The sequence below is a fragment of the Dendrobates tinctorius genome, unplaced genomic scaffold, assembly GCF_039654945.1.
Source record: "Dendrobates tinctorius isolate UK_male_01 unplaced genomic scaffold, ASM3965494v1 ptg000432c, whole genome shotgun sequence".
NCBI classification, from domain to species: domain Eukaryota; kingdom Metazoa; phylum Chordata; class Amphibia; order Anura; family Dendrobatidae; genus Dendrobates; species Dendrobates tinctorius.
The window spans coordinates 549,440-666,280 of NW_027362095.1; the positions used below are offsets into that span (position 1 = coordinate 549,440).

A 116,841-nucleotide genomic window follows, 5' to 3' on the forward strand; every position below is an offset into this window, starting at 1 on the left:
ACTGATATCTGAGCGCTATGTGACACGCTCGATGGCACAGCTGCCTGTGACCAAAGTGACGAGAGGATAATGGAGATTTTGAATCTCTGCGTACACTTTTGGACACTGGACACTTGTAGATTGTGTGAGGCCCACTGATATCTGAGCGCTATGTGACACGCTTGATGGCACAGCTGCCTGTGACCAAAGTGACGAGAGGATAATGGAGATTTTGAATCTCTGCGTACACTTTTGGACACTGGACACTTGTGGATTGTGTGAGGCCCACTGATATCTGAGCGCTATGTGACACGCTCGATGGCACAGCTGCCTGTGACCAAAGTGACGAGAGGACAATGGAGATTTTGAATCTCTGCGTACACTTTTGGACACTGGACACTTGTAGATTGTGTGAGGCCCACTGATATCTGAGCGCTATGTGACACGCTCGATGGCACAGCTGCCTGTGACCAAAGTGACGAGAGGATAATGGAGATTTTGAATCTCTGCGTACACTTTTGGACACTGGACACTTGTGGATTGTGTGAGGCCCACTGATATCTGAGCGCTATGTGACACGCTCGATGGCACAGCTGCCTGTGACCAAAGTGACGAGAGGATAATGGAGATTTTGAATCTCTGCGTACATTTTTGTACACTGGACACTTGTGGATTGTGTGAGGCCCACTGATATCTGAGCGCTATGTGACACGCTCGATGGCACAGCTGCCTGTGACCAAAGTGACGAGAGGATAATGGAGATTTTGAATCTCTGCGTACACTTTTGGACACTGGACACTTGTGGATTGTGTGAGGCCCACTGATATCTGAGCGCTATGTGACACACTCGATGGCACAGCTGCCTGTGACCAAAGTGACGAGAGGATAATGGAGATTTTGAATCTCTGCGCACACTTTTGGACACTGGACACTTGTAGATTGTGTGAGGCCCACTGATATCTGAGCGCTATGTGACACGCTCGATGGCACAGCTGCCTGTGACCAAAGTGACGAGAGGATAATGGAGATTTTGAATCTCTGCGTACACTTTTGGACACTGGACACTTGTGGATTGTGTGAGGCCCACTGATATCTGAGCGCTATGTGACACGCTCGATGGCACAGCTGCCTGTGACCAAAGTGACGAGAGGATAATGGAGATTTTGAATCTCTGCGTATACTTTTGGACACTGGACACTTGTAGATTGTGTGAGGCCCACTGATATCTGAGCGCTATGTGACAGGCTCGATGGCACAGCTGCCTGTGACCAAAGTGACGAGAGGATAATGGAGATTTTGAATCTCTGCGTACACTTTTGGACACTGGACACTTGTGGATTGTGTGAGGCCCACTGATATCTGAGCGCTATGTGACACGCTCGATGGCACAGCTGCCTGTGACCAAAGTGACGAGAGGATAATGGAGATTTTGAATCTCTGCGTACACTTTTGGACACTGGACACTTGTGGATTGTGTGAGGCCCACTGATATCTGAGCGCTATGTGACACGCTCGATGGCACAGCTGCCTGTGACCAAAGTGACGAGAGGATAATGGAGATTTTGAATCTCTGCGTACACTTTTGGACACTGGACACTTGTAGATTGTGTGAGGCCCACTGATATCTGAGCGCTATGTGACAGGCTCGATGGCACAGCTGCCTGTGACCAAAGTGACGAGAGGATAATGGAGATTTTTAATCTCTGCGTACACTTTTGGACACTGGACACTTGTGGATTGTGTGAGGCCCACTGATATCTGAGCGCTATGTGACACGCTCGATGGCACAGCTGCCTGTGACCAAAGTGACGAGAGGATAATGGAGATTTTGAATCTCTGCGTACACTTTTGGACACTGGACACTTGAGGATTGTGTGAGGCCCACTGATATCTGAGCGCTATGTGACACGCTCGATGGCACAGCTGCCTGTGACCAAAGTGACGAGAGGATAATGGAGATTTTGAATCTCTGTGTACACTTTTGGACACTGGACACTTGTGGATTGTGTGAGGCCCACTGATATCTGAGCGCTATGTGACACGCTCGATGGCACAGCTGCCTGTGACCAAAGTGACGAGAGGATAATGGAGATTTTGAATCTCTGCGTACACTTTTGGACACTGGACACTTGTAGATTGTGTGAGGCCCACTGATATCTGAGCGCTATGTGACACGCTTGATGGCACAGCTGCCTGTGACCAAAGTGACGAGAGGATAATGGAGATTTTGAATCTCTGCGTACACTTTTGGACACTGGACACTTGTGGATTGAGTGAGGCCCACTGATATCTGAGCGCTATGTGACACGCTCGATGGCACAGCTGCCTGTGACCAAAGTGACGAGAGGACAATGGAGATTTTGAATCTCTGCGTACACTTTTGGACACTGGACACTTGTAGATTGTGTGAGGCCCACTGATATCTGAGCGCTATGTGACACGCTCGATGGCACAGCTGCCTGTGACCAAAGTGACGAGAGGATAATGGAGATTTTGAATCTCTGCGTACACTTTTGGACACTGGACACTTGTGGATTGTGTGAGGCCCACTGATATCTGAGCGCTATGTGACACGCTCGATGGCACAGCTGCCTGTGACCAAAGTGACGAGAGGATAATGGAGATTTTGAATCTCTGCGTACATTTTTGTACACTGGACACTTGTGGATTGTGTGAGGCCCACTGATATCTGAGCGCTATGTGACACGCTCGATGGCACAGCTGCCTGTGACCAAAGTGACGAGAGGATAATGGAGATTTTGAATCTCTGCGTACACTTTTGGACACTGGACACTTGTGGATTGTGTGAGGCCCACTGATATCTGAGCGCTATGTGACACACTCGATGGCACAGCTGCCTGTGACCAAAGTGACGAGAGGATAATGGAGATTTTGAATCTCTGCGCACACTTTTGGACACTGGACACTTGTAGATTGTGTGAGGCCCACTGATATCTGAGCGCTATGTGACACGCTCGATGGCACAGCTGCCTGTGACCAAAGTGACGAGAGGATAATGGAGATTTTGAATCTCTGCGTACACTTTTGGACACTGGACACTTGTGGATTGTGTGAGGCCCACTGATATCTGAGCGCTATGTGACACGCTCGATGGCACAGCTGCCTGTGACCAAAGTGACGAGAGGATAATGGAGATTTTGAATCTCTGCGTATACTTTTGGACACTGGACACTTGTAGATTGTGTGAGGCCCACTGATATCTGAGCGCTATGTGACAGGCTCGATGGCACAGCTGCCTGTGACCAAAGTGACGAGAGGATAATGGAGATTTTGAATCTCTGCGTACACTTTTGGACACTGGACACTTGTGGATTGTGTGAGGCCCACTGATATCTGAGCGCTATGTGACACGCTCGATGGCACAGCTGCCTGTGACCAAAGTGACGAGAGGATAATGGAGATTTTGAATCTCTGCGTACACTTTTGGACACTGGACACTTGTGGATTGTGTGAGGCCCACTGATATCTGAGCGCTATGTGACACGCTCGATGGCACAGCTGCCTGTGACCAAAGTGACGAGAGGATAATGGAGATTTTGAATCTCTGCGTACACTTTTGGACACTGGACACTTGTAGATTGTGTGAGGCCCACTGATATCTGAGCGCTATGTGACAGGCTCGATGGCACAGCTGCCTGTGACCAAAGTGACGAGAGGATAATGGAGATTTTTAATCTCTGCGTACACTTTTGGACACTGGACACTTGTGGATTGTGTGAGGCCCACTGATATCTGAGCGCTATGTGACACGCTCGATGGCACAGCTGCCTGTGACCAAAGTGACGAGAGGATAATGGAGATTTTGAATCTCTGCGTACACTTTTGGACACTGGACACTTGTAGATTGTGTGAGGCCCACTGATATCTGAGCGCTATGTGACACGCTCGATGGCACAGCTGCCTGTGACCAAAGTGACGAGAGGATAATGGAGATTTTGAATCTCTGCGTACACTTTTTGACACTGGACACTTGTAGATTGTGTGAGGCCCACTGATATCTGAGCGCTATGTGACACGCTCGATGGCACAGCTGCCTGTGACCAAAGTGACGAGAGGATAATGGAGATTTTGAATCTCTGCGTACACTTTTGGACACTGGACACTTGTGGATTGTGTGAGGCCCACTGATATCTGAGCGCTATGTGACACGCTCGATGGCACAGCTGCCTGTGACCAAAGTGACGAGAGGATAATGTTGATTTTGAATCTCTGCGTACACTTTTGGACACTGGACACTTGTAGATTGTGTGAGGCCCACTGATATCTGAGCGCTATGTGACACGCTCGATGGCACAGCTGCCTGTGACCAAAGTGACGAGAGGATAATGGAGATTTTGAATCTCTGCGTACACTTTTGGACACTGGACACTTGTGGATTGTGTGAGGCCCACTGATATCTGAGCGCTATGTGACACGCTCGATGGCACAGCTGCCTGTGACCAAAGTGACGAGAGGATAATGGAGATTTTGAATCTCTGCGTACACTTTTGGACACTGGACACTTGTGGATTGTGTGAGGCCCACTGATATCTGAGCGCTATGTGAAACACTCGATGGCACAGCTGCCTGTGACCAAAGTGACGAGAGGATAATGGAGATTTTGAATCTCTGCGTACACTTTTGGACACTGGACACTTGTGGATTGTGTGAGGCCCACTGATATCTGAGCGCTATGTGACACACTCGATGGCACAGCTGCCTGTGACCAAAGTGACGAGAGGATAATGGAGATTTTGAATCTCTGCGCACACTTTTGGACACTGGACACTTGTAGATTGTGTGAGGCCCACTGATATCTGAGCGCTATGTGACACGCTCGATGGCACAGCTGCCTGTGACCAAAGTGACGAGAGGATAATGGAGATTTTGAATCTCTGCGTACACTTTTGGACACTGGACACTTGTGGATTGTGTGAGGCCCACTGATATCTGAGCGCTATGTGACACGCTCGATGGCACAGCTGCCTGTGACCAAAGTGACGAGAGAATTATGGAGATTATGAATCTCTGCGTACACTTTTGGACACTGGACACTTGTGGATTGTGTGAGGCCCACTGATATCTGAGCGCTATGTGACACGCTCGATGGCACAGCTGCCTGTGACCAAAGTGACGAGAGGATAATGGAGATTTTGAATCTCTGCGTACACTTTTGGACACTGGACACTTGTAGATTGTGTGAGGCCCACTGATATCTGAGCGATATGTGTCAGGCTCCATGGCACAGCTGCCTGTGACCAAAGTGACGAGAGGATAATGGAGATTTTTAATCTCTGCATACACTTTTGGACACTGGACACTTGTGGATTGTGTGAGGCCCACTGATATCTGAGCGCTATGTGACACGCTCGATGGCACAGCTGCCTGTGACCAAAGTGACGAGAGGATAATGGAGATTTTGAATCTCTGCGTACACTTTTGAACACTGGACACTTGTGGATTGTGTGAGGCCCACTGATATCTGAGCGCTTTGTGACACGCTCGATGGCACAGCTGCCTGTGACCAAAGTGACGAGAGGATAATGGAGATTTTGAATCTCTGCGTACACTTTTGGACACTGGACACTTGAGGATTGTGTGAGGCCCACTGATATCTGAGCGCTATGTGACACGCTCGATGGCACAGCTGCCTGTGACCAAAGTGACGAGAGGATAATGGAGATTTTGAATCTCTGCGTACACTTTTGGACACTGGACACTTGTGGATTGTGTGAGGCCCACTGATATCTGAGCGCTATGTGACACGCTCGATGGCACAGCTGCCTGTGACCAAAGTGACGAGAGGATAATGGAGATTTTGAATCTCTGCGTACACTTTTGGACACTGGACACTTGTGGATTGTGTGAGGCCCACTGATATCTGAGCGCTATGTGACACGCTCGATGGCACAGCTGCCTGTGACCAAAGTGACGAGAGGATAATGGAGATTTTGAATCTCTGCGTACACTTTTGGACACTGGACACTTGTGGATTGTGTGAGGCCCACTGATATCTGAGCGCTATGTGACACGCTCCATGGCACAGCTGCCTGTGACCAAAGTGACGAGAGGATAATGGAGATTTTGAATCTCTGCGTACACTTTTGGACACTGGACACTTGTGGATTGTGTGAGGCCCACTGATATCTGAGCGCTATGTGACACGCTCGATGGCACAGCTGCCTGTGACCAAAGTGACGAGAGGATAATGGAGATTTTGAATCTCTGCGTACACTTTTGGACACTGGACACTTGTGGATTGTGTGAGGCCCACTGATATCTGAGCGCTATGTGACACGCTCGATGGCACAGCTGCCTGTGACCAAAGTGACGAGAGGATAATGGAGATTTTGAATCTCTGCGCACACTTTTGGACACTGGACACTTGTGGATTGTGTGAGGCCCACTGATATCTGAGCGCTATGTGACACGCTCGATGGCACAGCTGCCTGTGACCAAAGTGACGAGAGGATAATGGAGATTTTGAATCTCTGCGTACACTTTTGGACACTGGACACTTGTGGATTGTGTGAGGCCCACTGATATCTGAGCGCTATGTGACACGCTCGATGGCACAGCTGCCTGTGACCAAAGTGACGAGAGGATAATGGAGATTTTGAATCTCTGCGCACACTTTTGGACACTGGACACTTGTGGATTGTGTGAGGCCCACTGATATCTGAGCGCTATGTGACACGCTCGATGGCACAGCTACCTGTGACCAAAGTGACGAGAGGATAATGGAGATTTTGAATCTCTGCGTACACTTTTGGACACTGGACACTTGTGGATTGTGTGAGGCCCACTGATATCTGAGCGCTATGTGACACGCTCGATGGCACAGCTGCCTGTGACCAAAGTGACGAGAGGATAATGGAGATTTTGAATCTCTGCGTACAATTTTGGACACTGGACACTTGTGGATTGTGAGAGGCCCACTGATATCTGAGCGCTATGTGACACGCTCGATGGCACAGCTGTGACAAAAGTGACTAGAGGATAAGGGAGATTGGATTGCTTTTAAAAAAGCAGTTTGCAGAGCAGTGGGTAAACAGCAATGCCAGCGTGTCAGGAAGCCTTAAAAGGCAGCCCAACAACCAACACCACTGATACACCACAATATAGCCTCCCCTTGCACTGCACACACAGTGACTTGTGTGTTGTGCAGGCCAAATCGCTAGCAGCAGAAGCAGTTTTTTTGTCTTCTTCCCTGCCTAACGCTCTCCCTACAGAATCAGCAGCAACCTCTCCCTATACTAAGATCGGCAGAAGTAAGATGGCGGTCGGCGTGCACGCCCTTTTATACCCCCTGTGACGCCCACCAAAGCAAGCCAATCACTTGCATGCCATTCTGAAAGATGGTGGTGACCCGTGCCTAGGTCATCACGTTGCCCACAGTGTCCGTGGATCCTGATTGGCTGAAAAAGAGCGCAAAACAAACTTTTGAAACGCGACTTTGGCGCGTAAGTCGCCGACCTCGTGGCCGACCTCATCCTAGGGTCGGGTTTCGTTTCATGAAACCCGACTTTTGAATTTTTTCGACCCGTTTCGCTCAACTCTAGTTATCACGTTCGCCTAACACGCGAAAGGTCCCCAGATCGAAACTGGGCAGAAACACGCTGTTACCCTTTGGTATCCAAGCTTTTGACTTTCAGTTCTTGATCTCGATTGCTTGTTGTCACCACAGTAAGCACTTGCATCCGGTTTCTGTAGTGTAGCGGTTATCACGTTCGCCTCACACGCGAAAGGTCCCCAGTTCGAAACTGGGCAGAAACACAGCTTTTTCTCTTGGAAAACGATCTTTTTGACTTTCAGTGCTTGTTCTTTATTGCTTGCCATGACCACAGCATTTTTTTTTTGTTTGAATCAGTTGGTTTCTGTAGTGTAGCGGTTATCACGTTCACTTTACACGCGAAAGGTCCTCAGTTCGAAACTGGGCATAAACACAGCGTTTCTCTTGCAAACTAGCGCTTTTGACAATGAGTGCTTGATCTTTAATGCTTGCCATGACCACAGTAAACGCTCTTGTCTGGTTACTGTAGTGTAGTGATTGTCCTGTTTGCCATCCTCCTGAAAGTTCCCTGTTTTGATCCCGGGCAGAAACATGTGGCTTTTCTTTATTTTGATCACAAACGTATATTGTTGGCTTAATTAGCCTTAGTTAGCATATTCTATTGCTGGTTTAATGAGCATTACTTTTACCAATGTGATTATTTCTACCCGTTTTTGCTTTTGGCAAGCATGTGTGTTTTTGACAGTGTCTAAGTGTTCCTAATTCAAGTAACACCTGATAGGATCAAGGTGCGAAAGCAGGCATGTAGGTGCTTTTTCTTTTTGGCTTTTGGACAAAGGCATGAGAATGTTTTGTAGAGCATGGTTTTGTTTCCCTGTTTGTTCTTTTTCTCCAATAGCCTGACAAATGAAAGGTTCCTGTGTTGCAAAATGCACTTTGTCCTGTCTTCAGACATAGAGGAAGACCTCTTGACTTTGGCTGGCTGTTTTTTTCTTTTTCAAGTTCATTTCAGCATGTTTAAACAACTTTAGCTTTGCATGCAGTTTCTGAAGTGTAGTGGTTGTCACGTTCACCTCACATGCGAACGGTCCCCAGTTCGAAACTTGATAGAAGCATGACATTAGGCGTTGATATTAAAGCTTTTGACGTTGAGTCTTTGTTCTCGATGGCTCGTCATGACCACAGTAACCTTACGCAGCCGGTTTATGTAGTGTTGTGGTTATCACGTTCGCCTAACACGCGAAAGGTCCCCAGTTCGAAACTGGGCAGAAACACGCTGTTACTCTTTGGTATCCAAGCTTTTGAATTTCAGTTCTTGATCTCGATTGCTTGTTGTCACCACAGTATGCGCTTGCATCAGGTTTCTGTAGTGTAGCGGTTATCACGTTCGCCTCACACGCAAAAGGTCCCCAGTTTGAAACTGGGCAGAAACACAGCTTTTTCTCTTGGAAAACGATCTTTTTGACTTTCAGTGCTTGTTCTTTATTGCTTGCCATGACCACAGCATTTTTTGCTTGTTTGAATCGCTTGGTTTCTGTAGTGTAGAGGTTATCACGTTCGCCTCACACGTGAAAGGTCCCCAGTTTGAAACTGGGCAGAAACACAGCTTTTTCTCTAGGAAAATGTTTTTTTTGACTTTCAGTGCTTGTTCTTTATTGCTTGCCATGACCACAGGATTTTTTTTTTAGTTTGAATTGGTTGGTTTCTGTAGTGTAGCGGTTATCACGTTTGCTTTACACGCGAAAGGTCCTCTGTTTGAAACAGGGCAGAAACACAGAGTTCCTCTTGCAAACTAGCGCTTTTGACAATGAGTGCTTGATCTTTAATGCTTGCCATGACCACAGTAAACGCTCTTGTCTGGTTACTGTAGTGTAGTGATTGTCCTGTTTGCCATCCTCCTGAAAGTTCCCTGTTTTGATCCCGGGCAGAAACATGTGGCTTTTCTTTATTTTGATCACAAACGTATATTGTTGGCTTAATTAGCCTTAGTTAGCATATTCTATTGCTGGTTTAATGAGCATTACTTTTACCAATGTGATTATTTCTACCCGTTTTTGCTTTTGGCAAGCATGTGTGTTTTTGACAGTGTCTAAGTGTTCCTAATTCAAGTAACACCTGATAGGATCAAGGTGCAAAAGCAGGCATCTAGGTGATTTTTCTTTTTGGCTTTTGGACAAAGGCATGAGAATGTTTTGTGGAGCATGGTTTTGTTTCCCTGTTTGTTCTTTTTCTCCAATAGCCTGAAAAATGAAAGGTTCCTGTGTTGCAAAATGCACTTTGTCCTGTCTTCAGACATAGAGGAAGACCTCTTGACTTTGGCTGGCTGTTTTTTTCTTTTTCAAGTTCATTTCAGCATGTTTTAACATCTTTAGCTTTGCATGGAGTTTCTGAAGTGTAGTGGTTGTCACGTTCACCTCACACGCGAACGGTCCCCAGTTCGAAACTGGATAGAAGCATGACATTAGGCGTTGATATTAAAGCTTTTGACGTTGAGTCTTTGTTCTCGATGGCTCGTCATGACCACAGTAATCTTCTACAGCCGGTTTCTGTAGTGTAGTGGTTATCACGTTCGCCTAACACGCGAAAGGTCCCCAGTTCGAAACTGGGCAGAAACACGCTGTTACCCTTTGGTATCCAAGCTTTTGACTTTCAGTTCTTGATCTCGATTGCTTGTTGTCACCAAAGTAAGAACTTGCATCCGGTTTCTGTAGTGTAGCGGTTATCACGTTTGCCTCACACGCGAAAGGTCCCCAGTTCGAAACTGGGCAGAAACACAGCTTTTTCTCTTGGAAAACGATCTTTTTGACTTTCAGTGCTTGTTCTTTATTGCTTGCCATGACCACAGCATTTTTTGTTTGTTTGAATCGGTTGGTTTCTGTAGTGTAGCGGTTATCACGTTCGCTTTACATGCGAAAGGTCCTCAGTTCGAAACTGGGCAGAAACACAGCATTCCTCTTGCAAACTAGCGCTTTTGACAATAAGTGCTTGATCTTTAATGCTTGCCATGACCACAGTAAACGCTCTTGTCTGGTTACTGTAGTGTAGTGATTGTCCTGTTTGCCATCCTCCTGAAAGTTCCCTGTTTTGATCCCGGGCAGAAACATGTGGCTTTTCTTTATTTTGATCACAAACCTATACTGTTGGCTTAATTAGCCTTAGTTAGCATATTCTATTGCTGGTTTAATGAGCATTACTTTTACCAATGTGATTATTTCTTCCCGTTTTTGCTTTTGGCAAGCATGTGTGTTTTTGACAGTGTCTAAGTGTTCCTAATTCAAGTAACACCTGATAGGATCAAGGTGCTAAAGCAGGCATCTAGGTGCTTTTTCTTTTTGGCTTTTGGACAAAGGCATGAGAATGTTTTGTGGAGCATGGTTTTGTTTCCCTGTTTGTTCTTTTTCTCCAATAGCCTGACAAATGAAAGGTTCCTGTGTTGCAAAATGCACTTTGTCCTGTCTTCAGACATAGAGGAAGACCTCTTGACTTTGGCTGGCTGTTTTTTTCTTTTTCAAGTTCATTTCAGCATGTTTAAACATCTTTAGCTTTGAATGGAGTTTCTGAAGTGTAGTGGTTGTCACGTTCACCTCACACGCGAACGGTCCCCAGTTCGAAACTGGATATATGTGTCGGGATCCCTCAGATTACTCTTTCATCTGAAGGACCGATGTTCTTAGGTGTGAAGCACCATATGTCTCTAATCAATTGCTCCGTCGAGAAGGATAACACAGACACGGCTGTATAATACCACTCGGGATGCCTCTCAAGACGCCTCTGGCTTATCAGTTAGGCTTCCGTCTTTTATAGTAAAGAATTTAAACATTTTACAGACATGCGCAGTACAAATGATTTTACAACTTGTTTTCGACAAAGAAAGTCATTTAGGCGAAAAAGCAGAGGTATTTGACCTTGGTTCACAAGGGAGATGTCTGAGACATCTCCTCGAAGAACAGATAAGGTTTTAAACAAGAGAATGCAACATAGACAGAACTCAATTTAACTCCTTCAGTTCCTATCATTCCCCCCTTTGACATCTTCATTTTCCACAATCTGGAACACTGGATCCTGCAACAACAGCGGATAGTGGCTCGTTCACCAGGTACTATCCCAGGCCGACGGGTTGCCCAAGGGAGACAGGTCTTCTACCTTCTCCATCCCCCAGATACTGAAGCCACGTCCATCATTGCAAGAGTACGCTCCTTCATGCCAGAAATGAGATGTCAATCTAGGACTCAAAGGAATAATAGTTAAATTCTTGTTGTTTACAGTCAAACTTCCTTATCTATTTCTACATCTTTTCTTGCATACAGAGATACACCAAAAAACAAGTTTCAATAGCACATATATTACGAAGATACAAACAACAATACGTAATAGACTTAGTATAATCCCAGTTATCCAGCCTCCAATACCCTTAAACCAATTAGCTGGATTAAGAAAGGAGAATGTATCTGACCACCAACTATCCTTAGTACGATCATTGTCTTTATTGTACTGATCTCTAAGTTTTTGAACATCCTCTATTTTTGATCTTAACTTTAAACTACTGTTGGGATCTATATAATGACAGCAAGCTGGTCCGATGACTTGACACATACCTCCTTGCGCTGCAGTTAAATAATCTAATACTATGGTATGCTGATTAGTGGCTATGATGAGCTGATTTTGGACAGCAACGGTGGTGTTCAATATATCCAATATATCCCATATTTGGTCATCTAAGTAATCTGTAGCCCTGACTAATTTATCCCACATTTGAGTAATCATAGGATAAATAAAAATAGAACTGACAATTTTATTAGCCACACTCATCTGCACTATATGTGGTCTCCCAGAGAGGCGAGGTGTATTGTCAGCAGCTCTTTTGTACAACGTGTGTTTAGGTATGCTCTGAGTATTCAACTGGTCATTCGGAATAACAAAGGTAGCTGGAGTCAAACGACCCAGAGTACAAGCACCTTTTACCCCTACTGGCAACCATTTATATGCATTGTCTCCACATACCCAGTACATGTCACTAGGTAGGTCCCATAGGGCTGAATGTTGAAATACCAGTCTATGAACTAAATCTATGAACGCAGATACATTCTGAAGCATACACCAATTTGGAAGTTGTCCTAAAGGGCTACAATACCCTACATCGGGATTTCCACAGGTGGGAGTTCCTTTCTCATATCCAGATGACTCGTTGCAAGGTATATTACCTGAAATATTAAAACAAGTTTCATTATTGCCCTGGGGAAATAAATTGGAATACTCCCAGGACGTGTTATGCAACCTTCTTTCTAGCAGTATTGGTTTGAAGGCATCAGTAGAGTGGGAAGTTACATTAAAACTAACTTGTAGGCCATACATTGGAATTTGCCCCAGGTAGGTTAATCGAGTTCTATTCCTGGGTACCCAAGCCCCCCCTTTATATGCCAGATATTGAAGGTATGTGTTACTTCCTGAAAGATTACCCTGCCACCAAGGGTATCCTACCCATCCCACAATAGGTATACCAACAGTTGTGTTCCATAACTTCACATTATTTGTGGCATTATTAGCAAGTGTATCAGAACAACTGCTCCAGGCAAATAATTCCTCGGGTGGCACAGGAATAACAAGGAACGGAATACTAGTGGCTGATACTGGTGAATGTGTGCAGATCCAGCAAATGATTTGACCAATCATTCAGTAATTTTTCATGATGTTGTATAAACTTATTATTCAAGGACATTGGAGAATTTAGATTGTCCCACGCAGCTACCATTATTACAGATAATGCAACAAAACCAAACCAAAACATTATGCACTCATATGCTTTGTTAATTCCTGTGGCTAGTTTGCAATGTGATGCGTGGATCCAGGTTGGTCGTCCTTCCAACTTAACAGAAGTAGGTGTTGTTAGGAGTACTTGGTAAGGTCCTTGATATCGGGGTTCAAGGGTCTTTCTGGAGTGTTTCTTGACATATACGTAATCACCAGGTTGTAGACAGTGATTCCTTCCACACTATCTGGATCTGGAGTGGAAGAGAAAACTAGAGAATGCATTTGAGTTAAATGCTTTTGCAACTGGATTACATAACTTGTCAAATTATCCACATTGAGTGTTAAGACCTGTGGGTAGTACAACCCTGTGTTTGGTGGTCTTCCAAACAGTATCTCGAAGGGTGACAGTTTAGCTTTCCCCGTGGGTGTGTACCTTACTGAGAATAATGCTAATGGGAGACACTCTGGCCATGGTTTATGGGTTTGTTCCATGGTTTTCTGTATTTTCAATTTTAGTGTCCCGTTCATTCTCTCTACCTTCCCTGAACTCTGTGGGTGGTAGGGTGTATGAAATGCTTGTTCTACACCTATCATTTGCATTACATTTTGCATTACCTCAGCAGTAAAGTGTGTACCTCTGTCTGATTCAATTGTTTCAGGGACACCGAATCGTGGTACTAGTTCCATCACCAGTTTCTTTGCAGTGTCTCGAGCTGTAGCCGTTTTCACCGGGTAGGCCTCTGGCCATCCAGAGAAGAGATCTACACATACTAGGATATTTGCATACACTCCTACCTTGGTAGCTGTATGTCGTCAATCTGCCGTCTCTGAAACGGGTAGAGAGGCCTAGGTGTCGCTTTCTTAGGGACTTTTACTGTTTTACCTGGGTTGTGCTGTGCACAGATGAGGCATGATTGTACAAGTTTCGCAGCTGCGCAACTGAAGCCAGGAGCGATCCAGAAGGCATCTACCATGGCACACATGTGACTTTTTGAGGTGTGATTGGGGCCATGTGCTGCTTGTGCCATGATTGGGAACAGGGACTTTGGTGGGCACATTTTATCCTTATTCTCCCATACTCCATTTGAGTTCAGCTCAGCTCCCAGTCTCCCCTGGTGTACCTTCTCTGTTTGGGCAGCCTTTTGCTGGAGGGATTTCAGGACATCTAGACCCAATGTGGCTGGAATACGCTGACTCCCCGCCACCGTCCACTGCTCTCTCTAGGCCGCCTTGTGCTATTTTAGCAGCCTCGTTCGCCCTTCTATTGCCCTCTACCTCCACGGAGTCACCTTTTGTGTGTGCTTTTACCTTGACAATGCCAACCTGGACTGGTAACATCAATGCCTCCATCAATTGTTTCACCAGCTCTGCATTTTTAATGGGCTTCGAATCTGTGAAAATATTAGCGACTTTACCTGCAGCGGCTCTACACGCCTCAGTGAGTGCCTTCAACTCTGCCTCCTGCGCCGACATGTGAGGAGAGAGTGGTTCCGCTCGGATTACCTCATGTGAGTATACTACTGCATATCCAGTGTAGAATCGTCCATCCTGGTGGTATCTGGGGCCATCTACAAAAAAGAAACTCAAAGTCTGCATTAGGAACAGGTTTTTCATGAATGTGTGCAAACCCAACTGTCTCCTGACTCATCAGTTCTATGCAGACATGTTCATGCGTCATGTCAAAGTATCCTTCCTCACTTGCCAATACGGTCACCAATTCCCCCTTTTCTGAATCCACAGGCAGGAGGGTGGCTGGATTCAGAACGTTACATCTTTTGAGGAGTGACATACTCAGGAATTAGTAGAGCACACTCAAGTCAGAGCTGTCTGGCCATAGACAGATGTTTTGGTTGAACTTGTAGGAGTATGGCATGGATGTCATGTGAAACGTCAGTGTCATCTCACATGCCTTCCCTATTACGTCTCCACTTTTTTCCTTGTGCTCCAGCATACATGACAGGTCGTTTTATTGTCCTTGTTTGCTCAATTTCTTTAGCTACCTTAAGGAGGTCTTTCGGATCTACATGTCTCCATTCAGGTCTGGCTGTCTGTACTGCGTCTCGTAAGTCTTTGTTCATACCGTCAATGAATGCATTCACCAGTATTCTAACATCAAGTGGATTTATGCAAATGTACCCCATGTCTGCCCATTTCAGCTGTAACCGTCCAAGGTATATCTCTACTCTCTCTCCTCTTTGCTGTGTCACATTAGTCAGGAGTACAGACTGCTCTGATTGTTCCACTGCAGCCCATTGTCTTAGTGACTCACAGTACGTCTCCCCAGATCGTGCAGATTTATCATCCATGCCCCAAGCCTGATTCTTTGTCACATCTGTGTGTCTTAATTATATGATCTAGTGCGTCACCTGCCTTTAAACTCATCAACCTCTCTAGGTCTGCCCAGGTACACTTATATGTCTGCTGTACTTCCTTTATGTGTCTGTAAAACGGGAATGGTTGGTCTTCAGGGGCAGGCAGCTGCTTCAGCAAAGCTAGCTGGTCAGAGGGGCTCCAGGGATAATACAAACACCTGCATCTTTCTTATTCTAGTCACACTTCTAGGTCCTGATGGGGTTGGCCGTCTGATGTCTACTGTCAGCTTACTCCTCAAGGGCCAATGTCCCCACTACCCACTATCCACACTATTATGTCAGCTTCTTATGATCTTGTCTGGATAGGATTTAGTGCAATTCTCTTAGGTCAGTAGCACAGGTCACACAAGTAGCTATTCAGTCTGGGTTTGTCTGAGTCTGACCACAGTGTTTACAAGTCCATCTATTTTGTCTGGGTCTCTGGTTACACTTTGTCAATCAAACATTCATAATACACCTTCCATACTGCTGCACATTCTCAAGCATCATTTATTCACTTGCTATTTTCTTCCCTTGTCTGTGCCTTTTTGTACATCCAAACATTCACACTCTGGTATTTTTGCCTTTTTCAATGTTTGTCCCACTTGTTTTACTGCTTCCTTCCTTCTCTGTCTTTTGTAATTTGACACAATTTGCTATACAAATCAATCACACAACTAGAAGCAGGTTCAAACACATTAATGACCAAGCAATCACTTACAATTCCCTTCTAAATTAGGCACCATATCTTACTTTTAACTTCCAATCTTCAATTAAGTACTGTTGCTTTAAAATGCACAAATCTTTCAGCGTGTACCTTACGGATAGAATTACAGAGAATTTTGAGCACAGCTCACACTCAGCAGAGATAAGAGCGAAGGGAGAAGAAAAACTACGCAGCGCCATCCTTCACCCCTCCCGTCAGAATGCAGCGTCGTCCTTCACAGAATTCTGTAGTTCTTTAGACTTATCAAAATCAATTTCTACAAAGAAACTCAAAATCACGGGATTTCACTGTAAGGGCAGATAACTGTATAATGAGATTAACCATGCCTTGCCCTTTTTCTGGCCAAATGCATTCAGGAAACTTTACAATGTAATGCCACATATAACACGAACTATATCATTACTCAATTCATTCAGTCTCAGATGTAGATTTGAAATATCTATAACGCATCTGTCCGGGATTCCACCACAACTAGAAAGGTCACAAATCTCTTGACACAAAAATGATGTGTGATGATTCATTCATACGTGCTCATTCACTGATTTTTTTTTTTTTTTTTTATACTCAATTACTCATCTCTCATCTTATTCAGAGGTTCTCATAGACATATATACAAGGATTCACACAGCCTGCCTATCTTGCACTTTGGATTTGATTAATACTTTTTCCAGGTTCTTTGCTGCACTACTTCCATATCTATCCTCAATTATATCACATAACCGATTTCCTTCTTCAGGTGTCTTTCCCTGACTGTTCCCCATTTTATCTTTTATTCTTATCCTGTCTCTCTTGTTGTCTTCCTGTTAGTCCCCTGCCTTAGGTGGTGTATTGGGTAAGCTCAAGACTAGGCTCTACTATACCTCGTTACCTTCTTCCTAAGGTGCTAACAGGCTAAATGGAGTGTCTGTTCCTCGGTGTACTACGTGTTTCGTGTACTTATATGCTATGTAGCATCCGAACAGAAATACTCCCACAACACACAGGATTGTAAATAAAGTGTCCATCTACTGGGGTTCTTCAGTCATATCCTGTCACAGGCTCATTTCACGGTCCTGTGCTCATTCGGTCACACTCTTATCTGTCACAAGGTTTATTCGTAAAGGGTGTTGATTTAAGCTTAGGCGGTGACCTCCCCGAAAGGACGCTGTCACATGGCCCAGTTAGGCAATATCACCACTCTTTGAACGAATACCTACTGTGCAGCTTATTTTTCTACTTTCCACAACCTTTCAAATCAAAGTAGCCATTCAACAACCTCCTCTATTTCTAGTGCGGAATCGTCTATTGTGAAAAACTTGTCCGTCCGGGCTGCGCAGTATGAACTGTTCACCCAGCCTTATATTCCATAATGTCAGACCTCTCCCATTTTGATTTGCATCAGCTCTTTTTCTAAAAATAGCTGTGCACAGACAGAACCTACAGTAACCTCTCATTCGAGCAGAAATTACATATGCATGTCACACCCGATTTCCTCAGAGTTCTTATATGGACCTGATTTTACGGCCCCCTCCTCTACTAGATTCCCCTTTATACGGACCTTAGTTATAATGATAGATTATGAAGAGCAGAGAAGAGAAAAATTGATCTTTTACCTGGCCAGGTGTTTAGGTCTGCTGTTCACAATTTCATCAGTAACTGGAGTGGTCTGTAGATCGGGTAGTCTTGGAGAGGTCCCTGTTCGGGCGCCAGGAAACTGTCAGGATCCCTCAGATTACTCTTTCATCTGAAGGACCGATGTTCTTAGGTGTGAAGCACCATATGTCTCTAATCAATTGCTCCGTCGAGAAGGATAACACAGACACGGCTGTATAATACCACTCGGGATGCCTCTCAAGACGCCTCTGGCTTATCAGTTAGGCTTCCGTCTTTTATAGTAAAGAATTTAAACATTTTACAGACATGCGCAGTACAAATGATTTTACAACTTGTTTTCGACAAAGAAAGTCATTTAGGCGAAAAAGCAGAGGTATTTGACCTTGGTTCACAAGGGAGATGTCTGAGACATCTCCTCGAAGAACAGATAAGGTTTTAAACAAGAGAATGCAACATAGACGGAACTCAATTTAACTCCTTCAGTTCCTATCAGAAGCATGACATTAGGCGTTGATATTAACGCTTTTGACGTTGAGTCTTTGTTCTCGATGGCTCGTCATGACCACAGTAACCTTCCGCAGCCGGTTTATGTAGTGTTGTGGTTATCACGTTCGCCTAACACGCGAAAGGTCCCCAGATCGAAACTGGGCAGAAACACGCTGTTACCCTTTGGTATCCAAGCTTTTGAATTTCAGTTCTTGATCTCGATTGCTTGTTGTCACCACAGTATGCGCTTGCTTCAGGTTTCTGTAGTGTAGCGGTTATCACGTTCGCCTCACACGCAAAAGGTCCCCAGTTTGAAACTGGGCAGAAACACAGCTTTTTCTCTTGGAAAACGATCTTTTTGACTTTCAGTGCTTGTTCTTTATTGCTTGCCATGACCACAGCATTTTTTGCTTCTTTGAATCGCTTGGTTTCTGTAGTGTAGAGGTTATCACGTTCGCCTCACACGTGAAAGGTCCCCAGTTTGAAACTGGGCAGAAACACAGCTTTTTCTCTAGGAAAATGTTTTTTTTGACTTTCAGTGCTTGTTCTTTATTGCTTGCCATGACCACAGGATTTTTTTTTTAGTTTGAATTGGTTGGTTTCTGTAGTGTAGCGGTTATCACGTTTGCTTTACACGCGAAAGGTCCTCTGTTCGAAACAGGGCAGAAACACAGAGTTCCTCTTGCAAACTAGCGCTTTTGACAATGAGTGCTTTATCTTTAATGCTTGCCATGACCACAGTAAACGCTCTTGTCTGGTTACTGTAGTGTAGTGATTGTCCTGTTTGCCATCCTCCTGAAAGTTCCCTGTATTGATTCCGGGCAGAAACATGTGGCTTTTCTTTATTTTGATCACAAACGTATATTGTTGGCTTAATTAGCCTTAGTTAGCATATTCTATTGCTGGTTTAATGAGCATTACTTTTACCAATGTGATTACTTCTACCCGTTTTTGCTTTTGGCAAGCATGTGTGTTTTTGACAGTGTCTAAGTGTTCCTAATTCAAGTAACACCTGATAGGATCAAGGTGCAAAAGCAGGCATCTAGGTGCTTTTTCTTTTTGGCTTTTGGACAAAGGCATGAGAATGTTTTGTAGAGCATGGTTTTGTTTCCCTGTTTGTTCTTTTTCTCCAAAAGCCTGACAAATGAAAGGTTCCTGTGTTTCAAAATGCACTTGGTCCTGTCTTCTGACATAGAGGAAGACCTCTTGACTTTGGCTGGCTGTTTTTTTCTTTTTCAAGTTCATTTCAGCATGTTTAAACATCTTTAGCTTTGCATGGAGTTTCTGAAGTGTAGTGGTTGTCACGTTCACCTCACACGCGAACGGTCCCCAGTTCAAAACTGGATAGAAGCATGACATTAGGCGTTGATATTAAAGCTTTTGACGTAGAGTCTTTGTTCTCGATGGCTCGTCATGACCACAGTAACCTTCCGCAGCCGTTTTCTGTAGTGTAGTGGTTATCACGTTCGCCTAACACGCGAAAGGTCCCCAGTTTGAAACTGGGCAGAAACACGCTGTTACCCTTTGGTATCCAAGCTTTTGACTTTCAGTTCTTGATCTCGATTGCTTGTTGTCACCACAGTAAACGCTTGCTTCCGGTTTCTGTAGTGTAGCGGTTATCACGTTCGCCTCACACGCGAAAGGTCCCCAGTTCGAAACTGGGCAGAAACACAGCTTTTTCTCTTGGAAAACGATCTTTTTGACTTTCAGTGCTTGTTCTTTATTGCTTGCCATGACCACAGCATTTTTTGTTTGTTTGAATAGTTTGGTTTCTGTAGTGTAGCGGTTATCACGTTCGCTTTCCAGGCGAAAGGTCCTCAGTTCGAAACTGGGCAGAAACACAGCGTTCCTCTTGCAAACTAGCGCTTTTGACAATGAGTGCTTGATCTTTAATGCTTGCCATGACCACAGTAAACGCTCTTGTCTGGTTACTGTAGTGTAGTGATTGTCCTGTTTGCCATTCTCCTGAAAGTTCCCTGTTTTGATCCCGGGCAGAAACATGTGGCTTTTCTTTATTTTGATCACAAACTTATATTGTTGGCTTAATTAGCATTAGTTAGCATATTCTATTGCTGGTTTAATGAGCATTACTTTTACCAATGTGATTATTTCTTCCCGTTTTTGCTTTTGGCAAGCATGTGTGTTTTTGACAGTGTCTAAGTGTTCCTAATTCAAGTAACACCTGATAGGATCAAGGTGCGAAAGCAGGCATCTAGGTGCTTTTTCTTTTTGGATTTTGGACAAAGGCATGAGAATGTTTTGTGGAGCATGGTTTTGTTTCCCTGTGTGTTCTTTTTCTCCAATAGCCTGACAAATGAAAGGTTCCTGTGTTGCAAAATGCACTTTGTCCTGTCTTCAGACATAGAGGAAGACCTCTTGACTTTGGCTGGTTGTTTTTTTCTTTTTCAAGTTCATTTCAGCATGTTTAAACATCTTTAGCTTTGCATGGAGTTTCTGAAGTGTAGTGGTTGTCACGTTCACCTCACACGCGAACGGTCCCCAGTTTGAAACTGGATAGAAGCATGACATTAGGCGTTGATATTAAAGCTTTTGACGTTGAGTCTTTGTTCTCGATGGCTCGTCATGACCACAGAAACCTTCCGCAGCCGGTTTCTGTAGTGTAGTGGTTATCACGTTCGCCTAACACGCGAAAGGTCCCCAGTTCGAAACTTGGCAGAACCACGCTGTTACTCTTTGGTATCCAAGCTTATGACTTTCAGTTCTTGATCTCGATTGCTTGTTGTCACCACAGTAAGCGCTTGCATCCGGTTTCTGTAGTGTAGCGGTTATCACGTTCGCCTCACACGCGAAAGGTCCCCAGTTCGAAACTGGGCAGAAACACAGCTTTTTCTCTTGGAAAACGATCTTTTTGACTTTCAGTGCTTGTTCTTTATTGCTTGCCATGACCACAGCATTTTTTGTTTGTTTGAATCGGTTGGTTTCTGTAGTGTAGCAGTTATCACATTCGCTTTACACGTGAAATGTCCTCAGTTCGAAACTGGGCAGTAACACAGCGTTCCTCTTGCAAACTAGCGCTTTTGACAATGAGTGCTTGATCTTTAATGCTTGCCATGACCACAGTAAACACTCTTGTCTGGTTACTGTAGTGTAGTGATTGTCCTGTTTGCCATCCTCCTGAAAGTTCCCTGTTTTGATCCCGGGCAGAAACATGTGGCTTTTCTTTATTTTGATCACAAACGTATATTGTTGGCTTAATTAGCCTTAGTTAGCATATTCTATTGCTGGTTTAATGAGCATTACTTTTACCAATATGATTATTTCTACCCGTTTTTGCTTTTGGCAAGCATGTGTGTTTTTGACAGTGTCTAAGTGTTCCTAATTCAAGTAACACCTGATAGGATCAAGGTGCGAAAGCAGGCATCCAGGTGCTTTTTCTTTTTGGATTTTGGACAAAGGCATGAGAATGTTTTGTGGAGCATGGTTTTGTTTCCCTGTGTGTTCTTTTTCTCCAATAGCCTGACAAATGAAAGGTTCCTGTGTTGCAAAATGCAATTTGTCCTGTCTTCAGACATAGAGGAAGACCTCTTGACTTTGGCTGGCTGTTTTTTTCTTTTTCAAGTTCATTTCAGCATGTTTAAACATCTTTAGCTTTGCATGGAGTTTCTGAAGTGTAGTGGTTGTCACGTTCGCCTCACACGCCAACGGTCCCCAGTTCGAAACTAGATAGAAGCATGACGTTAGGCGTTGATATTAAAGCTTTTGACGTTGAGTCTTTGTTCTCGATGGCTCGTCATGACCACAGTAACCTTCCGCAGCTGGATTCTGTAGTGTAGTGGTTATCACGTTCGCCTAACACGTGAAAGGTCCCCAGTTCGAAACTGGGCAGAAACACGCTGTTACCCTTTGGTATCCAAGCTTTTGCCTTTCAGTTCTTGATCTTGATTGCTTGTTGTCACCACAGTAAGCGCTTGCGTCCGGTTTTTGTAGTGTAGCGGTTATCACGTTCGTCTCACACGCGAAAGGTCCTCAGTTCGAAACTGGGCAGAAACACAGCGTTCCTCTTGCAAACTAGTGCTTTTGACAATGAGTGCTTGATCTTTAATGCTTGCCATGACCACAGTAAATGCTCTTGTCTGGTTACTTTATTGTAGTGATTGTCCTGTTTGCCATCCTCCTGAAAGTTCCCTGTTTTGATCCCGGGCAGAAACATGTGGCTTTTCTTTATTTTGATCAAAACGTATATTGTTGGCTTAATTAGCCTTAGTTAGCATATTCTATTGCTGGTTTAATGAGCATTACTTTTACCAATGTGATTATTTCTACCCGTTTTTGCTTTTGGCAAGCATGTGTGTTTTTGACAGTGTCTAAGTGTTCCTAATTCAAGTAACACCTGATAGGATCAAGGTGCGAAAGCAGGCATCTAGGTGCTTTTTCTTTTTGGCTTTTGGACAAAGGCATGAGAATGTTTTGTGGAAAATGGTTTTGTTTCCCTGTTTGTTCTTTTTCCAATAGCCTGACAAATGAAAGGTTCCTGTGTTGCAAAATGCACTTTGTCCTGTCTTCAGACATAGAAGAAGACCTCTTGACTTTGGCTGGATGTTTTTTTCTTCTTCAAGTTCATTTCAGCATGTTTAAACATCTTTAGCTTGGCATGGAGTTTCTGAAGTGTAGTGGTTGTCACGTTCACCTCACACGCGAACGGTCCCCAGTTCGGAACTGGATAGAAGCATGACATTAGGCGTTGATATTAAAGCTTTTGACGTTGAGTCTTTGTTCTCGATGGCTCGTCATGACCACAGTAACCTGCAGCAGCCGGTTTCTGTAGTGTAGTGGTTATCACGTTTGCCTAACACGCGAAAGGTCCCCAGTTCGATACCCTTTGGTATCCAAGCTTTTGACTTTCAGTTCTTGATCTCGATTGCTTGTTGTCACCACAGTAAGTGCTTGTTGCTGGTTTCTGTAGTGTAGCGGTTATCACGTTCGCCTTACACGCGAAAGGTCCCCAGTTCGAAACTGGGCAGAAACACAGCATTTCTCTTGGAAAATCATCTTTTTGACTTTCAGTGCTTGTTCCTTATTGCTTGCCATGACCACAGCATTTTTTGTTTTTTTTAAATCAGTTGGTTTCTGTAGTGTAGCGGTTATCACGTTCGCTTTACACGCTAAAGGTCGTCTGTTCGAAACTGGGCAGAAACACAGTGTTTCTCGTGCAAAATAGAGCTTTTGACAATGAGTGCTTGATCTTTAGTACTTGCCATGACCACAGTAAATGGTTTTGTCTGGTTACTGTAGTGTTAGAGATTGTCCTGTTTGCCATCCTCCTGAAAGTTCCCTGTTTTGATCCCGGGCAGAAACATGCGGCTTTTCTTTATTTTGATCACAAACGTATATTGTTGGCTTAATTAGCCTTAGTTAGCATGTTCTATTGCTGGTTTAATGAGCATTACTTTTACCAATGTGATTATTTCTACCAGTTTTTGCTTTTGGCAAGCATGTGTGTTTTTGACAGTGTCTAAGTTTTCCTAATTCAAGTAACACCTGATAGGATCAAGGTGCGAAAGCAGGCATCTAGGTGCTTTTTCTTTTTGGCTTTTGGACAAAGGCATGAGAATGTTTTGTGGAAAATGGTTTTGTTTCCCTGTTTGTTCTTTTTTCCAATAGCCTGACAAATGAAAGGTTCCTGTGTTGCAAAATGCACTTTGTCCTGTCTTCAGACATAGAGGAAGACCTCTTGACTTTGGCTGGATTCTTTTTTCTTTTTCAGTTTCCTTTCAGCATATTTAAACATCTTTAGCTTTGCATGGAGTTTCTGAAGTGTAGTGGTTGTCACTAGAGTTGAGTGACTTTTGGTTTTTTAGGGTCGCGTTTCGTTTCGTGAAACCCGACTTTTCCAAAAGTCGGGTCGAGCAAGATCGTCCGATTATAGGGAAAAGTCGGGGTCGTCCCAAAACACGAAACCCAATGTAAGTCAATGGGGAATAAAAGTCAGCAGTGAGAGGAGGACAGGAAACACACCTACAGTGCCCATTTGAATGCCAAAAGCATCAATTCTTCTTACTTAAGCTTGTCAACCTTAATTAACTTCATAATACAAGTTACGCACTGAAAAATGGGGGTTATTTTGCTAAAGTTGTGGGGGGGGAGGGCTGGCTGCAGGTTTTCATGTGCCCTGGGCGAAAGAGCGCCCCTTTAACACATACCACAACTCATCATGCTCCGATACGGCAGAGAAATAGCGGTATAGTACAATGAAAAATACCTCACTTTTTACATCTCATGACGAGGCCCATCTATTTCTCCATACAGAATCATTGGTCCCATATAATGTTTGAAACAGTATATGATGAGCTCTACATAATGCTACAGTATATGTTGGTCCCCATGGATGAAGCTCCACTGTCTTATGGGCCCAAATAATGCTCCAAACATAATGGGCCCCATTTCTAATGCTCTAGTGTATAATGGGCCCTGTAAATGCTGCTCCAGTGTCTGATGTCCACCTTTGGAATGTTCCAGTGTATGGTGGGCCCCATCTATCATTCTCCAGAGTATAGTGCTCCCCAAAAATTGCTGTCCCAACATTGAAAACAATCAAATAAGTCTCCTCGCTAGGGAATCCCTGTACTAGTCTGGACTCCTCGTCATCCCCATCTTCCATTTCACTGCACAGTATTTCAACTTTGCAAGTGCTGTGATCCTGGGCAAGCAGGGGGGGCCCACTCGTTGGCGACGGCACTGGCACAGGGCCCCTGATAGTACGTGTGTCTGATGGCGGGTGGGCCGAACCTGCACTTTCATCTGCATCTTCCTCTTTGTCACCGTGTAAGATGGAACTGTATATGGGAAGGGTAACCTGAGTTTCATCAGGGTCAGATTCAGGTCGTGTAGCGTGCGAGGGGAATGTAGTGGTCTGGGTCAATGTACCAGCAGATTCATCGAGCAATGGTTGGGCATCAGTGCACTTGTGTCGCCCCCAGGAGTACGGTCACCACAGTGGCATTACCTTCTTCCTAGGGAGTGTGATGTCATGCTTGGGAGCAACGAAGGATCTCTCTAGCAGGTTAACTGATTGGGCGGCGTTATTCCCACGAGTCATGACCCTCCAAACAGCTTTGATGAAGGCAAAGTGTTTGTTTTACGTGGGCAGTATGGTTGCAAAGCTGAACCTTAAAGGAATGTCCAGAAGGGCACCACCAGGAGTGGAGCCTACGGTTAAATTCGACTCCACCTGGGAAACCTCAACCATGCCAGCTACAGAACAGATGCACACATTGCAAGCTTAATTCCGTTAACGAACGAGACTCCGTCATGCCCCGCGGTCCGAGTCCGGCTTACTAGAGGGACACGTGAGGCTCTGGCACATGAGATTGGCCAATAACTGGTGTGTCATGCCCTTACATGTCCGTGGCTGCATGTGCGCTACACTGAAAAGGCCAGCGTTTGTCGCTTACAGGTGCAGATAACCCGCTGAACAACGTTAGTGATGGGGATCACTGATTACAATTATTACCCGCGAACAATGATTTCCCAGTAAGTGCAGGTCAACCGCAGTTCCGGAATTAGGCCTAACCATCATTCCTGAAAAAATGAAAAACTTACGTGTGCAAACCACAGGTGCTGTAGCTTGCTTAACAGCTCGCCAGCCGTTCTCACGCCCTGTATGGATTACACGTGATTGCACAAAGGTGAGAAAGGGTACCGTATCCCCAGATAACATGTATGGATAGCGTACACATTCAAAATATATGTCTATACATCAGGAGGCAGGCTCAGACGGTGTTAGGCCCAGTATGGATTGCACGTGATTGCACAAAGGTTTGAAAGGGTACCGTTTCCCCGGATAACATGTATGGATAGCGTACACATTCAAAATATATGTCTCAGGAGGCAGGCTCAGATGGTGTTAGGCCCAGTATGGATTGCACGTGATTGCACAAAGGTTAGAAAGGGTACCGTATCCCCGGATAACATGTATGGATAGCGTACACATTCAAAATATATGTCTCAGGAGGCAGGCTCAGACGGTGTTAGGCCCAGTATGGATTGCACGTGATTGCACAAAGGTTAGAAAGGGTACCGTATCCCCGGATAACATGTATGGATAGCGTACACATTCAAAATATATGTCTCAGGAGGCAGGCTCAGACGGTGTTAGGCCCAGTATGGATTGCACGTGATTGCACAAAGGTTAGAAAGGATACCGTTTCCCCGGATAACATGTATGGATAGCGTACACATTCAAAATATATGTCTATACATCAGGAGGCAGGCTCAGACGGTGTCAGGCACAGTATGGATTTGACGGCCCAGACTACACAGCGGAGGAGCAGGGAGAGGTAAAGATTGCAAATGCTGGGGCCCTGCCCAAGCAAGGGGGGCCCACTCGTGGGCGTCGGTACTGGCACTGGGCCCCTCATAGTACGGCGGTGTGTCTGACGGCGGGTGTGCACCACCACCGTCAGAGACACTTGATTGCACTATGAAGGACCCTGTACCAGTGCCCGCGCCCAAGAGTCGGCCTACCCACCTGTCCAGGGCAACGGCACTCGCACGGTGTCGTGCGCTAGGTGGTGACCCCGGCCATGGGGGGGGAGGCAGCACAGTTAGGGAGTTTTAGAAAGTGGCATATGTTGATGTTGGACATTCAGCTGATGCAAAAGGTGAAATAGGTCAAGTCCCAGGAAGAGGTGGACCAAAGCAAGCCATTTTTCTGTCACCCTATGTGTCATCAGAGGAAGGTGGGACAAAATCCTTGGAAACCCATGCATGGTTCATTTTAATGAAGGTTAGATCATCCACATTTTGGGTTGACAGACGGGTCCTTTTTTCTGTCAGGATTGATCCAGCTGCACTGAAGACTCTTTCCGATAGCACACTTGCAGCTGGGCAAGCGAGCTCCTGTAAGGCATATTGGGCCAATTCAGGCCAGGTGTCCAGTTTAGCGGCCCAATAGTCAAAGGGGAATGACCTGTGTGGGAGAACATCGATATGGGAGGAAAAGTAGTTTGTAACCATAGTTGACAACTGCTGTCTCCTGTCACTTTCCATCGATGCAGTATTACCAGTTGTGTGAGCGGTACTTGAAAAATCAGTCCACAACATTGTCATGAAACCCCTGTCTCCAACGCCACTTCTGCTGTGTGCACCACGAACACCTCTGCCAAGCTGCCCCCGGCCCGTACGGCTCGTGTGAGAACCATCACCGCTGCTGTGTGCTGGGAATGCCTCAAGCAACCGATTTACCAGAGTTGCTTGTTTATTAGCCAATATTAGGTCAAGGTTCTCCTGTGGCATGATGTTTTGCAATTTGCCTTTATAGCGTGGATCCAGGATGCTGGCCAACCAGTAGTCATCATCGTTCATCATTTTGGCAATGCGTGTGTCCCTTTTTAGGATCTGCAAGGCATAATCTGACATGTGGGCCAATGTTTACTTAAAAAGCCATCCCTGGACCAGAACTGCACTGCTAACTACAGACCTGTCTCTAACCTTCCCTTCATCTCTTATCTCCTGGAACGCCTGGTCCACTCCCGTCTAATCCGCTATCTCTCAGATAACTCTCTTCTCGACCCCTTACAATCTGGTTTCCGCTCTTTACACTCTACTGAAACTGCCCTCACTAAAGTCTCTAATGATTTAATAACAGCTAAATCGAAAGGTCATTGCTCCCTGCTGATTCTCCTGGATCTCTCTGCCGCATTTGACACTGTGGATCACCAGCTCCTCCTCACTATGCTCTGCTCTATAGGCCTCAAGGACACAGCCCTCTCCTGGTTCTCCTCCTACCTCTCTGACCGCTCCTTCACTGTATCTTTTTCCGGCTCCTCTTCCTCTTCTCGTCCCCTTACTATCGGGGTCCCGCAGGGCTCAGTCCTAGGCCCCCTCCTCTTCTCTTTATACACTGCCCCTATTGGACAAACAATCAGCAGATTTGGGTTCCAGTATCATCTCTATGCTGATGACACCCAATTATACACTTCTTCCCCTGACATCACCCCTACCCTAATTCAAAATACCAAGGATTGTCTGTCTGCTGTCTCTAGCATCATGTCCTCCCTCTATCTGAAACTAAATCTCTCTAAAACTGAACTTCTTGTGTTTCTCCCCTCTACTAACCTCACTCTACCTAACATCGAAATAACCCTGGAGGGTTCAACCATAACTCCCAAGCAGCATGCCCGCTGTCTTGGGGTCATATTCGACACTGAACTTTCCTTTACTCCGTACATCCGATCACTCAGTCGCTCTTGTCACCTGCATCTTAAAAACATCTCCAGAATCCGACCTTTTCTCACCTTTGAAACTGCTAAGACTCTTACTGTCGCTCTTATTCATTCTCGTCTGGACTACTGCAACTCTCTTCTGATCGGTCTCCCTCTTACCAAACTTTCTCCTCTCCAATCCATCTTGAATGTGGCAGCCAGGGTCATATTTCTGTCCAGCCGCTTCACCGATGCCTCCATCTTATGCCAGTCATTACACTGGCTACCTATTCGCTACAGGGTCCAGTATAAACTCATCTCTCTCTCCCACAAAGCTCTCCACTGTTCTGCACCGCCTTATATCTCCTCTCTCATCTCTGTCTATCGCCCTACACATGCCCTCCGTTCTACAAATGACCTAAGACTAACATCCCCCGTAATCCGAACCTCGCACCTCCGTCTCCAAGACTTCTCTCGTGCTGCTCCAGCTCTCTGGAATGCACTTCCCCAGATGATCAGACTGATACCTAGCCCTGACCTATTCAAGCGCGCTTTGAAAACCCATCTCTTCAAAGAAGCCTATCACATCAACTACTCAGCAAGCTAACTTTGCCCTGTTCCCGCCTTCCAAATATTATTCTGAATCTGCACCCTACTATTCATCTGTCTCCACACCCTTCATGCACATGATAACTGCACTTGATACTTGTCTATTGCACTTAAACACACGGGCTGATGACCGGATCATGCAGCTTTATATGAAAATCCCTATTATAATTGCCAGACCTGAATTAACAAGCATTTCTCACCTACTGTGTCCCCCCATTTCCTTGTAGATTGTAAGCTTGCGAGCAGGGACCTCACTCCTAATGTCATTGTTTGAATTGTCTTAACTTGTATTGAATTTATTGTCTGTACATGTCCCCGCTTAATTGTAAAGTGCTGCGGAATATGTTGGCGCTATATAAATAAAAATTATTATTATTATTAATGTTCCCGGTGTCAATGATGCACTGCGAGTGCTGGTTGGAGGAGCACTTTCTGGCAAATCCACATCCCTCCAGTCATGCACAAACCCTGTACCAGACCTTGCCACGCCAACATTTTCACTTGCCCCACGAGATGCATCCTCCTCCCCTAAGTAATCATCCCCATCCTCCTCCTCCTCCTCCTCTTCTTCCTCCACCTCGTCCAGGAGAGGTCCCTGAGCAGACAATGGCTGAATGTCATCAAGGATTCCCTCCTCCTCTTCCTCCTCATCAACATTGGCTGCAGATGCCTGCTCCTTAAGGTGCGTCAAAGTTTGCATGAGCAGACGCATAAGTGGGATGCTCATGCTTAGGATGGCGTCGTCTGCGCTTACCAGCCGTGTGCATTCCTCAAAACACTGAAGGACTTTACAGAGGTCTTTCAGCTTCGACCACTGCACACCTGTCAACTCCATGTCTGCTCTCAAAGTGCCTGGCCGTGTATGCTCCCACAAATGCATTATGGCCTGCCTCTGCTTGCACAGCCGCTCCACCATGTGCAGGGTGGAGTTCCACCTTGTTGCAATGTCGATAATGAGGCGGTGGTTGGGAAGGTGGAGCAATCGCTGCAGCTTCTGCATACGAACGGAGTGTACAGGCGACCGGCGGATGTGCGCGCACAGTCTTCGCACCTTCTGGAGCAGGGCTGTTAACTCAGGATAATTTTTGAGGAAGCACTGCACCACCAGGTTCAAGGTGTGAGCCAAGCAAGGTATATGGCTGAGTTTTGAAAGGGCTATGGCTGCCACAAAATTACAGCCGTTATCACTAACTACCTTGCCTGCCTCAAGATGTACACTGCCCAGCCATGACTCAGTTTGTCGCTTCAAGTACTCGGCCAGAACCTCGGCGGTGTGTCTGTTGCCCAAACACATCATCTGCAACACAGCCTGCTGACGCTTTCCACTAGCTGCTCGATAGGGGGACACATCGTGTGCAACAGTGGCAGCTGCAGATGGAGTGCTCGTACGACTGCGCTCTGTGGACGAGCTTTCGCTTCTGGTGGAGGAGGAGGGTCGAACGCCTACAGCCAACTGTTTCCTATACCGTGGGCTAGGCAGCACTGTCCCACCACCGCTGTCCCCTGTGGACCCTGCATCCACCACATTAGCCCAGTGCGCAGTGATGGACACGTAACGGCCCTGGCCATGCCGACTGGACCATGCATCAGTTGTGAGGTGCACCTTTCCGCTCACTGACTGCTTGAGTGCATGGACAATGCGGTCTTTCACATGATGGTGGAGGGCTGGGATGGCTTTGTGAGAGAAGAAGTGGCGACTGGGTAGGTCATAGCGTGGTACTGCATAGGCCATGAGTTCGCGGAAAGCTGTGCTTTCCACCAACCAAAAGGGCATCATCTCAAACGAGATTAGTTTGGCAATGTGGGCGTTCAAACCCAGTGTACGCGGATGAGAGACTGAGTACTTTCTTGACCTACTCATAGTGTCTGGGAGGGTGAGCTGGACTTGAGAGCTGCATATGGTGGAAGTAGCGGTGGACAGGGCGGACTGAGAGAGGGTTGATGATGGTGATGGAGTTGGTGTTCTTTCTGATGGCCTAGAATCAGTCTTTCGTTTATATAACAGTGGGATTCCCTGACTGCTGTGGCCTTGCAACGACACCTCAACATTTGCTGCTGTGCTAACCGGTGGGCTTACAGTGGGGGAAACAATGTAGCGTTGCTGACTACCTTCGTTGTGATCAGTTGCACATGTGGCACTTGAGGTTTGGTGTTGTGTCCACGCTTGCAAGTGCATGCTGGTTAAATGTCTAAGCATGCAACTGGTATTCAAATTTTTCAGATTTTTCCCTCGGCTAAAGGTCTTTGCGCACTTCTTACAGATAACCTTGGCCTGATCATGAGGATTTTGTTCAAAAAAGTGCCACACTGCACTCTTCCTACTTTGGCAGACATTTTGCGGCCTAGCACGCTGTGATCTTTTGACCCTCTGGACAAGCTGTCCAGCAACTCTTTTGATGTTTGGAACCTGTCTTTGGAGTGCTCCGGGCCTGCCAGATAACAGCTGTTGCGATGTTGATGTCTGCTGTGGATGCTCCTCATCTGAGCTATTGGAAGCAGCACCCTCTTCCCCCAATGGATGCCAATCTGGGTCAACAACTGGGTCATCCATCACCTCCTCTTCTATGTCATGTGCACCTTCCTCTGTGTCACCGTGTATGGTGGTATAGTGTGCGGGAAGGGGCACCTGAGTCTCATCAGGGTCAGAATCTGGCTCTGTACACTGCGAGGACAATGTAGTGCTCTGAGTGAATGTACCAGCAGAATCATCCATCAGCGGCAGTGCATCAGTGCACTCCATGTCAGATTCATCTTGGCCTGGGTAATTCACCATTTCACTTGATAATCCAGGCATGGTATGTGAAAACAGCTCCATGGAGTAATCAGTCGTATGGCCTGCGTCATCCTTCAATCTTGGTTGGGGTGAAGGACACAAGGAAAGGTGTGGTTCATGAACATGAGCCTCCAATGACGACTCAGTGCTTTTACTTTTTACAACTGAAGAAGAGGAGGCGATAGAGCTGGAGGCTGAGTCAGCAATGTAAGACAAAACTTTTTCCTGATGCTCTGGCTTTAAAAGCGGTTTGCCAACTCCTAGAAAACTAAGCGTTCGAGGCCTTATGTAGCCAGACGATGACGCAGGCTCAACACCTCCTGCATTCGGTCCTATTTTGCTCTTGCCACTACCATCAGATCCACTACCAGCACCATCATTACCAGCTGCCAACCCCCGCCCAATTCCACGGCCTCTTCCACCAGCCTTCCTCATTTTTGGTAGAAATGTAGACAAAATCCAACAAACTATATAGTAATGTAAAACAAGGTACAAGGTGTCTATAGGACAGGCGAGATTTTGAATTTCTGCAGACACTTGTGGACACTGGACACTTTTGGATTGTGTGAGGCCCAATGAATATCTGAGCGCTATGTGACAGGCTCGATGGCACAGCTGTGACCAAAGTGACTAGAGGATAAGGGAGATTTTGAATCTCTGCACACGCTTTTGGACACTGGACACTTTTGGATTGTGTGAGGCCCACTGATATCTGAGCGCTATGTCACAGGCTCAATGGCACAGCTGTGACCAAAGTGACTAGAGGATAAGGGAGATTGGATTGCTTTTAAAAAAGCAGTTTGCAGAGCAGTGGGTAAACAGCAATGCCAGCCTGTCAGGAAGCCTTAAAAGGCAGCCCAACAACCAACACCACTGATACACCACAATATAGCCTCCCCTTGCACTGCACACACAGTGACTGGTGTGTTGTGCAGGCCAAATTGCTAGCAGCAGAAGCAGTTTTTTTTCTTCTCAGCAAGACAAAAAAAAAAATTGGGATTGCTTTTAAAAAAGCAGTTTGCGGAGCAGTGGGTAAACAGCAATGCAGGAATGTCAGGAAGCCTTAGAAGGCAGCCCAACAACCAACACCACTGATACACCACTATATAGCCTCCCCTTGCACTGCACACACAGTGACTGGTGTGTTGTGCAGGCCAAATCGCTAGCAGCAGAAGCAGTTTTTTTGTCTTCTTCCCTACCTAACGCTCTCCCTACAGAATCAGCAGCAACCTCTCCCTATACTGAGATCGGCAGAAGTAAGATGGCGGTCGGCGTGCACGCCCTTTTATACCCCCTGTGACGCCCACCAAAGCAAGCCAATCACTTGCATGCCCTTCTGAAAGATGGTGGTGACCCCTGCCTATGTCTTCACGTTGCCCACAGTGTCCTTGGATCTTGATTGGCTGAAAAAGAGCGCAAAACAAACTTTTGAAACGCGACTTTGGCACGTAAGTCGCCGACCTCGTGGCCGACCTCATCCTAGGGTCGGGTTTCGTTTCATGAAACCCGACTTTGCCAAAAGTCAGCGACTTTTGAAATTTTTCGACCCGTTTCGCTCAACTCTAGTTATCACGTTCACCTCACACGCGAACGGTCCTCAGTTCGAAACTAGGCGTTGATATTAAAGCTTTTGACGTTCAGTCTTTGTTCTCGATGGCTCATCATGACCACAGCAACCTGTTGCAGCCAGTTTCTGTAGTGTAGCGGTTATCACGTTCACCTTACACGCGAAAAGTCCCCAGTTCAAAACTGGGCAGAAACACAGTTTTTCTCTCGGAAAATAATCTTTTTGACTTTCAGTGCTTGTTCTTTATTGCTTGCCATGACCACAGCATTTTTTTGTTGTTGAACCGGTTGGTTTCTGTAGTGTAGCGGTTATCACGTTCGCTTTACACGCGAAATGGCCTCAGTTTGAAACTGGGCAGAAACACAGTGTTTCTCTTCCAAAATAGAGCTTTTGACAATGAGTGCTTGATCTTTAGTGCTTGCCATGACCACAGTAAATGGTTTTGTCTGGTTACTGTAGTGTAGTGATTGTCCTGTTTGCCATCCTCCTGAAAGTTCCCTGTTTTGATCCCGGGCAGAAACATGTGGCTTTTCTTTATTTTGATCACAAACGTATATTGTTGGCTTAATTAGCATTAGTTAGCATATTCTATTGCTGGTTTAATGAGCATTACTTTTACCAATGTGTTTATTTGTACCAGTTTTTGCTTTTGGCAAGCATGTGTGTTTTTGACAGTGTCTAAGTTTTCCTAATTCAAGTAACACCTGATAGGATCAAGGTGCGAAAGCAGGCATCTCGGTGCTTTTTCTTTTTGGCTTTTGGACAAAGGCATGAGAATGTTTTGTGGAAAATGGTTTTGTTTCCCTGTTTGTTCTTTTTTCCAATAGCCTGACAAATGAAAGGTTCCTGTGTTGCAAAATGCACTTTGTCCTGTCTTCAGACATAGAGGAAGACCTCTTGACTTTGGCTGGATGTTTTTTTCTTTTTCAAGTTCATTTCTGCATGTTTAAATATCTTTAGCTTTGCATGGAGTTTCTGAAGTGTAGTGGTTGTCACGTTCACCTCACACGTGAACGGTCCCCAGTTCGAAACTGGATAGAAGCATGACATTAGGAGTTGATATATTATAGCTTTTGACGTTGAGTCTTTGTTCTCGATGGCTCGTCATGACCACAGTAACCTTCCACAGCCGGTTTCTGTAGTGTAGTGGTTATCACGTTCGCCTAACACGCGAAAGGTCCCCAGGTCGAAACTGGGCAGAAACACGATGTTACCTTTGGTATCTAAGCTTTTGACTTTCAGTTCTTGATCTCGATTGCTTGTTGTCACCACAGTAACCTCTTGCAGCTGGTTGCTGTAGTGTAGCAGTTATCACGTTCGCCTCACACGCGAAAGGTCCCCAGTTCGAAACTGGGCAGAAACACAGCTTTTTCTCTTGGAAAACGATCTTTTTCACTTTCAGTGCTTGTTCTTTATTGCTTGCCATGACCACAGCATTTTTTGTTTGTTTGAATTGGTTGGTTTCTGTAGTGTAGCGGTTATCACGTTCGCTTTGCACGCGAAAGGTCCTCAGTTAGAAACACAGCGTTCCTCTTGCAAACTAGCGCTTTTGACAATGAGTGCTTGTTCTTTATTGCTTGCCATGACCACAGCATTTTTTTGATTTTTTGAAATGGTTGGTTTCTGTAGTGTAGCGGTTATCATGTTTGCTTTACACGCGAAAGGTCCTCAGTTCGAAACTGGGCAGAAACACAGCGTTTCTCTTGCAAACTAGCGCTTTTGACAATGAGTGCTTGATCTGTAATTCTTGCCATGACCACAGTAAACGCTCTTGTCTGGTTACTGTAGTGTACTGATTGTCCTGTTTGCCATCCTCCTGAAAGTTCCCTTTTTTGATCCCGGGCAGAAACATGTGGCTTTTCTTTATTTTGATCACAAACATATATTGTTGGCTTAATTATCCTTAGTTAGCATATTCTATTGCTGGTTTAATGAGCATTACCTTTACCAATGTGATTATTTCTACCCGTTTTTGCTTTTGGCAAGCATGTGTGTTTTTGACAGTGTCTAAGTGTTCCTAATTCAGGTAACACCTGACAGGATCAAGGTGCGAAAGCAGGCATCTAGGTGCTTTTTCTTTTTGGCTTTTGGACAAAGGCATGAGAATGTTTTGTGGAAAATGGTTTTGTTTCCCTGTTTGTTCTTTTTTCCAATAGCCTGACAAATGAAAGGTTCCTGTGTTGCAAAATGCACTTTGTCCTGTCTTCAGACATAGAGGAAGACCTCTTGACTTTGGCTGGATGTTTTTTTCTTTTTCAAGTTCATTTCAGCATGTTTAAACATCTTTAGCTTTGCATGGAGTTTCTGAAGTGTAGTGGTTGTCACGTTCACCTCACATGCGAACGGTCCCTGGTTGGAAACTGGATAGAAGCATGATATTAGGCGTTGATATTAAAGCTTTTGACGTTGAGTCTTTGTTCTCGATGGCTCGTCATGACCACAGTAACCTTCCGCTGCCGGTTTCTGTAGTGTAGTGGATATCACGTTCGCCTAACACGCGAAAGGTCCCCAGTTCGAAACTGGGTAGAAACACAGCTTTTTCTCTTGGAAAACGATCTTTTTGACTTTCAGTGCTTGTTCTTTATTGCTTGCCATGACCACAGCATTTTTTGTTTTTTTGAATCTGTTGGTTTCTGTAGTGTAGCGGTTATCACGTTTGCTTTACATGCGAAAGGTCCTCAGTTCGAAACTGGGCAGAAACACGCTGTTACCCTTTGGTATCCAAGCTTTTGACTTTCAGTTCTTGTTCTCGATTGCTTGTTGTCACTAGTGTTGAGCATTCCGATACCGCAAGTATCGGGTATCGGCCGATACTTTCTGTATCGGAATTCCGATACCGACTTCCGATATTTTTTCAATATCGGAATTCGGCATCGGAATCGGAAGTTCAAAGTTGATTGACAGCCTGACGTCATCATGATGCGTGGTGTGTGCGCATCATGATGCGCCGTCATTTCGGGCCTTCCGGGGGTCTCTGCTGGCCTGCCGGGGGGCTGTGTGGACTGCCCGGGGTCTGTACCGGCCTGCCGGGGGGCTGTGCCGGCCTGCCGGTGGTCTGTGCACCCTGTGGGGGTCTGTACCGGCCTGCCGGGGGGCTGTGCCGGCCTGCCGGTGGTCTGTGCACCCTGTGGGGGTCTGTACCGGCCTGCCGGGGGGCTGTGCCGGCCTGCCGGTGGTCTGTGCACCCTGTGGGGGTCTGTACCGGCCTGCCGGGGGGCTGTGCTGGCCTGCCGGGGGGCTGTGCTGATGTCCGGGGGTCTGTGCAAGCATCGTCCGATGGTACTACAAGTCCCATCTGGCGATGCCTGCTACCATGACAGTGATTGACACATTAGCCAATGATGGGACAGTAGTAGTCCAATCATCCGGCTAATGTGTTAAATGTTAAAAAAAAAAAAATACTACATACATACTACATGCATGCTACATGCATGCTACATACATACTACATGCTACATACAAACTACATATATACTACATGCATGCTACATACATACTACATATATACTACATGCATGCTACATACATACTACATGCTACATACATACTACATGCTACATACATACTACATATATACTACATACATACTACATACATGCTACATACTGCATGCTACATACATACTACATACATACTACATACATACTACATACATACTACATGCATGCTACATGCATGCTACATACATACTACATACATACTACATACATGCTACATGCATGCTACATGCATGATACATACATACTACATGCTACATACATACCACATACATGCTACATACATACTACATGCTACATACATACTACATATATACTACATGCATGCTACATACATACTACATGCTACATACATACCACATACATACTACATACATACTACATGCTACATACATACTACATATATACTACATACATACTACATACATACTACATACATACTACATGCATGCTACATACATACTACATACATACTACATGCTACATACATACCACATATATACTACATACATACTACATGCATGCTACATACATACTACATGCTACATACATACCACATACATGCTACATACATACTACATACATACTACATGCATGCTACATATATACTACATGCTACATACATACTACATACATGCTACATACATACTACATACATACTACATGCATGCTACATACATACTACATGCTACATACATACTACATACATACTACATGCATGCTACATACATACTACATGCTACATACATACTACATATATACTACATGCATGCTACATACATACTACATGCTACATACATACCACATACATACTACATACATGCTACATGCTACATACATACTACATATATACTACATGCATGCTACATACATACTACATACTGTATATACTACATGCATGCTACATACATACTGCATGCTACATGCATGCTACATACATACTACATACATACTACATGCTACATACATACCACATATATACTACATACATACAATACATTCATACAATACATACATAGACATACAGTACATATAACATAGAGTAACATACTAACCAATACTTGTCAGATTGTTCCCCGAAGCCATTGTCTTTTCCGGAATAAATATTAACATAACAAACCACAAAAATACTCACCCACGATCCGAAGCAGTCCACGAGTGTGTCCCACGACGATCTTGGGTAGAGTACTGCAGCATTAGATGATGCTGCCGTTCTCTACGGGCTGCAGGAATCCAATGACGGAAGGTAGGTATCCTTCCGCACTGTATTCCTCCGCCACTTAAAAAAAAAAAAGTCCCTAGTCTCACTTTATGCAATTGCTGCGTGGGAAATTCCCACACAGCAATGGCATAAAGTGAGACTAGGGACTTTTTTTTTTTTTAAGTGGCGGAGGAATACAGTGCGGAAGGATACCTACCTTCCGTCATTGGATTCCTGCAGCCCGTAGAGAACGGCAGCATCAGCTGATGCTGCAGTTCTCTACCCAAGATCGTCTTGGGACACACTCGTGGACTGCTTCGGATCGTGGGTGAGTATTTTTGTGGTTTGTTATGTTAATATTTATTCCGGAAAAGACAATGGCTTCGGGGAACAATGTGACAAGTATTGGTAAGTATGTTACTCTATGTTATATGCACTGTATGTCTATGTATGTATTGTATGAATGTATTGTATGTATGTAGTATATATGTGGTATGTATGTAGCATGTAGCATGTATGTAGTATGTATGTAGCATGCATGTAGCATGCAGTGTGTATGTAGCATGCATGTAGTATATATGTAGTATGTATGTAGCATGTAGTATGTATGTAGCATGCATGTAGTATATATGTAGTATGTATTTAGCATGTAGTATGTATGTAGCATGCATGTAGTATATATGTAGTATGTATGTAGCATGTAGTATGTATGTAGCATGCATGTAGTATATATGTAGTATGTAGCATGTAGTATGTATGTAGCATGCATGTAGTATGTATGTAGCATGCATGTAGTATGTATGTGGTATGTATGTAGCATGTAGTATGTATGTAGCATGCATGTAGTATATATGTGTTATGTATGTAGCATGTAGCATGCATGTAGCATGCATGTAGTATGTATGTAGTATGTATGTAGTATGTGGTATGTATGTAGCATGCATGTAGTATGTATGTAGTATATATGTGGTATGTATGTAGCATGTAGTATGTATGTAGCATGCAGTATGTATGTATCATGCATGTAGTATATATGTAGTATGTGTGTAGTATATATGTAGTATGTATGTTGCATGTAGTATTTATGTAGTATGAATGTAGCATGTATGTAGTATGTAGTATGAATGTAGCATGTATGTAGTATGCATGTTGCATGTATGTAGCATGTAATTTTTTTTTTTTTACATTCAACACATTAGCCGGATGATGGGACTACTACTGTCCCATCATTGGCTAATGTGTCAATCACTGTCATGGTAGCAGGCATCGCCCGATGGGACTTGTAGTCCCATCGGACGATGCCTGCACAGACCCCCGAAGCCTGCACAGACCACCGGCAGGCCGGCACAGCCCCCCGGCAGGCCGGCACAGCCCCCCCGGAGCCTGCACAGACCACCGGCAGGCCGGCACAGCCCCCCGGCAGGCCGGCACAGCCCCCCGGAGCCTGCACAGCCCCCCGGCAGGCCGGCACAGCCCCCCGGCAGGCCGGCACAGCCCATCGGAGCCTGCACAGACCACCGGCAGGCCGGCACAGCCCCCCGGCAGGCCGGCACAGACCACCGGAGCCTGCACAGACCCCCTGGCAGGCCGGCACAGCCCCCCGAAAGGCCCGTACAGACCCCAGAGAGGCTGTACAAGGCAAAAACAGGGTTTTTCTTATTCCGATACCGGAAGTCCCATAGACTTGAATGGGACTTCCGGTATCGGAATCGGCGATACCGATACTTTTTTTAAAGGTCGGCCGATCCATTCCGATCCGATACTTTGAAGTATCGGACGGTATCGCTCAACTCTAGTTGTCACCACAGTAAGCGCTTGCATCTGGTTTCTGTAGTGTAGCGGTTATCATGTTCGCCTCACACGCGAAAGGTCCCAGTTCGAAACTGGGCAGAAACACAGCTTTTCTCTTGGAAAACGATCTTTTTGACTTTCAGTGCTTGTTCTTTATTGCTTGCCATGACCACAGCATTTTTTGTTTTTTTGAATCTGTTTGTTTCTGTAGTGTCGCGGTTATCACTTTCGTTTTACACGCGAAAGGTCCTCAGTTCGAAACTGGGCCGAAACACAGCGTTTCTCTTGCAAACTAGCGCTTTTGACAATGACTGCATGATCTTTAATGCTTGCCATGACCACAGTAAACGCTCTTGTCTGGTTACTGTAGTGTAGTGATTGTCCTGTTTGCCATCCTCCTGAAAGTTCCCTGTTTTGATCCCGGGCAGAAACATGTGGCTTTTCTTTATTTTGATCACAAACGTATATTGTTGGCTTAATTAGCCTTAGTTAGCATATTCTATTGCTGGTTTAATGAGCATTACTTTTACCAATGTGATTATTTCTACCCGTTTTTGCTTTTGGCAAGCATGTGTGTTTTTGACAGTGTCTAAGTGTTCCTAATTCAAGTAACACCTGATAGGATCAATGTGCGAAAGCAGGCATCTAGGTGCTTTTTCTTTTTGGCTTTTGGACAAAGGCATGAGAATGTTTTGTGGAGCATGGTTTTGTTTCCCTGTTTGTTCTTTTTCTCCAATAGCCTGACAAATGAAAGGTTCCTGTGTTGCAAAATGCACTTTGTCCTGTCTTCAGACATAGAGGAAGACCTCTTGACTTTGGCTGGCTGTTTTTTTCTTTTTCAAGTTCGTTTCAGCATGTTTAAACATCTTTAGCTTTGCATGGAGTTTCTTAAGTGTAGTGGTTGTCACGTTCACCTCACAGGCGAACGGTCCCCAGTTTGAAACTTGATAGAAGCATGACATTAGGCGTTGATATTAAAGCTTTTGAAATTGAGTCTTTGTTCTCGATGGCTCGTCATGACCACAGTAACCTTCCGCAGCCGGTTTCTGTAGTGTAGTGGTTATCACTAGAGTTGAGCGACTTTTGGTTTTTTAGGGTCGCGTTTCGTTTAGTGAAACCCGACTTTTCCAAAAGTCGGGTCGAGCTTGATCGTCCGATTATAGGGAAAAGTCGGGGTCGTCCCGAAACACGAAACCCAATGTAAGTCAATGGGGAATAAAAGTCGGCAGTGAGAGGAGGACAGGAAACACACCTACAGTGCCCATTTGAATGCCAAAAGCATCAATTCTTCTTACTTAAGCTTGTCAACCTTAATTAACTTCATAATACAAGTTACACACTGAAAAATGGGTGTTATTTGGCTAAAGTTGTGGGGGGGATGGCTGGCTGCAGGTTTTCATGTGCCCTGGGCGAAAGAGCGCCCCTTTAACACATACCACAACTCATCATGCTCCGATACGGCAGATAAATAGCGGTATAGTACAATGAAAAATACCTCACTTTTTACATCTCATGACGAGGCCCATCTATTTCTCCATACAGAATCATTGGTCCCATATAATGTTTGAAACAGTATATGATGAGCTCCACATAATGCTACAGTATATGTTGGTCCCCATGGATGAAGCTCCACTGTCTTATGGGCACAAATAATGCTCCAAACATAATGGGCCCCATTTCTAATGCTCTAGTGTATAATGGGCCCTGTAAATGCTGCTCCAGTGTCTGATGTCCACCTTTGGAATGTTCCAGTGTATGGTGGGCCCCATCTATCATTCTCCAGAGTATAGTGCTCCCCAAAAATTGCTGTCCCAACATTGAAAACAATCAAATAAGTCTCCTCGCTAGGGAATCCCTGTACTTGTCTGGACAGGTGCTGTAGCTTGCTTAACAGCTCGCCAGCCGTTCTCACGCCCAGTATGGATTGCACGTGATTGCACAAAGGTTAGAAAGGGTACCGTATCCCTGGATAACATGTATGGATAGCATACACATTCAAAATATATGTCTCAGGAGGCAGGCTCAGACGGTGTCAGGCCCAGTATGGATTGCACGTGATTGCACAAAGGTTAGAAAGGGTACCGTATCCCTGGATAACATGTATGGATAGCGTACACATTCAAAATATATGTCTCAGGAGGCAGGCTCAGACGGTGTCAGGCACAGTATGGATTGCACGTGATTGCACAAAGGTTAGAAAGGGTACCGTATCCCCGGATAACATGTATGGATAGCGTACACATTCAAAATATATGTCTCAGGAGGCAGGCTCAGACAATGTTAGACCCAGTATGGATTGCACGTGATTGCACAAAGGTTAGAAAGGGTACCGTATCCCCGGATAACATGTATGGATAGCGTACACATTCAAAATATATGTCTCAGGAGGCAGGCTCAGACGGTGTCAGGGACAGTATGGATTGCACGTGATTGCACAAAGGTTAGAAAGGGTACCGTATCCCCGGATAACATGTATGGATAGCGTACACATTCAAAATATATGTCTCAGGAGGCAGGCTCAGATGGTGTTAGGCCCAGTATGGATTGCACGTGATTGCACAAAGGTTAGAAAGGGTACCGTATCCCCGGATAACATGTATGGATAGCGTACACATTCAAAATATATGTATCAGGAGGCAGGCTCAGACGGTGTTAGGCCCAGTATGGATTGCACGTGATTGCACAAAGGTTAAAAAGGGTACCGTATCCCCGGATAACATGTATGGATAGCGTACACATTCAAAATATATGTCTCAGGAGGCATGCTCAGACGGTGTTAGGCCCAGTATGGATTGCACGTGATTGCACAAAGGTTAGAAAGGGTACCGTATCCCTGGATAACATGTATGGATAGCGTACACATTCAAAATATATGTCTCAGGAGGCAGGCTCAGACGGTGTTAGGCCCAGTATGGATTGCACGTGATTGCACAAAGGTTAGAAAGGGTACCGTATCCCTGGATAACATGTATGGATAGCGTACACATTCAAAATATATGTCTCAGGAGGCAGGCTCAGACGGTGTCAGGCACAGTATGGATTGCACGTGATTGCACAAAGGTTAGAAAGGGTACCGTTTCCCCGGATAACATGTATGGATAGCGTACATATTCAAAATATATGTCTCAGGAGGCAGGCTCAGACGTTGTTAGGCCCAGTATGGATTGCACGTGATTGCACAAAGGTTAGAAAGGGTACCGTATCCCCGGATAACATGTATGGATAGCGTACACATTCAAAATATATGTCTCAGGAGGCAGTCTCAGACGGTGTTAGGCCCAGTATGGATTGCACGTGATTGCACAAAGGTTGGAAAGGGTACCGTATCCCCGGATAACATGTATGGATAGCGTACACATTCAAAATATATGTCTCAGGAGGCAGGCTCAGACGGTGTTAGGCCCAGTATGGATTGCACGTGATTGCACAAAGGTTAGAAAGGGTACCGTATCCCTGGATAACATGTATGGATAGCGTACACATTCAAAATATATGTCTCAGGAGGCAGGCTCAGACGGTGTCAGGCCCAGTATGGATTGCACGTGATTGCACAAAGGTTAGAAAGGGTACCGTATCCCTGGATAACATGTATGGATAGCGTACACATTCAAAATATATGTCTCAGGAGGCAGGCTCAGACGGTGTCAGGCACAGTATGGATTGCACGTGATTGCACAAAGGTTAGAAAGGGTACCGTATCCCCGGATAACATGTATGGATAGCGTACACATTCAAATTATATGTCTCAGGAGGCAGGCTCAGACGGTGTTAGGCCCAGTATGGATTGCACGTGATTGCATAAAGGTTAGAAAGGGTACCGTATCCCTGGATAACATGTATGGATAGCGTACACATTCAAAATATATGTCTCAGGAGGCAGGCTCAGACGGTGTTAGGCCCAGTATGGATTGCACGTGATTGCACAAAGGTTAGAAAGGGTACCGTATCCCTGGATAACATGTATGGATAGCGTACACATTCAAAATATATGTCTCAGAAGGCAGGCTCAGACGGTGTCAGGCCCAGTATGGATTGCACGTGATTGCACAAAGGTTAGAAAGGGTACCGTACCCCCAGATAACATGTATGGATAGCGTACACATTCAAAATATATATCTCAGGAGGCAGGCTCAGACGGTGTCAGGCACAGTATGGATTTGACGGCCCAGATTACACAGCGGAGGAGCAGGGAGAGGTAAAGATTGCAAATGCTGGGGCCCTGCCCAAGCAAGGGGGGCCCACTCGTGGGCGTCGGTACTGGCACTGTTCCCCTCATAGTACAGCGGTGTGTCTGACGGCGGGTGTGCACCACCACCGTCAGAGACACTTGATTGCACTATGAGGGACCCTGTGCCAGTGCCCGCGCCCAAGAATCGGCCCACCCACCTGTCCAGGGCAACGGCACTCGCACGGTGTCGTGCGGTAGGTGGTGACCCCGGCCATTGGGTGGGAGGCAGCACAGTTAGGTAGTTTTAGAAAGTGGCATATGTTGATGTTGGACATTCAGCTGATGCAAAAGGCAAAATAGGTGAAGTACGAGGAAGAGGTGGACCAAAGCAAGCCATTTTTCTGTCACCCTATGTGTCATCAGGGGAAGGTGGGACAAAATCCTTGGAAACCCATGCGTGGTTCATTTTAATGAAGGTTAGATCATCCACATTTTGGGTTGACAGACGGGTCCTTTTTTCTGTCAGGATTGATCCAGCTGCACTGAAGACTCTTTCCGATAGCACACTTGCAGCTGGGCAAGCGAGCTCCTGTAAGGCATATTGGGCCAATTCAGGCCAGGTGTCCAGTTTAGCGGCCCAATAGTCAAAGGGGAATGACCTGTGTGGGAGAACATCGAAATGGGAGGAAAAGTAGTTTGTAACCATAGTTGACAACTGCTGTCTCCTGTCACTTTCCATCGATGCAGTATTACCAGTTGTGTGAGCGGTATTTGAAAAATCAGTCCACAACATTGTCATGAAACCCCTGTCTCCAACGCCACTTCTGCTGTGTGCACCACGAACACCTCTGCCAAGCTGCCCCCGGCCCGTACGGCTCGTGTGAGAACAATCACCGCTGCTGTGTGCTGGGAATGCCTCAAGCAACCGATTTACCAGAGTTGCTTGTTTATTAGCCAATATTAGGTCAAGGTTCTCCTGTGGCATGATGTTTTGTAATTTGCCTTTATAGCGTGGATCCAGGATGCTGGCCAACCAGTAGTCGTCATCGTTCATCATTTTGGCAATGCGGGGGTCCCTTTTTAGGATCCGCAAGGCATAATCTGACATGTGGGCCAATGTTCCCGGTGTCAATGATGCACTGCAAGTGCTGGGTGGAGGAGCACTTTCTGGCAAATCCACATCCCTCCAGTCACGCACAAACCCTGTACCAGACCTTGCCACGCCAACATTTTCACTTGCCCCACGACATGCATCCTCCTCCCCTAAGTAATCATCCCCATCATCCTCCTCCTCCTCCTCTTCTTCCTCCACCTCGTCCAGGAGAGGTCCCTGAGCAGACAATGGCTGAATGTCATCAAGGATTCCCTCCTCCTCTTCCTCCTCATCAACATTGGCTGCAGACGCCTGCTCCTTAAGGTGCGTCAAAGTTTGCATGAGCAGACGCATAAGTGGGATGCTCATGCTTAGGATGGCGTCGTCTGCGCTTACCAGCCGTGTGCATTCCTCAAAACACTGAAGGACTTTACAAAGGTCTTTCAGCTTCGACCACTGCACGCCTGTCAACTCCATGTCTGCTCTCAAAGTGCCTGGCCGTGTATCCTCCCACAAATGCATTATGGCCTGCCTCTGCTCGCACAGCCGCTTCACCATGTACAGGGTGGAGTTTCACCTTGTTGCAATGTCGATAATGAGGCGGTGGTTGGGAAGGTGGAGCAATCGCTGCAGCTTCTGCTTACGAACGGAGTGTACAGGCGACCGGCGGATGTGCACGCACAGTCTTCGCACCTTCTGGAGCAGGGCTGTTAACTCCGGATAATTTTTGAGGAAGCACTGCACCACCAGGTTCAAGGTGTGAGCCAAGCAAGGTATGTGGCTGAGTTTTGAAAGGGCTATGGCTGCCAAAAAATTACGGCCGTTATCACTAACTACCTTGCCTGCCTCAAGATGTACACTGCCCAGCCATGACTCAGTTTGTCGCTTCAAGTACTCGGCCAGCACCTCGGCGGTGTGTCTGTCGCCCAAACACATCATCTGCAACACAGCCTGCTGACGCTTTCCACTAGCTGCTCGATAGGGGGACACATCGTGTGCAACAGTGGCAGCTGCAGATGGAGTGCTCGTACGACTGCGCTCTGTGGACGAGCTTTCGCTTCTGGAGGAGGAGGAGGGTCGAACGCCTACAGCCAACTGTTTCCTATACCGTGGGCTAGGCAGCACTGTCCCACCACCGCTGTCCCCTGTGGACCCTGCATCCACCACATTAACCCAGTGCGCAGTGATGGACAGGTAACGGCCCTGGCCATGCCGACTGGACCATGCATCAGTTGTGAGGTGCACCTTTCCGCTCACTGACTGCTTGAGTGCATGGACAATGCGGTCTTTCACATGATGGTGGAGGGCTGGGATGGCTTTGCGAGAGAAGAAGTGGCGACTGGGTAGGTCATAGCGTGGTACTGCATAGGCCATGAGTTTGCGGAAAGCTGTGCTTTCCACCAACCGAAAGGGCATCATCTCAAACGAGATTAGTTTGGCAATGTGGGCGTTCAAACCCAGTGTACGCGGATGAGAGACTGAGTACTTTCTTGACCTACTCATAGTGTCTGGGAGGGTGAGCTGGACTTGAGAGCTGCATATGGTGGAAGTAGCGGTGGACAGGGCGGACTAAGAGAGGGTTGATGATGGTGATGGAGTTGGTGTTCTTTCTGATGGCCTAGAATCAGTCTTTCGTTGATATAACAGTGGGATTCCCTGACTGCTGTGGTCTTGCAACGACACCTCAACATTTGCTGCTGTGCTAACCGGTGGGCTTACAGTGGGGGAAACAATGTAGCGTTGCTGACTACCTTCGTTGTGATCAGTTGCACATGTGGCACTTGAGGTTTGGTGTTGTGTCCACGCTTGCAAGTGCATGCTGGTTAAATGTCTAAGCATGCAACTGGTATTCAAATTTTTCAGATTTTTCCCTCGGCTAAAGGTCTTTGCGCACTTCTTACAGATAACCTTGGCCTGATCATGAGGATTTTGTTCAAAAAAGTGCCACACTGCACTCTTCCTACTTTGGCAGACATTTTGCATCCTAGCACGCTGTGATCTTTTGACCCTCTGGACAAGCTGTCCAACAACTCTTTTGATGTTTGGAACCTGTCTTTGGAGTGCTACGGGCCTGCCAGATAACAGCTGTTGCGATGTCGATGTCTGCTGTGGATGCTCCTCATCTGAGCTATTGGAAGCAGCACCCTCTTCCCCCAATGGATGCCAATCTGGGTCAACAACTGGGTCATCCATCACCTCCTCTTCTATGTCATGTGCACCTTTCTCTGTGTCACCGTGTATGGTGGTATAGTGTGTGGGAAGGGGCACCTGAGTCTCATCAGGGTCAAAATCTGGCTCTGTACACTGCGAGGACAATGTAGTGCTCTGAGTGAATGTACCAGCAGAATCATCCATCAGCGGCTGTGCATCAGTGCACTCCATGTCAGATTCATCTTGGCCTGGGTAATTCACCATTTCACTTGATAATCCAGGCATGGTATGTGAAAACAGCTCCATGGAGTAATCAGTAGTATGGCCTGTGTCATCCTTCAATCTTGGTTGGGGTGAAGGACACAAGGAAAGGTGTGGTTCATGAACATGAGCCTCCAATGACGACTCAGTGCTTTTAATTTTACAACTGAAGAAGAGGAGGCGATAGAGCTGGAGGCTGAGTCAGCAATGTAAGACAAAACTTTTTCCTGATGCTCTGCCTTTAAAAGCGGTTTGCCAACTCCTAGAAAACTAAGCGTTCGAGGCCTTATGTAGCCAGACGATGACACAGGGTCAGCACCTCCTGCATTCGGTCCTATTTTGCTCTTGCCACTACCATCAGATCCACCACCAACACCATCATTACCAGCTGCCAACCCCCGCCCAATTCCACGGCCTCTTCCACCAGCCTTCCTCATTTTTGGTAGAAATATAGACAAAATCCAACAAACTATATAGTAATGTAAAACAAGGTACAAGGTGTCTATAGGACAGGGGAGATTTAGAATTTCTGCACACACCTGTGGACAGTGGACACTTTTGGATTGTGTGAGGCCCACTGATATCTGAGCGCTATGTGACAGGCTCGATGGCACAGCTGCCTGTGACCAAAGTGACGAGAGGATAATGGAGATTTTGAATCTCTGCGCACACTTTTGGACACTGGACACTTGTGGATTGTGTGAGGCCCACTGATATCTGAGCGCTATGTGACAGGCTCGATGGCACAGCTGCCTGTGACCAAAGTGACGAGAGGATAATGGAGATTTTGAATCTCTGCGCACACTTTTGGACACTGGACACTTGTGGATTGTGTGAGGCCCACTGATATCTGAGCGCTATGTGACACGCTCGATGGCACAGCTGCCTGTGACCAAAGTGACGAGAGGATAATAGAGATTTTGAATCTCTGCGCACACTTTGGGACACTGGACACTTGTGGATTGTGTGAGGCCCACTGATATCTGAGCGCTATGTGACACGCTCGATGGCACAGCTGCCTGTGACCAAAGTGACGAGAGGATAATGGAGATTTTGAATCTCTGCGCACACTTTTGGACACTGGACACTTGTGGATTGTGTGAGGCCCACTGATATCTGAGCGCTATGTGACACGCTCGATGGCACAGCTGCCTGTGACCAAAGTGACGAGAGGATAATGGAGATTTTGAATCTCTGCGCACACTTTTGGACACTGGACACTTGTGGAATGTGTGAGGCCCACTGATATCTGAGCGCTATGTGACAGGCTCGATGGCACAGCTGCCTGTGACCAAAGTGACGAGAGGATAATGGAGATTTTGAATCTCTGCGCACACTTTTGGACACTGGACACTTGTGGATTGTGTGAGGCCCACTGATATCTGAGCGCTATGTGACACGCTCGATGGCACAGTTGCCTGTGTCCAAAGTGACGAGAGGATAATGGAGATTTTGAATCTCTGCGCACACTTTTGGAAACTGGACACTTGTGGATAGTGTGAGGCCCACTGATATCTGGTCGCTATGTGACACGCTCGATGGCACAGCTGCCTGTGACCAAAGTGACGAGAGGATAATGGAGATTTTGAATCTCTGCGCACACTTTTGGACACTGGACACTTGTGGATTGTGTGAGGCCCACTGATATCTGAGCGCTATGTGACACGCTCGATGGCACAGCTGCCTGTGACCAAAGTGACGAGAGGATAATGGAGATTTTGAATCTCTGCGCACACTTTTGGACACTGGACACTTGTGGATTGCGTGAGGCCCACTGATATCTGAGCGCTATGTGACAGGCTCGATGGCACAGCTGTGACAAAAGTGACTAGAGGATAAGGGAGATTGGATTGCTTTTAAAAAAGCAGTTTGCGGAGCAGTGGGTAAACAGCAATGCCAGCGTGTCAGGAAGCCTTAAAAGGCAGCCCAACAACCAACACCACTGATACACCACAATATAGCCTCCCCTTGCACTGCACACACAGTGACTTGTGTGTTGTGCAGGCCAAATCGCTAGCAGCAGAAGCAGTTTTTTTGTCTTCTTCCCTGCCTAACGCTCTCCCTACAGAATCAGCAGCAACCTCTCCCTATGCTAAGATCGGCAGAAGTAAGATGGCGGTCGGCGTGCACGCCCTTTTATACGCCCTGTGACGCCCACCAAAGCAAGCCAATCACTTGCATGCCCTTCTGAAAGATGGTGGTGACCCGTGCCTAGGTCATCACTTTGCCCACAGTGTCCGTGGATCCTGATTGGCTGAAAAAGAGCGCAAAACAAACTTTTGAAACGCGACTTTGGCGCGTAAGTCGCGGGCCTCGTGGTCGACCTCATCCTAGGGTCGGGTTTCGTTTCATGAAACCCGACTTTGCCAAAAGTCGATGACTTTTGAATTTTTTCGACCCGTTTCGCTCAACTCTAGTTATCACGTTCGCCTAACACTCGAAAGGTCCCCAGTTCGAAACTGGGCAGAAACACGCTGTTACCCTTTGGTATCCAAGCTTTTGACTTTCAGTTCTTGATCTCGATTGCTTGTTGTCACCACAGTAAGCGCTTGCATCCGGTTTCTGTAGTGTAGAGGTTATCACGTTTGCCTAACACGCGAAAGGTCCCTAGTTCGAAACTGGGCAGAAACACAGTGTTTTTCTTGCAAACTAGCGCTTTTGACAATGAGTGCTTGATCTTTAATGCTTGCCATGACCACAGTAAACGCTCTTGTCTGGTTACTGTAGTGTAGTGATTGTCCTGTTTGCCATCCTCCTGAATGTTCCCTGTTTTGATTCCGGGTAGAAACATGTGACTTTTCTTTATTTTGATCACAAACATATATTGTTGGCTTAATTAGCCTTAGTTAACATATTCTATTGCTGGTTTGATGAGCATTACTTTTACCAATGTGAATATTTCTACCCGTTTTTGCTTTTGGCAAGCATGTGTGTTTTTGACAGTGTCTAAGTGTTCCTAATTCAAGTAACACCTGATAGGATCAAGGTGCGAAAGCAGGCATCTAGGTGTTTTTTCTTTTTGGCTTTTGGACAAAGGCATGAGAATGTTTTGTGGAGCATGGTTTTGTTTCCCTGTTTGTTCTTTTTCTCCAATAGCCTGACAAATGAAAGGTTCCTGTGTTGCAAAATGCACTTTGTCCTGTCTTCAGACATAGAGGAAGACCTCTTGACTTTGGCTGGATGTTTTTTTCCTTTTTCAAGTTCATTTCAGCATGTTTAAACATCTTTAGCTTCGCATGGCGATTCTGAAGTGTAGTGGTTGTCACGTTCACCTCACACGCGAACGGTCCCCAGTTCGAAACTGGATAAAAGCATGACATTAGGCGTTGAAATTAAAGCTTTTGATGTTGAGTCTTTGTTCTCTATGGCTCGTCATGACCACAGTAACCTTCCGTAGCCGGTTTCTGTAATGTAGTGGTTGTCGCGTTCGCCTAACACGCGAAAGGTCCCCAGTTTGAAACTGGGCTGAAACACAATGTTACCCTTTGGCATCCAAGCTTTTGACTTTCAGTTCTTGATCTCAATTGCTTGTTGTCACCACAGTAAGCACTTGCATCCGGTTTCTGTAGTGTACCGGTTATCACGTTTGCCTCACACGCGAAAGGTCCACAGTTCGATATTGGGCAGAAACACAGCTTTTTCTCTTGGAAAACTATCTTTTTGACTTTCAATGCTTGTTCTTTATTGCTTGCCATGACCACAGCATTTTTGGTTTTTTTTGAGTTGGTTGGATTCTGTAGTGTAGAGGTTATCACGTTCGCTTTACACGCGAAAGGTCCTCAGTTCGAAACTGGGCAGAAACACAGCGTTTCTCTTGCAAACTAGCGCTTTTGACAATGAGTGCTTGATCTTTAATGCTTGCCATGACCACAGTAAACGCTCTTGTCTGGTTACTGTAGTGTAGTGATTGTCCTGTTTGCCATCCTCCTGAAAGTTCCCTGTTTTGATCCCGGGCAGAAACATGTGGCTTTTCTTTATTTTGATCACAAATGTATATTGTTGGCTTAATTAGCCTTAGTTAGCATATTCTTTTGCTGGTTTAATGAGCATTACTTTTACCAATGTGATTATTTCTACCCGTTTTTGTGTTTGGCAAGCATGTGTGTTTTTGACAGTGTCTAAGTGTTCCTAGTTCAAGTAACACCTGATAGGATCAAGGTGCGAAAGCAGGCATCTAGGTGCTTTTTCTTTTTGGCTTTTGGACAAAGGCATGAGAATGTTTTGTGGAGCATGGTTTTGTTTCCCTGTTTGTTCTTTTTCTCCAATAGCCTGACAAATGAAAGGTTCCTGTGTTGCAAAATGCACTTTGTCCTGTCTTCAGACATAGAGGAAGACCTCTTGACTTTGGCTGGCTGTTTTTTTCTTTTTCAAGTTCATTTCAGCATGTTTAAACATGTTTATCTTTGCATTGAGTTTCTGAAGTGTAGTGGTTGTCACGTTCACCTCACACGCGAACGGTCCCCAGTTCGAAACTGGATAGAAGCATGACATTAGGCGTTGGTATTAAAGCTTTTGACGTTGAGTCTTTGTTCTCGATGGCTCGTCATGACCACAGTAACCTTCCGCAGCCGGTTTCTGTAGTGTAGTGGTTATCACGTTCGCCTAACTCGCGAAAGGTCCACAGTTCGAAACTGGGCAGAAACACGCTGTTACCCTTTGGTATCCAAGCTTTTGACTTTCAGTTCTTGATCTCGATTGCTTGTTGTCACCACAGTAAGCGCTTGCATCCGGTTTCTGTAGTGTAGCCGTTATCACGTTTGACTCACACGCGAAAGGTCCCCAGTTCGAAACTTTGCAGAAACACAGCTATTTCTCTTGGAAAACGATCTTTTTGACTTTCAGTGCTTGTTCTTTATTGCTTGCCATGACCACATCATTTTTTGTTTGTTTGAATTGGTTTGTTTCTGTAGTGTAGCGGTTATCACGTTAGCTTTACACGTGAAAGGTCCTCAGTTCGAAACTAGGCAGAAACACAGCGTTCCTCTTGCAAACTAGCGCTTTTGACAATGAGTGCTTGATCTTTAATGCTTGCCATGACCACAGTAAACGCTCTTGTCAGGTTACTGTAGTGTAGTGATTGTCCTGTTTGCCGTCCTCCTGAAAGTTCCCTGTTTTGATCCCGGGCAGAAACATGTGGCTTTTCTTTATTTTGATCACAAACGTATATTGTTGGCTTAATTAGCCTTAGTTAGCATATTCTATTGCTGGTTTAATGAGCATTACTTTTACCAATGTGATTATTTCTACCCGTTTTTGCTTTTGGCAAGCATGTGTGTTTTTGACAGTGTCTAAGTGTTCCTAATTCAAGTAACACCTGATAGGATCAAGGTGCGAAAGCAGGCATCTCAGTGCTTTTTCTTTTTGGCTTTTGGACAAAGGCATGAGAATGTTTTGTGGAGCATTTTTTTGTTTCCCTGTTTGTTCTTTTTCTCCAATAGCCTGACAAATGAAAGGTTCCTGTGTTGCAAAATGCACTTTGTCCTGTCTTCAGACATAGAGTAAGACCTCTTGACTTTGGCTGGATGTTTTTTTCTTTTTCAAGTTCATTTCAGCATGTTTAAACATCTTTAGCTTTGCATGGAGTTTCTGAAGTGTAGTGGTTGTCACTAGAGTTGAGCGATACCAGCCGATACTTGAAAATATCGGATCGGAATGGATCGGCCGATCTTAAAAAAAAGTATCGGTATCGCCGATTCCGATACCGGGAACCAATGCAAGTCACTGGGGCCAAAATATCGGAATTAAAAAAAACCCTTTCTTTCCTTGTAGGTTAATTCTACATGAAGAAAAACAACTAAGAATAATGTAGAATGTATTGTGGGAGGTGGAGGAGACATTAAAGCCATAGAGGTTTAGCCCAATCAAATGGAATAGCAGGAATTAAACTTTTTTTTTAAAGACGTTAGGAGTTACAAAGATATTGACTATGTTAGCCTCATTTATATTTTGCCAGACATGTATGTCTTCTTCTTCTTTCTTCTTTCTTCTTCTTTCTTATTCTTCTTCCTTTTTTTACCTTCTTCTTCTTCTTATTCCTTTTTTTACATTCTTCTTCCTTTTTTTACATTCTTCTACTTCCTTTTTTTATATTCTTCTTCTTATTCCTTTTTTTACACTCTTCTTCCTTTTTTTAAATTCTTCTACTTCCTTTTTTTACATTCTTCTTCTTCTTCCTTTTCTTACATTCTTCATATTCTTCTTATTCAACAATTATTATTCTACATATTCAACTTCTTCATCTTCTTCCTATTCCTCTTCATCATATTCTTGTTTGTGTCAGGCATTCCTGTAGTTGTTATCTAGAAAAGTTAGAAGTTTACACCTTCCGTTCTGCCTGTCACAAAAGATTTACAACAGGATTTGTCCGCGTTCAGTTTGGCCTGCAGCAGCAGGCCTTTTCCAGGGGCACCACGAGGAGGAACGGACTCACCCCCATACACTGCTTAGTCTTCTTCTGCTTATAAATAAGATAATATCATTTGCTCAGAGTATTAGTCTTATGCTTAATGTTCTTCTGCTTTGTTTTTTTATGCTTCTTTGTCTTCTCTCTCTTGTTGTTCTGCATCTTGGTGGTTGTCTTCCTGTTCTTTGTCCTCTTGAACCAGCTGACTGTACTGGCACCCGGAGGGGCAGCAGAAGGAACAAGAGCCAATGGCACTACCGAGGACCAGCTGACGGTGCTGGAACCCGGTTACTAAGCAGGAGGTACCTGTGCTACAAAGCACTACCAAGGACCAGCAGACGTTGCCGGAACTCGGATACCGAGATGGAGGCACCTAGGCCAAAGGCTCTGACGAGAACCAGCTGACGGTGCTGGAACCCGGAGGGGTAGCATAAGCTGCAAGAGCAAATGGAAATAGCGAGGACCAGCTGACAGTGCTGGCACCCGGAGGGGCAGCAGAAGGAATAAGAGCCAATGGCACAACCGAGGACCAGCTGACGGTGCTGAAACCCGGTTACTAAGCAGGAGGTACCTGTGCTACAAAGCACTACCAAGGACCAGCAGACATTGCCGGAACTCGGATACCGAGATGGAGGCACCTAGGCCAAAGGCTCTGACGAGAACCAGCTGACGGTGCTGGAACCCGGAGGGGTAGCAGAAGTTACCCCTGAAAAGCAAAGTTGGCATGCTGCAAGCTGGCCGCAGTTACCGAATCACACAGTCCTACAGGGGGTGCTTGTCCTACTGGCACTACGGAACAAGCCTTTCTTACCAGAACCCGCAGTCCACATAGGAAGCACCTAAACTGCTGGCACCCTAGCCTCGGCTAACCCAACCGCAACACGAAATGGCAACTTGGGGTGGCAAACTGACATTGACACTTCCCGGAAACAGCAGGCAGGGCTGGAACCAAGCTGGGCAGGAGGGAGTACCCGTGCCAAAGTCAGTTATGAGCAGCAACTGGCGATGTTGGAGCCCAGGACAAGCACTTAGCAGGCTGAGGCCTGATGTGCTGTCAATTGGGAGGCAGCAGGACAGATTGCCATCAAAACAGCAGGGGAACAGCTGACGTTACTGAACCCCACAAACACAGGAGCTAGTGTTTTACTCTGTGAAGACGGCACTTCCGAGCAACAACTGGCTGTGTTGAAGCCCAGGGACAAGCACGGAGCAGGCTGAGGCTGCATTGAAGAAATTTTAAGATCGGTTGTAGACTTCTACTAATTTTAACCAAGCTCCACTTAGGACTGTGGCTTCACTGATTTTCGTATTTCCCCTGTCCTCCAACCCCGCCAGTTACAGCTCCGAAGTGGCGTCTGCAAAATCCACACTTGTTCCTGTGTAACAGGTGTTCAGTCCGGTCAGTTAATCCCCTGATGTGTGTCCGGCAATGTCGCCTGCTCTGTCCACATTCTCATAACTAGTTATGTGAATGTGGACAGAGCAGGTGACATTGCCGGACACACACCAGGGGATTAACTGACCGGACTGAACACCTGTAACACAGGAACAAGTGTGGATTGTGCAGATGCCACTTCGGAGCTGTAACTGGCGGGGTTGGAGGACAGGGGAAATACGAGAGACAGTGGAGCCACAGGCCTAATTGGAGCACGGTTAAAAATCAGTAGTGGTACAACTGTGTAGGCAGCAGGAGACTTTGCCATCCACACAGCAGGGGATCAGCTGACGTTACTGAACCCCACTGAGACACGGGAGCAAGTGTCTCTTTCCGTGTGGACGGCACTTCCGAGCTACAACTGGCTGTGTTGAAGCCCAGGAAATAGGAGGGTGTAGGCAGAGGACTACTGTATTTGGAATGTGGTGACAGCAGGAGAGACTGCCATCCACACAGCAGGGGATCAGCTGACGTTACTGAACCCCACTGAGACACGGGAGCAAGTGTCTCTTTCCGTGTGGACGGCACTTCCAAGCTACAACTGGCTGTGTTGAAGCCCAGGAAATAGGAGGGTGTAGGCAGAGGCCTACTGTATTTGGAATGAGGTGACAGCAGGAGAGACTGCCATCCACACAGCAGGGGATCAGCTGACGTTACTGAACCCCACTGAGACACGGGAGCAAGTATCTCTTTCCGTGTGGACGGCACTTCCGAGCTACAACTGGCTGTGTTGAAGCCCAGGAAATAGGAGGGTGTAGGCAGAGGCCTACTGTATTTGGAATGTGGTGACAGAAGGAGAGACTGCCATCCACACAGCAGGGGATCAGCTGACGTTACTGAACCCCACTGAGACACGGGAGCAAGTGTCTCTTTCCGTGTGGACGGCACTTCCGAGCTACAACTGGCTGTGTTGAAGCCCAGGAAATAGGAGGGTGTAGGCAGAGGCCTACTGTATTTGGAATGTGGTGACAGCAGGAGAGACTGCCATCCACACAGCAGGGGATCAGCTGACGTTACTGAACCCCACTGAGACACGGGAGCAAGTGTCTCTTTCTGTGTGGACGGCACTTCCGAGCTACAACTGGCTGTGTTGAAGCCCAGGAAATAGGAGGGTGTAGGCAGAGGCCTACTGTATTTGGAATGAGGTGACAGCAGGAGAGACTGCCATCCACACAGCAGGGGATCAGCTGACGTTACTGAACCCCACTGAGACACGGGAGCAAGTATCTCTTTCCGTGTGGACGGCACTTCCGAGCTACAACTGGCTGTGTTGAAGCCCAGGAAATAGGAGGGTGTAGGCAGAGGCCTACTGTATTTGGAATGAGGTGACAGCAGGAGAGACTGCCATCCACACAGCAGGGGATCAGCTGACGTTACTGAACCCCACTGAGACACGGGAGCAAGTATCTCTTTCCGTGTGGATGGCACTTCCGAGCTACAACTGGCTGTGTTGAATCCCAGGAAATAGGAGGGTGTAGGCAGAGGCCTACTGTATTTGGAATGTGGCGACAGCAGGAGAGACTGCCATCCACACAGCAGGGGATCAGCTGACGTTACTGAACCCCACTGAGACACGGGAGCAAGTGTCTCTTTCCGTGTGGACGGCACTTCCGAGCTACAACTGGCTGTGTTGAAGCCCAGGAAATAGGAGGGTGTAGGCAGAGGCCTACTGTATTTGGAATGTGGTGACAGCAGGAGAGACTGCCATCCACACAGCAGGGGATCAGCTGACGTTACTGAACCCCACTGAGACACGGGAGCAAGTGTCTCTTTCCGTGTGGACGGCACTTCCGAGCTACAACTGGCTGTGTTGAAGCCCAGGAAATAGGAGGGTGTAGGCAGAGGCCTACTGTATTTGGAATGAGGTGACAGCAGGAGAGACTGCCATCCACACAGCAGGGGATCAGCTGACGTTACTGAACCCCACTGAGACGCGGGAGCAAGTATCTCTTTCCGTGTGGACGGCACTTCCGAGCTACAACTGGCTGTGTTGAAGCCCAGGAAATAGGAGGGTGTAGGCACAGGCCTACTGTACTTGGAATGAGGTGACAGCAGGAGAGACTGCCATCCACACAGCAGGGGATCAGCTGACGTTACTGAACCCCACTGAGACACGGGAGCAAGTGTCTCTTTCCGTGTGGACGGCACTTCCAAGCTACAACTGGCTGTGTTGAATCCCAGGAAATAGGAGGGTGTAGGCAGAGGCCTACTGTATTTGGAATGAGGTGACAGCAGGAGAGACTGCCATCCACACAACAGGGGATCAGCTGACGTTACTGAACCCCACTGAGACACGGGAGCAAGTGTCTCTTTCCGTGTGGACGGCACTTCCGAGCTACAACTGGCTGTGTTGAAGCCCAGGAAATAGGAGGGTGTAGGCAGAGGCCTACTGTATTTGGAATGAGCTGACAGCAGGAGAGACTGCCATCTCCACAGCAGGGGAACAGCTGGCAGTGCTGAACCCCACTAACACTTGAACGAATGTGTTTGGCTCTGTGGAGATGACACTTCTGAACACCAACTGACGCTGTTGGAGCCCAGGATTAGGCGAGGAGCAGGCTGGGGCCTGTTGCTTTTGGCAGGTGAAGGCAGCAGGAGACTTGCCATCTCCACAGCAGGGGAACAGCTGGCAGTGCTGAAACCCACTAACACTCGAACGAATGTGTTTGGCTCTGTGGAGATGTCACTTCTGAACACCAACTGACGCTGTTGGAGCCCAGGATTAGGCGTGGAGCAGGCTGGGGCCTACTGGATTTTGGCAGGTGTAGGCAGCAGGAGACTTGCCATCTCCACAGCAGGGGAACAGCTGGCAGTGCTGAAACCCACTAACACTCGAACGAATGTGTTTGGCTCTGTGGAGACGACACTTCTGAACACCAACTGACGCTGTTGGAGCCCAGGATTAGGCGAGGAGCAGGCTGGGGCCTGTTGCTTTTGGCAGGTGAAGGCAGCAGGAGACTTGCCATCTCCACAGCAGGGGAACAGCTGGCAGTGCTGAAACCCACTAATACTCGAACTAATGTGTTTGGCTCTGTGGAGATGTCACTTCTGAACACCAACTGATGCTGTTGGAGCCCAGGATTAGGCGTGGAGCAGGCTGGGGCCTACTGGATTTTGGCAGGTGTAGGCAGCAGGAGACTTGCCATCTCCACAGCAGGGGAACAGCTGGCAGTGCTGAAACCCACTAACACTCGAACGAATGTGTTTGGCTCTGTGGAGACGACACTTCTGAACACCAACTGACGCTGTTGGAGCCCAGGATTAGGCGAGGAGCAGGCTGGGGCCTGTTGCTTTTGGCAGGTGAAGGCAGCAGGAGACTTGCCATCTCCACAGCAGGGAAACAGCTGGCAGTGCTGAACCCCACTAACACTCGAACGAATGTGTTTGGCTCTGTGGAGATGACACTTCTGAACACCAACTGATGCTGTTGGAGCCCAGGATTAGGCGAGGAGCAGGCTGGGGCCTGTTGCTTTTGGCAGCTGAAGGCAGCAGGAGACTTGCCATCTCCACAGCAGGGGAACAGCTGGCAGTGCTGAACCCCACTAACACTTGAACGAATGTGTTTGGCTCTGTGGAGACGACACTTCTGAACACCAACTGACACTGTTGGAGCCCAGGATTACGCATGCCGCATGCAGAGGCCAATGGGCAGCGGTTTTTATGGAGGTTGTTGACTACTACTGATTCTAACCATGCTTCACTTAGGCCTCTGGCTCCACTGTCTCTACTATTTACCCTGGCCTCCAACCCCGCCAGCTACATCTCTGAAGTGGCGTCAGCACAATCTACACTTGTTCCTGTGTTACTGGTGCTCAGTCCCGTCAGTTGATCCCCTGATGTTTGTCTGGCAAGTTCGCCAGCTCTGTCCTCATTCCCACTACTGGTTATGGGAATGTGGCAGAGCAGGAGACCTTGCCGGACACACATCAGGGGATAAACTGATGGGACTGAGCCACAGGAACACAGGAACAAGTGTAGATTGTGCTGACGCCACTTCAGAGATGTAGATGGCGGGGTTGGAGGTCAGGGGAAATAGTAGAGACAGTGGAGCCAGAGACCTAAGTTGGGCACGGTTAAAAATCAGTAGTGGTTTGAATGTTGATGGAGCTGGTGACTTTGCTGTCCACACAGCAGGGGATCAGCTGGCGTTACTGAACCCCACTAACACAGGAGCTAGTGTGTTTCTCTGCAGACGACACATCTGAGCGACAACTGGCTGTGTTGAAGCACAGGGATTATAGTTCAGGTGGTAGAAAAATGAACACACCAGCAGACCTGGATACAGTTGCCAACCACTAATTTAGTCTGTAAGAGGAATGGCAAAGTCTTTGGAGATCCAGGCCTTGTTCATTTTCAGAAAAGTCAGCCGGTCAACATTATCGGAAGATAGTCGCGTGCGACGGTCTGTTAGTACACCACCTGCGGCACTAAAGACACGTTCCGATAATACACTGGCAGCAGGGCAAGCCAGCACCTCCAATGCATACTGGCTAAGCTCTGGCCATGTATCCAGCTTAGAGACCCAAAACTTGAAGGGGGAAGAGCCATCTGGGAGTACAGCGACAGGGCAAGACATGTAGTCTGACACCATCTGACGGAAGCGTTGCCTCCTGCTGACTCGAGGCGTCGCTGATGGTGTAGACAATTGTGGTGGACACACAAAGCTTTGCCACATTTGGGCCATAGTGGTCTTGCCTTGTGCTGCGGCGCTGCCTCTGCTCCCTCTTTGTGCAGAGTTTCCTCCACTGCCTCGACGCACAGAGCTGCTTTGTAAAGCACTAGCAAGAATGCTGTCGGGTGGAATGGAAAACATTATGGACTGCACCAGTGACTCTTCGTACTCCCGCAGTTTACGCTCCCGGTTCAACGTTGGTATGAGCCTTTGTACGCTGTCCCGGTAGCGAGGATCTAGGAGGGTGTACACCCAATAATCAGCCGAGACGAGAATGTGGGCGATGTGGCGGTCGTTTCTCAGGCACTGCAGCATGAAATCAACCATGTGCTGCAGACTCCCAACTGCCAAAGAACCGCTGTCCCCTGTTTGAGGCGTGACCTCGGCCTGCTCTGCATCACCCCACCCTCGCTGTACATACTGAGTAGAGGTTTGTGTACCTCCCTCCTCTGGAGAGATGTCTTCCTCCTCCATCGACTCCTCCTCATCCTCCTCACAAAGTGTCCCCTGCCTAGGCCTTTGTGAGGAAACACGTAGCGCAGACTGTCCAGAAGCAGATGGCATTTGGGACTCCTCATCCTCCACCTCTTCCGAAACCTCATCCCTTAGTGCTTGCAGTGTTTGTTGAAGCAGGCAGATAAGGGGGACAGTCATGCTGACTAGTGCATCATCTGCACTCGCCATCCGCGTGGATTCATCGAAGGCACGCAAAACGAGGCAGATGTCCTTCATAGAGGCCCACTCAATGGTGCTGAAGTGTGAACGGCGCACAGTGCGACTTGTTTGCGCCTGATGCAGCTGGTACTCCATGACTGCTGCCTGCTGCTCACACAACCGCTCCAACATATGTAACGTTGAATTCCACCGGGTGGGTAGGTCACATATGATGCGATTTTCCGGAAGGCCAAATCGTCGCTGCAGAGCAGCGAGGCGCGATCTTGCCGTGCTGGAACGTCGCAAGTGAGCGCACTCTATGCGGACCTTGTGCAACAGTGCATCAAGATCCGGATAGTCCCTCAGAAAGCTCTGCACGACCAAGTTAAGCACATGTGCCAGACATGGGATGTGTGTGAGGTTGCCTAGGCCAAGAGCTGCCACCAGATTTCGGCCATTGTCACACACTACCAAGCCCGGCTTGAGATTCACTGGCCCAAACCACACATCGCTCTCCAGCTTGATAGCATTCCAGAGCTCCTGCGCTGTGTGGCTTCGATTCCCCAAAGAAATTAATTTGAGTACAGCCTGTTGACGTTTGGCCACGGCTGTGCTCATATCGGTCGTAACAGTCTCCTGCTCTGCTGTTTCTGAGGAACTTGAGTAGGAGGAGGAGTCTATGTGTACAGACTGGAGTCCTGCAATCCGTGGCGTTGGAAGAACACGTACAGCGCCACTCTCCAGATCTGTACCCGGCTCCACAACATTGACCCAGTGGGCAGTGAGGGAAAGGTATCGTCCCTGTCCATGGTTACTGGTCCACGCATCGGTAGTCAGGTGGACCTTGCTACTAACGGCGTTTAGTAGCGCATGTTTTATTTTGCCCTCAACATGTTTCTGCAGGGCAGGGACGGCTCGCCTGCTGAAATAAAAGCGGCTGGGCACGTTGTATTGGGGGACTGCCAATGCCATTAAGTCCCGGAAGGTGTCAGTGTCCACCAGCCTGAATGACAGCATTTCAACTGCCAGAAGTTTGGTAATGCCAGCATTCAGAGACTGTGCTCGGGGATGGTTTGCCGAGTAAGGGCGCCTATTATCACATGCCTGTGCTACCGATGGCTGTGATGGATGGGAACGTGCTGCTATGGGTGGAATCTGACAGGGTCTCCGGACAACAGTGGCAGAGGTTCTTCCTTGGCGATCCTGTGAGGAAGCCGAACCAGCAGTGTGTGAGCTGGAGGAAGAGGCCCCAACACGAACTGAAGAGGTGGTAGGTGGTGCTGTACGTTGGCCTACGTCTTCAGGGTGTCTCTGCAACTCCAACTTGTGCTTGGTGCGCACATGTTTCCACATATTTGTGGTATTGAGGTTGCTGACATTTCTCCCTCTTCGGTGCTCTGATCCTGAGAGGATGCGGAAGTAATTGAAGTCGATGCGTTAGCTGCCATCCATCCGACAACGGCTTCAATTTGTTCCTCCCACAGCAGTGGGGTACGTTGAGGTCCTACAAAGCTGCGCATAAAGGACTGTTGCCTGCTAAAACTGGGGGATGCTGATCCACTGGTGCCCGCAGCAGGCCCAGAATCCCCACGTCCTCTACCTGCTGAATCCCCACATCCTCTCCCTGCAGAATCCCCACGTCCTCTCCCTGCTGAAACTCCACGCCCACGCCCACGCGCCTTACTCCCTGCCTTCTTCATCTTGCCAGACTGCTTAAGATAGGCAGAAAAGTACAAAGGGGGGCCTTAGTGTGCTTATTCCTGAACAGCTGGTTACAGGTACAAGAAACACTAATTTTATGAAGTGTGTGTATGTGGACTACACTTTAATAGGAGCTGATGTGGCCTACACAAGTTCCAAATGTAGTGTTTGGTGAACTTTTTTTGTGGTTTCTTTGTTGGAAACAAACTCAAAGTATGTGAACAAAGAATTGAAACTGATAGTATCACCAACGTTTTGGAGCTATTACAATGCAGGCAGGTAACCTACAATGCAAAAGATGAGGCTCCAAAAAAATTGGGTAATACAAATCTGGCTGCGCCGGCAGGGCACAAGCCAGAAAAAAAGGCTCCTCTATCTACTCCTATATAGTGTTTGCAACCAACCAATGTTGATGGATACGGATGGATGCACACTAATAGGAGAAGAAAAAATGAGCTGCACTCAAAGACAAATATGTGTGAGGCAGTGACGCACGTTGAGCGTCCTACAACCAGACGTAGCTGCAGGACACTCTACTCAGCGTGAGCTGCACTCACACACAGTCAGAGACCTCTCAGACAGCCGTCAACAGTGCAGCTAATTGGGCACTGGCACTGACAGACTGCAGAAAGGCTCCGCTGTGTACTCCTATATAGTGTTTGCAACCACCGTAGATGGAGACTGATGGATGCACACTAATAGAAGAAAAAATGAGCTGCACTCAAATAAAAATATGTGTGAGGCACTGACGCACGCTGAGCGTCCTACAGCCAGACGTAGCTGCAGGACACACTACTCAGCGTGAGCTGCACTCACACACAGTCAGAGACCTCTCTGACAGCCGTGAACAGTGCAGCAAAGTGGACACTAGCACTGAAAGGCTGCAGAAAGGCTCCGCTGTCTACTACTAGTGTTTGCAACCAACGTATATGGATACGGATGGAAGCACACTAGATTGAAATTATGTAAAAAATGCAGCTCAAAAAATAAAAGATGTATGAGGCAGCAGTGATCACACTGGGTGGCCTACAGCCTGACGTGGCTGCAGGACCCACTCCACAGGGTGAGCTGCACTCACACAGCCCTTGCAGACAGCTGTGAACACTGCTGCTAGGGCAAAGAAGGCTACAGTGGTGGTTTATGTAGCCTGGGTAAAGCACTAGATGTTTGGTGGAATCGCTATTTCTAACTGTCCCTCACAGTCTTCTACAGCAGCCTGTCCCTAACTGAATTCACAGCAGAGTGACCAGAAATGGCGGCTGCGGTGGCTTTTATAGTGCATCATGACATCATTTCGGCAGCCAATCACAGCCATGCCAATAGTTAACATGCCTACATGCCTAACAGGATGTGCCCACACTTCGGAGGATTCCCATTGGCTTAATCAAAGCAAGCAGGCTCATAGCATGATGGGAACTTCCGATTCCGATTCCGGAATCCGATATGACAAAAGTATCGGAAGTCAGTATCGGAATTCCGATACCGCTAATATCGGCCGATACCCGATACTTGCGGTATCGGAATGCTCAACACTAGTTGTCACGTTCACCTCACACGCGAACGGTCCCCAGTTCGAAACTGGATAGAAGCATGACATTAGGCGTTGATATTAAAGCTTTTGACGTTGAGTCTCTGTTCTCGATGGCTCGTCATGACCACAGTAACCTTCCGCAGCCGGTTTCTGTAGTGTAGTGGTTATCACATTCGCCTAACATGCGAAAGGTCCCCAGTTCGAAACTGGGCAGAAACATGCTGTTACCCTTTGGTACCCAAGCTTTTGACTTTCAGTTCTTGATCTCGATTGCTTGTTGTCACCACAGTAAGCGCTTGCATCTGGTTTCTGTAGTGTAGCGGTTATCACGTTTGCCTCACATGCGATAGGTCCCCAGTTTGAAACTGGGCAGAAACACAGCTTTTTCTCTTGGAAAACGATCTTTTTGACTTTCAGTGCTTGTTCTTTATTGCTTGCTATGACCACAGCATTTTTTGCTTGTTTGAATCGGTTGGATTCTGTAGTGTAGCGGTTATCACGTTTGCTTTACACGCGAAAGGTCCTCAGTTCAAAACTGGGCAGAAACACAGCGTTCCTCTTGCAAACTAGCGCTTTTGACAATGAGTGCTTGATCGTTAATGCTTGCCATGACCACAGTAAATGCTCTTGTCTGGTTACTGTAGTGTAGTGATTGTCCTGTTTGCCATCCTCCTGAAAGTTCCCTGTTTTGATCCCGGGCAGAAACATGTGGCTTTTCTTTATTTTGATCACAAACGTATATTGTTGGCTTAATTAGCCTTAGTTAGCATATTCTATTACTGGTTTAATGAGCATTACTTTTACCAATGTGATTATTTCTACCCGTTTTTGCTTTTGGCAAGCATGTGTGTTTTTGACAGTGTCTAAGTGTTCCTAATTCAAGTAACACCTGATAGGACCAAGGTGCGAAAGCAGGCATCTAGGTGCTTTTTCTTTTTGGCTTTTGGACAAAGGCATGAGAATGTTTTGTGGAGCATAGTTTTGTTTCCCTGTTTGTTCTTTTTCTCCAATAGCCTGACAAATGAAAGGTTCCTGTGTTGCAAAATGCACTTTGTCCTGTCTTCAGACATAGAGGAAGACCTCTTGACTTTGGCTGGCTGTTTTTTTCTTTTTCAAGTTCATTTCAGCATGTTTAAACATCTTTATCTTTGCATGGAGTTTCTGAAGTGTAGTGGTTGTCACGTTCACCTCACACGTGAACGGTTCCCAGTTCGAAACTGGATAGAAGCATGACATTAGGCGTTGATATTAAAGCTTTTGACGTTGAGTCTTTGTTCTCGATGGCTCATCATGACCACAGTAACCTTCCGCATCCGGTTTCTGTAGTGTAGTGGTTATCATGTTCGCCTAACACGCGAAAGTTCCCCAGTTCGAAACTGGGCAGAAACACGCTGTTACCCTTTGGTATCCAAGCTTTTGACTTTCAGTTCTTGATCTCGATTGCTTGTTGTCACCACAGTAAGCACTTGCATCCGGTTACTGTAGTGTATCGGTTATCACGTTCTCCTCACACGCGAAAGGTCCCCAGTTCGAAACTGGGCAGAAACACAGCTTTTATTTCTCTTGGAAAATGATCTTTTTGACTTTCAGTGCTTGTTCTTTATTGCTTGCCATGACCACAGCATTTTTTGTTTGTTTGAATCGGTTTGTTGCTGTAGTGTAGCGGTTATCAAGTTCGCTTTACATGTGAAAGGTCCTCAGTTCGAAACTGGGCAGAAACACAGCGTTCCTCTTGCAAACTAGTGCTTTTGACAATGAGTGCTTGATCGTTAATGCTTGCCATGACCACAGTAAACGCTCTTGTCTGGTTACTGTAGTGTAGTGATTGTCCTGTTTGCCGTCCTGTTTGCCATCCTCCTGAAAGTTCCCTGTTTTGATCCCGGGCAGAAACATGTGGCTTTTCTTTATTTTGATCACAAACGTATATTGTTGGCTTAATTAGCCTTAGTTAGCATATTCTATTGCTGGTTTAATGAGCATTACTTTTACCAATGTGGTTATTTCTACCCGTTTTTGCTTTTGGCAAGCATGTGTGTTTTTGACAGTGTCTAAGTGTTCCTAATTCAAGTAACACCTGATAGGATCAAGGTGCGAAAGCAGGCATCTAGGTACTTTTTCTTTTTGGCTTTTGTACAAAGGCATGAGAATGTTTTGTGGAGCATGGTTTTGTTTCCCTGTTTGTTCTTTTTCTCCAATAGCCTGACAAATGAAAGGTTCCTGTGTTGCAAAATGCACTTTGTCCTGGGAATCTTTGTTGGGAATCTCTCTCAGGCAAAACTAACAGGTCAAGGAAATTCTTATCCTCTCTTGCTGACAACTTTATCTTCCAAAAGGTAAGGGAGAAAACAAGGGCAACTGCTACCTTGGATCTAATCCTTATAAACAGGGAGGAAATGGTTGAGGAGGTAAAAGTGGCTGGGACCCTAGGAGGTAGCGACCATGCTATTTTAGAATTTTGGATAACTAGAGGCGGAAGACCTGTGAAGACTCAGACGTCAAGGTTAGATTTCAGAAAGGCAGATTTTAAGGGATTCAGAAAGAGAATTGGAGGGATCCAATGGCTGGATATCCTTAAAGACAAAAATGTCCAGGAAGGATGGGAAATCTTGAAAAATGAAATTCTCAAAGCACAGTTGTTAACAATTCCGAAAAGAGGGAAGAATAGGAAGCAGTTAAGGAAACCAGGATGGATGAACACAGAACTTAAGCACATGCTAAAAAGGAAGAATAAAATGTTTATAAAATGGAAAGAGGGAGGCATATCTAAAGAAGAATATAATGCTGTCTGCAGAACCTGCAGGGCACAAATCAGATTATCTAAAGCTGAAAATGAATTGAGGCTTGCAAGAGATGTCAAAAGCAATAATAAAGGATTTTGGGGATATGTCAAAAGTAAAAGAAAAGTCAAAGATGCTATAGGATTTTTACAGGATGAAAATGATGAAATGGTAAGACAGGATGTTGAGAAGGCTGAACTTTTAAATTCCTATTTTGCATCTGTTTTCTCTCAGAAAGGAAATGTAACATCAACTGTTATTCACTGTCCTATTAAGGGAATAGAAGAATCCAGGATATCTATAAACAGAAAGATAGTGAGGAAACACTTAGCTAGCTTAAATGAATTCAAGTCTCCAGGTCCAGATGAATTACACCCCAGAGTACTGAAGGAGATAGCAGAAGAAATTTTTGAACCCCTCTCTATAATCTTTGAAAATTCTTGGAGAACAGGAGAAGTGCCAGAAGACTGGAGAAGAGCAAATGTTGTTCCTATCTTCAAAAAGGGGAAGAAGGTGGACCCAGGTAACTATAGGCCGGTGAGTCTGACTTCTATACCAGGAAAGATCTTTGAACAAATTATTAAACAACATGTATGTCAATACCTGGATAAGAATGAAGTGATTAAACAGAGTCAGCATGGGTTTGTAACTAATAAGTCATGTCAGACTAACTTAATTTCCTTCTATGACGGTATCACTGATTGGTTGGATCAAGGAAATGCTGTAGATATAGTATATCTTGACTTCAGCAAAGCATTTGACAAAGTCTCTCATACAATCCTTATTGAAAAAATGATTAAGTATGGAATGGACAAGGCAACTGTTAGGTGGATTCATAACTGGCTTAGTGATCGGACCCAAAGAGTGGTCGTAAATGGCTGCACATCCAGTTGGAAGAATGTCTCAAGTGGGGTACCACAGGGCTCTGTCCTGGGCCCTGTATTGTTCAACATCTTTATCAACGATTTAGATGAAGGAATTGAGGGTAAACTGATTAAATTTGCTGATGACACAAAGCTAGGAGGGATAGCTAATACTAGAGAAGAGAGAGAGAGGATTCAAAAAGATTTAAATAAACTGGAGAAGTGGGCAGCAACTAACAGAATGGTTTTTAACAGGGAGAAATGCAAAGTACTACATCTGGGCAATAAAAATGGAAAAAGCATATATAGAATGGGAGGAATAGGGCTTAGTGACAGCACATGTGAAAAAGACTTGGGTATACTAATAGATCACAGACTGAATATGAGTCAACAGTGTGATGCAGCAGCAAAAAAGGCAAATGCAATTCTAGGATGTATTAACAGAAGCATACAGTCTAGATCACGTGAAGTCATTATTTCCCTCTACTCCTCTTTGGTCAGACCTCATCTGGAATATTGTGTCCAGTTTTCGGCACCACATTTTAAAAAAGACATCAACAAACTGGAGCAAGTTCAGAAAAGAGCGACCAGAATGGTGACCGGTCTGCAAACCCTGTCTTATGAGGAAAGGTTGCAGGATTTGGGAATGTTTAGTTTGCAAAAGAGAAGACTGAGAGGAGACTTAATACTGTCTACAAATATCTAAAGGGCTGTCACATTGTAGAAGGATCAACTTTATTCTCATCTGCACAAGGAAAGACTAGAAGCAATGGGATGAAACTGAATGGGAGGAGACACAGATTAGATATTAGAAAAAACTTTTTGACAGTTAGAGTGATCAATGAGTGGAACAGGCTGCCACGAGAAGTGGTGAGTTCTCCTTCACTGGAAGTCTTCAAACAGAGGCTGGACAGACATCTGACTGGGATGATTTAGCGAATCCTGCTTTGAGCAGGGGGTTGGACCAGATGGCCCAGGAGGTCCCTTCCAACTCTACGATTCTATGATTCTGTCTTCAGACATAGAGGAAGACCTCTTGACTTTGGCTGGCTGTTTTTTTCTTTTTCAAGTTCATTTCAGCATGTTTAAACATCTTTAGCTTTGCATGGAGTTTCTGAAGTGTAGTGGTTGTCACGTTCGCCTCATACGCGAAAGGTCCCCAGTTCGAAACTGGGCAAAAACACAGCTTTTTCTCTTGGAAAACGATCTTTTTGACTTTCAGTGCTTGTTCTTTATTGCTTGCCATGACCACAGCATTTTTTGTTTGTTTGAATTGCTTGGTTTCTGTAGTGTAGCGGTTATCACGTTGACTTTACACGCGAAAGGTCCTCAGTTCGAAACTGGGCAGAAACACAGCGTTCCTCTTGCAAACTAGCGATTTTGACAATGAGTGCTTGATCTTTAATGCTTGCCATGACCACAGTAAACGCTCTTGTCTGGTTACTGTAGTGTAGTGATTGTCCTGTTTGCCATCCTCCTGAAAGTTCCCTGTTTTGATCCCGGGCAGAAACATGTGGCTTTTCTTTATTTTGATCACAAACGTATATTGTTGGCTTAATTAGCCTTAGTTAGCATATTCTATTGCTGGTTTAATGAGCATTACTATTACCAATGTGATTATTTCTACCCGTTTTTGCTTTTGGCAAGCATGTGTGTTTTTGACAGTGTCTAAGTGTTCCTCATTCAAGTAACACCTGATAGGATCAAGGTGCGAAAGCAGGCATCTAGGTGCTTTTTCTTTTTGGCTTTTGGACAAAGGCATGAGAATGTTTTGTGGAGCATGGTTTTGTTTCCCTGTTTGTTCTTTTTCTCCAATAGCCTGACAAATGAAAGGTTCCTGTGTTGCAAAATGCACTTTGTCCTGTCTTCAGACATAGAGGAAGACCTCTTGACTTTGGCTGGCTGTTTTTTTCTTTTTCAAGTTCATTTCAGCATGTTTAAACATCTTTAGCTTTGCATTGAGTTTCTGAAGTGTAGTGGTTGTCACATTCACCTCACACGCGAACGGTCCCCAGTTCAAAACTCGATTGAAGCATGACATTAGGCATTGATGTTAAAGCTTTTGACATTGAGTCTTTGTTCTCGATGGCTCGTCATGACCACAGTAACCTTCCGCAGCCGGTTTCTGTAGTGTAGTGGTTATCACGTTCGCCTAACACGCGAAAGGTCCCCAGTTCGAAACTGGGCAGAAACACGCTGTTACCCTTTGGTATCCAAGCTTTTGACTTTCAGTTCTTGATCTCGATTGCTTGTTGTCACCACAGTAAACGCTTGCCTCCGGTTTCTGTAGTGTAGCGGTTATCACGTTCGCCTCACACGCGAAAGGTCCTCACTTCGAAACTGGGCAGAAACACAGCTTTTCTCTTGGAAAACGATCTTTTTGACTTTCAGTGCTTGTTCTTTATTGCTTGCCATGACCACAGCATTTTTTGTTTGTTTGAATCAGTTGTTTTCTGTAGTGTAGCGGTTATCACGTTTGCTTTACATGTGAAAGGTCCTCAGTTCGAAACTGGGCAGAAACACAGCGTTCCACTTGCAAACTAGTGCTTTTGACAATGAGTGCTTGATCTTTAATGCTTGCCATGACCACAGTAAACGCTCTTGTCTGGTTACTGTAGTGTAGTGATTGTCCTGTTTGCCATCCTCCTGAAAGTTCCTTGTTTTGATCCCGGGCAGAAACATGTGGCTTTTTTTTATTTTGATCACAAACGTATATTGTTGGCTTAATTAGCCTTAGTTAGCATATTCTATTGCTGGTTTAATGAGCATTACTTTTACCGATGTGATTATTTCTACCCGTTTTTGCTTTTGGCAAGCATGTGTGTTTTTGACAGTGTCTAAGTGTTCCTAATTCAAGTAACACCTGATAGGATCAAGGTGCGAAAGCAGGCATCTAGGTGCTTTTTCTTTTTGGCTTTTGGACAAAGGCATGAGAATGTATTGTGGAGCATGGTTTTGTTTCCCTGTTTGTTCTTTTTCTCCAATAGCCTGACAAATGAAAGGTTCCTGTGTTGCAAAATGCACTTTGTCCTGTCTTCAGACATAGAGGAAGACCTCTTGACTTTGGCTGGCTGTTTTTTTCTTTTTCAAGTTCATTTCAGCATGTTTAAACATCTTTAGCTTTGCATGGAGTTTCTGAAGTGTAGTGATTGTCACGTTCACTTCACACGCGAACGGTCCCCAGTTCGAAACTGGATAGAAGCATGACATTAGGCGTTGATATTAAAGCTTTTGACGTTGAGTCTTTGTTCTCGATGGCTCGTCGTGACCACAGTAACCTCCCGCAGTCGGTTTCTGTAGTGTAGTGGTTATCACGTTCGCCTAACACGCGAAAGGTCCCCAGTTCGAAACTGGGCAGAAACACGCTGTTACCCTTTGGTATCCAAGCTTTTGACTTTCAGTTCTTGATCTCGATTGCTTGTTGTCACCACAGTAAGCGCTTGCTTCTGGTTTCTGTAGTGTAGCGGTTATCACGTTCACCTCACACGCGAAAGGTCCCCAGTTCGAAACTGGGCAGAAACACGGCTTTTCTCTTGGAAAACGATCTTTTTGACTTTCAGTGCTTGTTCTTTATTGCTTGCCATGACCACAGCATTTTTTTTTTGTTTGAATTGGTTGGTTTCTGTAGTGTAGCGGTTATCACGTTCGCTTTATATGCGGAAAGTCCTCCGTTCGAAACTGGGCAGAAACACAGCGTTCCTCTTGCAAACTAGTGCTTTTGACAATGAGTGCTTGATCTTTAATGCTTGCCATGACCACAGTAAATGCTCTTGTCTGGTTACTGTAGTGTAGTGATTGTCCTGTTTGCCATCCTCCTGAAAGTTCCCTGTTTTGGTCCCGGGCAGAAACATGTGGCTTTTCTTTATTTTGATCACAAACGTATATTGTTGGCTTAATTAGCCTTAGTTAGCATATTCTATTGCTGGTTTAATGAGCATTACTTTTACCAATGTGATTATTTCTACCCGTTTTTGCTTTTGGCAAGCATGTGTGTTTTTGACAGTGTCTAAGTGTTCCTAATTCAAGTAACACCTGATAGGATCAAGGTGCGAAAGCAGGCATCTAGGTGCTTTTTCTTTTTGGCTTTTGGACAAAGGCATGAGAATGTTTTGTGGAAAATGGTTTTGTTTCCCTGTTTGTTCTTTTTTCCAATAGCCTGACAAATGAAAGGTTCCTGTGTTGCAAAATGCACTTTGTCTTGTCTTCAGACAGAGAGGAAGACCTCTTGACTTTGGCTGGATGTTTTTTTCTTTTTCAAGTTTATTTCAGCATGTTTAAACATCTTTAGCTTTGCATGGAGTTTCTGAAGTGTAGTGGTTGTCACGTTCACCTCACACGCGAACGGTCCCCAATTCGAAACTGGATAGAAGCATGACATTAGGCGTTGATATTAAAGCTTTTAACATTGAGTCTTTGTTCTCGATGGCTCGTCATGACCACAGTAACCTTCCACAGCCGGTTTCTGTAGTGTAGTAGTTATCACGTTTGCTTAACACGCGAAAGGTCACCAGTTCGAAACTAGGCAGAAACACGCTGTTACCCTTTGGTATCCAAGCTTTTGACTTTCAGTTCTTGATCTCGATTGCTTGTTGTCACCACAGTAAGTACTTGCATCTGGTTTCTGTAGTGTAGTGGTTATCACGTTCGCCACACACGCGGAAGTTCACCAGTTCGAAACTGGGCAGAAACACGCTGTTACCCATTGGTATCTAAGCTTTTGACTTTCAGTTCTTGATCTCGATTGCTTGTCTCCACAGTAAGCGATTGCATCTGGTTTCTGTAGTGTAGCGGATATCACGTTCGCCTCACACGCGAAAGGTCCCCAGTTTGAAATTGGGCAGAAACACAGCTTTTTTTCTTGGAAAACGATCTTTTTGACTTTCAGTGCTTGTTCTTTATTGCTTGCCATGACCACAGCATTTTTTGCTTGTTTGAATCGGTTGGTTTCTGTAGTGTAGCGGTTATCAGGTTTGCTTTACACGCTAAAGGTCCTCAGTTCGAAACTGGGCAGAAACATTGCGTTCCTCTTGCAAAATAGCGCTTTTGACAATGAGTGCTTGATCTTTAATGCTTGCCATGACCACAGTAAACGCTCTTGTCTGGTTACTGTAGTGTAGTGATTGTCCTGTTTGCCATCCACCTGAAAGTTTCCTGTTTTGATCCCGGGCAGAAACATGTGGCTTTTCTTTATTTTGATCACAAACGTATATTGTTGGCTTAATTAGCCTTAGTTAGCATACTCTATTGCTGGTTTAATGAGCATTACTTTTACCAATGTGATTATTTCTACCCGTTTTTGCTTTTGGCAAGCATGTGTGTTTTTGACAGTGTCTAAGTGTTCCTAATTCAAGTAACACCTGATAGGATCAAGGTGCGAAAGCAGGCATCTAGGTGCTTTTTCTTTTTGACTTTTGGACAAAGACATGAGAATGTTTTGTGGAGCATGGTTTTGTTTCCCTGTTTGTTCTTTTTCTCCAATAGCCTGACAAATGAAAGGTTCCTGTGTTGCAAAATGCACTTTGTCCTGTCTTCAGACATAGAGGAAGACCTCTTGACTTTGGCTGGCTGTTTTTTTCTTTTTCAAGTTCATTTCAGCATGTTTAAACATCTTTAGTTTTGCATGGAGTTTCTGAAGTGTAGTGGTTGTCACGTTCACCTCACACGCGAACGGTCCCCAGTTCGAAACTGGATAGAAGCATGACATTAGGCGTTGATATTAAAGCTTTTGACGTTGAGTCTTTGTTCTCGATGGCTCGTCATGACCACAGTTACCTTCCGCAGCCGGTTTCTGTAGTGTAGTGGTTATCACTAGTGTTGAGCATTCCGATACCGCAAGTATCGGGTATCGGCCGATACTTGCTGTATCGGGATACCGACTTCCGATATTTTTTCAATGTCGGAATCGGAAGTTCAAAGTTGATTGACAGCCTGACGTCATAATGATGCGCGGTGTGTGAGCATCATGATGCACCGTCATTTTGGGCCTTCCGGGGGTCTCTGCCAGCCTGCCGGGGGGCTGTGTGGACAGCCCGGGGTCTGTACCGGCCTGCCGGGGGGCTGTGCCGGCCTGCCGGTGGTCTGTGCACCCTGTGGGGGTCTGTACCGGCCTGCCGCGGGGCTGTGCCGGCCTGCCGGGGGGCTGTGCTGATGTCCAGGGGTCTGTGCAAGCATCGTCCGATGGGACTATAAGTCCCATCTGGCGATGCCTGCTACCATGACAGTGATTGACACATTAGCCAATGGGAAATTCCCACACAGCAATGGCATAAAGTGAGACTAGGGACTTTTTTTTTTTTAAGTGGCGGAGGAATACAGTGCGGAAGGATACCTACCTTCCGTCATTGGATTCCTGCAGACCGTAGAGAACGGCAGCATCAGCTGATGCTGCAGTTCTCTACCCAAGATCGTCGTGGGACACACTCGTGGACTGCTTCGGATCGTGGGTGAGTATTTTTGTGGTTTGTTATGTTAATATTTATTCCGGAAAAGACAATGGCTTCGGGGAACAATGTGACAAGTATTGGTAAGTATGTTACTCTATGTTATATGTACTGTATGTCTATGTATGTATTGTATGAATGTATTGTATGTATGTAGTATATATGTGGTATGTATGTAGCATGCAGTATGTATGTAGCATGCATGTAGTATATATGTAGTATGTATGTAGCATGTAGTATGTATGTAGCATGCATGTAGTATATATGTGGTATGTATGTAGCATGTAGTATGTATGTAGCATGCATGTAGTATATATGTAGTATGTATGTAGCATGTAGTATGTATGTAACATGCATGTAGGATATATATGTAGTATGTATGTAGCATGTAGTATGTATGTAGCATGCATGTAGTATATATGTAGTATGTATGTAGCATGTAGTATGTATGTAGCATGCATGTAGTATATATGTAGTATGTATGTAGCATGTAGTATGTATGTAGCATGCATGTAGTATATATGTAGTATGTATGTAGCATGTAGTATGTATGTAGCATGCATGTAGTATATATGTAGTATGTATGTATGTAGCATGTAGTATGTATGTAGTATGTATGGGAGAAAACAAGGGGAACTGCTACCTTGGATCTAATCCTTATAAACAGGGAGGAAATGGTTGAGGAGGTAAAAGTGGCTGGGACCCTAGGAGGTAGCGACCATGCTATTTTAGAATTTTGGATTACTAGAGGTGGAAGACCTGTGAAGACTCAGACGTCAAGGTTAGATTTCAGAAAGGCAGATTTTAAGGGATTCAGAAAGAGAACTGGAGGGATCCAATGGCTGGATATCCTTAAAGACAAAAATGTCCAGGAAGGATGGGAAATCTTGAAAAATGAAATTCTCAAAGCACAGTTGTTAACAATTCCGAAAAGAGGGAAGAATAGGAAGCATTTAAGGAAACCAGGATGGGTGAACACAGAACTTAAGCACATGCTAAAAAGGAAGAAAAAAATGTTTATAAAATGGAAAGAGGGAGGCATATCTAAAGAAGAATATAATGCTGTCTGCAGAACCTGCAGGGCACAAATCAGATTAGCTAAAGCTGAAAATGAACTGAGGCTTGCAAGAGATGTCAAAAGCAATAATAAAGGATTTTGGGGATATGTCAAAAGTAAAAGAAAAGTCAAAGATGCTATAGGATTTTTACAGGATGAAAATGATGAAATGGTAAGACAGGATGTTGAGAAGGCTGAACTTTTAAATTCCTATTTTGCATCTGTTTTCTCTCAGAAAGGAAATGCAACATCAACTGTTATTCACTGTCCTATTAAGGGAATAGAAGAATCCAGGATATCTATAAACAGAAAGATAGTGAGGAAACACTTAGCTAACCTAAATGAATTCAAGTCTCCAGGTCCAGATGAATTACACCCCAGAGTACTGAAGGAGATAGCAGAAGAAATTTTTGAACCCCTCTCCATAATCTTTGAAAATTCTTGGAGAACAGGAGAAGTGCCAGAAGACTGGAGAAGAGCAAATGTTGTTCCTATCTTCAAAAAGGGGAAGAAGGTGGACCCAGGCAACTATAGGCCGGTGAGTCTGACTTCTATACCAGGAAAGATCTTTGAACAAATTATTAAACAACATGTATGTCAATACCTGGATAAGAATGAAGTGATTAAACAGAGTCAGCATGGGTTTGTAACTAATAAGTCATGTCAGACTAACTTAATTTCCTTCTATGACGGTATCACTGATTGGGTGGATCAAGGAAATGCTGTAGATATAGTATATCTTGACTTCAGCAAAGCATTTGACAAAGTCTCTCATACAATCCTTATTGAAAAAATGACTAAGTATGGAATGGACAAGGCAACTGTTTGGTGGATTCATAACTGGCTTAGGCCGGTTTCACACTAGCGCATTTTCAACGCGCGCACGGCCGGGGGTAGCTCCGCCCCCGATCCGGCTCTCTGCCCGGCGTGCCCGCCCCTTCCTTGTAGCGCCGCCTCCTGGCGGACAGCGGCGCCTGCGATCGGCGCACCCTATCTTTAGCATAGGGTGCGCCGATCGTGCGCAGGCCGTGCGCTAGTTGCGCTTTGACCTGCGCTGCGCACTTTTGACGGTGCGCCGTGCGCGCCAAAATCAAACTTTTCGGATTTTGGCGCGCACGGCGCACCGTCAAAAGTGCGCAGCGCAGGTCAAAGCGCAACTAGCGCACGGCCTGCGCACGATCGGCGCACCCTATGCTAAAGATAGGGTGCGCCGATCGCAGGCGCCGCTGTCCGCTAGGAGGCGGCGCTACAAGGAAGGGGCGGGCACGCCAGGCAGAGAGCCAGATCGGGGGCGGAGCTACCACCGGCCGTGCTGAAAATGCGCTAGTGTGAAACCGGCCTTAGTGATCGGACCCAAAGAGTGGTCGTAAATGGCTGCACATCCAGTTGGAAGAATGTCTCAAGTGGGGTACCACAGGGCTCTGTCCTGGGCCCTGTATTGTTCAACATCTTTATCAACGATTTAGATGAAGGAATTGAGGGTAAACTGATTAAATTTGCTGATGACACAAAGCTAGGAGGGATAGCTAATACTAGAGAAGAGAGAGAGAGGATTCAAAAAGATTTAAATAAACTGGAGAAGTGGGCAGCAACTAACAGAATGGTTTTTAACAGGGAGAAATGCAAAGTACTACATCTGGGCAATAAAAATGAAAAAAGCATATATAGAATGGGAGGAATAGGGCTAAGTGACAGCACATGTGAAAAAGACTTGGGTATACTAATAGATCGCAGACTGAATATGAGTCAACAGTGTGATGCAGCAGCAAAAAAGGCAAATGCAATTCTAGGATGTATTAACAGAAGCATACAGTCTAGATCACGTGAAGTCATTATTTCCCTCTACTCCTCTTTGGTCAGACCTCATCTGGAATATTGTGTCCAGTTTTGGGCACCACATTTTAAAAAAGACATCAACAAACTGGAGCAAGTTCAGAAAAGAGCGAGCTGAATGGTGACCGGTCTGCAAACCCTGTCTTATGAGGAAAGGTTGCAGGATTTGGGAATGTTTAGTTTGCAAAAGAGAAGACTGAGAGGAGACTTAATAGCTGTCTACAAATATCTAAAGGGATGTCACATTGTAGAAGGATCAACTTTATTCTCATTTGCACAAGGAAAGACTAGAAGCAATGGGATGAAACTGAATGGGAAGAGACACAGATTAGATATTAGAAAAAACTTTTTGACAGTTAGAGTGATCAATGAGTGGAACAGGCTGCCACGAGAAGTGGTGAGTTCTCCTTCAATGGAAGTCTTCAAACAGAGGCTGGACAGACATCTGACTGGGATGATTTAGCGAATCCTGCTTTGAGCAGGGGGTTGGACCAGATGGCCCAGGAGGTCCCTTCCAACTCTACGATTCTATGATTCTATGATTCTATGATTCTATGATTCTATGTAGCATGCATGTAGTATATATGTAGTATGTATGTAGCATGTAGTATGTATGTAGCATGCATGTAGTATATATGTAGTATGTATGTATGTAGCATGTAGTATGTATGTAGCATGCATGTAGTATGTATGTAGCATGCATGTAGTATGTATGTGGTATGTATGTAGCATGTAGCATGCATGTAGTATGTATGTAGTATGTATGTAGTATGTATGTAGTATGTATGTGGTATGTATGTAGCATGTAGCATGCATGTAGTATGTATGTAGTATATATGTGGAATGTATGTAGCATGTAGTATGTATGTAGCATGTAGTATGTATGTAGCATGCATGTAGTATATATGTAGTATGTATGTATGTAGCATGTAGTATGTATGTAGCATGCATGTAGTATGTATGTAGCATGCATGTAGTATGTATGTGGTATGTATGTAGCATGTAGCATGCATGTAGTATGTATGTAGTATGTATGTAGTATGTATGTGGTATGTATGTAGCATGTAGCATGCATGTAGTATGTATGTAGTATATATGTGGTATGTATGTAGCATGTAGTATGTATGTAGCATGCAGTATGTATGTAGCATGCATGTAGTATATATGTAGTATGTATGTAGCATATATGTAGTATGTATGTAGCATGTAGTATGTATGTAGCATGCAGTATGTATGTAGCATGCATGTAGTATATATGTAGTATGTATGTAGTATATATGTAGTATGAATGTAGCATGTATGTAGCATGTATTTTTTTTTTTTTTTTTTTACATTCAACACATTAGCCGGATGATGGGACTACTACTGTCCCATAATTGGCTAATGTGTCAATCACTGTCATGGTAGCAGGCATCGCCCGATGGGACTTGTAGTCCCATCGGACGATGCCTGCACAGACCCCCGAAGCCTGCACAGACCACCGGCAGGCCGGCACAGCCCCCCGGCAGGCCGGCACAGCCCCCCGGAGCCTGCACAGGCCACCGGCAGGCCGGCACAGCCCCCCGGCAGGCCGGCACAGCCCCCCGGAGCCTGCACAGCCCCCCGGCAGGCCGGCACAGACCACCGGAGCCTGCACAGACCCCCTGGCAGGCCGGCACAGCCCCCCGAAAGGCCCGTACAGACCCCAGAGAGGCTGTACAAGGCAAAAACAGGGTTTTTCTTATTCCGATACCGGAAGTCCCATAGACTTGAATGGGACTTCCGGTATCGGAATCGGCGATACCGATACTTTTTTTAAAGATCGGCCGATCCATTCCGATCCGATACTTTGAAGTATCGGACGGTATCGCTCAACTCTAGTTATCACGTTCGCCTAACACGCGAAAGGTCCCCAGTTCGAAACTGGGCAGAAACACGCTGTTACCCTTTGGTATCCAAGCTTTTGACTTTCAGTTCTTGATCTCGATTGCTTGTTGTCACCACAGTAAGCACTTGCATCCGGTTTCTGTAGTGTAGCGGTTATCACGTTCGCCTCACACGCGAAAGGTCCCCAGTTCGAAACTGGGCAGAAACACAGCTTTTTCTCTTGGAAAACGATCTTTTTGACTTTCAGTGCTTGTTCTTTATTGCTTGCCATGACCACAGCATTTTTTGTTTGTTTTAATCGGTTGGTTTCTGTAGTGTAGCGGTTATTACGTTCGCTTTACACGCGAAAGGTCCACAGTTCGAAACTGGGCAGAAACACAGCGTTTCTCTTGCAAACTAGCGCTTTTGACAATGAGTGCTTGATCTTTAATGCTTGACATGACCACAGTAAACGCTCTTGTCTGGTTACTGTAGTGTAGTGATTGTCCTGTTTGCCATCCTCCTGAAAGTTCCCTGTTTTGATCCCGGGCAGAAACATGTGGCTTTTCTTTATTTTGATCACAAACGTATATTGTTGGCTTAATTAGCCTTAGTTAGCATATTCTATTGCTGGTTTAATGAGCATTACTTTTACCAATGTGATTATTTCTACCCGTTTTTGCTTTTGGCAAGCATGTGTGTTTTTGACAGTGTCTAAGTGTTCCTAATTCAAGTAACACCTAATAGGATCAAGGTGCGAAAGCAGGCATCTAGGTGCTTTTTCTTTTTGGCTTTTGGACAAAGGCATGAGAATGTTTTGTGGAGCATGGTTTTGTTTCCCTGTTTGTTCTTTTTCTCCAATAGCCTGACAAATGAAAGGTTCCTGTGTTGCAAAATGCACTTTGTCCTGTCTTCAGACATAGAGGAAGACCTCTTGACTTTGGCTGGCTGTTTTTTTCTTTTTCAAGTTCATTTCAGCATGTTTAAACATTTTTAGCTTTGCATGGAGTTTCTGAAGTGTAGTGGTTGTCACGTTCATCTCACAAGCGAACGGTCCACAGTTCGAAACTAGATAGAAGCATGACATTAGGCGTTGATATTAATGCGTTTGACGTTGAGTCTTTGTTCTCGATGGCTCGTCATGACCACAGTAACCTTCCGCAGCCGGTTTCTGTAGTGTAGTGGTTATCACGTTCGCCTAACGCGCGAAAGGTCCCCAGTTCGAAACTGGGCAGAAACACGCTGTTCCCCTTTGGTATCCAAGCTTTTGACTTTCAGTTCTTGATCTTGATTGCTTGTTGTCACCACAGTAAGCACTTGCATCCGGTTTCTGTAGTGTAGCGGTTATCACGTTCGCCTCACACGCGAAAGGTCCCCAGTTCGAAACTGGGCCTAAACACAACTTTTTCTCTTGGTAAACGATCTTTTTGACTTTCAGTGCTTGTTCTTTATTGCTTGCCATGACCACAGCATTTTTTGTTTGTTAGAATGGGTTGGTTTCTGTAGTGTAGCGGTTATCACGTTCGCTTTGCACGCGAAAGGTCCTCAGTTCGAAACTGGGCAGAAACACAGCGATTCTCTTGCAAACTAGCGCTTTTGACAATGAGTACTTGATCTTTAATGCTTGACATAACCACAGTAAACGCTCTTGTCTGGTTACTGTAGTGTAGTGATTGTCCTGTTTGCCATCCTCCTGAAAGTTCCCTGTTTTGATCCCGGGCAGAAACATGTGGCTTTTCTTTATTTTGATCACAAACGTATATTGTTGGCTTAATTAGCCTTAGTTAGCATATTCTATTGCTGGTTTAATGAGCATTACTTTTACCAATGTGATTATTTCTACCCGTTTTTGCTTTTGGCAAGCATGTGTGTTTTTGACAGTGTCTAAGTGTTCCTAATTCAAGTAACACCTGATAGGATCAAGGTGCGAAAGCAGGCATCTAGGTTCTTTTTCTTTTTGGCTTTTGGACAAAGGCATGAGAATGTTTTGTGGAGCATGGTTTTGTTTCCCTGTTTGTTCTTTTTCTCCAATAGCCTGACAAATGAAAGGTTCCTGTGTTGCAAAATGCACTTTGTCCTGTCTTCAGACATAGAGGAAGACCTCTTGACTTTGGCTGGCTGTTTTTTTCTTTTTCAAGTTCATTTCAGCATGTTTAAACATCTTTAGCTTTGCATGGAGTTTCTGAAGTGTAGTGGTTGTCACGTTCACCTCAAACGCGAACGGTCCCCAGTTCGAAACTCGATAGAAGCATGACATTAGGCGTTGATATTAAAGCTTTTGACGTTGAGTCTTTGTTCTCGATGGCTCGTCATGACCACAGTAACCTTCCGCAGCCGGTTTCTGTAGTAGAGTGGTTTTCACGTTCGCCTAACACGCGAAAGGTCCCCAGTTCAAAACTGGGCAGAAACACGCTGTTACCCTTTAGTATCCAAGCTTTTGACTTTCAGTTCTTGATCTCGATTGCTTGTTGTCACCACAGTAAGCGCTTGCATCCGGTTTCTGTAGTGTAGCGGTTATAACTTTCGCCTCACACTCGAAAGGTCCCCAGTTCGAAACTGGGCAGAAACACAGCTTTTTCTCTTGGAAAACGATCTTTTTGACTTTCAGTGCTTGTTCTTTATTGCTTGCCATGACCACAGCATTGTTTGTTTGTTTGAATCGGTTGGTTTCTGTAGTGTAGTGGTTATCACGTTCGCTTTACACGCGAAAGGTCCTCAGTTCAAAACTGGGCACAAACACAGCGTTCCTCTTGCAAACTAGCGCTTTTGACAATGAGTGCTTGATCTTTAATGCTTGCCATGACCACAGTAAACGCTCTTGTCTGGTTACTGTAGTGTAGTGATTGTCCTGTTTGCCATCCTCCTGAAAGTTCCCTGTTTTGATCCCGGGCAGAAACATGTGGCTTTTCTTTATTTTGATCACAAACGTATATTGTTGGCTTAATTAGCCTTAGTTAGCATATTCTATTGCTGGTTTAATGAGCATTACTTTTACCAATGTGATTATTTCTACCCGTTTTTGCTTTTGGCAAGCATGTGTGTTTTTGACAGTGTCTAAGTGTTCCTAATTCAAGTAACACCTGATAGGATCAAGGTGCGAAAGCAGGCATCTAGGTGCTTTTTCTTTTTGGCTTTTGGACAAAGGCATGAGAATGTTTTGTGGAGCATGGTTTTGTTTCCCTGTTTGTTCTTTTTCTCCAATAGCCTGACAAATGAAAGGTTCCTGTGTTGCAAAATGCACTTTGTCCTGTCTTCAGACATAGAGGAAGACCTCTTGACTTTGGCTGGCTGTTTTTTTCTTTTTCAAGTTCATTTCAGCATGTTTAAACATCTTTAGCTTTGCATGGAGTTTCTGAAGTGTAGTGGTTGTCACGTTCACCTCAAACGCGAACGGTCCCCAGTTCGAAACTCGATAGAAGCATGACATTAGGCGTTGATACTAAAGCTTTTGACGTTGAGTCTTTGTTCTCGATGGCTCGTCATGACCACAGTAACCTTCCGCAGCCGGTTTCTGTAGTAGAGTGGTTATCACGTTCGCCTAACACGCGAAAGGTCCCCAGTTCAAAACTGGGCAGAAACACGCTGTTACCCTTTGGTATCCAAGCTTTTGACTTTCAGTTCTTGATCTCGATTGCTTGTTGTCACCACAGTAAGCGCTTGCATCCGGTTTCTGTAGTGTAGCGGTTATTACTTTCGCCTCACACTCGAAAGGTCCCCAGTTCGAAACTGGGCAGAAACACAGCTTTTTCTCTTGGAAAACGATCTTTTTGACTTTCAGTGCTTGTTCTTTATTGCTTGCCATGACCACAGCATTTTTTGTTTGTTTGAATCGGTTGGTTTCTGTAGTGTAGCGGTTATCACGTTCGCTTTACACGCGAAAGGTCCTCAGTTCGAAACTGGGCAGAAACACAGCGTTCCTCTTGCAAACTAGCGCTTTTGACAATGAGGGCTTGATCTTTAATGCTTGCCATGACCACAGTAAACGCTCTTGTCTGGTTACTGTAGTGTACTGATTGTCCTGTTTGCCATCCTCCTGAAAGTTCCCTGTTTTGATCCCGGGCAGAAACATGTGGCTTTTCTTTATTTTGATCACAAACGTATATTGTTGGCTTAATTAGCCTTAATTAGCATATTCTATTGCTGGTTTAATGAGCATTACTTTTACCAATGTGATTATTTCTACCCGTTTTTGCTTTTGGCAAGCATGTGTGTTTTTGACAGTGTCTAAGTGTTCCTAATTCAAGTAACACCTGATAGGATCAAGGTGCGAAAGCAGGCATCTAGGTGCTTTTTCTTTTTGGCTTTTGGACAAAGGCATGAGAATGTTTTGTGGAGCATGGTTTTGTTTCCCTGTTTGTTCTTTTTCTCCAATAGCCTGACAAATGAAAGGTTCCTGTGTTGCAAAATGCACTTTGTCCTGTCTTCAGACATAGAGGAAGACCTCTTGACTTTGGCTGGCTGTTTTTTTCTTTTTCAAGTTCATTTCAGCATGTTTAAACATGTTTAGCTTTGCATGGAGTTTCTGAAGTGTAGTGGTTGTCACGTTCACCTCAAAAGCGAACGGTCCCCAGTTCGAAACTCGATAGAAGCATGACATTAGGCGTTGATATTAAAGCTTTTGACGTTGAGTCTTTGTTCTCGATGGCTCGTCATGACCACAGTAACCATCCGCAGCCGGTTTCTGTAGTATAGTGGTTATCACGTTCGCCTAACACGCGAAAGGTCCCCAGTTCAAAACTGGGCAGAAACACGCTGTTACCTTTTGGTATCCAAGCTTTTGACTTTCAGTTCTTGATCTCGATTGCTTGTTGTCACCACAGTAAACGCTTGCTTCCGGTTTCTGTAGTGTAGCGGTTATCACGTTCACCTCACACGCGAAAGGTCCCCAGTTCGAAACTGGGCAGAAACACTGCTTTTTCTCTTGGAAAACTATCTTTTTGACTTTCAGTGCTTGTTCTTTATTGCTTGCCATGACCACAGCATTTTTTGTTTGTTCGAATGGGTTGGTTTCTGTAGTGTAGAGGTTATCACGTTCGCTTTGCATGCGAAAGGTCCTCAGTTCGAAACTGGGCAGAAACACAGTGATTTTCTTGCAAACTAGCACTTTTGACAATGAGTGCTTGATCTTTAATGCTTGACATAACCACAGTAAACGCTCTTGTCTGGTTACTGTAGTGTAGTGATTGTCCTGTTTGCCATCCTCCTGAAAGTTCCCTGTTTTGATCCCGGGCAGAAACATGTGGCTTTTCTTTATTTTGATCACAAACGTATATTGTTGGCTTAATTAGCCTTAGTTAGCATATTCTATTGCTGGTTTAATGAGCATTACTTTTACCAATGTGATTATTTCTACCCGTTTTTGCTTTTGGCAAGCATGTGTGTTTTTGACAGTGCCTAAGTGTTCCTAATTCAAGTAACACCTGATAGGATCAAGGTGCGAAAGCAGGCATCTAGGTGCTTATTCTTTTTGGCTTTTGGACAAAGGCATGAGAATGTTTTGTGGAGCATGGTTTTGTTTCCCTGTTTGTTCTTTTTCTCCAATAGCCTGACAAATGAAAGGTTCCTGTGTTGCAAAATGCACTTTGTCCTGTCTTCAGACATAGAGGAAGACCTCTTGACTTTGGCTGGATGTTTTTTTCTTTTTCAAGTTCATTTCAGCATGTTTAAACATCTTTAGGTTTGCATGGAGTTTCTGAAGTTTAGTGGTTGTCACGTTCACCTCACATGCGAACGGTCCCCAGTTCGAAACTGGATAGAAGCATGACATTAGGCGTTGATATTAAAGCTTTTGACGTTGAGTCTTTGTTCTCGATGGCTCGTCATGACCACAGTAACCTTCCGCAGCCGGTTTCTGTAGTGTAGTGGTTATCATGTTCGCCGAACACACGAAAGGTCCCCAGTTTGAAACTGGGCAGAAACACAGCTTTTTCTCTTGGAAAACGATCTTTTTGACTTTCAGTGCTTGTTCTTTATTGCTTGCCATGACCACAGCATTTTTAGTTTATTTGAATCGGCTGGTTTCTGTAGTGTAGCGGTTATCATGTTCGCTTTACACGTGAAAGGTCCTCAGTTCGAAACTGGATAGAAGCATGACATTAGGCGTTGATATTAAAGCTTTTGACATTGAGTCTTTGTTCTCGATGGCTCGTCATGACCACAGTAACCTTCGGCAGCCGGTTTCTGTAGTGTAGTGGTTATCACGTTCGCCTAAGGCCTCTTTCACACATCAGGTTTTCGCCGTCAGGCGCGATCCGGCGCTTTTGACAGAAACCGGATCTGGCGAAATGCTATGCCGGATCTGGTTTCCCCCAATTGACTTGCATTTGCGCCGGATGGCCATGCGTTTCATCCGGTTTTCGCCGGATCCGGCAATGTGTCGCGATCCGGCGTCTGGAAAAAACGGCTACTGTAACGTTTTTTGTCTCCGGCGAAAAAGCCGGACATGCCGGATCCGGCGCGTCCAGCTTTTTCACACAATGAAAGCCTATGAGCGCCGCAATGCGCCGGATCAGGCGGCCGGATCCGTTTTTTTGGTCTGAGCATGCTCAGTAGCTCTGCCCACAGGAGATATATAAAAGCAAGACAATGGGACCCTCAGCCACACCCAACCCAAGCCAAGAACCAGGAGCAGGAGAAGGCAGCAAACATCTGCAGCAGCAGCACCATCAGCACCACCACAAATGGAGCAGCAAATGGAACATGCTGAGGAGGGGAGTCCAGCAGCAGATAAGAGATGGTAATTATCAAATCCCCCATTCCTCCAAACTAGGGCCATGGAATATCAAGATATTCATTGGCCCTTTGTTTCTCTTTATTCAACAGCCGCCAAAGAGATGCAGCAGCAGCAGCAGAAATGGCATCACTGGCAGCAGCAACAGCAGCAGCAATACCCACAGCCATGGAGTCTGGCCATCAACAGGACAGCACATCTTCTTCTGGGAGCCCTCCCTCGCATCGTCAGCATTTGACGGTAAGTTTTTATTTCCAAAATCCATCATCTCTGTAATATATGTCTATTCATTGCCTTTTATTTCAAAACAGGAATCACAAGATGAAGAGGAGCTCCCAGAAGAAGAAGGAAGGGGTGGACAGACACTTGGAGTGGGCTCACAATTGGTAAGTTTTTTGCATCAAACGCAGAAACACAACATCACACTACACACAACACATAGAAAACAACGTTCTGCAGACCACACACAGCAAACAAATGCCTACATCCAAATACATAACATTTTTTGTTTTTTTCTCTAGTCTTCCCAATCTGGTCCTCGGCCAAGAGGTCCTCGCAGTGCCTCCCAGGGTCGTCGGCGACAGCAACGCGGCGATCACCATCGTGTAAGTATAAATATTTTTGCTTTGTTTTTTTGCACTTTTTATTTCATTTCTTTTGTGGAGGCTAATTATGTTATTTTTGTCTTTTTCTTTAACAGCCTTCACAGCGTGCTCCCGACTCTGACGGTGAGGATGGAGGGATTGATGTGGACCGCCTCATCGATCTCGTCAGAGAAAGGGAGCCGCTCTGGAATATGGCTGACCACCGCCACGCTGACCTGATCGTTAACCGACGACTCTGGGAGGAAATCTGTTCGCTCCTTGTGGGCCGCTGGGAGGACCTCGATGTTCGGGCCCAGATTAAAGAGCGTAAGTATATACAGTACCGGTTGCTTGATGTAAACCAGTGTTTCCCGAACTCCAGTCCTCGTGGTCCCCACGGATCATGTGTTCAGGATTTCTATTTACTATGGAAATCCTGAAAACATGACCCCTGGGGACCATGAGGACTGGAGTTTGTGAAACACTGATGTTGTATACTAACCACTCCTTTCTCGTTTCAGGGAACAGAATTGTGAATCGGTGGCGGTCTGTGAGGGATCGTTTCAAGAAGGAGTTCAATAAAGAGATGCGGGCCCCGAGTGGATCTGGAGGACGCAGGAGCAAGTACAAGTACGCACAAGCCCTGTCGTTCCTCCGGGAAACAATGCTCACCAGAAGGTAAATATTACACACCACATGTGAAAAAAAATGTTAGATGTAACTTTTTTTTTCAGCCAGGGCCATACCATGTCAGTATTTTAATTGTTTTTTTCTCTTTATTCCACAGCACGGTGAGCAGCACTCGGGAGCCTGCACGATTGGACCCTTCTGAGGCGATCCCTGAGGAGACCGGCACCGAGGGACACTTCGACCGCCCCGGTACATCTGCACCTTCCCAGCCTTCCCACACATTCGACCCATCTGTCCCATCCACCAGCACAGGAGCATCGTGGCCGCCTACATTACATGAAGCTGCTGGTGAGGAGATCGCTTTCCCTTTACCCCACCCTTCTGCCCCTGCCACCTCTACTACACCTGCGGGTACTGGGCGGCAGCGGCAGAGGGGTCAGGAAAAGAGTTATGCGCAAGAGTTCTTGCATCTGAATGCATCTTTCCAGAACTGTCTAAAAGTCTTGTCAGAGCAAATCTCCGCAGGCTTTCAGCAGATCAACTCTAACACAGGAAAAGAAATATGATGTCATTGGAATCACTGAAACTTGGTGGGACAATACACATGATTGGAATACAAGACTAGAAGGATACAACTTATTTGCAAGAAACAGACTTGATAAACGAGGAGGGGGTGTCGCATTGTATGTTAGAAACGCGTATATCTGCACAGAGATTGAAGCTTCAGAGACTGGGAGTTCTGTGGAAACTGTTTGGGTAAGAATACAAGGACAGAACAATGGAAAGGACACCATTGTAGGCATTTACTACAGGCCGCCTGTGCAAGCTGAAGATATGGATGAACTCTTTATGCATCAAATGGCCAAGTTCTCCAAAAAATATGACATAGTTGTCATGGGAGATTTCAACTATCCAGACATTTGTTGGGAATCTCTCTCAGGCAAAACTAACAGGTCAAGGAAATTCTTATCCTCTCTTGCTGACAACTTTATCTTCCAAAAGGTAAGGGAGAAAACAAGGGGAACTGCTACCTTGGATCTAATCCTTATAAACAGGGAGGAAATGGTTGAGGAGGTAAAAGTGGCTGGGACCCTAGGAGGTAGCGACCATGCTATTTTAGAATTTTGGATAACTAGAGGCGGAAGACCTGTGAAGACTCAGACATCAAGGTTAGATTTCAGAAAGGCAGATTTTAAGGGATTCAGAAAGAGAATTGGAGGGATCCAATGGCTGGATACCCTTAAAGACAAAAATGTCCAGGAAGGATGGAAAATCTTGAAAAATGAAATTCTCAAAGCACAGTTGTTAACAATTCCGAAAAGAGGGAAGAATAGGAAGCAGTTAAGGAAACCAGGATGGATGAACACAGAACTTAAGCACATGCTAAAAAGGAAGAAAAAAATGTTTATAAAATGGAAAGAGGGAGGCATATCTAAAGAAGAATATAATGCTGTCTGCAGAACCTGCAGGGCACAAATCAGATTATCTAAAGCTGAAAATGAATTGAGGCTTGCAAGAGATGTCAAAAGCAATAATAAAGGATTTTGGGGATATGTCAAAAGTAAAAGAAAAGTCAAAGATGCTATAGGATTTTTACAGGATGAAAATGATGAAATGGTAAGACAGGATGTTGAGAAGGCTGAACTTTTAAATTCCTATTTTGCATCTGTTTTCTCTCAGAAAGGAAATGTAACATCAACTGTTATTCACTGTCCTATTAAGGGAATAGAAGAATCCAGGATATCTATAAACAGAAAGATAGTGAGGAAACACTTAGCTAGCCTAAATGAATTCAAGTCTCCAGGTCCAGATGAATTACACCCCAGAGTACTGAAGGAGATAGCAGAAGAAATTTTTGAACCCCTCTCTATAATCTTTGAAAATTCTTGGAGAACAGGAGAAGTGCCAGAAGACTGGAGAAGAGCAAATGTTGTTCCTATCTTCAAAAAGGGGAAGAAGGTGGACCCAGGTAACTATAGGCCGGTGAGTCTGACTTCTATACCAGGAAAGATCTTTGAACAAATTATTAAACAACATGTATGTCAATACCTGGATAAGAATGAAGTGATTAAACAGAGTCAGCATGGGTTTGTAACTAATAAGTCATGTCAGACTAACTTAATTTCCTTCTATGACGGTATCACTGATTGGGTGGATCAAGGAAATGCTGTAGATATAGTATATCTTGACTTCAGCAAAGCATTTGACAAAGTCTCTCATACAATCCTTATTGAAAAAATGATTAAGTATGGAATGGACAAGGCAACTGTTAGGTGGATTCATAACTGGCTTAGTGATCGGACCCAAAGAGTGGTCGTAAATGGCTGCACATCCAGTTGGAAGAATGTCTCAAGTGGGGTACCACAGGGCTCTGTCCTGGGCCCTGTATTGTTCAACATCTTTATCAACGATTTAGATGAAGGAATTGAGGGTAAACTGATTAAATTTGCTGATGACACAAAGCTAGGAGGGATAGCTAATACTAGAGAAGAGAGAGAGAGGATTCAAAAAGATTTAAATAAACTGGAGAAGTGGGCAGCAACTAACAGAATGGTTTTTAACAGGGAGAAATGCAAAGTACTACATCTGGGCAATAAAAATGGAAAAAACATATATAGAATGGGAGGAATAGGGCTAAGTGACAGCACATGTGAAAAAGACTTGGGTATACTAATAGATTACAGACTGAATATGAGTCAACAGTGTGATGCAGCAGCAAAAAAGGCAAATGCAATTCTAGGATGTATTAACAGAAGCATACAGTCTAGATCACGTGAAGTCATTATTTCCCTCTACTCCTCTTTGGTCAGACCTCATCTGGAATATTGTGTCCAGTTTTGGGCACCACATTTTAAAAAAGACATCAACAAACTGGAGCAAGTTCAGAAAAGAGCGACCAGAATGGTGACCGGTCTGCAAACCCTGTCTTATGAGGAAAGGTTGCAGGATTTGGGAATGTTTAGTTTGCAAAAGAGAAGACTGAGAGGAGATTAATAGCTGTCTACAAATATCTAAAGGGCTGTCACATTGTAGAAGGATCAACTTTATTCTCATTTGCACAAGGAAAGACTAGAAGCAATGGGATGAAACTGAATGGGAGGAGACACAGATTAGATATTAGAAAAAACTTTTTGACAGTAAGAGTGATCAATGAGTGGAACAGGCTGCCACGAGAAGTGGTGAGTTCTCCTTCAATGGAAGTCTTCAAACAGAGGCTGGACAGACATCTGACTGGGATGATTTAGCGAATCCTGCTTTGAGCAGGGGGTTGGACCAGATGGCCCAGGAGGTCCCTTCCAACTCTACGATTCTATGATTCTATGATTCTATGATCATTTGCATTACATTTTGCATTACCTCAGCAGTAAAGTGTGTACCTCTGTCTGATTCAATTGTTTCAGGGACACCGAATCGTGGTACTAGTTCCATCACCAGTTTCTTTGCAGTGGCTCGAGCTGTAGCCGTTTTCACCGGGTAGGCCTCTGGCCATCCAGAGAAGAGATCTACACATACTAGGATATTTGCATACACTCCTACCTTGGTAGCTGTATGTCGTCAATCTGCCGTCTCTGAAACGGGTAGAGAGGCCTAGGTGTCGCTTTCTTAGGGACTTTTACTGTTTTACCTGGGTTGTGCTGTGCACAGATGAGGCATGATTGTACAAGTTTCGCGGCTGCGCAACTGAAGCCAGGAGCGATCCAGAAGGCATCTACCATGGCACACATGTGACTTTTTGAGGTGTGATTGGGGCCATGTGCTGCTTGCGCCATGATTGGGAACAGGGACTTTGGTGGGCACATTTTATCCTTATTCTCCCATACTCCATTTGAGTTCAGCTCAGCTCCCAGTCTCCCCCGGTGTACCTTCTCTGTTTGGGCAGCCTTTTGCTGGAGGGATTTCAGGACATCTAGACCCAATGTGGCTGGAATACGCTGACTCCCCGCCACCGTCCACTGCTCTCTCTAGGCCGCCTTGTGCTATTTTAGCAGCCTCGTTCGCCCTTCTATTGCCCTCTACCTCCACGGAGTCACCTTTGTGTGTGCTTTTACCTTGACAATGCCAACCTGGACTGGTAACATCAATGCCTCCATCAATTGTTTCACCAGCTCTGCATTTTTAATGGGCTTCGAATCTGTGAAAATATTAGCGACTTTACCTGCAGCGGCTCTACACGCCTCAGTGAGTGCCTTCAACTCTGCCTCCTGCGCCGACATGTGAGGAGAGAGTGGCTCCGCTCGGATTACCTCATGTGAGGATACTACTGCATATCCAGTGTAGAATCGTCCATCCTGGTGGTATCTGGGGCCATCTACAAAAAAGAAACTCAAAGTCTGCATTAGGAACAGGTTTTTCATGAATGTGTGCAAACCCAACTGTCTCCTGACTCATCAGTTCTATGCAGACATGTTCATGCGTCATGTCAAAGTATCCTTCCTCACTTGCCAATACGGTCACCAATTCCCCCTTTTCTGAATCCACAGGCAGGAGGGTGGCTGGATTCAGAACGTTACATCTTGTGAGGAGTGACATACTCAGGAATTAGTAGAGCACACTCAAGTCGGAGCTGTCTGGCCATAGACAGATGTTTTGGTTGAACTTGTAGGAGTATGGCATGGATGTCATGTGGGGAATAGATTGTCAAAAGAAACGTCAGTGTCATCTCACATGCCTTCCCTATTACGTCTCCACTTTTTTCCTTGTGCTCCAGCATACATGACAGGTCGTTTTATTGTCCTTGTTTGCTCAATTTCTTTAGCTACCTTAAGGAGGTCTTTCAGATCTACATATCTCCATTCAGGTCTGGCTGTCTGTACTGCGTCTCGTAAGTCTTTGTTCATACCGTTAATGAATGCATTCACCAGTATTCTAACATCAAGTGGGTTTATGCAAATGTACCCCATGTCTGCCCATTTCAGCTGTAACCGTCCAAAGTACATCTCTACTCTCTCTCATCTTTGCTGTGTCACATTAGTCAGGAGTACAGACTGCTCTGATTGTTCCACTGCAGCCCATTGTCTTAGTGACTCACAGTACGTCTCCCCAGATCGTGCAGATTTATCATCCATGCCCCAAGCCTGATTCTTTGTCACATCTGTGTGTCTTAATTATATGATCTAGTGCGTCACCTGCCTTTAAACTCACCAACCTCTCTAGGTCTGCCCAGGTACACTTATATGTTTGCTGTACTTCCTTTATGTGTCTGTAAAACGGGAATGGTTGGTCTTCAGGGGCAGGCAGCTGCTTCAGCAAAGCTAGCTGGTCAGAGGGGCTCCAGGGATAATACACCTGTATCTTTCTTATTCTAGTCACACTTCTAGGTCCTGATGGGGTTGGTCGTCTGATGTCTACTGTCAGCTTACTCCTCAAGGGCCAATGTCCCCACTACCCACTATCCACACTATTATGTCAGCTTCTTATAATCTTGTCTGGATAGGATTTAGTGCAATTCTCTTAGGTCAGTAGCACAGGTCACACAAGTAGCTATTCAGTCTGGATTTGTCTGAGTCTGACCACAGTGTTTACAAGTCCATCTGTTTTGTCTGGGTCTCTGATTACACTTTGTCAATCAAACATTCATAATACACCTTCCACACTGCTGCACATTCTCAAGCATCATTTATTCACTTGCTATTTTCTTCCCTTGTCTGTGCCTTTTTGTACATCCAAACATTCACACTCTGGTATTTTTGCCTTTTTCAATATTTGTCCCACTTGTTTTACTGCTTCCTTCCTTCTCTGTCTCTTGTAATTTGACACAATTTGCTATACAAATCAATCACACAACTAGAAGCAGGTTCAAACACATTAATGACCAAGCAATCACTTACAATGACCAAACAATCACTTACAATTCCCTTCTAAATTAGGCACCATATCTTACTTTTAACTTCCAATCTTCAATTAAGTACTGTTGCTTTAAAATGCACAAATCTTTCAGCGCGTACCTTACGGATAGAATTACAGAGAATTTTGAGCACAGCTCACACTCAGCAGAGATAAGAGCGAAGGGAGAAGAAAAACTGCGCAGCGCCATCCTTCACCCCTCCCATCAGAATGCAGCGTCGTCCTTCACAGAATTCTGTAGTTCTTTAGACTTATCAAAATCAATTTCTACAAAGAAACTCAAAATCACGGGATTTCACTGTAAGGGCAGATAACTGTATAATGAGATTAACCATGCCTTGCCCTTTTTCTGGCCAAATGCATTCAGGAAACTTTACAATGTAATGCCACATATAACACGAACTATATCATTACTCAATTCATTCAGTCTCAGATGTAGATTTGAATTATCTATAACGCATCTGTCCGGGATTCCACCACAACTAGAAAGGTCACAAATCTCTTGACACAAAAATGATGTGTGATGATTCATTCATACGTGCTCATTCACTGATTTTTTTTTATTTATTTTTTTTTTTTTACTCAATTACTCATCTCTCATCTTATTCAGAGGTTCTCATAGACATATATACAAGGATTCACACAGCCTGCCTATCTTGCACTTTGGATTTGATTAATACTTTTTCCAGGTTCTTTGCTGCACTACTTCCATATCTATCCTCAATTATATCACATAACCGATTTCCTTCTTCAGGTGTCTTTCCCTGACTGTTCCCCATTTTATCTTTTATTCTTATCCTGTTTCTCTTGTTGTCTTCCTGTTAGTCCCCTGCCTTAGGTGGTGTATTGGGTAAGCTCAAGACTAGGCTCTACTATACCTCATTACCTTCTTCCTAAGGTGCTAACAGGCTAAATGGAGTGTCTGTTCCTCGGTGTACTACGTGTTTTGTGTACTTATATGCTATGTAGCATCCGAACAGAAATACTCCCACAACACACAGGATTGTAAACAAAGTGTCCATCTATCGGGGTTCTTCAGTCATATCCTGTCACAGGCTCATTTCGTGGTCCTGTGCTCATTCTATCACACTCTTATCTGTCACAAGGTTTATTCGTAAAGGGTGTTGATTTAAGCTTAGGCGGTGACCTCCCCGAAAGGACGCTGTCACATGACCCAGTTAGGCAATATCACCACTCTTTGAACGAATACCTACTGTGCAGCTTATTTGTCTACTTTTCACAGTCCTTCAAATCAAGGCAGTCACTCAACAACCTCCTCTATTTCTAGTGCGGAATCGTCTATTGTGAAAAACTTGTCCGTCCGGGCTGCGCAGTATGAACTGTTCACCCAGCCTTATATTCCGTAATGTCAGACCTCTCCCATTTTGATTTGCATCAGCTCTTTTTCTAAAAATAGCTGTGCACAGACAGAACCTACAGTAACCTCTCATTCGAGCAGAAATTACATATGCGTGTCACACCCGATTTCCTCAGAGTTCTTATATGGACCTGATTTTACGGCCCCCTCCTCTACTAGATTCCCCTTTATACGGACCTTAGTTATAATGATAGATTATAAAGAGCAGAGAAGAGAAAAATTGATCTCTTACCTGGCCAGGTGTTTAGGTCTGCTGTTCACAATTTCATCAGTAACTGGAGTGGTCTGTAGATCGGGTAGTCTTGGAGAGGTGCCTATATCAGGTCCCTGTTTCGGGCGCCAGGAAACTGTCGGGATACCTCAGATTACTCTTTCATCTGAAGGACCGATGTTCTTAGGTGTGAAGCACCATATGTCTCTAATCAATTGCTCCGTCGAGAAGTATAACACAGACACGGGCTGTATAATACCAATCGGGATGCCTGCCAAGACGCCTCTGGCTTATCAGTTAGGCTTCCGTCTTTTATAGTAAAGAATTTAAACATTTACAGACATGCGCAGTACAAATGATTTCACAACTTGTTTTCTACAAAGAAAGTCACTTAGGCAAAAAAGCAGAGGTATTTGACCTTGGTTCACAAGGGAGATGTCTGAGACATCTCCTCGAAGAACAGATAAGGTTTTAAACAAGAGAATGCAACATAGACAGAACTCAATTTAACTCCTTCAGTTCCTATCAGTGCGAAAGCAGGCATCCAGGTGCTTTTTCTTTTTGGCTTTTGGACAAAGGCATGAGAATGTTTTGTGGAGCATGGTTTTGTTTCCCTGTTTGTTCTTTTTCTCCAATAGCCTGACAAATGAAAGGTTCCTGTGTTGCAAAATGCACTTTGTCCTGTCTTCAGACATAGAGGAAGACCTCTTGACTTTGGCTGGCTGTTTTTTTCTTTTTCAAGTTCATTTCAGCATGTTTAAACATCTTTAGCTTTGCATGGAGTTTCTGAAGTGTAGTGGTTGTCACGTTCACCTCCCACGCGAACGGTCCCCAGTTCGAAACTGGATAGAAGCATGACATTAGGCATTGATGTTAAAGCTTTTGACGTTGAGTCTTTGTTCTCGATGGCTCGTCATGACCACAGTAACCTTCCGCAGCCGGTTTCTGTAGTGTAGTGGTTATCACGTTCGCCTAACACGCGAAAGGTCACCAGTTCGAAACTGGGCAGAAACACGCTGTTACCATTTGGTATCCAAGCTTTTGACTTTCAGTTCTTGATCTCGATTGCTTGTTGTCACCACAGTAAGCGCTTGCATCCGGTTTCTGTAGTGTAGCGGTTATCACGTTCGCCTCACACGCGAAAGGTCCCCAGTTCGAAACTGGGCTGAAACACAGCTTTTTTTCTCTTGGAAAACGATCTTTTTGACTTTCAGTGCTTGTTCTTTATTGCTTGCCATGAACACAGCATTTTTTGTTTGTTTGAATCGGTTGGTTTCTGTAGTGTAGCAGTTATCACGTTCACTTTACACGCGAAAGGTCCTCAGTTCGAAACTGGGCAGAAACACAGCGTTCCTCTTGCAAACTAGCGCTTTTGACAATGAGTGCTTGATCTTTAATGCTTGCCATGACCACAGTAAACGCTCTTGTCTGGTTACTGTAGTGTAGTGATTGTCCTGTTTGCCATCCTCCTGAAAGTTCCCTGTTTTGATCCCGGGCAGAAACATGTGGCTTTTCTTTATTTTGATCACAAACGTATATTGTTGGCTTAATTAGCCTTAGTTAGCATATTCTATTGCTGGTTTAATGAGCATTACTTTTACCAATGTGATTATTTCTACCCGTTTTTGCTTTTGGCAAGCATGTGTGTTTTTGACAGTGTCTAAGTGTTCCTAATTCAAGTAACACCTGATAGGATCAAGGTGCGAAAGCAGGCATCTAGGTGCTTTTTCTTTTTGGCTTTTGGACAAAGGCATGAGAATGTTTTGTGGAGCATGGCTTTGTTTCCCTGTTTGTTCTTTTTCTCCAATAGCCTGACAAATGAAAGGTTCCTGTGTTGCAAAATGCACTTTGTCCTGTCTTCAGACATAGAGGAAGACCTCTTGACTTTGGCTGGCTGTTTTTTTCTTTTTCAAGTTCATTTCAGCATGTTTAAACATCTTTAGCTTTGCGTGGAGTTTCTGAAGTGTAGTGGTTGTCACGTTCACCTCACACGCGAACGGTCCCCAGTTCGAAACTGGATAGAAGCATTACATTAGGCATTGATATTAAAGCTTTTGACGTTGAGTCTTTGTTCTTAATGGCTTGTCATGACCACAGTAACCTTCCGCAGCCGGTTTCTGTAGTGTAGTGGTTATCACTTTCGCCTAACACGCGAAAGGTCCCCAGTTCGAAACTGGGCAGAAACACGCTGTTACCCTTTGGTATCCAAGCTTTTGACTTTCAGTTCTTGATCTTGATTGCTTGTTGTCACCACAGTAAGTGCTTGCATCCGGTTTCTGTAGTGTAGCGGTTATCACGTTCGCCTCACACGCGAAAGGTCCCCAGTTCGAAACTGGGCCGAAACAAAACTTTTTCTCTTGGAAAACGATCTTTTTGACTTTCAGTGCTTGTTCTTTATTCCTTGCCATGACCACAGCATTTTTTGTTTGTTTGAATCGGTTGGTTTCTGTAGTGTAGCGTTTATCACGTTCGCTTTGCACGCGAAAGGTCCTCAGTTCGAAACTGGATAGAAGCATGACATTAGGCGTTGATATTAAAGCTTTTGATGTTGAGTCTTTGTTCTCGATGGCTCATCATGACCACAGTAACCTTCCTCAGCCGGTTTCTGTAGTGTAGTGGTTATCACGTTCGCCTAACACGAGAAAGGTCCCCAGTTCGAAACTGGGCAGAAACACGCTGTTACCCTTTGGTATCCAAGCTTTTGACTTTCAGTTCTTGATCTCGATTGCTTGTTGTCACCACAGTAAGCACTTGCATCCGGTTTCTGTAGTGTAGCGGTTATCACATTCGCCTCACGCGCGAAAGGTCGCCAGTTCGAAACTGGGCAGAAACACAGCTTTTTCTCTTGGAAAACGATCTTTTTGACTTTCAGTGCTTGTTCTTTATTGCTTGCCATGACCACAGCATTTTTTGTGCGTTTGAATCGGTTGGTTTCTGTAGTGTAGCGGTTATCACGTTCGCTTTACACGCGAAAGGTCCTCAGTTCGAAACTTGGCAGAAACACAGCGCTCCTCTTGCAAACTAGCGCTTTTGACAATGAGTGCTTGATCTTTAATGCTTGCCATGACCACAGTAAACGCTCTTGTCTGGTTACTGTAGTGTAGTGATTGTCCTGTTTGCCATCCTCCTGAAAGTTCCCTGTTTTGATCCCGGGCAGAAACATGTGGCTTTTCTTTATTTTGATCACAAACGTATATTGTTGGCTTAATTAGCCTTAGTTAGCATATTCTATTGCTGGTTTAATGAGCATTACTTTTACCAATGTGATTATTTCTACCCGTTTTTGCTTTTGGCAAGCATGTGTGTTTTTGACAGTGTCTAAGTGTTCCTAATTCAAGTAACACCTGATAGGATCAAGGTGCGAAAGCAGGCATCTAGGTTCTTTTTCTTTTTGGCTTTTGGACAAAGGCATGAGAATGTTTTGTGGAGCATGGTTTTGTTTCCCTATTTGTTCTTTTTCTCCAATAGCCTGACAAATGAAAGGTTCCTGTGTTGCAAAATGCACTTTGTCCTGTCTTCAGACATAGAGAAAGACCTCTTGACTTTGGCTGGCTGTTTTTTTCTTTTTCAAGTTCATTTCAGCATGTTTAAACATCTTTAGCTTTGCATGGAGTTTCTGAAGTGTAGTGGTTGTCACGTTCACCTCACATGCGAACGGTCACCAGTTCGAAACTGGATAGAAGCATGACATTAGGCGTTGATATTAAAGCTTTTGACGTTGAGTCTTTGTTCTCGATGGCTCGTCATGACCACAGTAACCTTCCGCAGCCGATTTCTGTAGTGTAGTGGTTATCACGTTCGCCTAACACGCGAAAGGTCCCCAGTTCGAAACTGGGCAGAAACACGCTGTTACCCTTTGGAATCCAAGCTTTTGACTTTCAGTTCTTGATCTCGATTGCTTGTTGTCACCACAGTAAGCACTTGCATCCGGTTTCTGTAGTGTAGAGGTTATCACGTTCGCCTCACACGTGAAAGGTCCCCAGTTCGAAACTGGGCAGAAACACAGCTTTTTCTCTTGGAAAATGATGTTTTTGACTTTCAGTGCTTGTTCTTTATTGCTTGCCATGACCACTGCATTTTTTTTTTGTTTGAATTGGTTGGTTTCTGTAGTGTAGCGGTTATCACGTTCGCTTTACACGCAAAAGGTCCCCAGTTCGAAACTGGGCAGAAACACAGCGTTCCTCTCGCAAACTAGCGCTTTTGACAATGAGTGCTTGATCTTTAATGCTTGCCATGACCACAGTAAACGCTCTTGTCTGGTTACTGTAGTGTAGTGATTGTCCTGTTTGCCATCCTCCTGAAAGTTCCCTGTTTTGATCCCGGGCAGAAACATGTGGCTTTTCTTTATTTTGATCACAAACGTATATTGTTGGCTTAATTAGCCTTAGTTAGCATATTCTATTGCTGGTTTAATGAGCATTACTTTTACCAATGTGATTATTTCTACCCGTTTTTGCTTTTGGCAAGCATGTGTGTTTTTGACAGTGTCTAAGTGTTCCTAATTCAAGTAACACCTGATAGGATCAAGGTGCGAAAGCAGGCATCTAGGTGCTTTTTCTTTTTGGCTTTTGGACAAAGGCATGAGAATGTTTTGTGGAGCATGGTTTTGTTTCCCTGTTTGTTCTCTTTCTCCAATAGCCTGAAAAATGAAAGGTTCCTGTGTTGCAAAATGCACTTTGTCCTGTCTTCAGACATAGAGGAAGACCTCTTGACTTTGGCTGGCTGTTTTTTTCTTTTTCAAGTTCATTTCAGCATGTTTAAACATCTTTAGCTTTGCATGGAGTTTCTGAAGTGTAGTGGGTGTCACGTTCACCTCACATGCGAACGGTCCCCAGTTCGAAACTGGATAGAAGCATGACATTAGGCGTTGATATTAAAGCTTTTGACGTTGAGTCTTTGTTCTCGATGGCTCGTCATGACCACAGTAACCTTCCGCAGCCGGTTTCTGTAGTGTAGTGGTTATCACGTTCGCCTAACAGGCGAAAGGTCCCCAGTTCGAAACTGGGCAGAAACACGCTGTTACCTTTTGGTATCCAAGCTTTTGACTTTCAGTTCTTGATCTCGATTGCTTGTTGTCACCACAGTAAACGCTTGCATCCGGTTTCTGTAGTGTAGAGGTTATCACGTTTGCCTCACAAGTGAAAGGTTCCCCGTTCGAAACTGGGCAGAAACACTGCTTTTTCTCTTGGAAAATGATCTTTTTGACTTTCAGTGCTTGTTCTTTATTGCTTGCCATGACCACAGCATTTTTTTTATGTTTGAATTGGTTGGTTTCTGTAGTGTAGCGGTTATCACATTTGCTTTACACGCGAAAGGTCCTCAGTTCGAAACTGGGCAGAAACACAGCGTTCCTCTTGCAAACTATCGCTTTTGACAATGAGTGCTTGATCTTTAATGCTTGCCATGACCACAGTAAACGCTCTTGTCTGGTTACTCTAGTGTAGTGATTGTCCTGTTTGCCATCCTCCTGAAAGTTCCCTGTTTTGATCCTGGGCAGAAACATGTGGCTTTTCTTTATTTTGATCACAAACGTATATTGTTGGCTTAATTAGCCTTAGTTAGCATACTCTATTGCTGGTTTAATGAGCATTACTTTTACCAATGTGATTACTTCTACCCGTTTTTGCTTTTGGCAAGCATGTGTGTTTTTGACAGTGTCTAAGTGTTCCTAATTCAAGTAACACCTGATAGGATCAAGGTGCGAAAGCAGGCATCTAGGTGCTTTTTCTTTTTGGCTTTTGGACAAAGGCATGAGAATGTTTTGTGGAGCATGGTTTTGTTTCCCTGTTTGTTCTTTTTCTCCAATAGCCTGACAAATGAAAGGTTCCTGTGTTTCAAAATGCACTTGGTCCTGACTTCAGACATAGAGGAAGACCTCTTGACTTTGGCTGGCTGTTTTTTTCTTTTTCAAGTTCATTTCAGCATGTTTAAACATATTTAGGTTTGCATGGAGTTTCTGAAGTGTAGTGGTTGTCACGTTCACCTCACACGCGAACGGTCCCCAGTTCTAAACTGGATAGAAGCATGACATTAGGCGTTGATATTAAAGCTTTTGATGTTGAGTCTTTGTTCTCTATGGCTCGTCATGACCACAGTAACCTTCCGCAGCCGATTTCTGTAGTGTAGTGGTTATCACGTTCGCCTAACACGCGAAAAGTCCCCAGTTCGAAACTGGGCAGAAACACGCTGTTACCCTTTGGTATCCAAGCTTTTGACTTTCAGTTCTTGATCTCGATTGCTTGTTGTCACCACAGTAAACACTTGCGTCCGGTTTCTGTAGTGTAGCGGTTATCACGTTCGCCTCACACGCGAAAGGTCCCCAGTTCGAAACTGGGCAGAAACACAGCTTTTTCTCTTGGAAAACGATCTTTTTGACTTTCAGTGCTTGTTCTTTATTGCTTGCCATGACCACAGCATTTTTTGTTTCTTTGAATCGGTTGGTTTCTGTAGTGTAGCGGTTATCACTTTCGCTTTACACGCGAAAGGTCCTCAGTTCGAAACTGGGCAGAAACACAGCTTTTTCTCTTGGAAAACGATCTTTTTGACTTTCAGTGCTTGTTCTTTATTGCTTGCCATGACCACAGTATTTTTTGTCTGTTTGAATCGGTTGGTTTCTGTAGTGTAGTAGTTATCACGTTCGCTTTACACGCGAAAGGTCCTCAGTTAGAAACTGGGCGGAAACACAGCGTTCCTCTTGCAAACTAGCGCTTTTGACAATGAGTGCTTGATCTTTAATGCTTGCCATGACCACAGTAAACGCTCTTGTCTGGTTACTGTCGTGTAGTGATTGTCCTGTTTGCCATCCTCCTGAAAGTTCCCTGTTTTGATCCCAGGCAGAAACATGTGTCTTTTCTTTATTTTGATCACAAACGTATATTGTTGGCTTAATTAGCCTTAGTTAGCATATTCTATTGCTGGTTTAATGAGCATTACTTTTACCAATGTGATTATTTCTACCCGTTTTTGCTTTTGGCAAGCATGTGTGTTTTTGACAGTGTCTAAGTGTTCCTAATTCAAGTAACACCTGATAGGATCAAGGTGCGAAAGCAGGCATCTAGGTGCTTTTTCTTTTTGGCTTTTGGACAAAGGCATGAGAATGTTTTGTGGAGCATGGTTTTGTTTCCCTGTTTGTTCTTTTTCTCCAATAGCCTGACAAATGAAAGGTTCCTGTGTTGCAAAATGCACTTTGTCCTGTCTTCAGACATAGAGGAAGACCTCTTGACTTTGGCTGGCTGTTTTTTTCTTTTTCAAGTTCATTTCAGCATGTTTAAACATCTTTAGCTTTGCATGGAGTTTCTGAAGTGTAGTGGTTGTCATGTTCACCTCACACGCGAACGGTCCCCAGTTCGAAACTGGATAGAAGCATGACATTAGGCGTTGATATTAAAGCTTTTGACGTTGAGTCTTTGATCTCGATGGCTCGTCATGACCACAGTAACCTTCCGCAGCCGGTTTCTGTAGTGTAGTGGTTATCACGTTCGCCTAACACGAGAAAGGTCCCCAGTTCGAAACTGGGCAGAAACACGCTGTTACCCTTTGGTATCCAAGCTTTTGACTTTCAGTTCTTGATCTCGATTGCTTGTTGTCACCACAGTAAGCGCTTGCTTCAGGTTTCTGTAGTGTAGCGGTTATCACGTTCGCCTCACACGCGAAAGGTCCCCAGATCGAAACTGGGCAGAAACACAGTTTTTTCTCTTGGAAAACGATCTTTTTGACTTTCAGTGCTTGTTCATTATTGCTTGCCATGACCACAGAATTTTTTGTTTGTTTGAATTGGTTGGTTTCTGTAGTGTAGCGGTGATGTTCGCTTTATACGCGAAAGGTCCTCAGTTCGAAACTGGGCAGAAACACAGCGTTTCTCTTGCAAACTAGCGCTTTTGACAATGAGTGCTTCATCTTTAATTCTTGCCATGACCACAGTAAACGCTCTTGTCTGGTTACTGTAGTGTAGTGATTGTCCTGTTTGCCATCCTCCTGAAAGTTCCCTGTTTTGATCCCGGGCAGAAACATGTGGCTTTTCTTTATTTTGATCACAAATGTATATTGTTGGCTTAATTAGCCTTAGTTACCATATTCTATTGCTGGTTTAATGAGCATTACTTTTACCAATGTGATTATTTCTACCCGTTTTTGCTTTTGGCAAGCATGTGTGTTTTTGACAGTGTCTAAGTGTTCCTAATTCGAGTAACACCTGATAGGATCAAGGTGCGAAAGCAGGCATCTAGGTGCTTTTTCTTTTTGGCTTTTGGACAAAGGCATGAGAATGTTTTGTGGAGCATGGTTTTGTTTCCCTGTTTGTTCTTTTTTCCAATAGCCTGACAAATGAAAGGTTCCTGTGTTGCAAAATGCACTTTGTCCTGTCTTCAGACATAGAGGAAGACCTCTTGACTTTGGCTGGATGTTTTTTTCTTTTTCAAGTTCATTTCAGCATGTTTAAACATCTTTAGCTTTGCATGGAGTTTCTGAAGAGTAGTGGTTGTCACGTTCACCTCACACGCGAACGGTCCCCAGTTCGAAACTGGATAGAAGCATGACATTAGGCGTTGATATTAAAGCTTTTGACGTTGAGTCTTTGTTCTCGATGGCTCATCATGACCACAGTAACCTTCCGAAGCCGGTTTCTGTAGTGTAGTGGTTATCACGTTCGCCTAACACGCGAACGGTCCCCAGTTCGAAACTGGGCAGAAACACGATGTTACCCTTTGGTATCCAAGCTTTTGATTTTCAGCTCTTGATCTCGATTGCTTGTTGTCACCACAGTAAGCACTTGCATCTGCTTTCTGTAGTGTAGCGGTTATCGCGTTCGCCTCATACGTGACGGGTCCCCAGTTCGAAACTGGGCAGAAACACAGCTTTTCTCTTGGAAAACGATCTTTTTGACTTTCAGTGCTTGTTCTTTATTGCTTGCAATGACCACAGCATTTTTTGTTTTTTTTAAATCGGTTCGTTTCTGTAGTGTAGCGGTGATGTTCGCTTTACACGCGAAAGGTCCTTAGTTCGAAGCTGGGCAGAAACACAGCGTTTCTCTTGCAAACTAGCGCTTTTGACAATGAGTTCTTGATCTTTAATGCTTGCCATGACCACAGTAAACGCTCTTGTCTGGTTACTGTAGTGTAGTGATTGTCCTGTTTGCCATCCTCCTGAAAGTTCCCTGTTTTGATCCCGGGCAGAAACATGTGGCTTTTCTTTATTTTGATCACAAATGTATATTGTTGGCTTAATTAGCCTTAGTTAGCATATTCTATTGCTGGTTTAATGAGCATTACTTTTACCAATGTGATTATTTCTACCCGTTTTTGCTTTTGGCAAGCATGTGTGTTTTTGACAGTGTCTAAGTGTTCCTAATTCAAGTAACACCTGATAGGATCAAGGTGCGAAAGCAGGCATCTAGGTGCTCTTTTTTTTTGGCTTTTGGACAAAGGCATGAGAATGTTTTGTGGAGCATGGTTTTGTTTCCCTGTTTGTTCTTTTTTCCAATAGCCTGACAAATGAAAGGTTCCTGTGTTGCAAAATGCACTTTGTCCTGTCTTCAGACATAGAGGAAGACCTCTTGACTTTGGCTGGATGTTTTTTTCTTTTTCAAGTTCATTTCAGCATGTTTAAACATCTTTATCTTTGCATGGAGTTTCTGAAGTGTAGTGGTTGTCACGTTCACCTCACACGCCAACGGTCCCCAGTTCGAAACTGGATAGAAGCATGACATTAGGCGTTGATATTAAAGCTTTTGACGTTGAGTCTTTGTTCTCGATGGCTCGTCATGACCACAGTAACCTTCCGCAGCCAGTTTCTGTAGTGTAGTGGTTAAGACGTTTGCCTAACACGCGAAAGGTCCCCAGTTCGAAACTGGGCAGAAACACGATGTTACCCTTTGGTATCCAAGCTTTTCACTTTCAGTTCTTGATCTCGATTGCTTGTTGTCACCACAGTAAGCACTTGCATCTGGTTTCTGTAGTGTAGCGGTTTTCACATTCGCCTCACGTGTGACAGGTCCCCAGTTCGAAACTGGGCAGAAACACAGCTTTTTCTCTTGGAAAATGATCTTTTTGACTTTCAGTGCTTGTTCTTTATTGCTTGCCATGACCACAGCCTTTTTTTTTTTTTTTGAATCGCTTGGTTTCTGTAGTGTAGCGGTTATCACGTTTTCTTTACTCGCGAAAGGTCCTCAGTTCGAAACTGGGCAGAAACACAGCATTTCTCTTGCAAACTAGCGCTTTTGACAATGAGTGCTTGATCTTTAATGCTTGCCATGACCACAGTAAACGCTCTTGTCTGGTTACTGTAGTGTATTGATTGTCCTGTTTGCCATCCTCCTGAAAGTTCCCTGTTTTGATCCCGGGCAGAAACATGTGGCTTGTCTTTATTTTGATCACAAATGTATATTGTTGGCTTAATTAGCATTAGTTAGCATATTCTATTGCTGGTTTAATGAGCATTACTTTTACCAATGTGATTATTTCTACCCGTTTTTGCTTTTGGCAAGCATGTGTGTTTTTGACAGTGTCTAAGTGTTCCTAATTCAAGTAAAACCTGATAGGATCAAGGTCCGAAAGCAGGCATCTAGGTGCTTTTTCTTTTTGGCTTTTGGACAAAGGCATGAGAATGTTTTGTGGAGCATGGTTTTGTTTCCCTGTTTGTTCTTTTTTCCAATAGCCTGACAAATGAAAGGTTCCTGTGTTGCAAAATGCACTTTGTCCTGTCTTCAGACATAGAGGAAGACCTCTTGACTTTGGCTGGATGTTTTTTTCTTTTTCAAGTTCATTTCAGCATGTTTAAGCATCTTTAGCTTTGCATAGAGTTTCTGAAGTGTAGTGGTTGTCACGTTCACCTCACACGCGAACGGTCCCCAGTTCGAAACTGGATAGAAGCATGACATTAGGCGTTGATACTAAAGCTTTTGACGTTGAGTCTTTGTTCTCGATGGCTCGTCATGACCACAGTAACCTTCCGCAGCCGGTTTCTGTAGTGTAGTGGTTATCACGTTCGCCTAACACGCGAAAGGTCCCCAGTTCGAAACTGGGCAGAAACAAGATGTTACCCTTTGGTATCCAAGCTTTTGACTTTCAGTTCTTGATCTCGATTGCTGGTTGTCACCACAGTAAGCACTTGCATCTGGTTTCTGTAGTGTAGCGGTTATCACGTTCGCCTGACAGGTCCCCAGTTCGAAACTGGGCAGAAACACAGCTTTTTCTCTTGGAAAACGATCTTTTTGACTTTCAGTGCTTGTTCTTTATTGCTTGCCATGACCACAGCATTTTTTGTTTGTTTGAATCGGTTGGTTTCTGTAGTGTAGCGGTTATCACGTTCGCTTTACACGCGAAAGGTCCTCAGTTCGCAACTGGATAGAAGCATGACATTAGGCGTTGATATTAAAGCTTTTGACACTGAGTCTTTGTTCTCGATGGCTCGTCATGACCACAGTAACCTTCGGCAGCCGGTTTCTGTAGTGTAGTGGTTATCACGTTCGCCTAAAGCCTCTTTCACCCATCAGGTTTTCGCCGTCAGGCGCGATCCGGCGCTTTTGACAGAAACCGGATCCGGCGAAATGCAATGCCGGCTCCGGTTTCCCCCCAATTGACTTGCATTTGCGCCTGATCGCGCCGGATGGCCATGCGTTTCATCCGGTTTTCGCCGGATCCGGCAATGTGTCGCGATCCGGCGTCTGGAAAAAACGGCTACTGTAACGTTTTTTGTCTCCGGCGAAAAAGCCAGACACGCCGGATCCGGCGCGTCCGGCTTTTTCACACAATGAGCGCCGCAATGAGCCGGATCCGGCGGCCGAATCCGGTTTTTTGGTCTGAGCATGCTCAGTAGCTCTGCCCACAGGAGATATATAAAAGCAAGACAATGGGACCCTCAGCCACACCCAACATGCCACCCAAGCCAAGAACCAGGAGCAGGAGAAGGCAGCAGACATCTGCAGCAGCAGCACCATCAGCACCACCACAAATGGAGCAGCAAATGGAACATGCTGAGGAGGGGAGTCCAGCAGCAGATAAGAGACGGTAATTATCAAATCCCCCATTCCTCCAAACTAGGGCCATGGAATATCAAGATATTCATTGGCCCTTTGTTTCTCTTTATTCAACAGCCGCCAAAGAGATGCAGCAGCAGCAGCAGAAATGGCATCACTGGCAGCAGCAACAGCAGCAGCAATACCCACAGCCATGGAGTCTGGCCATCAACAGGACAGCACGTCTTCTTCTGGGAGCCCTCCCTCGCATCGTCAGCGTTTGACGGTAAGTTTTTATTTCCAAAATCCATCATCTCTGTAATATATGTCTATTCATTGCCTTTTATTTCAAAACAGGAATCACAAGATGAAGAGGAGCTCCCAGAAGAAGAAGGAAGGGGTGGACAGACACCTGGAGTGGGCTCACAATTGGTAAGTTTTTTGCATCAAACGCAGAAACACAACATCACACTACACACAACACATAGAAAACAACGTTCTGCAGACCACACACAGCAAACAAATGCCTACATCCAAATACATAACATTTTTTGTTTTTTTCCCTAGTCTTCCCAATCTGGTGCTCGGCCAAGAGGTCCTCGCAGTGCCTCCCAGGGTCGTCGGCGACAGCAACGCGGCGGTCACCATCGTGTAAGTATAAATATTTTTGCTTTGTTTTTTTGCACTTTTTATTTCATTTCTTTTGTGGAGGCTAATTATGTTATTTTTGTCTTTTTCTTTAACAGCCTTCACAGCGTGCTCCCGACTCTGACGGTGAGGATGGAGGGATTGATGTGGACCGCCTCATCGATCTCATCAGAGAAAGGGAGCCGCTCTGGAATATGGCTGACCGCCGCCACGCTGACCTGATCGTTACCCGACGACTCTGGGAGGAAATCTGTTCGCTCCTTGTGGGCCGCTGGGAGGACCTCGATGTTCGGGCCCAGATTAAAGAGCGTAAGTATATACAGTACCAGTTGCTTGATGTAAACCAGTGTTTCCCGAACTCCAGTCCTCGTGGTCCCCACGGATCATGTGTTCAGGATTTCTATTTACTATGGAAATCCTGAAAACATGACCCCTGGGGACCATGAGGACTGGAGTTTGTGAAACACTGATGTTGTATACTAACCACTCCTTTCTCGTTTCAGGGAACAGAATTGTGAATCGGTGGCGGTCTGTGAGGGATCGTTTCAAGAAGGAGTTCAATAAAGAGATGCGGGCCCCGAGTGGATCTGGAGGACGCAGGAGCAAGTACAAGTACGCACAAGCCCTGTCGTTCCTCCGGGAAACAATGCTCACCAGAAGGTAAATATTACACACCACATGTGAAAAAAAATGTTAGATGTAACTTTTTTTTTTCAGCCAGGGCCATACCATGTCAGTATTTTAATTGTTTTTTTTCTCTTTATTCCACAGAACGGTGAGCAGCACTCGGGAGCCTGCACGATTGGACCCTTCTGAGGCGATCCCTGAGGAGACCGGCACCGAGGGACACTTCGACCGCCCCGGTACATCTGCACCTTCCCAGCCTTCCCACACATTCGACCCATCTGTCCCATCCACCAGCACAGGAGCATCGTGGCCGCCTACATTACATGAAGCTGCTGGTGAGGAGATCGCTTTCCCTTTACCCCACCCTTCTGCCCCTGCCACCTCTACTACACCTGCGGGTACTGGGCGGCAGCGGCAGAGGGGTCAGGAAAAGAGTTATGCGCAAGAGTTCTTGCATCTGAATGCTTCTTTCCAGAACTGTCTAAAAGTCTTGTCAGAGCAAATCTCCGCAGGCTTTCAGCAGATCAACTCTAGCATTCTGGAGGTGAAGACACTTCTGCAAACCATGCATTCAGAAGCAAGATCTTCGCCAAACCACACCTTTTTCAGGTCTGTTGTGGAGCGCATGGCAACACTATCTCCTACCCAGCAGATGCATGTTATGCATTCGTGCCACGGTGCTCTACAGCAGGTTACCTCCCAACCTCCACCTCCCACGACTGTAGTTCCTCCACCTGCACCCCCTCCAGCCACTTTCCATCCTCCCCCTCCTATTACATCTGCACCCCCTCCAGCCACTTTCCATCCTCCCCCTCCTATTACATCTGCACCCCCTCCAGCCACTTTCCATCCTCCCCCTCCTATTACATACCAGCAACCTCACCAGTACCAGCAACCTCCCCAGTACCAGACATCTCCCCACTTCCAGCAACCTGCCCCATACCAAACTCCTTCCCCGTACCAAACTCCTTCCCCGTACCAAACTCCTTCCCCATACAACTTTCCATCAACATCATCTGCTCCTACAGTCCCTGCCCAACCCTCCACTCCACCGCCCACCACCTCTTCTGCCTCCAACATGTCCACCCATTCTGTAGCTTTTTCCACACCTTCACCTCTAACTGTTCCTTCCCCACCACGATCCCAGTCCTCTCTCCACACACCCAGTGTCGAAGTGTCCCGCAGCCCCTCCAGCAGTATTTCCACCCCACACTACACAGATTTGTAATTTTTTTTTTTTTTTAATAAAAATGCCCATTGGGTTTAAAACCTTTATTAAAAAAGTTTTTTGCACTTTAAAAACATTTAAAAAAAAAAAAAAAATTTAAATAAAAGTTAAATTATCGTTTCACAATGGTTGTCTGTCTTTTCTTTCTGCGGCGAACTATGTTTAAAAAAAAGGTTAAATACAGGGTATTTCAAAGGTAAAAAGGTATTCAAAACCAGGTATGTAACTGTGGGTAAATTTTAGCTTTTTGCCACAGTTGTGTTCCTGGTTGTGTTTGAAGCAAAGTATTTCACCTAAAAAGTTGTGTTTATTGTTGGTGATTTCCTACCAATGTACACAACTTTTGTTAAAAGGTGAAATACTTTGCATAAAACACAACCAGGTACACACCTGTGGCTTAAAGCTAAAAATAGTAGACCATGACAAGATAGACAACTTTGGTTGGCAAAGGTATATACTGTTGGTCCAGAAGGTACACAAGTTTGGTTAGGGCACAAATCTTTCACACTCTGTCATCCTGCCAGTGTACTCTGCCTTGAGGGTCAATTTTAAAAACCGGATAATCGTAATCCGTCGAAAAACAGATAGAAAAACGGATGAACCGGATGAGACGGATCCGGTTTTGTCTGTCAAGAACAAGACGGATCCGGCAGAAAACCGGATCCGGCACATCAGGTTTTACAAAACATTTGCCGGATCCGGCATTCCGGCACGACGCCGGATCGCGCCTAACGCCGAAAACATGATGTGTGAAAGTAGCCTAACACGCGAAAGGTCCCCAGTTCGAAACTGGGCAGAAACACGCTGTTACCCTTTGGTATCCAAGCTTTTGACTTTCAGTTCTTGATCTTGATTGCTTGTTGTCACCACAGTAAGCGCTTGCATCCGGTTTCTGTAGTGTAGCGGTTATCACGTTCGCCTCACACGCGAGAGGTCCCCAGTTCGAAAGTGGGCAGAAACACAGCTTTTTTTCTCTTGGAAAATGATCTTTTTGACTTTCAGTGCTTGTTCTTTATTGCTTGCCATGACCACAGCATTTTTTGATTGCTTGAATCGGTTGGTTTCTGGAGTGTAGTGGTTATCACGTTCGCTTTACACATGAAAGGTCCTCAGTTCGAAACTGGGCAGAAACACAGCGTTCCTCTTGCAAACTAGCGCTTTTGACAATGAGTGCTTGATCTTTAATGCTTGCCATGACCACAGTAAACGCTCTTGTCTGGTTACTGTAGTGTAGTGATTGTCCTGTTTGCCATCCTCCTGAAAGTTCCCTGTTTTGATCCCGGGCAGAAACATGTGGCTTTTCTTTATTTTGATCACAAACGTACATTGTTGGCGTAATTAGCCTTATTTAGCATATTCTATTGCTGGTTTAATGAGCATTACTTTTACTAATGTGATTATTTCTACCCGTTTTTGCTTTTGGCAAGCATGTGTGTTTTTGACAGTGTCTAAGTGTTCCTAATTCAAGTAACACCTGATAGGATCAAGTTGCGAAAGCAGGCATCTAGGTGCTTTTTCTTTTTGGCTTTTGGACAAAGGCAAGAGAATGTTTTGTGGAGCATGGTTTTGTTTCCCTGTTTGTTCTTTTTCTCCAATAGCCTGAAAAATGAAAGGTTCCTGTGTTGCAAAATGCACTTTGTCCTGTCTTCAGACATAGAGGAAGACCTCTTGACTTTGGCTGAATGTTTTTTCTTTTTCAAGTTCATTTCAGCATGTTTAAACATCTTTAGCTTTGCATAGAGTTTCTGAAGTGTAGTGGTTGTCACGTTCACCTCACACGCGAACGGTCCCCAGTTCAAAACTGGATAGAAGCATGACATTAGGCGTTGATATTAAAGCTTTTGACATTGAGTCTTTGTTCTCGATGGCTCGTCATGACCACAGTAACCTTCTGCAGCCGGTTTCTGTAGTGTAGTGGTTATCACTTTCGCCTAACACGCGAAGGGTCCCCAGTTCGAAACTGGGCAGAAACACGCTGTTACCCTTTGGTATCCAAGCTTTTGACTTTCAGTTCTTGATCTCGATTGCTTGTTGTCACCACAGTAAGCGCTTGCATCCGGTTTCTGTAGTGTAGCGGTTATCACGTTCGACTCACACGCGAAAGGTCCCCAGTTCGAAAATGGGCAGAAACACATCTTTTTTTTCTCTTGGAAAATGATCTTTTTGACTTTCAGTGCTTGTTCTTTATTGCTTGCCATGACCACAGCATTTTTTGCTTGTTTGAATCGGTTGGTTTCTGTAGTGTAGCGGTTATCACGTTCGCTTTACACGGGAAAGGTCCTCAGTTTGAAACTGGGCAGAAACACAGCGTTCCTCTTGCAAACTAGCGCTTCTAACAATGAGTGCTTGATCTTTAATGCTTGCCATGTCCACAGTAAACGCTCTTGTCTGGTTACTGTAGTGTAGTGATTGTCCTGTTTGCCATCCTCCTGAAAGTTCCCAGTTTTGATCCAGGGCAGAAACATGTGGCTTTTCTTTATTTTGATCACAAACGTATATTGTTGGCTTAATTAGCCTTAGTTAGCATATTCTATTGCTGGTTTAATGAGCATTACTTTTAGCAATGAGATTATTTCTACCCGTTTTTGCTTTTGGCAAGCATGTGTGTTTTTGACAGTGTCTAAGTGTTCCTAATTCAAGTAACACCTGATAGGATCAAGGTGCGAAAGCAGGCATCTAGGTGCTTTTTCTTTTTGGCTTTTGGACAAAGGCATGAGAATGTTTTGTGGAGCATGGTTTTGTTTCCCTGTTTGTTCTTTTTCTCCAATAGCCTGACAAATGAAAGGTTCCTGTGTTGCAAAATGCACTTTGTCCTGTCTTCAGACATAGAGGAAGACCTCTTGACTTTGGCTGGCTGTTTTTTTCTTTTTCAAGTTCATTTCAGCATGTTTAAACATCTTTAGCTTTGCATTGAGTTTCTGAAGTGTAGTGGTTGTCACGTTCACCTCACACGCGAACGGTCCCCAGTTCGAAACTAGATAGAAGCATGACATTAGGCGTTGATATTAAAGCTTTTGACGTTGAGTCTTTGTTCTCGATGGCTCGTCATGACTACAGTAACCTTTCGCAGCCGGTTTCTGTAGTGTAGTGGTTATCACTAGAGTTGAGCGACTTTTGGTTTTTTAGGGTCGCGTTTCGTTTCGTGAAACCCGACTTTTCCAAAAGTCGGGTCGAGCAAGATCGTCCGATTATAGGGAAAAGTCGGGGTCGTCCCGAAACACAAAACTTAATGTAAGTCAATGGTGAATAAAAGTCGGCAGTGAGAGGAGGACAGGAAACACACCTACAGTGCCCATTTGAATGCCAAAAGCATCAATTCTTCTTACTTAAGCTTGTCAACCTTAATTAACTTCATAATATAGGTTACGCACTGAAAAATGGGTGTTATTTGGCTAAAGTTGTGGGGGGGAGGGCTGGCTGCAGGTTTTCATGTGCCCTGGGCGAAAGAGCGCCCCTTTAACACATACCACAACTCATCATGCTCCGATATGGCAGATAAATAGCGGTATAGTACAATGAAAAATACCTCACTTTTTACATCTCATGACGAGGCCCATCTATTTCTCCATACAGAATCATTGGTCCCATAAAATGTTTGAAACAGTATATGATGAGCTCCACATAATGCTACAGTATATGTTGGTCCCCATGGATGAAGCTCCACTGTCTTATAGGCCCAAATAATGCTCCAAACATAATGGGCCCCATTTCTAATGCTCTAGTGTATAATGGGCCCTGTAAATGCTGCTCCAGTGTCTGATGTCCACCTTTGGAATGTTCCAGTGTATGGTGGGCCCCATCTATCATTCTCCAGAGTATAGTGCTCCCCAAAAATTGCTGTCCCAACATTGAAAACAATCAAATAAGTCTCCTCGCTAGGGAATCCCTGTACTTGTCTGGACAGGTGCTGTAGCTTGCTTAACAGCTCGCCAGCCGTTCTCACGCCCAGTATGGATTGCACGTGATTGCACAAAGGTTAGAAAGGGTACCGTATCCCTGGATAACATGTATGGATAGCGTACACATTCAAAATATATGTCTATACAGCATGAGGCAGGCTCAGACGGTGTTAGGCCCAGTATGGATTGCACGTCATTGCACAAAGGTTAGAAAGGGTACCGTATCCCCGGATAACATGTATGGATAGCGTACACATTCAAAATATATGTCTATACAGCATGAGGCAGGCTCAGACGGTGTTAGGCCCAGTATGGATTGCACGTCATTGCACAAAAGTTAGAAAGGGTACCGTATCCCCGGATAACATGTATGGATAGCGTACACATTCAAAATATATGTCTATACAGCATGAGGCAGGCTCAGACGGTGTTAGGCCCAGTATGGATTGCACGTCATTGCACAAAGGTTAGAAAGGGTACCGTATCCCCGGATAACATGTATGGATAGCGTACACATTCAAAATATATGTCTATACAGCATGAGGCAGGCTCAGACGGTGTTAGGCCCAGTATGGATTGCACGTCATTGCACAAAGGTTAGAAAGGGTACCGTATCCCTGGATAACATGTATGGATAGCGTACACATTCAAAATATATGTCTATACAGCATGAGGCAGGCTCAGACGGTGTTAGGCCCAGTATGGATTGCACGTCATTGCACAAAGGTTAGAAAGGGTACCGTATCCCTGGATAACATGTATGGATAGCGTACACATTCAAAATATATGTCTATACAGCATGAGGCAGGCTCAGACGGTGTTAGGCCCAGTATGGATTGCACGTCATTGCACAAAGGTTAGAAAGGGTACCGTATCCCCGGATAACATGTATGGATAGCGTACACATTCAAAATATATGTCTATACAGCATGAGGCAGGCTCAGACGGTGTTAGGCCCAGTATGGATTGCACGTCATTGCACAAAGGTTAGAAAGGGTACCGTATCCCCGGATAACATGTATGGATAGCATACACATTCAAAATATATGTCTATACAGCATGAGGCAGGCTCAAACGGTGTTAGGCCCAGTATGGATTGCACGTCATTGCACAAAGGTTAGAAAGGGTACCGTATCCCCGGATAACATGTATGGATAGCGTACACATTCAAAATATATGTCTATACAGCATGAGGCAGGCTCAGACGGTGTTAGGCCCAGTATGGATTGCACGTCATTGCACAAAGGTTAGAAAGGGTACCGTATCCCCGGATAACATGTATGGATAGCGTACACATTCAAAATATATGTCTATACAGCATGAGGCAGGCTCAGACGGTGTTAGGCCCAGTATGGATTGCACGTCATTGCACAAAGGTTAGAAAGGGTACCGTATCCCCGGATAACATGTATGGATAGCGTACACATTCAAAATATATGTCTATACAGCATGAGGCAGGCTCAGACGGTGTTAGGCCCAGTATGGATTGCACGTCATTGCACAAAGGTTAGAAAAGGTACCGTATCCCTGGATAACATGTATGGATAGCGTACACATTCAAAATATATGTCTCAGGAGGCAGGCTCAGACGGTGTCAGGCACAGTATGGATTTGACGGCCCAGATTACACAGCGGAGGAGCAGGGAGAGGTAAAGATTGCAAATGCTGGGGCCCTGCCCAAGCAAGGGGGGCCCACACTTGGGCGTCGGTACTGGCACTGGGCCCCTCATAGTACAGCGGTGTGTCTGACGGCGGGTGTGCACCACCACCGTCAGAGACACTTGATTGCACTATGAGGGACCCTGTGCCAGTGCCCGCGCCCAAGAGTCGGCCTACCCACCTGTCCAGGCTAACGGCACTCGCACGGTGTCGTGCGCTAGGTGGTTACCCCGGCCATGGGGGGGGGAGGCAGCACAGTTAGGGAGTTTTAGAAAGTGGCATATGTTGATGTTGGACATTCAGCTGATGCAAAAGGCGAAATAGGTGAAGTACCAGGAAGAAGTGGACCAAAGCAAGCCATTTTTCTGTCACCATATGTGTCATCAGGGGAAGGTGGGACAAAATCCTTGGAAACCCATGCGTGGTTCATTTTAATGAAGGTTAGATCATCCACATTTTGGGTTGACAGACGGGTCCTTTTTTCTGTCAGGATTGATCCAGCTGCACTGAAGACTCTTTCCGATAGCACACTTGCAGCTGGGCAAGCGAGCTCCTGTAAGGCATATTGGGCCAATTCAGGCCAGGTGTCCAGTTTAGCGGCCCAATAGTCAAAGGGGAATGACCTGTGTGGGAGAACATCGATATGGGAGGAAAAGTAGTTTGTAACCATAGTTGACAACTGCTGTCTCCTGTCACTTTCCATCGATGCAGTATTACCAGTTGTGTGAGCGGTATTTGAAAAATCAGTCCATAACATTGTCATGAAACCCCTGTCTCCAACGCCACTTCTGCTGTGTGCACCACGAACACCTCTGCCAAGCTGCCCCCGGCCCGTACGACTCGTGTGAGAACCATCACCGCTGCTGTGTGCTGGGAATGCCTCAAGCAACCGATTTACCAGAGTTGCTTGTTTATTAGCCAATATTAGGTCAAGGTTCTCCTGTGGCATGATGTTTTGTAATTTGCCTTTATAGCGTGGATCCAGGATGCTGGCCAACCAGTAGTCGTCATTCGTTCATCATTTTGGCAATGCGGGGGTCCCTTTTTAGGATCCGCAAGGCATAATCTGACATGTGGGCCAATGTTCCCGGTGTCAATGATGCACTGCGAGTGCTGGGTGGAGGAGCACTTTCTGGCAAATCCACATCCCTCCAGTCACGCACAAACCCTGTACCAGACCTTGCCACGCCAACATTTTCACTTGCCCCACGAGATGCATCCTCCTCCCCTAAGTAATCATCCCCATCATCCTCCTCCTCCTCTTCTTCCTCCACCTCGTCCAGGAGAGGTCCCTGAGCAGACAATGGCTGAATGTCATCAAGGATTCCCTCCTCCTCTTCCTCCTCATCAACATTGGCTGCAGACGCCTGCTCCTTAAGGTGCGTCAAAGTTTGCATGAGCAGACGCATAAGTGGGATGCTCATGCTTAGGATGGCGTCGTCTGCGCTTACCAGCCGTGAGCATTCCTCAAAACACTGAAGGACTTTACAAAGGTCTTTCAGCTTCGACCACTGCACGCCTGTCAACTCCATGTCTGCTCTCAAAGTGCCTGGCCGTGTATCCTCCCACAAATGCATTATGGCCTGCCTCTGCTCGCACAGCCGCTCCACCATGTGCAGGGTGGAGTTCCACCTTGTTGCAATGTCGATAATGAGGCGGTGGTTGGGAAGGTGGAGCAATCGCTGCAGCTTCTGCATACGAACGGAGTGTACAGGCGACCGGCGGATGTGCGCGCACAGTTTTCGCACCTTCTGGAGCAGGGCTGTTAACTCCGGATAATTTTTGAGGAAGCACTGCACCACCAGGTTCAAGGTGTGAGCCAAGCAAGGTATGTGGCTGAGTTTTGAAAGGGCTATGGCTGCCACAAAATTACGGCCGTTATCACTAACTACCTTGCCTGCCTCAAGTTGTACACTGCCCAGCCATGACTCAGTTTGTCGCTTCAAGTACTCGGCCAGCACCTCGGCGGTGTGTCTGTCGCCCAAACACATCATCTGCAACACAGCCTGCTGACGCTTTCCACTAGCTGCTCGATAGGGGGACACATCGTGTGCAACAGTGGCAGCTGCAGATGGAGTGCTCGTACGACTGCGCTCTGTGGACAAGCTTTCGCTTCTGGAGGAGGAGGAGGGTCGAACGCCTACAGCCAACTGTTTCCTATACCGTGGGCTAGGCAGCACTGTCCCACCACCGCTGTCCCCTGTGGACCCTGCATCCACCACATTAACCCAGTGCGCAGTGATGGACACGTAACGGCCCTGGCCATGCCGACTGGACCATGCATCAGTTGTGAGGTGCACCTTTCCGCTCACTGACTGCTTGAGTGCATGGACAATGCGGTCTTTCACATGATGGTGGAGGGCTGGGATGGCTTTGCGAGAGAAGAAGTGGCGACTGGGTAGGTCATAGCGTGGTACTGCATAGGCCATGAGATCGCGGAAAGCTGTGCTTTCCACCAACCGAAAGGGCATCATCTCAAACGAGATTAGTTTGGCAATGTGGGCGTTCAAACCCAGTGTACGCGGATGAGAGACTGAGTACTTTCTTGACCTACTCATAGTGTCTGGGAGG

General features: G+C 45.3%; 45 non-coding genes across 45 annotated transcripts; all 45 read left to right on the forward strand.

Moving 5' to 3' along the window:
• Positions 1 to 7,682: 7,682 nt before the first annotated feature.
• Positions 7,683 to 7,755, forward strand: TRNAV-CAC (transfer RNA valine (anticodon CAC)). Its single transcript has one exon. It is a non-coding gene; the product is annotated as a tRNA-Val (tRNA).
• A 2,279-nt stretch (positions 7,756 to 10,034) lies between these two features.
• On the forward strand, positions 10,035 to 10,107 carry TRNAV-AAC (transfer RNA valine (anticodon AAC)). Its single transcript has one exon. It is a non-coding gene; the product is annotated as a tRNA-Val (tRNA).
• Positions 10,108 to 10,193: 86 nt separating this feature from the next.
• On the forward strand, positions 10,194 to 10,266 carry TRNAV-CAC (transfer RNA valine (anticodon CAC)). The gene has a single exon. It is a non-coding gene; the product is annotated as a tRNA-Val (tRNA).
• A 97-nt stretch (positions 10,267 to 10,363) lies between these two features.
• Positions 10,364 to 10,436, forward strand: TRNAV-UAC (transfer RNA valine (anticodon UAC)). The gene has a single exon. It is a non-coding gene; the product is annotated as a tRNA-Val (tRNA).
• Positions 10,437 to 18,995: 8,559 nt separating this feature from the next.
• On the forward strand, positions 18,996 to 19,068 carry TRNAV-UAC (transfer RNA valine (anticodon UAC)). The gene has a single exon. It is a non-coding gene; the product is annotated as a tRNA-Val (tRNA).
• A 927-nt stretch (positions 19,069 to 19,995) lies between these two features.
• Positions 19,996 to 20,068, forward strand: TRNAV-CAC (transfer RNA valine (anticodon CAC)). Its single transcript has one exon. It is a non-coding gene; the product is annotated as a tRNA-Val (tRNA).
• Positions 20,069 to 21,165: 1,097 nt separating this feature from the next.
• On the forward strand, positions 21,166 to 21,238 carry TRNAV-CAC (transfer RNA valine (anticodon CAC)). The gene has a single exon. It is a non-coding gene; the product is annotated as a tRNA-Val (tRNA).
• Positions 21,239 to 23,311: 2,073 nt separating this feature from the next.
• On the forward strand, positions 23,312 to 23,384 carry TRNAV-UAC (transfer RNA valine (anticodon UAC)). Its single transcript has one exon. It is a non-coding gene; the product is annotated as a tRNA-Val (tRNA).
• Positions 23,385 to 33,631: 10,247 nt separating this feature from the next.
• Positions 33,632 to 33,704, forward strand: TRNAV-UAC (transfer RNA valine (anticodon UAC)). The gene has a single exon. It is a non-coding gene; the product is annotated as a tRNA-Val (tRNA).
• A 95-nt stretch (positions 33,705 to 33,799) lies between these two features.
• On the forward strand, positions 33,800 to 33,872 carry TRNAV-UAC (transfer RNA valine (anticodon UAC)). The gene has a single exon. It is a non-coding gene; the product is annotated as a tRNA-Val (tRNA).
• A 769-nt stretch (positions 33,873 to 34,641) lies between these two features.
• TRNAV-AAC (transfer RNA valine (anticodon AAC)) lies at positions 34,642 to 34,714 on the forward strand. The gene has a single exon. It is a non-coding gene; the product is annotated as a tRNA-Val (tRNA).
• A 414-nt stretch (positions 34,715 to 35,128) lies between these two features.
• Positions 35,129 to 35,201, forward strand: TRNAV-UAC (transfer RNA valine (anticodon UAC)). Its single transcript has one exon. It is a non-coding gene; the product is annotated as a tRNA-Val (tRNA).
• A 767-nt stretch (positions 35,202 to 35,968) lies between these two features.
• Positions 35,969 to 36,041, forward strand: TRNAV-AAC (transfer RNA valine (anticodon AAC)). The gene has a single exon. It is a non-coding gene; the product is annotated as a tRNA-Val (tRNA).
• A 97-nt stretch (positions 36,042 to 36,138) lies between these two features.
• TRNAV-UAC (transfer RNA valine (anticodon UAC)) lies at positions 36,139 to 36,211 on the forward strand. Its single transcript has one exon. It is a non-coding gene; the product is annotated as a tRNA-Val (tRNA).
• Positions 36,212 to 40,031: 3,820 nt separating this feature from the next.
• TRNAV-CAC (transfer RNA valine (anticodon CAC)) lies at positions 40,032 to 40,103 on the forward strand. The gene has a single exon. It is a non-coding gene; the product is annotated as a tRNA-Val (tRNA).
• A 24,110-nt stretch (positions 40,104 to 64,213) lies between these two features.
• Positions 64,214 to 64,286, forward strand: TRNAV-AAC (transfer RNA valine (anticodon AAC)). The gene has a single exon. It is a non-coding gene; the product is annotated as a tRNA-Val (tRNA).
• Positions 64,287 to 65,383: 1,097 nt separating this feature from the next.
• TRNAV-AAC (transfer RNA valine (anticodon AAC)) lies at positions 65,384 to 65,456 on the forward strand. The gene has a single exon. It is a non-coding gene; the product is annotated as a tRNA-Val (tRNA).
• Positions 65,457 to 69,828: 4,372 nt separating this feature from the next.
• Positions 69,829 to 69,901, forward strand: TRNAV-AAC (transfer RNA valine (anticodon AAC)). Its single transcript has one exon. It is a non-coding gene; the product is annotated as a tRNA-Val (tRNA).
• Positions 69,902 to 70,997: 1,096 nt separating this feature from the next.
• TRNAV-AAC (transfer RNA valine (anticodon AAC)) lies at positions 70,998 to 71,070 on the forward strand. The gene has a single exon. It is a non-coding gene; the product is annotated as a tRNA-Val (tRNA).
• Positions 71,071 to 71,156: 86 nt separating this feature from the next.
• On the forward strand, positions 71,157 to 71,229 carry TRNAV-CAC (transfer RNA valine (anticodon CAC)). Its single transcript has one exon. It is a non-coding gene; the product is annotated as a tRNA-Val (tRNA).
• Positions 71,230 to 79,038: 7,809 nt separating this feature from the next.
• On the forward strand, positions 79,039 to 79,111 carry TRNAV-CAC (transfer RNA valine (anticodon CAC)). The gene has a single exon. It is a non-coding gene; the product is annotated as a tRNA-Val (tRNA).
• A 97-nt stretch (positions 79,112 to 79,208) lies between these two features.
• TRNAV-UAC (transfer RNA valine (anticodon UAC)) lies at positions 79,209 to 79,281 on the forward strand. The gene has a single exon. It is a non-coding gene; the product is annotated as a tRNA-Val (tRNA).
• A 768-nt stretch (positions 79,282 to 80,049) lies between these two features.
• Positions 80,050 to 80,122, forward strand: TRNAV-AAC (transfer RNA valine (anticodon AAC)). The gene has a single exon. It is a non-coding gene; the product is annotated as a tRNA-Val (tRNA).
• A 256-nt stretch (positions 80,123 to 80,378) lies between these two features.
• On the forward strand, positions 80,379 to 80,451 carry TRNAA-UGC (transfer RNA alanine (anticodon UGC)). The gene has a single exon. It is a non-coding gene; the product is annotated as a tRNA-Ala (tRNA).
• Positions 80,452 to 81,548: 1,097 nt separating this feature from the next.
• TRNAV-UAC (transfer RNA valine (anticodon UAC)) lies at positions 81,549 to 81,621 on the forward strand. The gene has a single exon. It is a non-coding gene; the product is annotated as a tRNA-Val (tRNA).
• Positions 81,622 to 82,718: 1,097 nt separating this feature from the next.
• TRNAV-UAC (transfer RNA valine (anticodon UAC)) lies at positions 82,719 to 82,791 on the forward strand. Its single transcript has one exon. It is a non-coding gene; the product is annotated as a tRNA-Val (tRNA).
• Positions 82,792 to 83,559: 768 nt separating this feature from the next.
• On the forward strand, positions 83,560 to 83,632 carry TRNAV-AAC (transfer RNA valine (anticodon AAC)). Its single transcript has one exon. It is a non-coding gene; the product is annotated as a tRNA-Val (tRNA).
• An 86-nt stretch (positions 83,633 to 83,718) lies between these two features.
• Positions 83,719 to 83,791, forward strand: TRNAV-CAC (transfer RNA valine (anticodon CAC)). The gene has a single exon. It is a non-coding gene; the product is annotated as a tRNA-Val (tRNA).
• Positions 83,792 to 83,888: 97 nt separating this feature from the next.
• Positions 83,889 to 83,961, forward strand: TRNAA-UGC (transfer RNA alanine (anticodon UGC)). The gene has a single exon. It is a non-coding gene; the product is annotated as a tRNA-Ala (tRNA).
• Positions 83,962 to 95,200: 11,239 nt separating this feature from the next.
• Positions 95,201 to 95,273, forward strand: TRNAV-AAC (transfer RNA valine (anticodon AAC)). Its single transcript has one exon. It is a non-coding gene; the product is annotated as a tRNA-Val (tRNA).
• An 86-nt stretch (positions 95,274 to 95,359) lies between these two features.
• On the forward strand, positions 95,360 to 95,432 carry TRNAV-CAC (transfer RNA valine (anticodon CAC)). Its single transcript has one exon. It is a non-coding gene; the product is annotated as a tRNA-Val (tRNA).
• Positions 95,433 to 96,372: 940 nt separating this feature from the next.
• On the forward strand, positions 96,373 to 96,445 carry TRNAV-AAC (transfer RNA valine (anticodon AAC)). Its single transcript has one exon. It is a non-coding gene; the product is annotated as a tRNA-Val (tRNA).
• Positions 96,446 to 96,531: 86 nt separating this feature from the next.
• TRNAV-CAC (transfer RNA valine (anticodon CAC)) lies at positions 96,532 to 96,604 on the forward strand. The gene has a single exon. It is a non-coding gene; the product is annotated as a tRNA-Val (tRNA).
• A 585-nt stretch (positions 96,605 to 97,189) lies between these two features.
• On the forward strand, positions 97,190 to 97,262 carry TRNAV-UAC (transfer RNA valine (anticodon UAC)). Its single transcript has one exon. It is a non-coding gene; the product is annotated as a tRNA-Val (tRNA).
• Positions 97,263 to 98,030: 768 nt separating this feature from the next.
• TRNAV-AAC (transfer RNA valine (anticodon AAC)) lies at positions 98,031 to 98,103 on the forward strand. Its single transcript has one exon. It is a non-coding gene; the product is annotated as a tRNA-Val (tRNA).
• Positions 98,104 to 98,189: 86 nt separating this feature from the next.
• On the forward strand, positions 98,190 to 98,262 carry TRNAV-CAC (transfer RNA valine (anticodon CAC)). The gene has a single exon. It is a non-coding gene; the product is annotated as a tRNA-Val (tRNA).
• Positions 98,263 to 98,359: 97 nt separating this feature from the next.
• Positions 98,360 to 98,432, forward strand: TRNAV-UAC (transfer RNA valine (anticodon UAC)). Its single transcript has one exon. It is a non-coding gene; the product is annotated as a tRNA-Val (tRNA).
• Positions 98,433 to 99,200: 768 nt separating this feature from the next.
• TRNAV-AAC (transfer RNA valine (anticodon AAC)) lies at positions 99,201 to 99,273 on the forward strand. Its single transcript has one exon. It is a non-coding gene; the product is annotated as a tRNA-Val (tRNA).
• Positions 99,274 to 99,529: 256 nt separating this feature from the next.
• Positions 99,530 to 99,602, forward strand: TRNAV-UAC (transfer RNA valine (anticodon UAC)). Its single transcript has one exon. It is a non-coding gene; the product is annotated as a tRNA-Val (tRNA).
• A 927-nt stretch (positions 99,603 to 100,529) lies between these two features.
• On the forward strand, positions 100,530 to 100,602 carry TRNAV-CAC (transfer RNA valine (anticodon CAC)). Its single transcript has one exon. It is a non-coding gene; the product is annotated as a tRNA-Val (tRNA).
• Positions 100,603 to 100,699: 97 nt separating this feature from the next.
• Positions 100,700 to 100,772, forward strand: TRNAV-UAC (transfer RNA valine (anticodon UAC)). The gene has a single exon. It is a non-coding gene; the product is annotated as a tRNA-Val (tRNA).
• Positions 100,773 to 101,869: 1,097 nt separating this feature from the next.
• TRNAV-CAC (transfer RNA valine (anticodon CAC)) lies at positions 101,870 to 101,942 on the forward strand. Its single transcript has one exon. It is a non-coding gene; the product is annotated as a tRNA-Val (tRNA).
• Positions 101,943 to 102,876: 934 nt separating this feature from the next.
• Positions 102,877 to 102,949, forward strand: TRNAV-AAC (transfer RNA valine (anticodon AAC)). Its single transcript has one exon. It is a non-coding gene; the product is annotated as a tRNA-Val (tRNA).
• A 2,263-nt stretch (positions 102,950 to 105,212) lies between these two features.
• TRNAV-AAC (transfer RNA valine (anticodon AAC)) lies at positions 105,213 to 105,285 on the forward strand. Its single transcript has one exon. It is a non-coding gene; the product is annotated as a tRNA-Val (tRNA).
• Positions 105,286 to 110,612: 5,327 nt separating this feature from the next.
• Positions 110,613 to 110,685, forward strand: TRNAV-AAC (transfer RNA valine (anticodon AAC)). The gene has a single exon. It is a non-coding gene; the product is annotated as a tRNA-Val (tRNA).
• Positions 110,686 to 116,841: the final 6,156 nt, after the last annotated feature.